A 144179-nucleotide genomic window follows, 5' to 3' on the forward strand; every position below is an offset into this window, starting at 1 on the left:
GAGGATTGGAGGGAATAGTGAGAGGGGAGGGGGAAGGATTGGAGGGAATAGTGTGAGGGGGGAAGGATTGGAGGGAATAGTGTGAGGGGGGAAGGATTGGAGGGAATAGTGTGAGGGAGGAAGGATTGGAGGGAATAGTGTGAGGGGGGAATAGTGTGAGGGAGGAAGGATTGGAGGAAATAGTGAGGGGAGGGAAAAGTGTGCAGGGGGGAAGGATTGGAGGGAATAGTGTGAGGGAGGGAGGATTGGAGGGAATAGTGAGAGGGGGGGAAGGATTGGAGGGAATATTGAGGGGAGGGAATAGTGTGAGGGAGGGAGGAAGGATTGGAGAGAATAATAAGAGGGAGGGAATAGTGTGAGGGGGAAAGGATTGGAGGGAATATTGAGGGGAGGGAATAGTGTGAGGGGGGAAGGATTGGAGGGAATATTGAGGGGAGGGAATAGTGTGAGGGGGGAAGGATTGGAGGGAATATTGAGGGGAGGGAATAGTGTGAGGGGGGAAGGATTGGAGGGAATAGTGTGAGGGGGGAAGGATTGGAGGGAATAGTGTGAGGGGGGAAGGATTGGAGGGAATAGTGAGGGGAGGGAATAGTGTGAGGGAGGAAGGATTGGAGGGAATAGTGAGAGGGAGGGAATAGTGTGAGGAGGGATTGAAGGGAATAGTGAGAGGGAGGAAGGATTGGATAGAATAGTGTGAGGGAGGGAATGGTGAGAGGGAGGAAGGATTGCAGTGACAGTATCTGTTTTATATGTAGAAGGGCAATATTCTGTATGTCGGTGAGAGTGGAGTTGTGCTTGAAGTGAGTTGACAGAGGAGATAGGCAGTCAGGTGGCGTCAGCACTGCTAGTGTCGGAGATGATGTAAGTAGCAGAGAGCCCGCATGAGAGCGCACACACCGTCCAAACCAGGAGTGGTTAATCATCACACAGGAGGCTCAGCCTCTCCTCACACTGCTCATGCCTGCCTCCCCCCAGTGTGCGCGCATCACGTTCTCTGGGCTGGATTGGTCCGGCCTGGCGCCGTGTGCTCTTCCCTTTTAGCAGCTCGCAGAGAGCGGCACGTCTAGCATTCGCCGGAGATCCCGCACTGGGCGCCGCACCGGGGAGCATGGAGGAGCGTCTACACACCTAGAGGACCGAAGGCCGGGCTCTGGGATATGTCTAGTGCTGCGTGGACTGTCAGCCGACAAGCCGGGGCTGTGTGGATTAGCCGAGCGGAGACGGCAAGTTTGGATGTGGATGTACAGCGGGCGGGATTACCCGCGGAGGGCTCCTCTTCTTCTTCTCTGGGCGGATTTATTATTGCGGATTTCTCCCATTCTCCGGGATACCATTGTGGATTATTACAGCAAGGCGGACCTCCGAGCGGGTAAGTCCGTGCGGGGGAGCCGATCGCCGTGTCTTCTACGAGGAGCCATGGAGTGCTGGGATCGGCCGGTGTGTGCAGGGGGGACCCCAACTGTGCTGTCATCGAGGGACCCCAACTTCCCCGAACATGGCTTCAGTGCTGTCATCAATCCCTGCCTGTGCCCAGCATGGAGCAAACCCTGACCCTCTTCTAATACCAGCTCCCTTCCTTTGTATCATCCCTCCATATACATAGAGCTGTGTGTGTGTATAAAATCTATACCTAACACAGCTGTCATTGTTTCCAGAAATCTGATGTTCCCCTATCAAGCACTATCAGATCTCTGCCAATAATAGAACCCCCATCAGTTTGTTTTTGTGTTTTTTGTTTTTTTCAGATAAACCTCTGACTTTCCTTTTAAAAAGTCGTGTTTTTTTTTTTTTTTTTTTTTTTTTTTTTTTTGTTTTCTTGGCATAAAAAAAGTCCGTCCCCGGGGATGTGACTAATTTAATAGAATCCTGTTGACCGGCCAGACGCTCCCTGGCGGGTTTCCAGGGGTTAGTGGGTTGGCACATCAGAAACGGGCTGTCGGTGTCATCGCTCCAGATGAAGGGAACAACACTGGCTTGGCACACAGTCGGCTGGCTTAACCCCTTATGGGATGAATAATATTAGGCGCAATGACGGCGTCCTGTATATGCAACATATACCCAGTACTTCTTATTTGACATTCCGTGGGGTTGTATCTTGCCCTTCCATTAGTATGAATGTGTGTAAAAAAATTTAAAAAAAATATCTTTTTTTTCCAGCACAATTGTCAGTATATTTTTTTTTAATGGGAGGCAGTCCGGGGCATTGTGTGATTGCTCACTCACTCTGTGCCGTCTGCTGCCATTAAGTGGTCATGCTGGCTCAGTGCACTGATTGATATCGGATACACTGACACCTCTCACCTTCTTCCTCTAAAGCTGTATGAGCACAACATTTTCTACCTTCACATGAGATGGAAATCCAATCCGTAAAGTCTCCCGCATGCAAGCATTACATACACCGTGTGGTATGTGAGCTGTTATATTCTTGCTTCTCCCGGAATCTTATTTACTTATGAACTGTTGATGTCGTGAGATGTACGGTTAATTTATTCCATAAGTGCTGGCTATGGAACAAAACCGCGAGGGTATAGATTGCAAGCTTAGAACAATATTTAGCAGTCTATACTGTGTACACATTACTGTGCTTTACATGAATGCGTGGTTGAAAATCCTTCCTTCTGTGGAAGAACTGGATGATTCAGGTACTGGTGGTATAGACGCGGGCTTTAGTAAATTTGTACACTTGGATTTGTTCAGATCATACTGTGCATCATGCATGAAGAAAGAAAATTATACCATGGGTGATGCAAATTCAAGTTGCTTTTGCCCTTGTAAAACCTTCATCTTTGATTAATGTCAGTCTTTATCTGGAATCAGCAATATTTATGGAAGTGGAAATTTGGCATTGCTATAGCCTCAAATTCAGTATTTATATTTAAAGATGATTTTCCAACTGGTCTTTGAATGTATTTGTTCCGAATGGTAATTTGAAGAGCGGGCTGGGATGCTTTGGCATTGAAGAGGTTAAACTGATCCTCTTTTAGCCGGCACTGCTAATCTCTTTATATCCCCTCTCCTGTGCAGATTACCCAGCAAGGAATAATTAGTAGCTTACAGTTCACCTGTCACAGGCAATAACTCAAGGCTTGATTTACTGACAGATGTGACATGTGGGGCGATCGTCTTTCCCCGACCCCGCTCTAGAAGAGACTGGCTCCTCTGGGCACTTCAGGGTCTCACAGAGCGCTTATTAGGAAATAGATCTGGCTTTTACATAGATTTTATCCAGAGCTCTGGCTAATCACCAGTGTTGTATCTTGTATCCTTGTGTTGCCATTTTAGATCCTGGCTCAATTTGAAGCCTTGTGGACATTACCATTCCCACAGCACTCTGCATCACAGTGATAGATTTATCAAGCAACTTAAAAACATTTGAGGATCCAACCATGTCCCGATTGGAAAAAATTGGCCGTGGTGGTGTCTATTTGTCTGCATCCCATGTGGCTGCAAACTTTGACAGTTATGCAGCCGTGCGACACATTTGAGACCCTTTTTATTCAAAGATCTGAGACCAGTTTTTATTTTTTTACCACCCAAACGTGCACAATTAGAAAATGGACTGGGATTGGTGTTCTATTGGCAAGGGGCTACTTTAACCCGCAGAGGATTGCATTTATAAATCAAGCTGTGATCTAATAATACTCCTTGTCACATTTGTCACATTCTCTCCTTTCACATTACCTTGCTGTGTGGCAAGATTGATAACTATCCCCCATGGGGCTGTGTGCATTGGAGGCTTGTTGTGAATTAAATGCAATACACTGTAATTACTGATTTCCCATATTGTGATGTTTTCCACCAATCTGTTTGTTCTCTGGGTATAGGAAGATGCATGGTGCTTTCTTTTTAAGTAATTGTCTGTGGGGTAATTAATGAGGACAAATGTCAGTTTCCCAAATCCCTGCAGCCTGGATTTGCATGTGTTCGGCTATAAGGATTTGGACAGCTGCTTGGCATAGAAGAAGATAAGCCTGGAAACATCCCTGGGTTGTTTGGGAAAAGTTAAAACCAGATCTGAGCAGTTAGAAGGTAGAAAAGCCTAGTAGCAGTCTCTGAGCTGGGACTGAACATGTTAACCCTTCTAGCGCACAGCCAAGTAGCTTCTAGATTTTGCTGCATTTATGCAGAGGTTCTGCCCATCACTTATCCATCCAGCTATTGACTGGCTGCCTCTGTCTCTGGAATGGCCTGTTCTGCAGTTGTTCCCCATAGTTTTCACTTGCTGGAGAGAATATGGAAACTCCATCCTATGCTCAGTGGAGTTCAGCACACATGTGTTTGACATTTTGGGGGGAAATAGCTGATTTGTAATGGCGACTTAGGCTTCCTAATAAAGGATAAACACATTATATACTTTGCTTCATATGATCTAATTGTTATGGTATGTAATAATAGTCTCCCTGCATGAACTAATAAAAGAGAATAAAGGACACAGTCTTCCACTAGATGGACATAACCAGATTTTGTAGGGTTGAGGTTAAATCACAATTGATCCTTCTGTGTTGGAGAAATAAACCTGAAGAACAGTTTGCTATGGTCTACATGGGGGATTACTGTTCTGCCCTGGCCGTCTGTCTGCTCATTCCAGTCAAAGTATATTCTTAATGGCAACTAACTGAATTTCCTCATAAAAAAATCTTGGCAAGGCTGTGCATTGTATGGGACTTTTCACTTTACCAAATATTCATTACAAAAAAAGATATCTGCAGCAGTCAGCAAGCCCGGTACTGTTCGGGTTTTAGCTTTGATTAATCTAGTGATCTTGATGAGGTATGGTCGCATTGATGTCTGACAAATGGTTTCACATATTCTGCTGGATTTTGAAGACAGCTGTGTTTATTGTGGAAGGTGCACAGAAATGGAATCCAGAACACAAAAAGCAGTAAGGTACATGTCATTACAAGTCCTTAACATATACATTTGCTGTTCTGTTAACTGATCTCACACATTGAGCCTTCAGAAGGTGGGAAACAATGTGTAAGAGCAATCAGTTGACAGACCACAACTGACAGATATCCAGTCACCTCTGACCCTCTAAAGTGCAGTTACAATTTGATTGTGGGACAAGCGTAAATCGTACATAACTAAGACTACACTGTTATAATCATCTGCCAGGATATGTCCTCTGAGGGCTCATTCACAGATTTCATGTTACACTACATTTTTCAAGGCCATTACTGCATAAACAATTGCATTCAAACGGAGCATGTTGTCATGTGCCATGCTGTAAAAAGAACTGATCTGCTGGCTTGTTTTGTTTTTTAATGGGATGTTTGAATTTTATTTTAAGATTGCACTTCATTGAAAATGCATGGTCACAGCACGCTTCGTTGCATGTCATGTCTGATGCCCTAGACCCTTGTGTTTAAACCCAACAGCCACTGGCTTTTCCAAGCAGCTACAAGGGATCTTCAGGTGAATTCAGTTTTGTTTGGGAAAATTATTATAAGAAAACGTATTCCAATCAAGGATCAGGAATATTATTATTATACAGGAGTCATATAGCGCAAACAGTGTGTCCAGTGCTTTATAATATAAGGGGAGACAATACGGTTCAATACAAGCGGGTTCGGAGGGCCCTACCCCTTGGAGCTTGCAATCTAAGAGATAAAATGCTATTAGCTGGCCACTAGAAATGTTTGGAGTCTGACACTAAGGGTGGGTACTAATATGTGCTAGCTGATAGGGTGCCAATACTCTTTACATGTGCCAAGCTGCTTTTGCTGTTAAATTCAGAGAACAAGTATTTCTGAATGTAAGTTAGCAGGCGTATGCACATAGAGATTTTGTTTGTTTACTGAAAAGCATTAACTGACCCAGGGGATGCCGATCTTTCTTTCTGTATTCTAGGTAAAGAGTAAGTATATCCTGTGACAGGTTCTGTGTGCTGAAAGGTACTTGCTGGTGTACATGCCTATCATGGCCATACAGCCAGCAAGGAACATATCTCAATTGAATGAACATTTAGTTCTCTGGCCTTCAGCTTTTGAGGGTTTTTCACAGCTAGTCATTTGAACATGAGAAGCCTTGAAGGAGCTGTGGTCTGATCAGGCTTTGCAATAGGATTCCTTGGCAATCAAGATACACAAGTGCATTGCCAGGATTGGTACATTTTGCGTCATAAGGTGGTAATGAGCTACTGCAGAAGTTGCATCTGTCACTGATGCTCATGTAGGCTCCATGCACACTGGCTTAAAAAAATTCACCAGTGCTGGGGGGACCTAATTTTAAGTGGTTTTTGTACTAGTGTTTAAGATTGGTCTTTTAGCACCCCCCCCTTTTTTTTTTTTTTTTTTTTGTTTTATAGGACAGTGTGCATGGAGCCTTATAAGTATTTTACAGGATGATTTCTTTTTGCCTATGGTTACCAGCCATGTTCTCTTATGTGCAGTATAAAGAATTAAGTAGAGAGGCTGGTTCTTTCTACTTTTTGGTGATGAAAATCAAAATTCAACTTGTGTGACCTGACTTTTCAGCAAAGTGAAATTGAAGTGTTTTCTATGGGATGGCACTTCATTGTTGATCTTTTGTGCTGCTTTTTAAAATTTTTATGTTTTCTGCAGGAAATCGTGCTTGTGACTGAAACCAGACATAAACAAACTAGAGCCCCTTCCAGAAACCGTCAAAGCAATGTAACTATGAAATCTGATAGTCATGTCCTTGGATGTGTTCTATTTAACAGATTAAGGTGCTGTAATTGCATCATGCAGTAATGTGCTTATGCAGGAAACAGATTGGTAGTTTACCTGTCTCATAAAAAGACATGAAATTGATCTTTTCAGCATAGAATAGTCACTTTTCTAACCTCACCAGTGATCACCATGACATCCTGCATGGTGGAATGTGGTGTGTCCTTCAAATCCAGAAGCAGCATGGGCTCCCAGGGTCTGAAGACATTAGATATCGTCTGTTAATCGATTCCTTTGTTAGTTTCATCATTTTACTTTTGATTTTTACTTCCACCATTTAAAAGGAAGCTTGTTCTGAGAGGATGTATGCTGACCTTCTTTCTTAAAATTCTGCTTGCCTGGTTGTCATGTTGATCCTAGTAGCCTTCTCATTGCTAACTTACTATGGCTTGTTCTGTACTGTCATTTTTGTGTAGAGATGGGATTTTTCTTCCTCATGTAAGAGCCCTCCAGCAAAGACAACGGGGAGCAGCTCAGTAGTGATGTCACCCCAAATCTTCTGAGACTAGCAGTCAGTGGCAGCAATGCTCTAGATCTCACAAATCGGATATACAGCATTAAGGCTGTAAGCCTAGCCCTAGGCACACTGATATACCAGACAAAAATAAAGCTGTTCAGGCACACTTGGTCTGCCTTCACACTGGTGTAGCTCTTGAATCCATGCAAGCATGTGTATTTGTTCATGTTCTCAAAATGTTGGCATTTATTGCTAATGACACCCCAAACATGGCAAGCAAGACTCATGTTTTTAAGAGCAAAGCTCAGAAAGGTGCATAGGCGTCTTTGTTGCCCCTACAACAGCCAATTGAAATTAATGGGCTGTCCTATGCTTGAAATACAACACAAAACAATTGTGTGCGCAATGCCTGACCTAGTGTGAATGGGGGCTCAATGTTTTTTTGATCTTCTCCATAGGTTAACCAATCTTCACTTTCAGGTCCCTATTTAACTTTCAAAGCCTATTGGTCATATCTTATTTCCAGTGTGGCAAGTGTATTGACCTATTTCTGCCCTCTGCTGATGTAAATCAGCCTATCCCATATAACACTGACACCTTGGAAGTGCAGCCTTGCTCTCTAGCTTTCTTTCATTTCATGCTGCTGAGTTTTCAATTCCATGTTTGGAACAGTCTGATCACCTCCCAAAATATAATGTGATAACTATGTTTGGTTTATGCATTTTACGTCTTCCCATCATTTCTATCTTCTCCCAGGGGAAGTAGAGCCCAGCACACTGAAATATCGGCTGCTTAAAATGCAGGCATTTTTACAAGGATTTAATGTCCTTGGGAGCTGAGGTGTAGCAGTTTTATAGCACAATGTTATGTTCTGGCAGACATTGAGAGCCACGGAGTCACTTAAAAATGATATGCAGCAAAACGACGGCTTCCTAGCAGATTCGTAGGCTCTGGCCTTTTCTTCTCTCCTTTTTAAATAATACATCAGATGCATTATATATAAAAAAGGGTGTATGAAAGACTGGTCTGTTGCCAGAAGCAACCTGTCCATGTCTGCCTTTTTGTTTTCTAACCATTGACTGCATAAAAGGCAGACTCTGGGATTTGTTAAAAAAAAAAAAAAAAAAACTCCTTTTTCACATGCTTTTGTACAGGGGTGTCAGTATGCAATCCCAGAGATACAATGCCACTTGTGTTTCTCTGCCCTTTCTGCAGAATCTGCTACATAGGCAGGTACAAATGAACTGCCTCTTCTCGGGAATAACTTCTTCCTGTATGAGAAGCATTGATATTATAAGCAGCCCTTTAAAATAATGCTCGGTTCAGAAAGATATGTGATATTCTCATATACTTCCAAAATTCTATGCTTGCGCTGGCGACCGTTACTTTCCCCTAATTAACATATGCATAATTTCCATAGCCTTCCAATAGATGTCAGAGGTCCGCGTGGGTTTCTAATTTTCTTTAGCTCTAGCAGGCCTGGTTCTTGTCAGAATTGATTGTGACACCAGGGGCATGACCTGGAAATGGCTGTAACCTTCCCTACCGCCTTTTCAAAAACATCAAATGTGGTTTAATTGGAGTAGTTTTATTTAGCACCAGCAATGTTTTTAGTCCTAATAAGAAAGCAATGTGCTTTCATTGTAAGTAGGGATGTTTAAAAAAAAAATACTTTTGATTAATTTTGGTTTTAAATTTTGTCTTCTGGTTTTAAAAAAAATAAAATGCTGCAGAGGCCATTTTTTATTTAATATTAAAGCATTTTTTTTGTTTTGTTTTTTTTTCTTCCCCCATCTGCATTTCAAAGCCTTTACAGCCAGTTCACATATATGAAAATTGGATGCATTTTTGAACCACATACAATTTGCATGACGTGAAATAACATTGGTTTCTATTGTGGCTGTTCACATGTTTGTGAATTGAAAAAGTCCTGGCAGTTTTCTAAGCAGTGCAGTCTGGCTCAGGTGCAAATTTGGGGTAATTGACTATGGGAACGCTTCTAAATTGCACATGTAATCAGTTGTGACCAGTATAAAATCCAGATCTAAACCTGACTCACTGAACTACTTTGTCAATTAGCTGTGGAAATGGAGCTTCAATTCACACCACACACTTGTGAATGCACACTTGAGCCTGGGTTCACACTATGAACCGCATGTGAATCACATTGCATTCCTGTGATTTGAGCCCATTCAGTTTCAGTGTGCTCAAATCGCACCAAAGAACTGCAGGAAACTTTGTTGGAGTTGCACCACATCCACATTGCATGGTCGTTTTGTACCGTGCGATTCAGTGTGGGCAATCTGCACTGAAATTGCAATGCATTTGGGGTGTCATTAACTTGGACGCCCGCAGCGGATTCAAGTGCGGTGAGGGAAACGCACAGGGATTGCTGCTTTCCTGCACTACATGTGTGAATGGCCTTAAGGTAACCATACCAACCATGACACCACCACTGTAACCATGTCAACCATAGTCTAGTATACTTGGTGTGCGTAACTCCCCCTAAAAGTGTCACTTCATTGTCATGCGATTCACTCACTTAGCACTCAGGAAATAGGTGATTGGAATGTGCCACTTTCATCAAAAACTGCAAAGTAATTCAAATGTATTTATGGGACCTGGATAGTATTTTTGTTTCTTAGCAGACAGACGTTTATGTAAAATGTTGTACATATTGTAAACTCTAACTAGAGCTGTGATACTATGTAGAACAAGAAGAAGAAAGCTGCATATGTTCCAAGGTTGCAAGACCTCTCTACTCCTACTACTGTACTCCTGTTCCCTTGAAATGTAGAGTGCTCTGCACTGATTTTCTTTTTTCATGTGGAGTTTGTCATTGCGTAGATAGCCATTGGTGGTTAAGTCGGCGTTGAAGAGTGGATATAAAGGTCTTAGATCCTCACAATTGTTTAAGAGCACCCCGAGACCCACGTGAGGCCTCTATACCCTGTACGTTGTTGTAAATAAATAGTCGGAAGATAGAGCTGTTGTAATAGGAAGGATAAGATGGTACTAATATTGATATCTCAGTTTTACTGAATAGGCCTACATATGGTACCTGAACAGATAAAGACAAAACAATTGAGGCCACTTGCACTATTGAGTTGCAGGCTGTTTGTTACATGCTTTGGAGGAATGCAGTGGCTTCATTCTAAATGGTACTCCAATGTATCATGCCAAGAGATGTTGTGGTATCCTTCAAGAAATAGTACCCCCCCCCCATTTTTTTTTTCTTTTTTCTTTTTTTTGTTGTTTTTGCAAGTTGGGCATTCTGTTCCTTCCTGTCTTAATGCACCGCACCTTAAATTGGTTTGAATGGGCCTTTAGACATTGCTGTAGTTGAATGGTGCCTTTAGAGGTAATACTTCCTCAGCTTTGTCTTTTGTCTCCAATGAAGATTTGTTCCACCCACATGAGCAATAAACCTTTAGGAATGTTTTGCCTTGTTCAGCTGACCATGTTTAGATTGGAGTTTTCTGCAGCCATCTTTTCTTTCCTAGTGTTGGTGGAGTGTGTCTGCACGAAATTTCAGTTTAATATTTTCTGCTACGTAATGTACAACTTGGGGAACACCGCAAAATATTATTCAGTCATAAATATTGGCTACATATGTGGTTTTTGTTGGGAGCTTTTTCTTTTCTAATTTTTGTAGTATTCTGTAGTTACAGCCAAACTGTTTGAAGTATATAAAGTATGACAGAGCTCTGTCAAAAATAAAAATAATATATATGCCAAAGGCAAGATGGCACTGATCTGGTGAACGTTGTTGGCTTTTTTGTGTGTCCTCTTCCCTTTTATTTTAGCCAACATCCGTTTAGTGGTATTAATATATCACATGATATAATTGGTACACATGAACTTGGTTGACTCCTTTTTTTTTTTTTTTTTTTTTTTTTTTTTTTTTTACTTTTTGAGAAAGCTTTTCCAGGAACATAAGAAGTTAAGAAATATTGGCAACAGATGTTCATAAAATGAGTGTTATTTTTGTGCATGTCTAAATTTTAATTACATGCGCTTCAATATTCACTAATGCTAGACCTGTGTTATTCCGGGATCCTCTGGTAACCCTATCTCAAGATTGTAAGTATGTGGGCAGACCTCAAGAGGGCTAATTTTGCCAGTTAGTTACACATGTGCTACAAGGTGACAATCCACTTAATCTGTTCACTGCAACCCAAGAGCACATTGGAGCGGCCATGTTTCTCACACCTGTTGCAGTGCCTTTACAGTACAGAGCTGGAACACAAACTGTTTGGGCAGCACATGCCACTCTGGTCTTTGGCAGCCAGATTTGTCCAAGAAAGTCAGTCCATTAAAAACATATCGTGATGACACAGTAACAGGCTTAAAGCTGCTTATTATTTAACTGCGTGTCACATCCCAGTTTACCAAACATTGGGTTTTTATGGGTTAGTACAGTAAACCAGTCTCTAACAAGAGGGTCAATAATGATTTTTGTTATTGTACTTGCATGCAATTTTTTGGGGGTTTTTTTAGTTTTCGAGATGGCTTCCCAGTTCTCAAGGCTAGAGTATCAGGATAAGAATCTTTATTTTTTTTTTAATGACTTTAGGGTGAATGCAATGAGATTTGACAGTTCTTCATAAAGCTTTAAACACAGCCATGTGACTAATACTCCAATATGACTGGTCTGATGCTATTTACACAATTTGTTTGTGGTGTGGGATGAAAATTCAAGCGTTGTGCAAAAGCCGCTGTGTAAGGAGCTGATGGAGAAATCTCGCTCTTGTCTACACTACAATTTAATAGTTATAGCGCCAACAATTTACGCAGCACTTTACATACTGTATATATTGTACATTCACATCAGTTCCTACCCTCTAGGATCTTACAATGTTATAAGACTTTGCTTGGTCATACAGTTATCCAACAATGGGTTAGGTTGTCATGGCAACATATCCTGAATGAAGACCAATAGTGTCCCCCCCCATATCATCCTGGATAACTGGTCCTTCAGGTTTCTTTTTTTCTTTTTAATCTGCTCCCATGACACAAAAGGCCAGCTAAAAGTTACTTTTAGATACAATTTCTCACTGAGACCACTTCTTACAAGTAGTTGGTCAGGGCCACTTTGAGTAGGACTCTGGCCATCGATTTTTATTTAACTTTGAATAGAATGGTGAAGGGATAGAACCACTGTCTGAGGCTATTCACATCAGCAGCGTTGGGCTTTGTAACCAAGGCAATTTGCCTTATGTCTTTGATTTCAATTTACACCAACATGCTGAGTTGGTGTGCACTGGAACAAATTCTGATTGCTACGCCATCTACTTTTACAATGCACTGTAGATCAAGCTGGCACAAGTGCAGTGATATCAACACAATGCTCTGATTGCAGTTGCAATGCGCTGCAAGCATTAAAAACCAATAAATGCACTTTTTTTTATTTTTACTTTGTTAGTGCATTTATTTAATTTTTGTGAAGGGGGACTATACCTTTTTTAAACCACATTTTATTAGCTCTTCTATGTGAAATTCTTTCCTTTTTCATTTAATTTATACAGGTTTGCAATATCAGTTAATGTCTTCGTGGAAAGAAAATTGTCAGGATTCTGCATTCCCTTTAGTGCTGTGCACTGGTTGTAGTAAATATGACCATCATCCTAGCCTTATGCAAGAAACATTGTATCCTTCAAACAGGATATCCAGATGTATCCCTGATCTTTCTGCACTTAGACCACCATACACATTATACTTTCCTGTGCTAGTTAGATCTGAGTGTTTGAAACGGAAAACGGCGAACATGAGATGCTGTGAAACTCAATCCCTCGCTTCTACTTACACTTCAGCACTGTTTTCCTTCAACTGACATTAAAGATACATGAAGACAGAGGAGATAATAGGTTTTACTTGTCCTCTGTCACTCTAGTGCAGATCTGTGAACCTTGATCCATGTCTGGGCTTCACAAGACTCCATGCTCTGAAGTAGATTTCTCTATACAGTGTAACCATTTTATTGTCTTCAGTGCCAGGCTCAAAGCATAACTCCATGCAGATATCAAAGGCACAAATCAATGCAGCTATTTAATAGAAGAAAAAAACCCACCACAACACACAACGTTTAATGGTCTAACACGAGGTGTAAGTATTTAAATTTGGCTTTGTATCAGTTTCTTATAGTCCACCGTACAGCATGGCTCAGACTTGGAGCAGTAGAGTCAGCACAAACAGCCAGTCAGCTCTCATACACTAAAAAGGGATATGCTGATTTGGAGGAGAGAGCAGAGTGATAGAGATGAGCTCATATGTCTCTGCTGCGTTGTCACGGTCTCCCTGCTGGCAGAAGGACAAATAGAGAAAGTGTCGGTCTCCCACCCAGCCAAACAGGGCTGTGCTGTGTGCCAGAGATGTATACTATAAGATCGGGATAAAAAAAATAGCAGGTGTGTTGTCACCATTTTGGTAAAGAAGCAGGGCTTTTAATCCTCATGTCAGAACTGCTCCACTGATGTCCAATATGGAAATCTTTAAGAAGCTGCGGGAAAGGTGCAGAAAGAACAGGTTCCCCAGAATGAATGAAATAAAGCGTACGCATTAGGAACTCGTGCAGCTCAGATTTTTCTCCAGCAAGCAGTACAGTAGTGATATCATCAAATACCATCTGACTAGGAGTTGCAGGTATTGGTGCCCCTCACACCCTTCTGCTATTTTTAGGAGTTTTAGACTAAAGGATAAAGGTGTGTGTTTGTGGGGTGTGGGGGGTTTTTGAAAGGTGGAGATCTACCTGGACAACATGAAAGGAATCAAAGATCTCCAGGGTTCAGCGCCATATTAAAAATAAACTAGCAAAGCCTAACTAAATGGCAAGGAAAATTTAGCAAAATTATAATAAAACAAATGTCACTGTAGAAATAAAAACTTGGCCTACCTCTTTAAAGCTGGATGGCGTCGGTCAGCAGGGCAGTGGACAGTGGAACACTTGGGGGAAGGGTCAGAAAAAAGGGGGAACAAGGTCAGGAGGGACAGCGGGGGAGGTATCTACTAGAACCGATCCCCTGGATTTTCTTCCTGCAGCAGCTGTATGCTGGTGGGAGGGCGAGGATTAAATGCTAGCTTCCAGTTGCTCCAGGAGGACAATAAAGGGGATCATCGGACAGCAAGTATTTTAAAAATCCGAACTCCCAGCAAGTGGCTGGGGATTGGGATTTTTCTGGCGCCCTAAGGCAGATGCATGCTGGGCGCAGGCATAAGGCTGCTTAGGCAGCTGCCTTGGGGCAATGGAGGAGGGACAGAAAAATTGCAATCCCCAGCCAGAGATCACTGCTATGGGGGAAAGGGGTGGCAGAGGACTCTACTGGGGGGGTTGCCAACCCCCCGCTTTAGAAAATACTTCCCAGTTCTGTTCTATTTTGTACAAACCTTGTGTAAAATCGATCACATCTACAGAGCAAGTGCTCTTTAACAATGACATCCACATTTTCTGCATATTCTGGTTTAACATTCAGCGGATCTTCCAAAGGATTAAGACATTTTTATTTAATGTCACGTTTCCTGTTTTTGAATGTTAATACGAATAAATGCATGCCATTTCTTGTGTTTTTGGTAGTTAATTACCAAATGGCTAGGAACTGGAAATATAGATAATTAGCAGATTCTGTGTGAGGTAATCTGAGAACAGTAACTGACAACTCTCATCAAAGGACACTTTTTTTTTTTTATATTTTAATATTCACTGTGATTTATGCGTAGCACACATGCAACATTGATTTTGGTAAGTCTTTAATTGCCACCTCTTGGTATAGTCAGTGGTTGGATCACCTTTAATCCTGCGAGAAATGTGTTGGCTGCTGCTGGCCTCTTCCTGAAATTTGTTTGCCTGGCTGTTCTGGGCTGCAATACATTTTAGTCTCTGACAAGGAACAAGTATACTTTGCGCTTGACCCAGGGTGCAGTGACTCAAAAGTATGGAAGATAAAACATCAGCATGACTAGCTTTTTCTGAAGAGACCCTCCAACATATTACAATAGTTATGTCAAAAATATGGACAAACCATCCTTTCAAGTGTAGTTACTTTAACCCTTTGTTAGGATAAAGTGTTGGTCAAATTCAGTTTACAACTGATAATGGGATCTGCCAGTACGGAAATTATAAGGTTAATTATGGTAAATTGGCTCCTCGGCTTTCTCTTTAACAGTATGTAGAAGAAAGCTAGGTAGGATTTTTAAGCAAATAAAAAGCACTTAACATAAGCGCCAATTTTGGTTTTTCTGTTCTGCTATGTGAATGGGAACGTATTTAAAAAAAAAAATGTAGGTACTATCTTAATTTGGCTGCAAATAGTGGAAATTCCACTTTAATCAAAGCTGCAGTAATTGAAGATAGGACTGTGGACTATAAAATCAGAATTAAGCTTTTCTTTTCTGAAATATAGTATCTGGGTGCTATAGACAGCTCATCTGCTTTTTTTGATTGAGTTGGTATATTTACGCAATTCTATAGTAATTGTAAGCACCTTTTCTTAATCTGGCTTCAGTAAACAGGAATCTTGAGTGGTTGCTGTAGGTTTCCACACTTTGAGTAAAGATCAGATGTTTTCCTGGTAATTCCATAAAGCAGGTCAATGAAGTACACCGTGGCCACAGGTAAAGGTGATATACTTAAAGTAAACATTTTCCTTTTCAATCATTTGCTCAATAAAAATTCTAATAGATGTAATGATCTACTATGGAAAAGGTTAGTACACTTTTGGCATCTATCTGGTGTTGGCCCTGTGTGACAAAAATGTATTATAGGAATTGTGTGGAAATACTCGCCACACTCTAAAATTTTTTACCACTTTTTGGTGCAAAATTCCTTTTGGTTGCAAAGTTCGTGGGTTTCCTTGCATGAACTGCCTGTTTCAAATCTCCCTTACAACATTTCATTGAGGGGGAAAAAAAAAAAATCAAGGCTTTGACTAGGCCAGTACATAACCCCTCGGTCTTCTTTTTGAGATATTCCTTGGTGGATTTGCCAGTGTGCTTTGCACCATTAACAAGTAGAACTATAGGCAAATTTATTGGGGACATTTCCCTTCACTTCCTGTCCTGTAACCAAACAGGAAATAAGGAAATCCCTGCAAATTGAGGGAATTTCTTGGGAACCCCCTGGTCACCAGAACTAGTGTCGCCATTGCAAGGTTTCCCTTTATTACTATTCTGGGGACAACCCCAAATTTGGGATTTTCTTTTACTTTCAATGATAAATTGAATCTCCTTAATGGGGACACAGACTGCAATAAAAACTGACGGGTGTTCTAATCCATCTCTACTCTCTCCAAAACTTAAAAAAAAAAATTGCCTTTTTAGTTCTACTTTTTAACTCCAGTTTAACATTTGGACAGAAGACGACCTAACATTTCTCATCATACACACTGTAATATAATGCAGAATGTAAAGTTGATTTGATGACTGTGAGCTACTTGGGCAGTAAAGTAACCCTGAACCCTAACTTTCCATCATGCTTCACAGATTACATTTTTGATCAGTACTCAACACATTGTTCAGAAAGCCAGGTTTTTGCCTATAATTTTAATGGCAAACTGTAATCTAATACTGGGATTTTTGCTTTAGATTTTCCAAAAACCATATAATATGAGGTCAAACCCAAACAACACTTTCAGTTGTATCCAATCAGGCAGGCCCTTGCACTACACAGTTGAAAGTAAAGCCAAAGAAAATTGTAAAAATTGTATAGTGTATGATCAGCCTTACTGTTGTAGGATACCAAAGGGTTTTTTTTTTTCTTCCAACACCTTGAATGCAGGTTGAATTGATACATTTTCTTTCTGATTGTAGATGCATGCACTTTGACCCCCAACTGTTGCAACCGTTAACTGATATCTCTACAGTGAAAGTTTTTGGGGTTAGTGGAGACACTTTCTGGCATCAAAACATCAGCTCCAGGGTTGAACTGGCTGGGCCGGCTGATCAGTTGCTTGGTATCTATGCCACTTATAAATGATCTTCTTAAGCAGACTATACATGGTGCAATTTTCTTTCTTGCAGTCAGTGTTGATGGTGAAATCCCTCTTTCAGGGCTATTGTATTCTCCCAGTAGAGGTAGCTATCTCCGCTGCTGGTAGAACAGTGATTACTGCAAGTAGCTATAATGGCCATTAGTAATAATCGCATGAAAAATCCAACATGCTGATTTTACCAAAGTTGTACAATAAATGCCTCTTGGGTACAGTTAACCTGCCCATAGATGGTTTGAATCCTGGTCTGTCTCTGCTGAACTGGCTTTGAACCATCTATGCCTGGATTTCCAGGGGAATGGTCAGTATCAGTTTGTAGATTTTTAAAATTTCTTGGTAGACTCATAGGCATCCACAGGTGGGTTTTTTTTTTGGGGGGGGGGGGGGTTTCTTCTGAGAACCTTGGAGTATAGAGGCACTTCAGACTTCACATGTATTTCTGTTCTCTGGTTCATTAAAGTCCATGGAAGCTCATGAAATTTGCACATACTGCATTTTCATGCTTCCTGTATTTTGTGTGGGTGAGCACAGGGGTAGCTTGTCATCCTATGAAGCCTGCCTTGTGTTGAGCCACAATTCTGGCACGATGGCTGAAGCTTGCTCTCTCGGCAGTGAGGCTCTAATCGGGGATGAACACTGCGACAGTTGAAGCGGCAGCGCCTAGCAACTCTATCAAATCGGCCATGCTTCTTGAACTTCAGACACAGGAAACTCATTCCCCCATGATGTCACTAACAAAAAAAAAAATCCTCATTGGGGAAAAAATGCATGACATGAAATCGCATGTAAAACATGCTTAAATATGTGCAAACAGACAAATGACGGCATAAAAGGATAGATGTGATCAGGGCCTTAGAGCTCTGATCTGGGCATGAGTTCACAGAACACCAGACCATGAGATCTGAGGTTTACAGTGCTCTTAAACCTAGGACCCTGCATTCACTATATCTGGTCTCCCACAGTACACCCTGCATGGAAATGCAATTATGTTAGTAAATATAAACTGCTAAATACCTTTTCTCATTAGTTAGAAGTCACAAGACTGCTCTAACAGGGCCCAGCTGAGCATTGGTAGCATGTAGGAGGAGTTTTCATTCTCATCTGACCTGTGAGGCTGCATGACCCCCTGGCCCTCTGTCTGCACAGTGCTGATTGGTCCGGTACTGATCACATGCACCCTTTTTAAAGAACAAAAGATGTAACAATACACCCTAAACTGAGCATGTGCAGAGTGACTCCTAGAGCTCTGTACTATCCGAAAATGGATTGGGGACTGTGGAAGAAGGGGAGGATTAGAGAGAAGACCGGATCAAACAGCCTTTTTACAAAATTTGGAGGATTAACCCCTCAGGTTCCACAGTGAGTGTAACAAGCATGCTTTACGGCATATACAGACTTATTTTTACTGTTGTGGGTTTAGTAACAACACTTTAAATAAGACCGATCCTGCCGGCGTACTCCCCAAAGGAAGTTCTAATCATCAGAACCTAATCTGGAACACCTGATTCAACCTCATGGATTTGAAGTGGTGGTAAATTAGGAGAGTATGTACTTATTTCATATGACAAATCTACATTTTAGATCTTGAAATTTTATTAAACAATGTCATTTTTTGTGTCATTTTGTTCAAGTGGATCACCTTTATCGTTGGCATGATTTGAAGTTTTTGTTCACATATGTCTAAAGTCAAATTTCCCATGGATGTATCAACTTTTTTTTTTCACATGACTGAAGTTGTCAGGCAAGATTTTTAACTGGAAAGATTTTGCTATTTCTTTAACAAAATAGAAACCTTAATATGCTTGATTAGCAAGATTGACAGGCTGGTGTTTATCTACAAAATTAAAAGTGTGGTAATCTGTATGGAGTCACCCTGGTACTGGTGGTGCTTTTAAAGTACTTCCCTAGCTATGCTTGTGATTTTCCTAATGGTTATGCTCCTCCAGCATTCTAGGACTGGGAACTTGGTGTTTAACCCCTTCCCAACCGACCTCACTCAAATATGCGGCCTCACGGAACTGGGATTTTTTCCATGGGGCCGCACATTTGCATACCTGTCTTTGTGCTGGGAGCGCGCCCCGGGACTCTCGATCCTGGGTCACATGATCCCTGTGATAGTCTCTGATTGGCTATCACAGTGATCAGTCACTGTGCAGCCCGGCCCCCTTGTTTCTTTCTCGCTATATGAATGGAGAAGAGAGATACATTGTATCTTAACTCCTGGCATAGAGAGAAAAACATGTTTGTTAAAAAAAATAAAGAAAAATACCTAGATCAAGGTTTGAGCTAGTTTAGTGCCAGGGTTAGTGTTTAGGTCTAGGTCAAAGGTCAGGATTTAAAAAAAAAAATTGCTGGCAGTGTGTTTTAGGTAAAAAAAAAAAAAAAGGACAGAAAAACAAAATGCACACTATTGTTTCTGGGCTGTACTACGGGTACAAACAACAAATAACATACACATATATGGGATCGCTGTGATTGTCAAGAGCTGGAGCATTTATTTTGGGTTGTTCTTTGGTGGTAGGTTATGGTCGTAACAAGAAACACACAGCTAAATTAAAAAAAAAAAAATGTTTTAACTATTTTGGGCCAGTATTCCTTTTTGATAATAAAAACAAAATCAGGAGATATCCATTACCATTTACCACCAAATGAAAGCCCAATTTGTCCTGAAAAAAATCAAGGTATAATCTACCTGGATGTACAAAGTAGTTGTGATGATATGTACGGTTTTACTATCACATGTCAACGTTGCAGAATTGTGCTTAGGCATTTAGATTTGTTTTACCCTTAGGTGTGAAGGGGTTAAGTAAAGCCAGTTGCAGTAGTCATTTGCATTCTCTGATTTTGTCTTCGCTCTTCTTTGTCCTGGGCAAATCTACTGGAACAAACTATCTTCAAATGGAACCGAGATCATTACCCAGTTTCAGGCTGAGCCCAAGGGTACCTAGTGAAAGACCATCATCCACCTCACTGCACCAGGAGAGTTAATGTCCGGGACTTTGTCCAAACTGCTCGAAGCATCTGGAGTGACATAGTTTCCAAAATAAGCACATTTTGATTTGATCCGTTTCACAAAAACATGCCTGTTCTTTATTTAAGTTTCCTCCAAAGGAGCGGAGTCAAACCATATAGTTCTCATTTTTCAAACACATCAAGTCTGGAAAACAAACATCACACGGTCTAAGTGATATCAATTTTGTTCTTGAACTCCAGTCTCTTTGGCGAAAGGTTTCTTGTATTTACTGGGAGCTAGAAAAATGGCTGCTGAGCCTAGTGGTTTGGCCTCTTAAGCAAAGCTGCTTACATCAGGAATGCCGAAACTGATACTTGTCTGCTCACTCAGTAAATTGGAAAGGACTCATCAGTAAATTGAGACTGTTTGTATTTTGGTCCCTGTCACTGTGACAGCAGCTGGCGGGGCTTTGATGTGAAGGACCATTGGCTGCTTTGCTTGACACTACTTTTTGTTTTTATTAAGTGTGGTAATGGAATCGGAAGCTACTTTCAGGACTGCTGAAATATCTCAGTGCTGACTGTGAATTTTTGCCATAGCTTATATTCTGTTTACAGTGCTGATAAAGAAAAGAGCAGTACGCATATAAACAGCTATGCTCCCTTGGCCTCCCAGTCACATTTTAACTTTACAGCCATTACTCTTTCACTGCTTTTCATGTCATTTATGTATTGCTATTTCTTATAGCCGAAACCTTTCTTAATGCATAATAAAAGGGTATTGAAGGGTATCCGAAAGCACTAAGGAGGCAACACGGATGGACACGTTGCAGTGCACTCCACCATGCATTGTGGTGCACTGTCAGAAAAATGTTACAGGTCTGTCTTCAGTCTGTTCTTGTGCACTGACATGCCATTCAAAATGAATAGGCCACCTTGATGCAAGGCACATTATGCCGTGATCCTTGAAGATGCTGACAAACGTATTTGGCTGGCCATGCACATATGTGATCCAGCCAGTTTTAAGGTTTATATGCAAGGCTTAACTCCCAAGTGATGACAGTTGCTTACAAGTGTTACAAGAGCTTGTTATCACACACTTATTTTCAAACATGTTGAAAAATCTACATGACAGGCCAGTGACCATCCATGCAAAGGGAATGTTTTTTTTTTTTTTTTGTATGGTGTGCTTACTCTGCATCACAGGTCATATAATTTGGGGTAGAAGTGGTGTGTATTAGGACAGATCTGTAGGATTAAAAAAAAAAAAAAAGTGTTCTTAATCACTTGTGTTGTCTCTTTTTGTCCATGCTTTCCAGCTTTAAATAGCATATTTCATAAACTCAACTGAAAATAATTTTGGGTTGACTTTTCACTCTGTGCACTGGTTGTTTAGTCTTTGCACTGCCCCTGTTTTGTGAGGAAAAGCAAGGTTTGCCATAAACCTAAAGTGGAAGTAAAGGCAAACCCTTACTAACTCCAAACTTACTCTTAACCACATACTAAGCCTAATCTATCTAGCCCTCGAAAGAAAAATCACTATACCTGCCTGTTCTGCATCCACTCCGCACCAGCAACATCACCCATAGAGTTACTATGGGGCTTCTGTCATCTGCTGCCTCTCCTATACACCCCTACATGCAGAAGCCGCCACTGACAGCTCAGCCTGGGACTGGAGTGGCTGCAGAACAGGTAAGTAGTAGAATTTTTTTTTTTTACAGTACTAGATAGTTTAGGCTTAGAATGTAGTTGAGAATAGATTTTAGAGTTGGCTTTACTTCCTCTTTTAAGCTTATAGTAGTCCTTGTTCTCACAAAATAGGGACAGTGCAAAGAATAAACAACCAGTGTTTTTATGACAAAACAACCTTATTATATGGCTGACCTATGCTGTGCTTATGGTATCCCCCACATCACATAATACAAGGACTTCCACTTTAAAATCAAAAGCAAACATTTTATTATATTGCAGTTTGCTGACTCCTAGATGTAATGGCTGCATTAGTTTTTTAAAGTGTTACTAAACCCAGGACCCTGCATTCACTATATCCAGTCTTCCACAGTGCACACAACATGCAAATGCAATTATTATAGTAAATATAAACTGCTTATTTTTTCATCAGCAGTTAGAGCAGTCCTTGTGACTTCTCAGTGTCCAGCAGAGCACTGGTTAAAGCTTGTAGGAGGTATTCTCATTCTTCTCTAGGAGGATGCAGATCCGCTAACCTCTGGTCAGTGCTGACTGGTCCTGTGCTGATCACATGCACTCTCCCAAGAAAAAGGAAAAAAAAAAAACCTCTAGTAATACACACCAAACTGAGCATGTTCAGAGTGACTCCACACCATATGTCTTATCAGGAGATAAGAGGGGGACACTGGAAGAAGGGAAGGATCAGAGGCGTCGGGATCAAACATTCTTTTCTATTTCAATATTTTTTTTAAAGAAGTTTTGTTTTTATAATCCAACAAGCTCATGATACGCCCACGCAGGGGCAGAGCGGAACAATAGCATACATAAGCAGATACAAATCAGCAGGGTGTATTAGCCAAATAATGGAATATCCAATGACACCAAGGAGGGATGGCAAAACAAACATCCTTTTTACACCATGCAGAGGATTAACCCCTTAGGTTCCACAGTGAGTATAACAAGCATGCTTTACTGCATATACAGACTGACTTTACTGTTGTGGGTTTAATAACACTTTAAGGTTTTCTTTCCTTTATTTTCATCTGGTAATCCAGCCAGTAAGTCTGTTTTTCAGTTGAAAAAGTGTGCAAAATGTAGCAGTTGGTGTTAAGACAAACCATTTACCACTGACAGGGGTGCTTACAATGATCAGGTTTTATTTATTCATGTAAAACCTTTATCTCAAAAAAGGAAAAAAATTGCTGTAGCTGCTTGTGTAATTGCAAGAATGAACTAGTTTGGCTTCAGTTTGTTAGTGTATAGAAGTCTGCTAGTACATCTAATACTCCCCTTCCCCAAATTAACAATGCTGCTGTCCAAAGGTGCCCCTGTTCATCCTTCATCCAGAGTGTAGGCACTCTTAGGCTGGCCATACATTATACAATTATCTTCCAATTTTCTGCCCAATTTCCTTTAGATTTACCTTCAACTGTTTAGTGCAAGGGCCTGCCTAATTGGATACAACTGAAAGTGTTGTTTAGGTTTGTCCTCCTATTATATGGTTTTTGGTAAATCTAAACCAAAAATCTCCAGATAATTGTATAATGTATGGCCAGCCTTAGGCCCTTTTCACACTGGGTGGGATTTGATTTACCCAGCAGGGGATCTGCCTGCTTATCCCATGCTGAGCATAGCTGGCAGATAACAGGTCCATGCCTGCTCAGCTTATGGACAGAGCCTGTTCTGCTTTATGGGCAGCAGGATATAAATGGACCCGGGTGTCTTACACCTGACTGCCCTCGGATCTGCCTAGACCAGTGGTTCTCAACCTTTCTAATGCTGCGACCCCTTAATACAGTTCCTCATGTTGTGGTGACCGCCAACCATAAAATTATTTTCGTTGCTACTTCATAACTGTAATTTTTGCAGTGGGAGGACTAGCGCCCCATCACTGATGTCAGTGGGATGAATAGTGTCCCATCGTTGGTATCAGTGGGATGAATAGTGCCCCATCGTTGGTGTCAGTGGGAGGAATAGTGTCCTATCGTTGGTGTCAGTGGGAGGAATAGTGCCCCATCATTGGCATTAGTGGGAGGAATAGCGTCCCATCATTGGCATCAGTGGGAGGAATAGTGCCCCATCATTGGTATCAGTGGGAGGAATAGTGCCCCATCATTGGTGTCAGTGGAAGGAATAGTGCCCCATCATTGGTGTCAGTGGGAGGAATAGTGCCCCATCATTGGTGTCAGTGGGAGGAATAGTGCCCCATCATTGGTGTCAGTGGGAGGAATAGTGCCCCATTGTGGGTGTCAGTGGGAGGAATAGTGCCCCATTGTGGGTGTCATTGGGAGGAATAGTGCCCCATCATTGGTGTCAGTGGGAGGAATAGTGCCCCATCATTGGTGTCAGTGAGAGGAATAGTGCCCCATCATTGGTGTCAGTGGGAGGAATAGTGCCCCATCATTGGTGTCAGTGGGAGGAATAGTGCCCCATTGTGGGTGTCAGTGGGAGGAATAGTGCCCCATTGTGGGTGTCAGTGGGAGGAATAGTCCCCATTGTGGGTGTCAGTGGGAGGAATAGTGCCCCATTGTGGGTGTCAGTGGGAGGAATAGTGCCCCATTGTGGGTGTCATTGGGAGGAATAGTGCCTCATCATTGGTGTCAGTGGGAGGAATAGTGCCCCATCATTGGTGTCAGTGGGAGGAATAGTGCCCCATCATTGGTATCAGTGGGAGGAATAGTGCCCCATCGTTGGTGTCAGTGGGGGGAGGAATAGTGCCCCATCGTTGGTGTCAGTGGGGGGAGGAATAGTGCCCCATCGTTGGTGTCAGTGGGGGGAGGAATAGTGCCCCATCGTTGGTATTAGTGACACAAATGATGGGGCACTATCCCTTCCACTGACACCAATGATGCTTACCTTGCTGACCCCTGCTCCAGCCTGGGCTCGCTCTCTCCCTCTCCCATCTACAGCCTGCATACCTGGCTGCAGCAGCAACATTTGCACTTACCTGTCAGCTGTCTTCCTTCTCTGGCCTCTCTCTTCACTCGCTCCTGCAGCTCCCTCGATCTTCTTCGATCTCCGCGCGCTGCCGCTCGGCTCCTCCTCTCCAAGCTCCACCTCCTCGCCGGTGATTGGCCGCCTGTGTGCCTCTCCTGAGCTACAGTTCCGGTGGCCAATCAGCGGCGAGGAGGCGGAGCTGTTGAGTGATCCCGGAGGTGTGGCCAGGTTACAGGGGCAGCATATCATCCCGCCCACAGATCGCCTGAGACAGGAGCGGTGTCTCGGTTCCTAAGACCATCGGAAATATGTGTTTTCCGATGGTCTTAGGCGACCCCTGTGAAATGGTCGTTCGACCCCCAGGTTGAGAACCGCTGGCCTAGACCAAGGTCGGGGGCGGATCTCTTTCCATGTTATGTGCTTCCTTTTTTTTTACTGACAGGTGGAGCTGATCTGTTCACCCATGTGAAAATAGCTTTTTACAGTAGGAATGTTACTAGCCAGATAATCGGGTGAAATGCAGCCACCACATCTAATGTTTGGTAAGCTGAAATATTAGTTTGGGGTTTAATACCACTTTTAAATGTACAAATCTGAGTAAAAAAAATGAAACTTGATATGAAAGCATGTCTGAGCAGATTATTTTCAGTGAAAAAGACGTGTCTGAAAGTAGTTCTAGAGATTTATGCAGCTGAAGCTATGTCTAAAGCTGAAAATTATAAATAACGCAAGCGCTTACTATGATAAAAAAAATATTATAAATATTATAAATGTGGTAGCCGCTAGTGCACACAACCCAAATCTCAATAGTGAAAATATAAATATATATATATATATAGATATAGAGATAGAGAGAGAGAGAGAGAGTGTGTGTGTAAAGTGCTGCACTACATGATCAAAAATACAAAATCCATTTAACCTATAACTAGAAAAACCAAAAACACAGACCGTGAATCAAAAATAAAAATCAAAAAGTCCAAACGAATGGTGTTCTTCTGTGGAAACTCCTTAAGATTACAACCACCATGTGCAGCTACCACAAGATGCAGGTGCAAACTATCCTCCACCATAAATCTGCTTACTTCCAGCAGTGTGATCTCACATTATACAATGTTTTGGTCCCACAAGTATGGACTCTGATGTTTAACTTGCTGAATAATATCTCCAAAAACACCCACTCCAGATAACCGCCCAGGGTCAGCCGTATTCCTCATAAACAAAAGCTAAACATAGTGTTTTATCCTTTAAAACTTTTTATTGCACAATAACCATAAGAAATACACTCACATTCAGTAGTTGCTAAACTGCACCAGGTTTAATGAGCATCCAATAATGTACTCCTTTTAGGCACCAGTTGGCAGTATTGTCACCAGCAGCATAGATCAGTCAACCCAATACAGGCTCCTACTAATCACCACACTGTGTACAAGCAAGGCAAAAACCGGGCCCTGTATATATAATGCAGGTGCCTTTACAATTTTAGATGATCCTGGAGCAGTGTAAGGACCAGTATACCGCCATGTCGATCAAAGGTACCCTAATCCGCATGCTCCTCCCCGACGTGTTTCGTCACCAATCACGTGACTTTATCAAGGGGATATGTGTCTAAAGCTGGCCACACATAGGTTGAAATTCGGCTGGCTCAGCAGCTGCCAGGGGACAGCATACAGGTGATCTTCTCCCATAGAACAGCTGGAAGGATGGACTTGTAGTTCTCAGTGGAACATGAGCACCATGATCATTTCACTTGCAGTCCATTGATACTTCTATCTCTCCAGCTGAAGTCCAATACCTGCGTACTGCCAAGGAGCTAAAGGTAGTCTGTAAAAGCTTGATCGTGGGAGAAATGCTTTGCAGTCTCTATGCAAAAAAGATAAATGCAAATTGTTTTCTCACCACTTAGTCTTTAACTTCCCCCATTAACACCTGACTTGGCCTTAATACCCTCACCTCCCAGTTGGTCCTATAATTACATAGTTAGTCTGGCTTAAAAAAAGACAAACGTCCATCCAGTTCAACCATTAAAAAAAAGTTACCCTATACCCACAGCTGATCCAGAGGAAGGCAAAAAAACAACCCACCAAAGCATGATCCAGTTTGCTCCTACATGAGATAAAATGAAGAATGTGCTTGTAAGCATCACTGACCAGTAGTGTAGCTTGGTGAATGAGGTGGCAGGGCTAAGTAAGACTTCCCACTTGTGCAGGCAGGGCAGCCCATTTATGTGAATGGGCTTCCGTGCTTGCGTTTCTGACAAAGGTGCATGCACATTTTTTAAACACAGCTGCAGGCATTTTTGTTTTTTGGCCATGCAATTTCTTTGCAGTTCCCATACCTGTAAACGCACTGTGCGCTGAGTTTCATGATGGTGCCATTCAGAATGAATGGCAGCCCCACACGTCTCGTAAGAGCCACATGATTTGGTTGCGGGTGCAGGAACAGATGCGATTCCTGCACCCCCCACCAGCCCGCACAGTGTGGACCAGAGTAAATTGGATTTCCATTTATTTCTTGTTGCAGAGTTTTCTGAATCTAAATATTGTTTGGCCTGCATTTTTGCTGAAGGCAAAATCTTTCATATATATATATATATTTTTTTTTTTTTTGCCCCAATCATATGTTTTGAATAGACCGTTTTCCATGAATCGCACAAAGCTTTTAGTGAGCAAATACTGTCTGATTTTGTTAGTGACACTGCTGAGAACACGTTATTTCCTCACCTGCCACTAATCTCATTTAAACTGTCGGCAGGTTTGTGTGTGATTGGGAACTTTGAAGAAGCCATGAGGACTCCAGCTTTTAGTGCACTGCTGACACTTTGATACATCAGGCCCATTATCTGCTCTATTTTGGAGTAATTATCAGAACTACATATTGTTCAACATCTGTGCTTTTTAACATTGTGGCTGCATCCTGCAGATTAAGCAAAGTGCTGAAGAGCCCAAGTCGAGGTAGCATGGAGAGATCCTCAGGGGCCATCTGACTGTAATGTTATGCTCTTGTTAAGGTTTAGCAGTTATTGCTGCACCTGTTCTTCTCCGGAACAAGCAGGCTTTAAGTGGAAAAGGCTGTTTTTACTCCTGGATTTTACATCTACCATGATGCACTGTGTTAGATCTGTGAATTATGCATGACCGCTTTCCTGAATCCTAGCTGAAGGGCTGATTGTGGCCTTGGGATACATTTCCAGGAGACTGTGTGCATGCCCGGCTTCCCTAGAGCACCACCTTAAAGGTGGTTGATGGGCAAATCTTTCTTATTATTTCCCTGAAGAGGGATCTGTGTTACTGCTAAACGTATGCGATATGTGTGCCTTATGGTTTAAATAGTCTTGGAACTCCTTTTGTGAATAAAAAGATAATGTGGTCATTTCATGAAAATAAGTGTATATTGCTTTTGTAATGGTTATGTAGTTTCCCCAACCATGTAATTTTAATAGGTTACCTTTTGTATTCCAATTAAGCGGCTTTCATTAAACTCTAGAAAGGGGGGGGGGTTTGGGTTTTTCCTCCCCTAGCTATTAGGCCTACCCAGATCCAAGCAATTCATATATTGGAAGTTAGTTTGGTGGATTAGTAACATGTTTTGTAGGTAAAAATGGTTCCAAGGAAACATCGTGTGGGGTGGTTTTTGGGGGGTTTTTTTTGTTTTTGTTTTTTTTTTTGCTTTTTTGTGTTTTTCCTGGGATACAGGAAAATCTCACCTGAGCTCTCATGGTAGACCGTGGTAGATTTCTGCAGACCGCAGAGTTGTCTGTGGGCTGCCATTGCTGACTTTCCTGAAAATCCTACTTCCCTGGTTGTAATGCTGATCCAATGTATTTTTTACAGTCTTTATGCAGGTATACCTACCTGGTGTTTTTAAACTTCATATTGGCTATAATCGTTCATTTTTTCGGGTCAGTGGTTCAGAACAGTGCATATGCCTCAGATATCTAGCATTTTCAGAAGAAAATCATGGCCACTTTACTTCCCCCCCCTCCCCAACCCATCTCTAGAATGTACATCTGTGCGGTGCACTTTAGAGGTGTATTTTACATGTATTTTTAGGTGCCATTAAAAACTTGTGTTTCATGAAAGTGCATTAGAGATGCACTAAGCAGGGTTTTAACGTACGCAAATGGGGCTTGCAATTTGTAACGGCAGCAATTTTTGTCTTGCATTGTCATGGAATCTCCAAGTTGCCCTCCATGTAGTACACTACCTCCATTCATACTTGTACGACTTTGGAGTGTAACTTTATTGCAGCATTGAATGGGTGTAACTTGGATACGACTTTGGCTTTCATTAATGATCATGGACAACTGTTGCATGTGTAACATTCAGGTGCAATTTTCATTTGACTTTTGAGGGTTCACGTTGTGGTCCGTGGCACTCAGGTTGTATGAAAGTCATATCAAAGTAGTCCATGAACCGCTTTGATGTTGCTGCAGCTTTAAGTTGTAGATATTTGAACGGTTGTCATTGAAAAACATGGGTTACGACTTGCCATGCGATTTTGACACTCAAGTGTGAATGGAATCTAAAAAAACACCTAATGTTAGGCATTTAACAAAATTAAGTTTTTTTTATATAAATTCCTTTTTATATGTTAATGTAATGCTGTTGTGGGAGATTTGTTGAAATGACATTCTAAAGTAGTACTGGTGCAATGGCAATGTCACTTTAAAGTAGAGCCTAGAACTCTTCTTGTGCTGGTGAGCTGGGGTTTGGCTACCGTCAGTACCAGTTCCTCTTGAGATGTGACATAAGGCTGAGAAATAGGAGGGAGAGGACACAAAATATGATCTGTTTGGGTTGTCTGGCTCAGGAAAGTGCTCATTAATGGAAATGTTGGCACAAGACATTAAAGGAGAGGGTGATGGGAACTGCTGAAAGGCTGCCATTGAGGAAACAGCAAATGCTAACACCTTAGCCAAATTTCCTCAACCATGTTTTGGGTAATGCTGAATTTTAAAAAAACTCAACCAAAAATCTTGTTGGACAATTTTATGTCTGTATCAGACTTGAAGACCAAGATTACATATGCTAGATTACATTTTCATTGGCACTAAATGCCTATATCATTCCAGTCTTTGATGCAACGGCTTCTAATATTTTTTTTTCTTTCCTGTAAGCATTCAGCATGGGCAATCTGCAGTGACTTGTGAAAGATACCAAAACTGCTCACATCCCCTGATTTCCACAATGCTGGGAGCAATCCTCCACTGTTATTATATATGACATTGTTGCTCCTCTATGTCACTTTGAAGTAGAGATAAAGCACATGAATAAGGTTTCTCCTTCCCCCTTTCTCATCTTCCTGTGGCTCAAACGGCCTGATGAACTGGAGAAGGAGGTATCACCCGCGGCAGCACATCACGTTCACAGTATGCTAGGCTAGTAGTGAAAGGATGCTTTGCCTGTGCCTAGCAGGGAAATGGGATAAGGATTTTGTGAGGCAAGTGGGGTGGAACAGAAACCTCTGGAGATAGATAATGTAGCCTGCTGGAGAAGCGATACTGGACTATGCTGGAAGAGTAGACTGGTTTTAATAGGTTTCATTTGTTAGACTGCTTTAACTATTAGTGGTTCATAGCCATCAAAGTACACTTTTAGAAATAAAAAGCTGGAATCATTTTTCAACACTGGATGTATTGCCATTTTTTAATTATGTGACTGTCTTCTCTCCGAAGTTCCGTCCTGTGATCTTGGAAGTGTGATGGATGCTAACCTATTCGTAATAAAAACAAAAAAAACTAGTAACCAGACCCTGGAATTTTATATTTTAATATTAAATAAAAAATACACACACACTCACTCACGTTGAAGCGGAGTACTTCTATTTCCACATAGTAATTTAGAACCATTTACCACGATATTTTTGTATTTTGTGCATTTTCTAATCAATTTTAATTGTCCCCTCTTGTGCATGCTGTGAACCTTGCTTGAATATTGATGGCCATTTCCTGTCTGCATGGCGCCTATCAATGTAGCACTCTCCTGGACACTCCTCCTGCCTCTATCCCCGTTTCCTATGTTCCCAGCATGGCCTGGGACCACTTTACATGCTTCAGCTGATGCAGCCATTGAAAGTTTCAGCAGGACTTCTCTCTCCTATGGAGACAGAGGGCATTTGACAGTGCTCCCTTCCCAGCAGGCAGCAATCTACTCCTGTCAGAAGGAGCCACCATGCAGAGCAGAATCAGAGAGATTAGTCCAGGCCTCTATTCTTTCATCTCACAAGGAGTTTTTCTTCTGTCTCTGCTCTATGACTGCAGGAAACTGTAGATTTACAGAGATCCTGTCTTATTGATTGCTTGCGAATGTAGTTTGGGGAAAACATTACAAAGACCACTGCAAAGGGTCTGGTACATTTGCCAAACGTATGTGGATGAAATATATATATTTTCTTTCTCTCCATTTGCACATAATCATTAGCTCTTACATTGCTGATGTCTGCCTCTCAAAAATATTTCAATTATATGCATAGGTGGAAGGGGGGGTTCATTGTATGATATCTTGGGGAAGCTGCCCTTATGTCGCTGGACCATTTATGCCACCTCTGAGTTTTAACTATTTTTCCATCCTTGGGGTGTTTTAATCTTGTATTAGCTATAATCCACAATATATTTTAAGATGGACATGCTAATGTAGCCTGGGCAGGTATGCAGGGTTTGAGCATTTATAGTAGTATTTAACTCACAAAAAATACAAATATTATATTGCAGCTTACCAATCCTTTAAATGTGGTAATACTTTTTTTTTTTTTTTATGCTGGATGGAGGAGTCAAACACCTTTTGGACAGCAGCATTGTCAATCTGGGGAGAGGGTAGTGTAAAGCCTAGTACACGTAGTGAAAAAATCACACAAATACAAAAATTTTGGAGTGATTGTCCGATAATCTGATTGCTAGTACACAGCTTTCGAGAGCTGATTGCGACCATTCAAAGAAAATTGTCTGAAGAGACTAGCACATTTTTTTTTTTTTGTTTTGTTTTTTTTTCCTTCTTGGATGATACCAGAATGAAAAATGTTGTGGGGTTTTTTTTTTTTGTTTTTTTTTAAATTGGTATAGTATTTGGAAAAAATCGACTGACCAGGACCGCACATGCTCAGAAATGAAAGAATGTATTGCATAATTTCTGAAATGGTATTCTGTCTTAAATGAATCTTTGTGGCTTTAGTGACATATTTTCAATATGAGACTAGCACGCAAAAAGACAGCCGATCATTTAGTCCAATGTTCATATCATGTGTACAAGACTTTAGATGGACTTAACTAATAAATTAAACTCCAATTTAGTTACTGCAACAGCTTTTGTGGGTGGGTTTATTTTTGGGACAGAAATTTTACAGAAATGAATAAAGGCTGACTGCTGTATGCATGATTGTCAGTGGTAAATGGTTTTGTCTCAGTTCTCGAACTGCCACTTTTATCAGACAGCTTGGCCTGTTAAAGGAAGCTGAAAAATAAGACATGCTGGCCGAATCAAAGGGTAAAAAAAAGTCTAAAGTCACATCTAAGAATTGATAAGCTGCAATATGATAAACATTTTTATGTTTGGCTTTAAATGCTGCTTTAAGCCGGCAACAAGCCAGCCAGTTAGTGGCTGTACCTGAATTCTGTGTTGGCAACCAGAAGGACCCTAAAGTAGTTTAAAGGAGTATAGGTAGTTTTTCTTGGCAAACTAGGTGTTCAGACAAAAAGGTGAATGGTTGTTGGGTGGCTCTGCAGCTTCTAATAAAAACAGACATTTTCTTTTTCATTTTGTTTAGAGAACTTTCAGATTTGTTTTCAGTTTGTGGGTGTACTATCTATATATTGCTTGTTCATGCAGGTTTCTGGAAGAGCTAGAAAAGTATAGAGGGGGAAAAATAGAAATTTTCTTTTAGGCCAAGAGTATCCAGCACTCAGGCAGTTACATTATTTGAGATGTTTATCCTTTCTGCTGAAGCTGAAAGAAAATTGAGAACCTCATTTTCTAGCCCAGTTGGATTCCGTGATATGATTTCCCTGCACACCACTCTCAGGTTTTCGGTTCAGATTCATAGTTTAACCCACTGAACACTGACAAAACAAGTACTACCATGCCAAGACCGTTTTTACTTCTTATGGTCTACAGTTGAATTCAGCGGTGATATTTGAAGATCATATCTTTTTAGATAACGTATATAAGAACAAAGCTGGGTGTCTGAATATTTTGAGTGCTTTTCAAACATTTAATGAAATCAAGCAAAAAATCACCGACACTAATGAAAAAACACAAAAAGCTATTCTCCATGTAACAATATCTGATGTTTTCATTTATATTACGACAAATCTTTTCTGTCTGAAATGGAGAATTGGATTGGTTGTCAAAAGCTGCATATGAATGTCTTCCTTCAAGCTCTCTCGCTTTGCTGCTTTTTTTTTTTGTAAGCACACCTTGACAATACTACTAAATACAACAGTCTATGCAGTCCTAGACACTTCAGGAAGAATCCTGCTCACACCATCCATAAAGCAATGTTTTCCACATAAGAAATTAGCAGCAAAAGGCTCACAGCATAAAAAGTGTTCATGTATACTGACTTTGAAGCTAATGGAACTCAAAGCAATGCAGGACAGCACCCAAGTATTTTCTCTATGTTGGAAGCAATTTGGTCAAGACGTTTTGAAATCTTTTGAGCTTAAAGTGATTCTAAAGGTTCAATATTTTTTTTTGTGTGTAAAATAACCTGTCTATACTTGCCTACTGTGTAGTGGTTTTGCACAGAGCAGCCTGGATCCTCCTCTTCTTGGGTCCCCCTCAGGCTCTTCTGGCTCCACCTGTCTGTCGGGTGCCCCCACAGCAAGCAGCTTGCTATAGGGTCACCCACTACTCTGGGTGTCCATTCACACACTGAGCCTCGGTTGTCCCCACTCCCCTCTCTTCATTGGCTGACTGGCTGTGATTGACAGTGGGTGTCAATGGCTCCCGCTTGCTGTCTCAGCCAATGAGGAGGCAGAGACCCGCAACAGCCGAGGCTGTAATTCACATCGCTGGATCACGATGAGGCCTAGGTAAGTATTGAGGGGGCTGGGGGAGCTGCTGCACACATTCTGTGCATGACACAGAATGTGTCCTGGGAATTCTGTACTGCATTCTATGCATGAAGGTAAAAAAACCTTCATTTTTTATAACCACTTTGAAGAACAAGACCTTAATTGGCCATCTGCTTTGAGCATGTTTTGCATAGTATAAACTTATCTGCAATACTGCCCTCCAGTTATTTTCACTCCTTGTCTCTATCACGGTCTTGTCTCCTGCCTGGTACTTCCAGATTTTTCACTTCTCCCACCACCAGTCCAGCTCCATTCATGTCAGCAGCAAGCCACATATTGACAAGCTGCAAGCAGACCTTTTAATTGAAGTGAATGGAGTTTGAACTACAAATGTGTGGACATCTTGTATGTATTTGGAAGCAGAACCAGAATGCTCAGAATGCAGACATTACAGGTTAGTATATGCTATTTAAAAATGACCTGGCATTCGCAAGGAGGACAATGAGTAAAAGTGCACATATCCATTAAACAGTTCAAACAGCTCTTACATGTTTGCTGAAAGCACTCCAAAGTTGGAGCAAACATGATTTTGAGATGCATTTCTATATACTACTTGATTATTCCATGATTAAGTCCATGTTCAAAAATTAAAATAAGGAATGTTAGGACAAAGCTTCTATTGGAGTTTAGAAAATGTATTGCCATGCCTAGCACACACTTCTTATTCTGCAGATTACATACAGGAGACCCATTACAACTACTATTGTTGTCACCTCGTAGTATTTGTAAAGCTTCATAGTCCCAGTTGCATAGTATATTTCAAGTGTTTTGTAAGCTAAATTGCAAATATACTTCCAATGAACTGCAAATTATTAAATATTCAGTTTCTCTAACAGAAACTAGATAGACAGGAATGTAATAATCCTTGGACATTCTACCACGTTCAGGAGGTTGGGATACCAAAAATCTTTAGCCAGCCTTTAACAATCACAAATGTTTGCTAATCTTTAATTTTTGGATTATTTTTTCTTAGATACTCCATACACCACCATGTACCTGGACTCTACTGGACTGCAAAATTGCAAGAGTAGCCTGAAATGTGACGCTTTTCAGACCTCTGTGTACTGTTAGCCTTTTGGTCTCTCTGCAAGTTTAGAGCCGTGGCACACCCTCAGGTGTAATCCAGTTTCTGTAGATTTGCTCAGTGAGCAGGCCTCTGGATTTAGCAAGGGTAACCTGGAATGTGTCCTTTTGTGTACTGGGAAACACCACATTGCAGAGCCCAGTTTGTGATGACTTCGTATTAAGGCCAGCCTGCTGAAGCACTGGGAGCTACCTTGCAGTTTGTACTGTTGGCAACCATTTTTGAAATGCCCACTTCCTTATAGCAGTTACAGTTATAGCTGAGGGAACTGAGTGCTCATATTGTCCGTTAGGTTTGCACACGGTGCCCTATACTCTTCTTGCCTCTACTGAGCCTAGAGGAAGCAACTTCCTATTTCTGCTTCTGCTTTTTCAAGCATTTCTTGAATCAACCACTTTCCAGTCTCATTCCATTGACTGTGTACATTGTCTTCTCTTCTCCCTACCACTCCTTTTTTTTATATTTTATACAGGTGTGGTTGTTCACCCCACACTCTCCTTTTGAAAGGTTTCAGGGTTACTATCTTTTTTTTTTTTTTCTTAAAGTGAAACTAAACTCTACAAATACTGCCCTCTTTTCAAATTGCACTGGGTCCTTGGCCATCTTGATTGACCGGCCAAGGATATCGTATGTGCAGGTTAATGTATATTTGAAAGAAGACTGCAAACAAGCAGGCTGGCACTGTAAGTTGTACGATTGTTGTGGTTTTTTTTGGGGTGGGGGAGGATAAAGCTGGCCCCATAGGTCAACATTTGGTTAGTTCAGCAGTAACTAGCCGAATTTGAATCTGTCTATGGGCAGGCTGGTGGTACTGAAGTCAAAGTAGTGTAGTGAATAAAGTGCTTGACCCTCCTTATTGCTAAAACCCATCATTCTTCAGGTAGCGGTTTTTTTCTACTGGCAATTACCTGTCCTAGTTTTCAGTTTCAGGTTGATCCTAGGTTTCCTCCCTCTGTGTGGTGGCGGTTTCAATATTTACTTGACTTGACTGGCCTTCAAGTACTTACTAAACATAAAATAAAGTGCAGCGCTAAACATATATAAGTAATGACATGTATTCAATCAGTTCGATCAATAAAAAGTCCTCCTCAATTAGGTGACAGAGATTAGGTGCTCAAGTATGCAGGTGACTTAGGTATTCAGGTGACTTGGTTCAGGTATCCGTGCACGAAAGTGATAAAGCAATGCGCACTCACCAGACCTGCATAAAATATGCGCCTTTGTGTATAAATGATCCAGATGTCATCCGATACTGGGTGGTCCTCCCTCAGCTGTGTATGAGGCTGATGATCCTCTCCACTTAGGGGTCCCCTTGGTGTTGGACGTTAAAGGATCTGGTCTGGGTCCCTCCGGTGTATCCAGGAGCAGGTCTGCAAATTAGAGTGCTCCACCAGGGGGTAACAAAGATACTCCCATAGTGTAGTATTTTGCAATAAAATAAGGTTTTATTGAGGCTGGGTATAAAACGTTGCAGACAGTTATTAGTGCACAACTAACCGTCTGGGATAATAAGATGGCCGCCAGAGCTCCGCGTTGCTCTGACGGCGTGACTTCACGGCGTGTTATGGCTCCTCCTCCATACACAGCTGAGGGAGGACCACCCAGTATCGGATGACATCTGGATCATTTATACACAAAGGCGCATATTTTATGCAGGTCTGGTGAGTGCGCATTGCTTTATCACTTTCGTGCACGGATACCTGAACCAAGTCACCTGAATACCTAAGTCACCTGCATACTTGAGCACCTAATCTCTGTCACCTAATTGAGGAGGACTTTTTATTGATCGAACTGATTGAATACATGTCATTACTTATATATGTTTAGCGCTGCACTTTATTTTATGTTTAGTAAGGTCTTCTAGGGGTTATTGGTACCTCATTCGTGCATAGCAGCTTTACAATTGTTTAATACTAAGGCGCTTCTCTCCAGTCACTTTCATATCGGCCTTCAAGTACTGATCCTTTTAGACATTTTTGTTAACTCCACATCTGTTGTATTTCTAAGTTGTCCACCCCTCGGTTGTACTGCTTTTGAAAACTTACAAATGTCCAAGAATTACTGAATTCCTGTATCCCTCAATGGACAAAGTACGATTTGCCGTAAAATCTTTTTCTTGAAGTGTACATAGGAACACCGGTCCCACCTTCCTGTGTTATTGGCCTTCTCTATGCTTTGCTCACAAAACTGAGGCATGATAATTGGAGGCAGGGTTATACAGGTTCTGGGTTAACATTTGTGTCCCAACCTCCTGAAGGAGGCAGTAATCATGAATAATTACCCTAGTGCACAAGGAGTAACAATCCAGGCATATGGCACCATTTCTCCCCTGCCACATGTTCTTTAATTCAGGCCAATTGAAAGAGGTCCAATAAATTGCTTGAAATACAACTTGCTAATACGCATGGGTTTCCAATGGCCTTGTGTGAACTGGCATCTTGATTGTGTGCTTTAAACACACATGCATTAATCAGGTTTATGTGATTAGTCAGCTTCAGTACGGTGTCACTCAGTCACTTGGGATACAGACAGCAGGTGCACTATTTAATACAGATGCAGACTTGGGATTGTGCTTCCTGACCTGAATTTGGTCTGCTTTAACCTTCTCATTGCCAATTATTAAAATCAAGCTGTATTGTAGTTTTCATTTTCCAAAGGGATTTATCTTTGAAGCAGTGCCAAGTATTTCTGCCTTGCTTAGTGAAGTTACATAACTAGTGATATGATCCACATCTTCATCAATCCTAGAATGTAGGTGTGTGTCTATGGGTTGACTGAATGGTGTCCAGGGAATACAGTCACATGGCCTCCCATCATGGAACATGGAAGCCTCTTGTATATTTATTGAAGGTAAACTGACCCCAGACTGTATAGCAGACACTCACAAGTGATCCCTGAGATCCCCCAAACCCAATGTGCCCTATTATCCAATTAAAGTTTTAGCTGGAGTTTACCATAAAGAAAAATATAAGGTTGTGAAAAGGAAGATGTCCAATGAAGCACATTTTTCATCACTGATCTACAATATGCATGTTACAGAATATCAAAAATTGGCAAAATCCAAAGGTATAAATTAGGAATGCACCGATTTTAGTTTTTTTTGTATCGGCAAGTATGAGTACCGATATTTTCGGTCACGTACTTTGTGCTGCAATTTGCGTCAATACAAATTGCACTGCAAAGATTAGAATGCTATTTGAACAGGAGTGCAATTCCTGTCCATATTGCATGTGGTTTTTCCACTGTTCCTGTGTGAAACCAGACTTCACACAGGAGCAATGCAGGAAGAAACCTCCCTTCTTGGATCCCAGGCTGTGCAGAGAAGTGGGCGTGTGAGGATGTATTCTATGGAGACAGAGGGCTTTTGATTGGTCAGCACTGTCACATGGACTGTGTTGACCAATCGGATGCCATCTAGGCCAAACTGTCATTTTCTGCAAGAAGAGAAAAGGGGCGAGGATTTTAAATCCCAGACGCTTTTTATCCACCTACCGCGGGAATATGGAGCAACTTCCTCCATAGTATACATCCCCACACGCCCACTCCCCACTCAGCCTGAGATCCATGCAGGGAGGTTTCCCGCATCGCTCCTGTGTGAACTTGGGCTATGACAGGCCTGGGTTCACACAGGAACAGTGAAGAAACTGCTTGCAATTTTGACAGGAATCACATTCCTGTTCAAATTGCATGCTAATGTTTGCAGTGTGATATTGTATTAATACAAATTGCTCTGCGAAGAATAGATTTCTGGATCAGGAGCATTTTCAAATACTCTGTATCAGCTCTGATATCCATATCAATGCATTCCTAGTATAAATCTCAAGTCCTGAGGACCAAAAAAGTCCCTGGAGTTGGTTAAGACTCTATTTCTAAAATGCAGATACAAATCTAAGCCCAGGAGAAACCTATAGACAAACAAAATAAAGCTGTGTTAAACCTTCAGAGTTTTTGAATTTGTAGAGGGCATAGGTCTAGGATAGAGTATGGTATCAGAAGTGAGAAGGCAGAAAAAGATGAGGCAGAGAAAAAAAGGGGAGGAGAGAGAGAGAAAAGGAAAGTCCTGGAGCCAGGATGGACCACCATCAATCTATATAAACTGAGAGAGACTAGTTAGGAAGTCACAAGTGACAGGTCAAACTGCTATGGACCATAGTAACCCAGGGTTGCCAGGTTTTCAGGAATTTGTTATAGAAATCATTCAATAGGTCTGTAACTCTTTCCCTTCAAATAAATTAAGGACTGATGTTTTCATGGCTTTGCAATAGTTCACTTGGATGTAAAAATGTGTAATTGGTGATGTGGTTTGTTATGTGTTCTAAAGGTTTGTGAAGTAAACCTTCACATTTTGTTTTTGGCTAAATGGGTTCAGAGTATACACAGTAATACTGTACTCTTGCCAAGTGTTTTAACTGGCGCAGGTCTACCAATTGTGTCATGGTGTCCAGCTGGGGTCAGCCTTTAAAACAATTGGGGGGACATTTTGGTATGGGTTTGAGGCAAGCTGTGGTGTAGATCTTTTTCTAGAGCAAACACATTGTTTGAAGCTTTTTGTTGCCACAAATCATATATCCAACACAATCTTATTCATTTTTAATATTCAGAACATGTCTGCATGCTTTATTTTGCTGATAAATTACTTTGAAAAATACCCCGTAGCATTTCTTGCTGTGGCCATCTTAAGTAAGGGCAAATGATTGATGTAGCCTTTACTTCCTGGATTCCATCTGCTCTTAGTTCAGGCAAGTAGACAGGAGGGTGTGCTTGGCTGAGAACCCCTCCTGGAGACTCCTAGGATGCATGATATAACTTTTGCCTAGGCCTGGACACCAGGAAGTAACTGAAAAGAAAGTTTAAACAAGTAAATGGGATTGAGGAACGTATCTCCTATCTATTTGCTAATGCTAGAAATATAAAAATTCAAAATAGTCAAAGCTGATTTGAGAGAATGAAGTTCCACTTTAAGAGAGTTCCCTGTGTTTGCCACTCAGAGGGCATCTAGTGATGCTTACTGCACAGTTTGGTGGACATTTCTTTTAATGAGTGCTTAAACAAGAGAACAGAAGTTTAATTTTTATCAGTGCTTGGATGTGGTAGCTGCATTAGTTGGCTGCTTATTACTTTTTTCAGGATTTTATTCCCCCCCCCCCCCCTCCATCTAGGGATATTGCTAGTAACATACTTCCTGGGACATAAAAATATTGCGGGAGTGCTCCATAAGATACATTGCTAAACCCAAGTGAGACTATAGGCACTTATATCGCAACTTTATCATATAATATCCATTCATCTTTTTATTCATACAAACAAATAATACAAACCATACATTCATAGGGTTTGCATTACATAAAACAATACATAGAGTATATAAAGCAACTTTTTCATGAATAGATTGCTAGATTTGATGTTTCCATTCACCAAAACCCATAGTTCTTGGGACATTAACTCCTAGTGGTGCTCTCATGAAGTAAACCTGTTAGACTGATGAAACACAGGTTATTCTGCCATTAGCAACAAATTGCCAATGGCAGGGTCACTAAAAAGGCTGCCAGTGTGTCCCTAGTGATGGGAGCGAATTCTTGCTGCCTCAGCTACAGAGACAAAGGCTGTCTTTTATTGATTTGGCCAAGTTGTCAGTGGCAGGACCACTAGAGGTAGAGTGACCCTTGTTTCATAAGCCTTACTTTGTCCAAGGTAACCTTCTTTTTTTCTTTTTTTAAAGCTTACTCCAAGGGCACAGGAAAGTATCCACCACTTATGTGGTGCAGTATACTGTTACCAAAAGATGATGCTCGAAAAAATGTGAATCTCAAACCACTTCAAGTAGAATCCCACAGACTTAAGAGTGGAGATTCCACTACCATTAATTGATGCTTTCCTGTGTGATGGGTGCATATAATGCACTGCAATATCAGCTCATGTAAATGGACCCATGTGTCAATTCCTAAGGTCTGCAATGAGCATACTGTTCTAGAAATAAGTTTCCTTTACTTATTTTCTGGTAACCCCTTGTTCAATACACTAATATTTCTAGAAGTGTAAGTAGCCTTAGATTTCCTTGCTGCAGTCTCTTAGGGCATGTCATTATAAAATATGGTTGTTATAAAGACTATATACTGTAAGTGGCTGTAGTAAAATTCCTCAGTGCCTTGTCTGAACTAAGCTACAACCATCCAAAACAAGTAAAGCATGGAGTTTGGCAGCCTGTAGGCCTGGGGCTGTCCAGAGCTGTATTGTCACAGGTGCATTGGCACAGACACACACTGATGTGAATTTACTTTCTGCAAAGGAATGGCGCAAACACAAGGGGGAACTGAGCCATATGTATTAAATGGTTCTGTATGTACAGCCTGTAAAAATACCAACAGCTTCTCAGCAAACTGTGTGCTTTGTACATCTATTCTCCAGTGTGTAATGAATTTTAGATTTCTGTGTACAGCTAAGCCCTGTGTGAGAACCTTTCAGCTCTGGTCTGTTGAATGTACAGTTAGCGATTATAACAATTTAGATACTGTGCGTGATATCAGGACACTGGAAATATTTTTGTATACCCGTTGGAATTAGTGGTATTTTGGTTATTTCGCATGTTTCCTAGCTAGCCTAAAACAACTTTTGATATATGATGCCTTATTATAGAATGACCAGCACAAACCAATCAGATTCTAGTTCACTTTTTCTGCTGTACTTTAGAAATTGTATAGGCACCTTCCTTCATTTTCCAAAGTAGAACTATAGGCAAAACTTTTTTTTTTTTTTGCTTTTCTTTTTTTTGTTTGTTTTCATTTTATTTTTTCCGCCAACTGTTTCCTGTTGCAGAGATTTTCCTTCACTTCCTTTCCCACAGCCAAGCGGGAAGTGAGAGGAAATTCCTGTGAATTTAAGGGAATTCCTTGGGGACCCCAAGGTCGCCAGAATTGGTATCCCCATTGGAGGATTCCTAGCAATTACTTTTCTGGGGACAACCCAAAATTTTGGGATTTTTTTTTTTTTACTTTCAATGATGATGGTAAACAGACAGAGAGGGTGAATCTCCCCAACATTGTACAGACAGCAATAAAAACTGACAAGCATTCTAATAACTCTCCACTCCAAAACTAAAAATTGTTTTTGCCTCTTTTAGTTGTACTTTAACTCAAAGTGCCATCTTTTGCTCTCAGCCATCTCCAGAGCTCTAAATTCCTTTTTTTTTCTTTTTTTTTTTTTGCCCACTCTGATCTGACTTCTGGTAGAGGGTGGCTGCATTCATTCTCTATGGTCCCACAGCATGTAGGAATGTAGCCATCCTCTTTTGCTCACTCCTGAGATTGAATAGGGACTAATGAGATTTGTAGTATACATAGAGTAGTCCTCATGATTGCAACTAACATGCACTGCTCATTTTAAACAGAAGGGGGTGGGGTAGTTTTAGGAGCTCATGGAGGACAATACACAGAGGCTGAAAAACAAAAAATGTTTAATGAACAATAGATTGAAGGGTCATTAAGCAGTGGATGTGTATGGATTATTTCTGGAGGATAAAGCTATTTATTGTCACTTTTTAAAAATTCATTTTTAATATCGTTCGAAAAATCTATCCCCCCCCCCTTTCTTTTCACGGCTTTCCTTTCTGCAATTAAATTTTCTCTTCACCTTATCTGCCTGAACGTAAACAAGCGTGAGCACACAGCATGCAAGAATGGAAGTGTCTCTTGGGACTGAGTCCTTGGAGGACTTGGAATCGGAGCATTAGACATATTTTATCTGGTAAATGATTCTCCAGGGAAGGACTTAATAGAAAATACAGGCATGCCAGAGAATTTAACATACATCAGGCTGTATCTTTAACAGAATCCCAAAGCTACATGGTTGGAAATCTGCTAAACCCATTGAGTTCAAGGCTAAGAGCTGCTGCACAGAATAATCATGTTTGGATGTACACTTAGCTATGCCTGTTAATGCTTTAAACAGTGTTATATATTTCCCAGTTATTTGTCTAAGCCTAGTTCTTAGGCAGCCTTGGAACAAGGCCTTACTGTGACAGGGCAGAGGGAGGAGGGGAAAGAAGTGGAGACAAGGCCCCATCCTTGTGGAGCTGGCATAGATTCATCCGTGGGCATCCATCACAAACACGGCACCTCGGCCCGCAATGCCAAGAATTTCTCACACCTGGTATTAAATCAGCTGGTGCCTTCCACCTCCTGCTGCCTGCAGTTATGCTCCACGCAGCACAGTTCTACGCTTGTTATTGCAATTTTGTGGAGCTCTTTTGATTTACAGCTGTTTTTACGACTGTTGAGACAGCCACAAATTGAGGAAATCTCATAAAACAGAGAGCAAACGTCTCCTTCACAGCTCAGGCAGAGTTCTGGCAACACTGCTTTTATTCCACTGAGCAGGATGTGTAAACAATATTGAGTCTCCCAAGTGACTGGATCGGTACAGTTAAGTGGTAACAGCTTGAAAAATGTCTTTCCCCCCGAATTAAAGGTAAAACTTTGAACGGGCCCCCAGGCTAAGCTAAATTGGTGACATTTTGTAGATGGAAAAAAGGGATAATCGTGTGCATATAACTACAGAGGGCAAGAGCTGGAAGGGTGCCAAAGCTTAAGCTGAACTTAGGATAAGCCATGGGAAAAAGGCCAGAGCTTGGATAGGTCCCGTTCTGTAATAGATCCCACACATTTCCGTCCAAATTGTGTGCTCTGCGCTTCCAGAATGCCTTTTTATTGAGTCCCCAGGGGTCAAACGCTCCAAAAAAGGCATCTTTTCCCCCCCCAACAATAAAGTTTGTGTTTATATCGGGAAGCTCTCTGTTATAATAAGAGAAGATATACATACTTCTGACTTTTTTTTTTTTTTTTTTTTCCCCCTTTTTGTTAGGAAGCAAGTTGGTTGGTGAATTTTTCTTTGATTTATTGTGGGCAATGCCTGTAAATACCTTGCAAAACCACCCATTCAGTTTACAATTTAAATGAAATGCAAAACATTTGTATCTGTGTATGTATGTATGTATGTATGTGTGTGTGCATATATATATATATGTGTGTGATTTTATAATATATATTATACACACACACCTGTTATCCACGGATCCACTTGGCAGAGTCCACCTGTGTGTAAGGGGCATAAGTGATCATATGACCTTTGTTCTCAGCTGCATAAGGGACTTGAAGAAGTGGGGGTGAAGTCTGTAGGAGGGGCGTGTCAATAGGAGGCAGAGAAATTACAGTACACTGATCTTTCCAGTGATTGGCTGTGTACGAGGTGGGGATGTCAGCATACGTGTTTGACCAATGAATTACAGCCGGTGCTCCCGAGTAGAATGCAAGGAATAAAATTAACCTCGCTGGGATGGGATGTTTCCATGCCCTGGTGTCAGTTTGAAAAAGGAAAGCCCAGGGACAGGCAGGATGACCAGGTATTTCTCAAAAAGGAAGCAATACAAAAAGAACAGGTTACTTTTTCATACAAGTACGTGCTAACACAGACACACATCTGGAATATGAAATGTTGGGGTAGCATACACTTTAAAGAATAAAGAACGTTTTGCCATGATGAAATGTGTGGTTAGGCCAGCAGAAGTGACGCCATCTGAAGTGTCTTCGCTCCTTTGTCTTATGATGTGACCATTTTATTTATGGTCTTAATAAATTAATCTCAATCCCTATGCTCCTAAAAACCACCCTCTTTTTCAGGTGCACTCTGGAATGCCCATTCTGTCTGTAATAAGCTCACCCCTTTCCATGACCTTTTTGTCTCCCACTCCCTTAACCTACTAGCAATTACAGAAACCTGGCTTCAAGCATCAGATTCTGCTTGTCCTGCAGCACTTTCCTATGGAGGCCTTCTCTGGACCCACTCGCCCAGACCCAGTGGTCAGAAAGGAGATGGAGTTGGTTTGCTTCTGTCCCCACTGAGCACATTCAAGTCCTCCCTAACCCTCCCTCTCTATCCTTCTCTTTTGAGACTCTCATTCAGCTGTTTTCTCCAATTTCTCTGAGGATTGCAGTGATCTACCTGCCTCCTGGACCGGTGTCGCGCTTTCTTGATGACGTCTTTGCTTGGCTACACTACTTTCTCTCCTCTGAAATACCCACTATCCTTCTTGGAGATTTTAACATCCCCATTAATGTAACAACCCGGCTACATCTCAACTCTTCAACCTAACCTCATCTTTTGCCTTACCGTAATGGACACAGTCCTCCACTCACTCTGATGGGAATATGTTAGACCTTGTTTTCTCACATCTTTGCACTCCCTACAACCTCACAAACACCCCCTTTCCTCTCTCTGATCACAATCTCTTCACCTTTTACAGTGTCCTTGTCTTCAAACGCTTATCCCTCCAAGCAGCAAACAATTACCCGCAGAAACCTTCACAGCTTTAACCCTTCTCTTTTCCACTCTGTAATTGACCACCTCTGACAGAATTTCTCCCCTGTCCTGCCCTGACCTGGCCACTGCTGTCTACAATAGTTTGCTTTAATCCACACTAGACTCACTTGCTCCTCTAGCTACACAAAGTATCAGGCCCTGACCATTACAACCGTGGCAGACTGACAACACCAGAAATCTTAAGCGAGATAGTAGTGCACTGAAGCAATTGTGTCATAAAACCAAATCTCAGCAAGCATTCACCCTATATAAATCTGCTTTCTTAACATACAATTCCTCCCTCCATGCTGCCAAACAAGCCTACTTTGTCACTCATTAATACCTTGTCATCCAGCCCTCATCTTCTCTTCTCTACTTTTAACTCTTTACTTTCTCTACCTCCACCCAGTAACTCACTCACTACTTGCGAGATTGCAGATCCTTTCAAAAAACAATATTGATGCAATTCGTAGGGGCATATCCGCTACAAAGACGTCTATCCCATTTAGCATACCTTTTATACTACACCTCCCTCAACACGTTTTTCTTTTGACCTTGCTACTACAGAAGAGGTCACTAAAGTTTCTCAGAAGCCTGTCTCACTACCTGCCCCCTGGATCCTGTCCCCTCTCAACTACTACAGTCACTCTCTTCTTCTATCCTATGCTGCCTCACTCACATCTTCAATCTCTCCCTTTCTAATGGTGCCTTCTCCACCCTTCTAAAGCATGCACAGATCATTCCCATACATAAAAAAAAAAAACCCTCGCTGGACCCCACCAACCTGAACAACTTAAGACCCATCTCCCTGCTCCCGTTTAGAGTTAAACTCTTAGAACGCTTAGTCTACAATCGCCTGAGCTCCTACCTTACTGACAACAACCTTCTTGACCCTTTACAGTCTGGCTTTCGCTCACTACACTCCACTGAAACTGCTCTACTAAAACTCACTAATGATTTACTGACTGCTAAAATCAATGGCTGCCACTCCATACTTTTACTACTTTCCCTCTCTCGGCCTCAAAGACTCTGCTCTCTCCTGGTTCTCCTACCTATCGCAATGCTCCTTCAGCGTTACCTATAACTGTCTCCTCTCCACTCCCTCTTTCTATAGGGGTCCCTCAAGGTTCTGTCCTTGGACCCCTTCTCTTCCCCATCTACACCTCCTCCCTTGGAAACTTGATAAACTCCCATGGCTTTAAGTACCATCTCTATGCTGATGACACTCAAATCTATCTTTCTATTTCTCACCTCATCTCTTCAGTCTCCTCTTGCATTACTAAACTGCTAAGTGACATATCGGCATAGATGTCACTCCACTTCCTCAAACTAAATCTTTCCAAAACTGAGCTCATACTGTTCCCTCCAGCCTGTGCCCCCTCCCCTGACTTCTCCATCAACATCAATAATATAACCATCAGTCCCTCCCCTCATGCCAGGGTACTAGGTGTAATCCTGGACTCCCATCTGTCCTTTCAGCCCCAAATCCAATCACTGTCTAAATCTTGTAGACTTGACCTCCGCAACATCTCCAAGATACGTCCGTTCTTTACCTCTGAAACCACTAAGCAACTTATTCTCTCGTTATTTCTCACCTTGACTATTGCAACTCCCTCCTCATTGACCTACCTAATCACAGGCTATCCCCTCTTCAGTCTATCATGAATGCCGCTGCCAGATTCCTCCACCTTACTAATCGTTCCATATCAGCCACCCCTCTCTGCCAATCCCTCCACTGGCTTCCCATTGCCCAACGGATAAAATTCAAAATATTAACAATAACCTATAAAGCCATTTATAACTCTGGCCCAAATTACATCACCGATCTTGTCTCTAAATATCACCAAAACCATACTCTCCGCTCCTCCCACGACCTCCTGCTCTCCAGCTCCCTTGTCTCCTCCTCCCATGCTCGTCTCCAGAGCCTCCCAAATCCTCTGGAACTCTCTACCCCAATCTATCCGACTATCGCCTACTCTGCCCACTTTTAGGCGATCTCTGAAAACGTATCTCTTCAGGGAAGCCTATCATGCCTTCAGCTAATAAAGGAATCTTCTACTCCTCCTACCAGTCCATCCCCCACAGTTATTACCTTTTGTACCACCAGCCCCTCCCTCTTAGATTGTAAGCTCCAAGGAGCAGGGCCCTCCAAACCCTCTTGTATTGAACTGTATCGTTGCTGTATTGTCTCCCTTTATATTGTAAAGCGCTGAGCAAACTGTTGGTGCTATATAAATTCTGTATAATAATTTGGGAACCAGCTTTACTACACTGAGAGTCTCTTCCCTGTTTGTCATCTGTTTGCCTGGACTTCTGGAGCACTTGATTGTCTTCTATTTGAAGATCTTTGGAGGTCAGACGGCTGTGTGTTCTGAGCACTGTAAGACTATATCCTCATACATGGGCACATGCCTTTTGGTAAGGTACTTTGTGCACCTAAGGCAAACATGTGGTGTGTGAAGGGTTTTATTGCATTCATACGGTGGAAGATTAATGGCAATGTACTTCTTCCTTCAATTCTGAATTTATTCCTACTGCACGGTCACTTAGGAATATGGACTTTTCTTTCTGATTTGCACCTTTAGTTGTGTTTGTGTGCACTGTTCATACATGGACATGTTATAGTTTTATATATTCAACATTCACATTTATATGCTTCTTTGTTTTATTTTAGCACTGCGCTTTAATACATAGTTCTCCTATTCACAGAACTCTGAATAAAGTGACTGGGTGAGAGGAGCTATGCGCAACTTGGTGTTTGTTTTTCTTTGTGATAGTGGGTGCAGGGAGCCTCGATCAGTCTTTTATTGCTGTATCCCCCTATTGAGAATGCAAAATATTATGGTTGACATTGAACCACAAGTGGCTTTTTCCACATTTGGGGAGATTTCCACTTTGTCTTGTGATTGGTGACAGGAAGTGCTCAGAAATCTCGCTCAGCTGTGCTGCAAGTTTAGATTTTCTGCCTGATTGCTGATAAAATCTGTACATTCCTCAGATATCAATGACTAAATCTAGTGTGCTAAGAATTTGTTTTAATCGTGAAGGTGCCTTTATTCTTAAAGTAGAACTAAAGGCAACACTTTTTTTTTTCCATTTTGGATAGAGTAAGAGAGGGTTATAACCCCCTGTTAATATTTTTTTTTTCTTTTCCCACAGCATTCTTGTATATTAAATAGGGATGCACCGAAATTTCGGCCACCGAAACATACCACCGATGGGAAAAAGGCGAAGAGAGGAGCAGTGTATACAGTGACTGGCTGTTACTATATGTCAGTGCCAGTTTTTAAATGTAATTACCAGCTTTTTTTTTTTTCTTCACTATAGCTCAGAGAATCAGCTGTCACTTTCCCTCCAGCTAAAAGAAAGTTTCCTTTTAGTTTATTTCCCAGATAAAAGAAACTTTCCTTTAGCTGGGGGAAAGTGACAGCTAATTCTGTGAGCTATAGTGAAGAAGAAAAAAAAAGCCGACCATTGCATTTAAAAACAGTCACTGACATATAGTGACAGCCAGTGAGGGAGCCTCTCTGTATACACTGCTCCCTCACTGTATACACTGCTCCTCTCCTGCCCCCTCCTTGCACACACTGCCTCCCACCCCCTCCCCCCCTACAAAGGGGACCTGTCACTCATATGCTATCACATTATTATTATTATTATAATACAGGATTTATATAGCACCAACGGTTTTCTCAGCGTTTTACAATATAACGGGAGACAATACAGCAACAATACAGTCCAATACAAGAGGGAAAGGAGGGCCCTGCTCCTTGGAGCTTACAATCTAGGAGCATAGGGGACTATTGGTGTGATAGCAATAAAATCATAAGATAAAAATATACATGAAAGTAGAAACAAATACAAAAAAAAAATTGGAGCCTCCCCACCTCCACATACACAGACGTTTCGGTTCAGTTTTCGGCCACATGCATTCGGAATTTTCGGTATCGGTTTCAGCACCAGAATTTGGATTTCAGTGCACCACTAATATTAAACCTTTCTGATTATGTCTTTCTTTTTTTTTTTTACCTGAGTGTTGCAGATTTTCATCTTGGCCCTTTGCCTTGTCTTTTTACATCTGGTGTGGTTTCGTTTGGAATAGGATTGAAGGTTTCACAGTTGAGTGACTGCTCTTTATACAAAGCTGTGCATGTGTAGGTGCACCTTATTAATCAGCTCTCCTGGGACCTGCATGGGGTGTTCATTTGTAGAGAGGCTATGTGTGCAGGCAGGCATTTATAAAACAGATGGTGTGTCTGTAACAGCTAGTATAATAAACAGTAGTAGTGGTGATTTGATAGTACAGCCAGGAGATCATTTAAACCTATATACTAGACACCAAAGAAATACATTTATTATCTTACAATATAAGATGGCAGCTCTGCCATTTTTAAATTGGACAGCTGCCTGTGTCTGGTGCATTATTTGCTGCTACGATTATATAACCTTTTATAGTATGGAACAAAATGGGGTGATTTGTTCCTGCATTTATTCTTGTTCCAAGAGACCACCGTCCACTACCGACATACACAAAGTATGTGTGCATGTGGCCACTTGCGTCTGTAATTACAGGTTTATTGACGATGTTTACACTCACAAGTGGTGCAGGATGTTATCAGGTTAATTACCTGTATTGTTGAATATATGCACTGTAGGTAGATGAAACCAGACAATTTTGAATGACCAGATGTCTCTGAGCAATAAACAATGAGATATCTGCCTGTCCTCCAAGTCTACTGCCACCATAATTTGTGATTTTGTGGTGGATGACCACTGGAGGTTAACTCTGATCCCTTTTTTTTCTGCTGCAAAGTGATGAACCTGTTTTGATCATTGCTTCTAACATTCAAACGGGTTTTTTTTTTGGGGGGGGGGCAATTGTTTTGACTCAGAAGCCTGATAGGACTGAGGGCTTATGCACACTGGACATTTTCTTTAACTCTACTAGAAGCCTTCTCCTGACAGCAGAGTTTTAGCCAAAAAGCCTGGTGCTTGTACAAGTTCAGCTGTGTCAAGTGCTTGCGTGTTAATTCATTTCACAGGCCAGAATAAATAATTGAATCTGGCCATTGAAATTTACACCCAAGTGCTGAACGCGCCTACCATTAACATCCATTTATGTGTTTTACATGCGTCAAGCGGTTTTTTCTTGTTTTGTGTGTGTGTGTGTGTGTGTTGAGGGGGGGGGGGGTTGGGGGGTTTTTTGTTTTGTTTTGTTTTTTTACCCCTGCCAAAACTCAGTTGCTCCTGGATGCACTGGCAGTGGGTTTGTTTTTTTTTTCTGCCTCTAAACTCTGCTGCCACTAATTGCCTCTAAGACGTTTGTGTGTATGGACGCACGCATAGGCTAACATGCTGGGGAGTTTAGAGAAAGGAAAAAAAAATGCCAGACTCCTCTAGAGCAGCTGTAAAAACATCCAGTGTGCATGAAGCCTAATGCTTGTCTCCCTTCATATTTCATATTTGAAGTGCCATGCATCTGCATGTTAAGCATGCATTTTGGCAAGTTACACTGTATAGTAATTTCAACATGGTATGGCGTGCGACCATACTAAGTAAAATACGCTTGTTGTGTTGCCCAGGAGCACCAACCACACTGTATTTTTGCTGAAAACATGCATTATAAACACCAGCACTTGTATTTGCATGCTTTTATGGATGTATTTTTCAAAATCTAAAATGTTAGTGTCAATGGTTATACACCTCAGCGCACTTCAAGTTTACTCTGTATGGCTGTTCTCAGAATGTAGGACCATGTGCAGGAACCCTCAAAGTATAAATGGACTTCTAGATGATGATTGGACTCTTATTTCTGTCTGCCAGTAATTTTGTTTTTTTTTTGTTTTTTTTTCCCACACCAAGAGATTAATCTCTGAATAATTGAACTTGGTAACAGTGGTACTTCTTCAGTATATAAACAAAATACTATTATACTATTGGACAGTTTCATCTAAAGTATTTTAATACTACTTTTATGCCACACCTTTTAAAGCATGTTGGTAGACAGTTTGAATAAAGCTGCTCTAAGACAGCAATTACCGAGTATGCTCAGTGAAGGATTTTATTAAAGCTCAATTGAACTTTCAGTTTAAATTGGCTAAAGACATCCGGATGTGGGTGTACACATGATGCAATGCTTTGCAGCTGTGGCAAAAATTATACCCCCTGTCAGCAGTACTGCTGCGAACAAAACCTACTCAAGCGAATAGGAAAGCGCCGCAAGCACCCTGCAGCGCATTGGTGAGGAATTTACAAGGTTGATGAGGAGGCATCATATCACCTCCTCACTGCCTGTCAAACTTCCTGAAAGAGGTTGAGGGCAGAGTGATGACCTAATAGGTGTACTGCTACTTCTTTATTGTCCAATCACAAGCTGGGCAGGGGCCAAGATCAGACTCTTCTTGCTGTTGGTCTATATTTCAGCTTTAAATCAAACGCCAAACCACTAAAATACATATGAATAAAATTTTATATGAGAGCTGTATTATCTGGCAGTTAGTTTCTATCCATCCCCTCTTGAGATATATACAAGTCTTCCACCCTGCACAGCCTTGTCTGGTAGGTCAGAAGACTCTCGGCTACACTTACAGATCTTGTCCCTCCCCCAGCCTGTGAATGGACTTCATCTCGCCTCCATCTCTTTCTGTCACTCTACTCGGTCCTTGTTTTACTGCATCATACCTGACCTGCTCTTTGTGTAGCTGCTACTCCTCCCAATCTGAGCTCTGCACATTTCCTGATGTTTGATTTGCCAGAAATGCACACTGCTCCTAAATGCTGCTGTGAGTTGTCAGCTCTGCCCCCAGTGTCTTTTGCTAATTTAGTTGGTTTCTCCCACTTGGATCTCCACAACATAAACCTGTAGGCCAAGAGAGGATCTAGGTCTAGGAGGACTCCTTGACATTGCACAGGAAGTGCAGAGAGGTTCCAGGACAGCTCTGAATTTCTGACGAGTAAAAACACTTGCCAAACGAGTATAACAAAATGCATATTTAATGGACCAAAAAGGGGCAAGAAGGAATTGCATTCTTGGGCCCCTGCCACATGGGACTGATTTTACTAGAAGTCTGCTTGCTCAGTGATCCCTGCTGTGCAAGCAGAAGGCTGGTCCTTGTCCTCTGTTTATGAAGACGAAACAGACCCAGCCCCCTGTCCTCTATGGGCAGTCAAATATAAATGGACCCCTGTCTTTTTACCCCTGACTGCCATCCCATCTGCTAGACAGACCCCATCCGTCTGTTTTTAGTGCACAAGATTGGATTGGTTGTAGGCAGGTGTAAAGGGACACAAGTCGGTTCCATCCGCCGCTCCATAGAGGATAATGGGGGAGTCTGATTGGGTCCGCCTAAAAAAATAAAACTGACAGGTGCATCCATTTGGGGCCGTAGGGTTTACATATACTTTTTAATAAGGTGATGTTGCTGAATTTCAGCCTCGTATCTACATAAACATTTTAATTTCTGGGGGGATCTATTGCAGCGATAGACAACTTAATGCAAGTTTGTGGTGGAAGTCAAGACTGTGAGTTGGGTTGTCAAGTCTGACAACTTTCCCAAAATGATGGTGGTCAGTTAAGCAACCTGAGCAGTATCGGTAAGATCAGAGTGAGTCACCCACCCAACCCAGGCAGGCACCCACCCATTGTTAGTGGGAGCCATGAGTCCAACAGGTTAAAAACCGCCCTCATGCCTCCCTGAGATAAGTGAGGTTAACAGCGTCTACTAGGGCAGCTCAATAACTCCAATTCCTTTTCATTATTTACATGAACTTTTGCAAAGCATTTTCCTGTTTATTGAATTGCTGGCTGATCGTTGTGTATGTATGTCTTAAGGTTATGGTAGGTCAGTGGTTCCAGTTTGTGTAAAAACTAGCTACTTTTTTGTATGCCTTTTAAAGATACGGCAGTTCTGGGGATGTTGATTATGGCAAGCATCTAGTTGTTGAAATAGCAGTCAGGTGATATCGATCCTAAGTCATTCAACATCCTGGAAAAGGTTACAATTGTTTCCAAATGTATCCTCCTTCTGCATGAAATAGAAGGGGTGCTATGTATAAGAAACTCCATTAAGTGTTTGGTTTTTTTCCCCCCCTCTAAATTTTCAGGGTGTCTGATTTTATGAAATTAAGGATTGGTTCACATCTGTGCAGTGCATTGCATTATGCACTACTGTTTGAACTCTTGTGTGCTTTTATGAAATCACATGAAAAAAGTAGCCATGCACCGCACAAGTTGCACAGATGTGAACAGGGTCTAAGTGGCGAATGGCTAGAATTTGATAGCAGTATTTCTAGCTGCTGTTCACATTCATGATTTTATTGCATTAAATCACGGTCAGTGAATTGGTGTAAAGAAGTATAAAACTGTGTAAAGGCTCACCTTGCAAATCTTTCATTTTGTGCATGTGCAGTGGGTTTCTTAGCCATTTGTATTTAAATGGTGTGTGTGTTTGTAGATATAGATTATATCTCTCCTAACCTGAATTTCCAGAAATTGAAGGATTTAAATTGGAAAACTACGTGTGTCTGAATATTTTAGTTGTCAGTTGCAGACCTCCCACTGAAAATGCACATTGCCTGGCTCTCGCCAGTTTCAGTAGCTGATCTAGAACAATGCAGCAGCTGAGGTCAGAACTCCTGTTATGCATACTTGTTCTGAGTATACTGAAGCTATCTGTGTGTTAGGCAACTAGCGTTTGCAGGAGAGGACAGTGGTGGCTAGCTATTTGTGAGCTCAGGCTTCCTTGAAATCAGTCTGGGTACTTCCTATTGTCGTGTCCCCTTGTATATAGTTATGCTATAAAATACTTGACAAATGTATTAAAGTGGTTCTTAAGGCTAGACTTTTTTTTACCTTAATGCATTCCCTGCATTAACTCACTCTGGCTGGCACTTCCTGGCTCTTTAAGAGGTTCCAGATGCTGGGAGGTGGGCATTTGTCATGTGACCGCTGTGATTGGATGTCACAGTGGTCACATGATCGGAAAGCAAGTAGAGATCAGGACCTGTCTGGTAACTGTGGCGGGAGCCACATAGGTCGCACACTTTCAGGACACCATTGTCTACATTTTTTTACGCGTAAATGTGGCTCCTCTGCGTTCAGGCTCACCTACCAAGAGGCCACGTATATGCTTACTGCCAGGGAAGAGGTTAAGGTGAAAAGCCCCTCACCTCCCCCTATCTCAGTCCAATGCTGTGCACGTCTGCAGTGGTGCTGGTCGATCTCTCTCACTTTCCTCACAAGCTCAGAGACAGCAGCGGGAGCCAGTGACTCCTGCTGCTGTCAGTCAAATCCTACGAGCAGGGCCAGGCTGACCTGGGCTGTGTTTTTAGCCATTGACACACACAGGGAAGGAGTGAGCCACTATGAGTGCACCCATAGGTGGCTTCCTGTGGTGGCACACAGAAGAGGAGGAGCCAGAGTGCCAACAGTGGACTCTAGAATAGGAGGTTCCGTGCCACTGGCCACAAAGACATTGCACAGAGCAGGTAAGTAGAACATGTTTTATTTGAAAAAAAAAAAAAAATACCCTTTACAACCACTTTAAGTATGGAATTTTGAGACCTCTCCCTCCCTCCTGCGGTGTTCACACCCTACTCTCTAGCCCAGATTCTATGTCTGTTCTGATAAACCTTGTAGTCTGGCCAAGACTTTAATTGGAAGTTTCTTACACAGTGCCAAAGCCTTTCTGGCACTTGTGTGGTGCCTGTGTTTGCTTACTACAGCTGATGGAAAGCAAGCCCTGAAGTGCAACTTAACGTCCATAGCCGCCAGAGAGAATTGAAGTAATGTGTGCTAGGCTGAGCACAATAATTGGATTGTTCGAAGGGCTCATGTGTCTCAAGTGTACAGTATTGTCTGTGTTGCAGTAGGCTTCCATTGGGTTCTTATTTTTTCAAATATACCAAGTCAGGTGGAAAGTAGTTATACGTAGGGAGTTTTCCTTCACATACCTTTGTGTATATATACTCTCGTGCACATCTTTTCCTCCTGTGTTTTGGACAAACATTGTTTTAAGTTATTCACATGGAAAGGAGTACGAACCTACCTGTTTAAATCCTACTGGAGCAGTGTGAATGCAGGGCAAAGCAACAGGTTCACTTTAAGCTGAACCCCATGTGTGTGTTTTTATTGCATGGGGTCCAGCTTGGACCAATGTGTAAGTATACATATTTCATAATTGTGGAAGCTGAGAATGACTGTAGTTACCGTTTTGCTAGTGATCACTGTGATCCTCCAGGTCTTGTACTCGGTGGCTAGCCTTCTGCATTGTGAGCACAGAGGGTTGCTTGCTTGACATGGCCACATTAATGTTAGGCATTTTCTGATTGGATGAGTTGGAGATCGTGGCATCACTGCCCCATCCACCACTTTGTCCAACCAAAGAGTTCCTTGTCTTTTATTAAAATAAAATTACAAGGCATTATGTGAATGGTGGCTGTGCTGAGATAGCAACCTCCTTTAGTCATGTAGAAGGGCAGCTGCTCAGCACAGTATCTGGAAGACTAGCAATCACAGTAGAAGCTCCGACTACTACAGTGATTTTCTCAGCTTCCACAGCAGCCCCATGGGAATAGAATATGTATATTTTACTTTGGTCCAAAATGGACCAAATGTAACTATGCAGTAAAAACTATACTTGGAGTTTAGTCTTAAAGTGGAGCCCCAGTCAAAATGTAAAAAAAGCCACTCAACCATCCCACGATCCTGCAGGGTCCTCAGTGAATCTGGTTTCACCGGCCAACCTTTCTCCCCGGCACCGGCAACTTAAGTGTGGACACCCAGCTGTGACAACTTACAGCTTCACAGCCGAGTGCCTACCTCACATACGTGAGTAGTGCTGCGCCTTGTGAATGATCCTGTAGTCTTCTGGGACCTACGGGAAGGGAGGGAGGAACATCCGCTTCCAATCACCTAGGTGATTGTAGTGAAAGTGGGAGCAGGTACCTGTAAAAATCCATAAACTAGTATGAAAAGCATCCGTAAAAACAATTCCTTGGAGACATAGTTTGGGAAGGATCCATTTTATTTCTCCTAGATATAGAAAAAAAAATGTTCAGTGTTTGCAGGTTCCTTTCTTTTCAGTGCATGTAGCTTGAATGAATGAAGCCCAGGATTGTAATAGAGAGCTCGCTTTTATATCACCTGTTTTCTCGCCATTTAGGAATATTAGTTAGCAGGTTTATTCCAAAGAAATTTAAGCTGTTGGCTTCAAACTATATTAGGTGTTAAAACTTAGAAGATTAAAATGGCGGACAGGTTTAAACCTCAAAGTATAAGCCCTGCATGTCTGCAGTCACCATGGGGGAAATGTCTGTATTGGGGGCACAAACCTATTCTTTGCATCCATCTTCATCCTGACTTTGCTTTTACTACCAACTCCCCTGACATCTGGGCTGAGCCTCTATACCTGGAGTGAAGTGATTTGGGAACCTGAGCATAGTGATAGACTGATTCAATTGTGCATACAACATGCAGGTTAGAATCGACTGGTGTGATCAGTCTTGGTGCTTTTGAACAATTGCTTATAATTGGAACAAGGTCGGCCTGCCAGCATTCATAAGGCAGTGATCACCCTATTGGAACTGCGACTGTCTACCTATTTTGTATGACTGTCTACAATCTTTGGTATAAAAAAATTGAACAAATGCAAATTCCCTAGTTTAACATGCTGTCATTAAGAATGCTTAACAGACAATTGAAGTCTCAAGAGCTGCCCTCTGCCAAGACAAAGGAATAGTGACACAGTGGCTGTATTCATCTGAATGTGTTGTCTTGTGTCCAGGGAGCTGCATAGAACTATACAGTATATATATACCTTGTGTTGTACAACTCCCCACACTTGTCTTCAGTTCTATGGCTCAATGTCGCACCCTACAGGGTGACTGTGAAACTGCTGCTGAAACAACCTACTGAACATTGCTGCTTTCCCTCCTGTAAGAATATAAAGCTCAATCATCAGATGAGATGTTCAATAGGCACCCCACTCGGAATAAAACCGTTTTAAAAGAATAAGGGCCCTTTTAATTACTGTGCCATTCATTTTGATTGGCACCTCAATGTAAGATAATGTGTTTTGTATAGTGTATTGTATTTATAATTTTATTTTTTTTTAACATCCTTTTATTGGAACATTTTGGTGCATTGGCAGGCCAATAAGTGAGCTGCCTTGACACAACACACTAACATACCACAAACATGTAAATGGTTCTTTTAAATTAAGATTACTATACTACATTTTTGCAAGGTTTAAACAGTAAAAATAACCTGTTTCTTTTCTTTCTTCCCTCTCTTTGCAGTGCTCCAATGTTGGCTCTGAGATCCTCTTTTCGCCAGCTGCCGCTGCAGGTAAGCCAGTTACACCTTAATACATTACAGTGTCTAAATTGGTAATACAAAGAAATCAACTATTCTGTACTATTTTTTTTATTTTTTATTTTTTTTAGTGTTTCAGATTTATCTAAGGAAACATTACATCAGTGCTGCACAGAGCTTTTTAAGCTGCAACCCTTTGTTTTTAGATTCTGTAGACCTTATAACAGAACTCTTGGTAATCTAATCATTTGTGAAAAAATTAAATTTTAGTTTTACATACTATAACAACTACTGGAATCTTTCTGGCTATCTACCTCTTGTGGTGTTTGGCACAGCAGCCTCTCCCTTTATGAACGTTGTTACAGAAAGCGAGCGTAGAGGGATGCATGTTATGCTCTCTTCATTCAATGTGAAGAGAAGTGAGGTCACTGACCTAGCAGCACTCAGTGTAGATTTTTACATTGCTGATGGAAAGGTTTTTCATGAATGTTTGTAAATTAATGCTGCATTTTTATCAGGATTGCTCCTGAATCTACTTCTTTACAAAACAATTAATACATAGAAAAGACTTAAAGGATAAATTTACCTTTTGAACATGTTACATGTTACACTCATATTTAAGGCGTAACATAACCTGCTCTAGCAGATCCCTGCACCTGAGCCTCCCCCTTCTCTGTGACAGTGGGTGGGGGTGGTTCTTGTTAACTAATTTTAAAATCTGCAGGGTTCCCGACACACAGCTGCATCATTCATTTACAGATATCTGGAAATGAACGAACTACTCTCGTCCATTCATCATTCATTCACTCTTCCTCCAGCTTTCTAACTGAAAACCCATGTAGAGGTACAGGCAGAAATCTGGAGGAAGAGTGTGCAGGAGCGTGAATCTGCACCCAGAATCCACTGATCGTGGGTGCAGTACAGGTGCGCGCGCTCTCTCTCGTGATATATCTTTCTTTTTTTTTGTTTTCTTTTTTTTTGGGGGGGGGTTCCTGCAAAAATATGCTCCCTCTCCTTTTTCTGCTATATATATATATATATATATATATATATATATATATATATATATATATATATGCGTGAACTGAGATTTTAAAAATGCTTTCAAATCTTTGTATGAGGCCCACTCATCATTGGGACTGGTTTGTTTTATCATATCCCCAACCTAATACAGCCTTTGTGATTGATTACCAAAAAAATATCAATGCGTTTTTGGTTTTCTATGCTCTTTGTTCTTTAAAAAAAAATTACATGGCCAGCAACAAGAAGTAATGATCCCAGCCAGCCTTGCTGAATCCCCTTGGCCATTGCTCACACTCCATTTTACAAGGCTGGAGCTGGGCAGTTCAACACAAATCTGCATGAAACACAGGACTTGTGCTCCATTCACATCTCGCACATGTTTTTTGTTGTGTCAAATGGGCCCATTCCTTTTCTATAGGCCCTTAATGGTTCTCCACGGACCAAAACAAGCACTTGACTATGCTGACAGGTGCGTTTCTTTTGAAAATGATATACTTGATAGTGCCAATAAAAAATAGGTATGCATTCCCTAATGCAAAGTGTGGTCCTAAAGGGGAACTTTAGTCCATATATAAATTCTTTGTTTTGGATAGAGTTTGAAATAGTTAGAACCTGTCAGGCTTTCACTGCTAGCTGTGTTTTCTTTTTGGGGAAATTTCTCCTTGCTTCATAATAGACTTTGTTTATTATAGTGTTGGAAAGGATTGGGACGAATGCCTGTCACTGGGACAGGAGTTGAGGGTAACACACTTAATGGAGACACAGTAATCGAAACCTCAGAGGTTCCCCACCAGGTCCAGAAAATTTTGGTGGTGTTTTAACATCACTCCCCTTTTTCACTTGTAATTTTTATCTGTTATTTTGCTGATGCATAACCTTTTTATTTCAGATTAAATAGTGTCCTCTTCTATGGTATGTGCTGATAAAAAGTATGCCATGCCATTCCTAGCTATTCATTTAAAAATACTAGTTCCCTGGCTAATACCGGTCCAGTAATTTCTGTGCTTTGGCTTAGTGATCTGAAACCAATAGTACTGGCTTTGTGACCTGAAACAAATAGTACTGTCTACAAGACTGATCTATTTGACTTTATGGACTCGATGCTTAAATACCAAGTTCACCATAAAAAATAATAAATGCATATATTTTTACAGAAAAATGTGAATTCATCTTTTTCACAGGACCCTTCAAAGCCTTTCACCTGCAATCGATGGATTGCGGGTGCAGTGCCAGTCTCCTGCAGACTTTTCCTCCAGCTGTACCAAGGAATGGGCTTTCGGTTGGAGAGCAGGAGGAAGTTTCAATGGGATACAAGTGTGTGGTCAACACATTTTTATTGTATTTAGAACTAAAATTCTGTCATGCACCACACAGCCGCCCTGATTTCAAAAGTCACAGTAACTGTGGGAGAGAGTCGGTAGTAGCAATCTACACATTTCTTTCAGTACAGATTTCCTTCAATTTTGGGGGGTTTTGCTATGATTTTCGACAGTTTTGCATTGCCCTTCCTTTTGATGAAAGATTTGCAGTTTGTAATCCACCAGTCTTACCATCCCCCTCAGACCAAAATCCTGGCCTTTGCCATCTCTAGGATGGGTCAATAAGAGATTGATCAGCACTGCTAATTTTCTCTCTGCTGTATCCCAGGCAGCAGAGACCTCATTGATTTCCAGATTAGTGTTTTCAAAAGTGCCAAACCTTGCTCTGTTTATGAAAGAACATTTCGTTTATTAGGACAGAGATAGCAGGCACGCCATTTCAGTGTGTTGCAACTGTTAAACATTAACCTGTTGGATTCTAGCAGTGCTTCCATTTCAGTATTATACACTACAATACAGTTTATATAGTGTAGAGTGTAGTTGCCATGGCAACTGACATAACCTCTCTGGCGACCCACTTGAGACAGGTGAGGGCCGTCTTGGGTACTTGGTGAAGCTGAGGCTGCAGGAAGTCGGGGAGTAACAGACCAGGTTGATGACGGGAAGGGTGTAATGTGCCTGCTGGACTTTGAATGTATAGACCATCTCTGGACATGACTTGGGAGGGGTAGTGCTGGACCAATGATGCCCTCGGCCCTTCCCCCACCCAACACATATGAGCAGAGAGATTGGGCATTGGCACTCTTGACTGACATTGTGGGCTGTAGAGTGGAAAGATGGGCGATGGTTATGCTGTCGTGGATGTGTCTCCATTTATTGGCAGAGGGTGCTTGTTGGGGGACGTAGGTAGATTGGCGTGTCGGCATTGTAGGCAGGGGTTAGGGTGGAGCTCTGGACCCCTAATTCATTTGCTCTGCACATCTAGTATTAAGATAACCAGGGGGAGCAGTGTGTTACCAGGATGGTGATTGGGTGCAGTTTTCGTCCAGGAAGGTGATCAAGAGTTCTTTGTCCATGTAGGTAATTGGGGGATGTACAGTGTGTATTCAGGAAAGTGATCAGGGAGTCCATTGTGTGTCTATTAAGGTGATTTGGGAATTCAGTATGTATCTAGAATAGAAATAGGGGTGCGCCAGTAAAGTTATCAGGGGGTTTGACAGTGTCTGTACATGAAGGTGATCAGGGGTGCAGTGTCTGTACAGGGAGAGGATCAAGGGGTTCATTGTGTGGATGTGACTGTGATCAAGGTTAGTGCTTTCTCCCATTTGCAGATGTCTACAAAATAAAGACTAATTCTTTAATGTAGGATAAGATCTAGAAGGGCTGCTTGTATTAAGCCAGGAAATGTGCACACAGAACAGCTCTGCCCTAACCTAAAGTTCTCTGGTCACTCAAGTATTCTATTTAGTGCCAGGGGGGGATGGTGGGGGCAATTAATATGCACGCAGTCCCAGATTGGCCTAGCAGAAATTGTAGTGATTAATCAAGGATTTTCGCCTGTTCCCAAGAATGCCAATTTTGCCATGTTGTATTCCTCACAGCATGTCTGTGTGATCCAAGCAAGAAAAAAAGGATCATGGACACCTACACCTTTTTGAAATGTAAGTCTAGCTCAACAGTTATATTTCTTACAATTGGATAAAGTGGCATAAGATTAGAATTGTCTGCCAAGGTTTTTACTTCTGCCAATCTATGCCCCCTCACTTTCAGTTCTAGTGACCACTGCTTCTTGAGCAAACAATGAGGACTGATTCTCCCAAATGGTGGCATAGATGTATTCATTCTATCTGGGGCTGAAGTTATATTTTAGGGACATAGAGCTTTACTTGGCCAGACTTGTAATCAGTCTTCCCTATGAAAGATTGGTCCAGAAACATTTTACTTTGAACATTTTGTCATCTGAACAACCAGTTCATTTTTACAGATCTTTTTTTTTTTTTGTGTGATGGTTGTCACAAAACCTCTTCAGTACAATTATTCTTCCTATGATCTGTAGTATACATATGTTCAGCATGACATTTCTTTTCCTGATTTGCTGCCTGTGGATAGCTTACCCAAAATCATGGTTATGAGTATCCATAAAATCCACAGAACACCATTTTAATGCTAAATTTTATCAAGTCTCGATAGTTAAGATAGGTGGACCTATGAGAAGTGTATTTTTTTCCAGAAATACATCGGCCAGTCCTAACATTATGAGCTATGACAAGTAAAGTGAATAACATTATTTCGGTACAATGGCATCTGAATGTGGGTGGGATATATTAGGTAGCAAGTGAACATGTTGTCCCTGAAGTTGATACGTTGAAAGCAGAAAAAAAATGGGCCTGCATAAAGATTTAAGCAACTTTGACCAGGGCCAAATTGTAATGGCTAGTCAACTGGACCTTGTAGTCTGATCCAATAGCAGAGCTACTGTAGCTCAAATTGCTGACAGTTGGTTCTGATAGAAAAGTGCAATGCACTGAGTGTTCTAACAGTTAGTTGTGCATGTGGCTGCATAGTCACAGACTAGTCAGGAAGTCCACAGCCAAAAGCTCCTACAATGTACACATGAGCATTAAAGCTGAACCAAGGGAAGAATGTGGCCTGGTCTGGTGAGTTCAAGAATAGTTTGAGGAACACAATGAGTTCCAGATGTTGACTAGTCCTCCAAATTATCCAGATTTCAATCTAATCCAACATCTGTGAGATGTTCTGGAAAAACAAGTCCAATCCATAGAGGCCCCACGTCTCAACTTAAATGGCCTAAAAGGTCTTCTACTGATTGCTTGGTGCCAGATACAACAGCATACCTGCAGAGGTCCAGTGGAGTCCATGGCTCGACAGGTTATGGTGGGTGGTCATAATGTTACGGCTGATCGGTGTACATTTTAAATGTAAGTTTTGGTACATGTGCAAGGTTACAGTTTCACTAACAAGCTGTTCATGTGTGTAGGTGTAGAGGGGAATTAAGGGTTAAATAGTCTTGACTCTGCTGTGGAAGAATGGGTTGCCATGGTTGCATGATGTATGGGACACTTGCCATACATTTCAAGGGTCTTAATTAGCAACTGGTAGCTCATCTTGTCTTGATTTTCAAGTTGAAGACCTTTGCCTGTAGACATTTTGTCAGGTGCTTTCTTATACACTGTGCCAGAAAACACATGATCTGGGGTTATGAAGAGTTTCTCTGAAATGGCAATTTATAATATAAATATAATTTTTTTTAATTATTATTATGGAAGAAAATTTTCTATATAATTTTTTTTATTATTATGGAAGAAAATGTGTATATATATTATTATTTTTTTTTTTTTGTCTCCTTCCACCATCTGCTTTTTAGTCTCTGTATTTCAACGTCTTTTATGTCTTATGTTGAAAGACTTGATGCATTTTAGTAGAAAGAAGGAAAGCATTTAGTAAACACCAAAAGACTGGTAATTGTATATTATGGTACTACAGATTAATTCCATCAAAGGCTAAATTCACAACTATGTGTTTTGCAGAAGACTAACTATGGTCCATTTAACTTTAGGTCCTAGGGGTCATGCTCACATCTCTGCAGTCTCCACGATGCATTTTTTTGGAAAGATTCAGGGCCTTTTTTCTTTTTTTTTCTTTTCTTTTTTTTTTTAACACAACACTGTGCATTTTTGGCTCCATATTCTTCAATAGAATTGCATCAAAAACACACGTACATGCATTGAAAACATTCAAGATTCAAGGAAAGCTAGCTTCAAACGCATCAACTGCACATACATAGATGTGAACCTAGCCTTAGAGGTACTAATAAAATATTGTTTAGGGCTTGTTCACACTGGCAGCCTTCCATTTGTGTTGTTGCAGATGAAACTGGATGTTTGAGAGACTGTTGCTTTTAATTATTGATACTGTTGCCAATGCAGTGCATTAGAAACATGCCCCTTTTCTGTAGCATTTTTGTTCTTTGACCTGGCTTTTTTTCACTCAAGTCACTTCAATTAGGGATTTTCACAACTGCAACACTATGCATCGTAAAAGCTAACTCCAGTAAATAAACCAGATTCCTGTTACACCCAAACAAGGATGTAACATGAAACATGGTCCGAAATGAGAAGCTGGAGAGTGCAGAATCAGGTTCACTTCTGCATAGAAACCAATTGGCTTCCATGTTTTATTGCAAAGGTTTAATTGAATAAGCTGATTGGTTTCTATGCAGAAGTGAGCCTGATTTTGCACTCTCCAGCTTTAGTAAGTAAACACCATAGAGTCCACCACTCCCCACTTACAAAATCAGAGGTTCTTCTCACACTGGCTGCTGGCAAATGTGGTGTGGCTGTGCATAGCTCCAGGCACACAGCTGCATCATTCATTCACAGATAGTTGTGAATAAAAATACAAAGTCCTATCTGCCACTGCAGCAGAGGCATTCATAGTTTTCAATGGAGAACAAGTGTGCGGACCTCACTGCACTTGTAGTCCATAGATACTTCCTCCAGCTTTGTAACTGAAAGTTCATACCTCCGTACCGACCGGGGCCAGATGAAGCATCTACAGGAGCAATGCTCTCTCAATCGTGATTACAATGCCTTTCAGGCTCAAATGAAAAAAAAAATGATAAATGCATCTTTTGCAATAAAAACAAAAAAAAAAAAGCGCAATTCTCTTTTTAAATGCATGTTAATGCACATAAGCAAATCTATATTGGTAAGAACCCTCATACGGTGACCAAGCGCCCCATCTACTATGCTATATGAAAACACTGCCACTCCGGTAAGCATCTGACCCATAGTTAAACACCTGCTCCCATAATCCTTAAATGGACAACACAGTGGCTAAATGGTTAGCCCTTCCACCTGGCAGTACTAAGGTCATGGGTTCCAATCCCGACCACAACACTACCTGCCTGCAGTTTGCATGTTCTCCCTGTGCCTGTGTGGGTTTCCTCTGGGTACTCTGGTTTCCTCTCACACTCCAAACACATGCTGGTAGGTTAATTGGCTCCTGTCTAAATTGGCCCTAGCATGGATATGTATGAATGTGAGTTAGGAACCTTAGATTGTACACTCCTTGAGGGTTAGGGACTGGTATGAATGTACAATGTGTGTGTGTGTGTAAAGCGCTGTGTAAATTGACAGCGCTATATAAATACCTGTACTAATAAAGTAGAGAATGACTTGATCCAGTGTCTACAGCTACAGTTCTAACTTCACAGGAGCATCAGTAAAGTCCTTCAAATCTGGTCCTAGCACTTTCATTTTTCCTCTCTGCAGACTGCTTCATATGTCTAGTGCGTTTTGGGTTTGGTTTACATGTGTTTTAGGCACGGTACCATTGAACTCTCTAGAACATGGGGACTTTTTATGAAAGCTCATCAAAGTTGAAACACGTGTGATTGTGGCCTTTTTGTGTTTATAGTGAAGACTGGCAGACTGCCACGTCACGGTTGGAAGGGAAGGGAGAAAGTGAGAGGATTAATTACTCCAGCTATAGGGGTCAAGTAGGCTTGTTTTAAAACTTATTCCCTGCTTGCTAAGATTTTGTGAATTATTTCTTTACATTTTTAAGGGCCAGCTCACAGTATGTCAGGTGACAGATGTTTTATCGCATGGTAAAACGTATGTCACCACAGGAACACACAGGAACCATTCTTTCCTATGTGTCCTATATACACTGCAATGCAGCGTAGTGCTGTGCTGCAACATGTGGTGGTAAAATGCAGATATGCTGCATTTTATTGCAGTGCACTGGGTCGCATTGCATGGTGCTGCCCGACATTGCAGTAAATTAATGAACATTTGCAAATAAAGCTCAAACAAAACCAAAAAAGGAGCCATGTGATGCGCTGAATTGTGCACCATACTGCCCCCTACCACAACCGCCAACGCAGATCGGTGAGTCGCTTCGGCTGCTCTGCAGTTTCAGCTTTTCTTTGGTAAACCGTATTCCGTATTCACACTGTCAGAGGCAATGCATTGGCCCATGGAGCAACACACAGCATACCATTCATGCAGGTACCAGAGGCCAAAGCCAGAAATGGGTCAGAAATTGGCATAAATGTATAGTACCTAGCCTGAGGTCCATGGAGTATTGTACAGAGCCGAGTACAAGAACCTTGTTCAGTATTGTACAGAACTTGCTTAGTACAACCAGCTCCTCATCATGCTGTAAATAATAGGCAGCTGCATTACACTGAACAGTAATTGCCTCTGGAGATTTGCTTTCATCGATCTGTTGGTAGGGGCTCAATATGTGCACCAGGGCCGTGTTCATGATTTAATTGCTGTGATTAATAACTCACTCAGAGGGCTGGATGACAGTTAATGTGAATAGCTAGCGACAGCCGGCAAGCTATGCTACTTCTTTATATATGTTTGCGGTTTATTTTGATCGCTATTTCCCATTTTAGCTACCAACTCTTACATTACCAAATGGACCATCAGAGAATGGTGTGCAGAAATCGGATACAGTAATGCCTACTCAAATTGTGAAGAGCTGGAAATAGATTTTAACCTCTGTTAATGGCTGTACTTAGTTGTTCACTGGGGGTACGTAGCTCATATGCACTGTAGATGCACAGCGAGTGCATGAATTATATATGTCTAGATCAGTTCTAACTGAAGAAGCCAGCTTTGCTCAATACAATTAATCTAATGTGTGCCTCCCTGTAAGGAATAAATCCCCTGTATGTATCTGTCAGATCAGTCCTCCTGTGACCATGCCTCTGACAGGTTTTCACAGTGTGTAGATATATGTACACATGCTCAAATGTTCCTTCTTCCCCAGAGCGTCTCCTCTCTGTCCCCTGTTGTGCTGCTTAGCTGCCTCCGTCAATTTATCTCTGACTGCAGTTGCCCTGGCCGTCAGGCTCTCACTGCAGGTGCTGAATCTCCAATGTCTGGGAGTGTGTAAAAAGAGTCCCGGGAGAAAGGTGGTGGGGAGGGGGCTTCTGTAGGCTTCACTGGAGAATGCAAGGTAGGGAAGCAGACTAGAGAATTTTGACTTGCTTTTAACTGATTAGTGTAAAATTTAAGAACCCTGAGGATTGGCACCATTTTATGACATTGTGGAGGCTACCATAGACATCAGAGGCTCTGTATAAATTAATGCCAAAAGAATTTCATATCATTTATCACATATCTCTTATATCATATTGAATATAACATGCATATCATTAAAGCCTAACACCAGGCATACAGCTACGTTTGTGATTGATCTACATATATGTGAGTTTACCTAACAAAGGGTTTGGTATTCGGTAAGTCAATTTAGGGCAAACATATATTTTTTCTCTTAATTTTTGATTGATTTTGAGCATCTTGTGAAATACATACCTCCTGCTTAGCCATGATAATTCCTCCATATTTTTTTTTCTTAAATATCTTTCTGTTTCAACTGCCTGCTGAGAGTGATTGCAATTGAAGCACCCTGACTATGCATTATACAGGTGAAACTCGAAAAATTAGAATTTCGTGCAAAAGTTCATTTATTTCAGTAATGCAACCTAAAAGGTGAAACTAATATATTAGATAGACTCATTCCATGCAAAGCAAGATAGTTCAAGATGTGATTTGTCATAATTGTGATGATTATGGCTTACAGCTCATGAAAACCCCAAATCCACAATCTCAGAAAATTAGAATATTGTGAAAAGGTGCAATATTCTAGGGTCAAAGTGTCCCACTCTAATCAGCTAATTAAGCCATAACACCTGCAAAGGGTTCCTGAGCCTTTAAATGGTCTCTCAGTCTGGTTCAGTAGGAATCACAATCATGGGAAAGACTGCTGACCTGACAGTTGTGCAGAAAGCCATCATTGACACCCTCCATAAGGAGGGAAAGCCTCAAAAGGTAATTGCAAAAGAAGTTGGATGTTCCCAAAGTGCTGTATCAAAGCACATTAATAGAAAGTTATGTGGAAGGGAAAAGTGTGGAAGAAAAAGGTGCACAAGCAGCAGGGATGACCGCAGCCTGGAGAGGATTGTCAGGAAAAGGCCATTCAAAAGTGTTGGGGACTTTCACGAGTGGACTGAGGCTGGAGTCAGTGCATCAAGAGCCACCACACACAGACGGATCCTGGACATGGGCTTCAAATGTCGTATTCCTCTTGTCAAGTCGCTCCTGAACAACAAACAACGTCTTACCTGGGCTAAAGAAAAACAAACCTGGTCTGTTGCTCAGTGGTCCAAAGTCCTCTTTTCTGATGAGAGCAACTTTTGCATCTCATTTGGAAACCAAGGACCCAGAGTATGGAGGAAGAATGGAGAGGCACACACTGCAAGATGCTTGAAGTCCAGTGTGAAGTTTCCACAGTCTGTGTTGATTTGGGGAGCCATCTGCTGGTGTTGGTCCACTGTGCTTCATTAAGTTCAGGGTCAACGCAGCCGTCTACCAGGAGATTTTGGAGCACTTCATGCTTCCTTCCGCAGACAAGCTTTATGGGGGATGCTGACTTCATTTTCCAGCAGGACTTGGCACCTGCCCACACTGCCAAAAGCACCAAAACCTGGTTCAATGACCGTGGGATCACTGTGCTTGATTGGCCAGCAAATTCGCCTGACCTGAACCCCATAGAGAATCTATGGGGCATTGCCAAGAGAAAGATGAGAGACATGAGACCGAACGATGCAGAAGAGCTGAAGGCCGCTATTGAAGCATCCTGGTCTTCCATAACACCTCAGCAGTGCCACAGGCTGATAGCTTCCATGCCACACCGCATTGAGGCAATAATTGCTGCAAAAGGGGCCCAAATAAAGTACTGAGTACATATGCATGCTTATACTTTTCAGAGGTCCGATATTGTTCTATGTACAATCCTTGTTTTATTGATTGTATGTAATATTCTAATTTTCTGAGATTGTGGATTTGGGGTTTTCATGAGCTGTAAGCCATAATCATCACAATTATGACAAATCACGGCTTGAACTATCTTGCTTTGCATGTAATGAGTCTATCTCATATATTAGTTTCACCTTTTAAGTTGCATTACTGAAATAAATGAACTTTTGCACGATGATCTAATTTTTCGAGTTTCACCTGTAGAATAGACATTTTGAATCATGAGACTGGCTGAGCAGATTTACAAATCCTTATGTTTCTTATTTACTTCACATATATGAATTTCACCTCTGTTTACATCCACCTGTCTTGTTTTCAACTGTAGATTCTGTAAGTTTGTTCTTAAGTTAAGTGTAACTCCAGCCCAGTTTTTTGGATAGCATAGAAAAGGGTTAACACCCCTGTAATGTTTGTTTTGTTGCCTGTGCCCCATTGAGAAGATTTCGCCTTCCTTTCTGTCCCTGTGACAATTTGGATTTTGACAATTTTGGGTTGTTGTGGAAACCAGGATTGGTGATAAAGCTTAAGTGGAGACAACTTTTTCCCACGATTACGGTTATAAGATAATTTCTCTTCCTAAGGGTAGATTTCCTCTCACTTCCTGTTGTCTCCCATTTGTAAGTGTGAGTCGTATGTAACTTGGGGACTGCTTGTATAGAAAAAGTGATGTAGATGGATTTAAAAGCTCCTCCTTTAGCTACATGTTACACTCATATCTGGTCCTCTCCCCTGCAGCATTTGGCACTTTTAAAGACCGGGTGGGACTCCAATCAGAGATCTGTGAATGAATAAACTAATCCCTTTAGAGATCTGTGAATGAATAAACTACAAGTCCCGTCTTCCACTGCGGCAGATGGCTTGTAGTTCTCAATGAACCAGGAGTGCGCTGATCAGAGCACTTGTAGCACTTGGCGCTTCCTGCAGCTCAGTAACTGAAAGCCTGTACAGAGGTATGGCCAGAGAGCTGCAGGAAGTGTATGCAGGAGCTTGACTTTTGACCTGTGATCTACCAATTGCAGGTACAATACTTTGCAGTCTCTTCTATAAAAGAATAATAGATGCACATTTCTTTTACCTGCAAAAATGTTCTTGTATATTTTTTTTCTCCCTAGACGTGAACTTAGCCTTTTAAGTTTATAATAAATCCTCCTTTTTCAGTGACTATTTGGTGAGGTCTGTCCTATAACACGGATGTATTTGGAGAGCAGTGATATCATCACTCACTTTGAAACCTGTTCATATGTTCCATGAAGAATCTGGACATAAACTATTATACTTGTATTCTAAATTGGTACAAACTGTTTCTTTAAAAATTGGAATAATGGAGGTCACCCATTAATTTAGCTTTGTTTATATGGTTATGAAACTCCTCCTGTGTTTTTTCTGTTTGTTTCCTTTTCCCAGATTATGCCCCACATCATAGACTAGTTGTCTTAATTTTATTGGCCTTCATTTGCAGTTAAATTCTGCTCAGTGGTCTTTATTTTTTATAAAAGGAAGGTATTGGCTGTGTGAGTTTAAGGGTAATATGACTTTATCCAATTCCTTGGCATCTATGTTTGAGTTTTATTTGCAGACTATTATGCACATTAAATCATCACCAGACCACACAGTAGTTTCCTTTATTGAAATAGCCATTCTTATTGCTTTAGTTACCATAGTAGTAGTAATTCTTATCTCTTGAACTTCATGCATAAAACAAACCATTCTCAATCAGGGATTGGTGGAACCCTAGGGGGCACTTCCAAAGTTGCTAAGGGGTTCCTTGAGCAGTCTCCGATTGGCCTCCTAGTTGGTTGGACCATCAGCATGACACCAATGATCATTATCAACAATGATTATTAGTTGCTGCCTCTAAGAATGGCATTTTGCCCACTACTGTAAGGTAGGCATTTGTTCCACTGACCTCAAATGTAAGCAACATTTTTCCCACTGATCCCTGATGATTTGATTTAGCAGGGGTTCCGTGAGTCCTTAAAATTATATTAAGGGTTCCTCTAGTGTAAAAATGTTGAGAGGCTGTACTAAACCTACAACAGCTGTCTTTCTGCTAATATTATTGGGTCCGTGCAGTTTATTAAACCTGGCAAATGTCAGTTTCACTTCTCTTGACAATCAAGATACTGTCAAGAGGAGAAATTGATAGTAGCAGCTTCTAAGGTTTTTTTTTTTTCTCCATATTGTGACAGACAGTTTGTCAGGGGAATCTACTTTTCAGGTTGAGCTATTTGTACATTTTCCTAGAAATTCAGTTTTTTTATTTTGCAAAATAATTATTCTAGTTGGTGTGGTAACCTATAGAGAACATGTTTTGCCATAAAGAAATAGATCACTGTGAATGAATAAATCTTCAGTATCCTTATTACACTGTTTTCACTGCTTGATTGAATGAATAAATTTTAATTCATTTTACCTTCTTTTTTATACAGCTTTTTTGAAAGAATGAATTGGGGGTTGTGCATGGTTTCATTTGCAAAGAATATTGTCTGAACTTTAACCCCTTAACGATACCTCCTGGCAGCCTTTTAAGTTGGCTTTAATGTCCTGGAGGCAGCATGGCTTCTGTATCATGTGACCACTGTGATTGGTGCTCACAGCAGTCACATGATCAAGTGCCCACCTGCTGGCTCCCAATCGGAAGCTTTGACTGAAAGCTGTCAGTAACAGCTCAGTGTGCTGGAAGCAGGCTGGCGGCACACAACCTTGTGCCGCCTTGAAAGCATATGACGGCTGGGCATTTATAGCCCACCTTTCTTTTCTCTGCTCATGTGTTTTGCGTTCAGCAGGTGGTTTAAATTATTTTTTTTATGCAGGCAATAGACTATTTTCCAGCAGTTGCAAAAAAATTACTGAACACGTCAAAGCAGCCTACCACCAAAACATCTATACTGCAAACATAAACCTGAAGCTGTTAATAGTAGGTTGTGTTGATCCATGTGATTGAAAACGCACTCTGGATGCATTCCGGATGATTTTTTGCTTACAGTTCACACCGCACTCCATTCTGGTGCATTTTTGATACATATTTCTGTGTTCCAGTACAGTTTTGTGCGGGAAAAAATCCAGCATGTTCTACTTCTTTACTTTTTGGGGGTTTTTTTCTTCTTTTTTCTTCCCTGCTTCAGAACTGCACTGGGACTGACTGCACTGGTGCAAACTAGGGCCATTGGAATACATGGAAATCCTCGTGCATGCATTTTTGATGCAGAAATAAAAACGTACTGAACTGCATGTGGTGTGAACTGTCCCTTAGGGCCTGTTCGCACTACATGCATTTCAGGGCACTTTTCTTTTCTGCATCCAAAACGCACAGAAAGTAGGTTAAATGGTTATCAATGTCATAGTTCACATCAGTTCTTGCAGTTCCAGTGCATTTCAGTTGCAGAAAAAAAGTAGAACAGGCTGCATTTTTCCTGCACAGTCCTGTACTAGAATACGGTAAAGCACACTGGAATGCACTGGAACGCACATGTCCCTATTTACATTGGGGGGGGGAGGGGGAATGAACCAGAACATGCCAAAAATGCCTCAAAAACACGCATGTGGAAACACATCTGGGCTGTGTAATGCAATTGCTTAATACATTGACATTGAAACTGCCCCTATAACTTGACCTTTTACCATACTTCTGTTGCAGTTAAGTACCTTTAGAAATAATAGTTATGTTTTCTCAATCAATCTAGGTACACTTTTGAATGAGAAGGCTGAATCTCAGGCTCCCTGCCACCCAAAAGTATCGGGACTAGAGCGCAGCCAAGAGCTGAACACAGAGATTCCTTATATCCCACCCATACATAGTCCACCACCACCTCCTGCTGCTATTGTCACATCTGCCTCGTCTACACCTGCATCAAGTACTCGGGCTAGCCCTCTAGTAAAGAAGGAACCTACCATAGTCGCCCCAGCTCCGCCAAGACTTACACCTCAACCCCAACCACGTCCTCAGTCTCGGCCTTTGTCTCAGCCTCAGTTGTTACCTATTGAGCTACGGACTCAGAATCATATCCCTTCACATCTTAACTACCCTGGACATCAGCAGCTGCCACAAAACGGAATCACCAGCATCAGGTAACTGTTTGGACTCTTATATGCCAAAGTTCCAAAAATTTGCACAGTAATTTTGTCTGTTTAAAGTTTGTTTACTGTTAACACTGTAGCCCTGAGACAAATAAATGAGAATGCAAAAACTTTTTTTTTTTTTTTCTCCACTTACAGCCGGAGTAGCAGTGCTAGCAGTGCAGCGAGTATCAGCATTCCCAAGCACTTATCGTCTTCCCCCCAGATTCCTCCACATCACTCTGCTGGACCGGGTCTGCCTCTCTCCATCTCCAACCTTGCTACCTCACACTTTGCTCTCAGATCTCAAACCCAGCATCATCCGGCCATGTTTGCCACCCCTCCCACACTGCCACCTCCACCATCTTTACCTGCTAATGGCCTTGTAATCCCTGGGCACCCTGCTGGAGCTGGATATTCAGGTAAGTATAAATGTGGAGATGTATGGATGGTGTACTATGTGCGTAACAAAACAGCCTTCATGCAGTAATGACTCCTTTTGCCAGATATATTTGCTAAAACATTGATAGTTAATGGAAAGTTCTCTTTTAAAGAGTCCAGCATGGCATTACCTGTAACTGACATATCCTTGTAGTGTAGGCAATTGGTCCCACACAGAGGTGCCTGTGCCTACTGCTGGCCATGTATTCCTCTCTGTAATATATTGCCAAAGATGTCATCAGTGTAGTCAGATTCAATTGTCCTTACTATTTTTAAACAATGCTACATTAGCCATGTTTTGTAAAGCACTAATATTGAAAGCTAGTAATCTTTGCTATAATTGTACTCTGAAATTTGTACCATTTTCTATGTTAAAGTCCATGTAGTGTTATGGCAGTGCATTCTGATCAAAGGAGCACCGCAAATTTTCCCATACTCCCCATATTTTCAAATTGCAATTTTTATCAAATAATCATGATTTAGTACTAGCCAGGACTAAATGCATTGTTAAAGCCATCTATAATTATTATAAAACACAAGGAAAACCTTGAACATATTTTGGTCAGGGTTCCAAAGCAGCATGGAGATGTCTGCTCTTGGTCCCACTAGTTGGCCATACTTTCCTCTAGAGAAATAAAGTATATGAATGGTGTCGAGACGATACTCGTAACAAGAAATCATGTGCAATTTTAATGTTGACGTAGATGTTGCAAAACCAACTGGATATTCCTTGTAATCGCCCATCTCTGGTAATAAAACCATAAGCATTTACAAAACAGAATTCTTACATGATTTCACAAAGTCATGTCTTAAAGTAGCACATATATTTCAGTGAATTGTAACCACGTGTCAGTACTCCAGAATCTACATACTTAATGTAGTAACCTACTGTTTGCTTTTAAATCTCTACCACAAGACTGGCACAACGCCAATCCTCAAACCAGGATCTGCACAAGTTTGCAGAATGTAACTAATTATTAGACTGCGCTGAATTAACCATGAAGGCTCACAGTATAGAATAGTTTTGTCTTCCCTTAGATCATTGCCTCTGTTCAGCTTCTGAGAACCAAAGCTGTGCAGTCATAATCATAAAAGTAGTGGTACTCTATAATACTGTAAACTTTTCTGCTCAGAAGAGGTGTAATAAGCATGTGTGAGTGTTTTGTGTGCTACTACTTCATGTTCAGTGTCAAGAAATGTGTTTTAACTTGGGGTGCCTTTCCAGTGGCATAGAGACTTGCGAGCTCTCCTCCCACAAACACCCATGGTCTTTTATGGCCGTCAGCAGATCTGTTATCGTCACAAATTGAGCTTCCTACATGACACTATAGGGATATTTTATAAAGACATGAATTTGACATTTACCGCACATTAACTGCAGGTGAATCTTTCAGGTTCATGTGTTTTCAGTGACAGCGATTCACCACCAGTGAATGTTTGATAAAAGTCCCATTCACTGCTTTATAAATATGCCCCTGTGTGTGCCAGCAAAGGTTTACATGTTGGAGGACGCCAAATGCAGACAGATGCATTAATATGAACATATGTTCACTGACAGCTAACAGCTGGCAGTTAGTGAATATTCAGAAGAGTGGAGCTTCATGCCCATGAAAAAGCACCCTATATAGAATAGCCTGTAAATATACATGTATCTATTTTTGGTATTTGGGGTTGTTTTTCTTAATGCTAATGTTGTTAGTGTGTCAGCTTATAGATTTAGTTTTCATTTGGGCCATTTTATTATCACTACTACCAAACAAGTGTTGGCATGTATTCTGAGCTTTCAGATACCATTTAAGAAATATGTCAGACCCTTGTGTGCCAGAACTAGTGTTTAATTGGCAATTTCCTGCTACCAATGATTATATCTGTTTTATAGCCACTGATCAGATTAATTATTTCCAGACCAGAGTTTGGGAATAGAGTTAGGATAGTTGGGTGTGGCTTGTTGTACTGCATAATAAGGCCCGTTGTTTTCTCCTGAGATGACTCATGGTGTTCTTTCTTGTCTTTAGATACCAGCCTGTTGATATCATTCAACCAACCAATCATGTATTGCCAGCCTCATTCGGGGATTCTGATTGGTACTTTGTCACAGGCATCTCTCTTACCTCCACCAATGAGTCCTCACGTAGAAAACCACCACAGCATGACCTGCAGAAACAGGGAATGCCAGGTGAATATCTGCGCTTTTTCCTTTTATATCTTTGGGGAAACTGATGGGCCGATGGGCCTCTGTGTCTTTTTTTTGTCTTTTTTGTCTCTTCTAGATCATGAACTTCTCAGACAGGAGCTGAATAATCGATTTTTGGTTCAGACCTCGGACCGGGCCGGTGCCCCTCTCAGCTCAGTGCCGCTGCTGAGGGCGGAGTATCACCAGCACCAACACACGCACCAACACACCCATCAGCACACTTTTACTCCCTTCACATCCAGCCTACCCCCGACGCAGCTTATGCCGCCTAATGCACCTACCATGGTGCGTACCCCAGCTCGAAATGTGAGGATAAGTAGCGCACCAACGTCCAAACCCACTTCCCTTCTCCCTCCACTTCTTTATCTCTTGGGTTATCCAGTCATTGGGGTCAAACCTGGAGTTTCTTGAAGTTTTTTTTTTAATTTTTTTTTAATTTTTGTTTTTTTTTTTGCACATTTTTATCTTCACATATTTATTATTCTCCTGGTGATTGTAATACTCATTCAGTCCAGATGCATTGCGAGCTGGCTTCAGTAGCTTATTGAGGTCATAGATGACATCTCTTAAATAACAGTTCTACTGGAGGAAAGGGGCTAGATTTTTTTTCTTTTTTTCTTTTTTTTTATGTATTCCATCCCACTGAAGATTAAGTCGAGTATATGCCACACGCCTAACTATAAAAATAAGCTTTTTAATACACAAAAATTATAGGTCTCACACCATCAGAAAAGAAGGGTTGAAGTAATGTAGGAGCTGACTTTCAAGTACATTTCACACAAGCTGGTGTGAAACATACACAAGTTTCCACCTCTTTCACTTTTGTTGTGACTGTGTGACTTTATGAAGACGCTTGTAGGGAAATGTAAGGTAAATTTTTTATCGGCAAAGAAGTTGACTTTTATGGTTTAGCCTGTGGCATGTTACCATCCTATGTTGTAACCTTTAGCATATGTCAACGACTTTATTTCAACAGGGTTTGTCTGAATATCTGCCTGTTTGTTATACTGTTGGATAGTTTTGGACACACAGCTGATGTTGATTTGTATTCATGCATTGATTGCCATTATAATGTGTAATGATTTTTTATTTAAATTTTTTATTTTTTGGTAATTAAATAAATGTATGTAATGAAATGTGGATATGTATGGTTTAGCATTTTCTAATCCCCAGGAGCCTCTTGTTGCCAGAGTAAACATTTATCCCTCAGTTTAATAAGACTCATATCAATAACCAGTGAGGAACCAGATTTGCTATTTGACAACACTAAACTGATTGGTTAATGTTCATTATTTTTTTTAAAGGAATGTGTTCAATTCAGATCAACTTTAAAAGGAACTGTGCAGGAAATCTGTTCAGCAATGAATGGATCTGAAAAAAAATACTGCGCTTGCCCATTGCAACTGGTTGGGCATGTCAAATTTTTTTTTTAAAGTTTAACTAGATAAATGAGAACTAGAGTCTGGTTGCTAAAAGCGAAATTTCAACTTACCTTTGCATTTATTTTTTTGTTACTTTTAAATAAATCGGCCCCTCCAATGTTTGTAATTTTCTGACATACTGAAACTTGGTGCTGTTTTCAATTTTTCTTTTTAAATTGTTGAATACATATATCCCTGCAATCTATTTTTAACATCATACCCATTTGCTATTTTGTTTTTTCCATTTTTAGTTTGACAAGTACGCTCCCAAGTTAGACAGCTCTTATTTCCGTCATTCTAGCGTGAGTTTATTATGTTTACACAGCAACCCCACAGTGCTTGCACCCTGCACCTAAGCCTATTTACTGTAGTGTATACTTGCTTTTCTGTATTTTCAGTTCACTAAACTGCATTCCCTGCTGCCAGGGTGCAAACATCTGTGATTGACAATAGAAAGTACTGCAGGCAGTTAACAACTTACAAATGCTGCAATGCCACATGTGAAAGCAGCCCCTGTGGAGTAAACTGATCACATTTGTTTGAACTCTTTCTCTAATGACATGTGATTGCTACCGATGATTCCTCTTGTGATTTGGTCTATTCAATCTGTGTACTAGTGGAAGACAGATTGCCTGAAACAAGGCTGTCTGACTAGAGTCCCATAGGCTTGATGTGCCCATCACATCTCTGTGGCATTTACCCTGTGGAATTGCCATTTAAAGAAAACAGTACACCCACCGTTTAGTAGCATTCCCAGAAAAAACAAATTTGGGCAGTGATTAGCAATATTACTACTTTAATTATACGTCTGTTTGTGCTAAAATGAAAACTTAATTTAGTACACTCTTCACTGTCTCTGGTTTACCATTCAATTTAAAAAGAAAAAAAAATGCTATATAAAAAACAGTTTGGGGAAATCGGATTTTCTTTTAATGTCTCCTAGTGATATAAGAGAAACTTGTCCTTAGTATTGTTTATTTGTGCTACCCTGCTTCCAGTTGTCATATAAAGGACCACTAAACCTCAAATAGAAGTCTGTTTATGTAACCAAAGATACTGGTAATGGTAGATGCTGTGTCAAATACTTGGAGATCTATAGATGATCACAGTTGTTATGCATTTATTTCTAAATGCTTGCAGTTTGTTACATAAGCATTTTTATTTTAGTGATTGTGGTTCTTTATTATGTGTTCTTGGTTTTCTTGCTGTGCAATAGGGAATACAAATCGTTTGCTAATTAAAGATTAACCTTTTGAAAGTGACTTTTCCTCTTATTGAAATACACAGTTTGTTAGACACTGGATATCAGTCCCCATACACTGTCATGGTTATGCTTCCACTGCAAAGACTACAAAATTGTATGGAAGTAAAGAGGCCCTTACAATATTATGAGTCACACACATCAGTTTTGAACCATAAGGGCTTTATGTATATGACCTTAACACAAAGTATCTGCTCAAGTCCCCCTTTTTTGTATTTTTTTTTTTTTAATACCCATATGACTAGTGTACTATGGCTTTTATAGCATAGTACAGTGCTGGCCCGTCTGCTAGACTTTGGGGACTTCAAATGCATCCACTAAAAGACTGCATATTAGGTGAATGCACTGAAAGTGGTCTGTCCCCGCTAATTAGAAATGCTGTAAACGGTCCTTATGTCCAACCAAAATTTTTATGAACATGACCTCAGACCAGCTCTGCATGGCTACCTCAGTCTCTTCACTATGGTGTGCTTACACAGTACAGTCAAAAGTGGTGTTCTCTGCCATAGAGCAGAGTTTTGTTTTTTTAGCATTAGATTGGGGTACTTCTAACAGAATCAACTGGTACCCTTGACCGTTAATTAAGATTTCATAAAGCTCAGCTGCTGATATTCTCAGACCTAATGGATATTTGTGAAGCAACCACTGTTTTTCCAGGCTTGCTGGAATAATGTTGCTGAGCACACGATTTGGTGATCCCAGTAGCTGCTTGCTTCCATAGTTCTGTGCACAGGATCTTTTCAGCACCGTTTTGTCTGCTGTTCTATACCTGCTTTTATGTTACATGTTATGTTATGTTATGTTATGTTACATTTCTTTATGATGTAATTTAAACACAATTCTGTTTTTTCCAGTTCTTTCCAACATATACATCTCCAATGCCTGGAATGCCCCCAATGCTTCCTCATTCAGGTCCATTTAGTTCTCTTCAGGGAGCTTTTCAGCCGAAGGTGAGCAAGGCAGCATTTAGTATTAATATTGACAGTAATATTTTTGTGATTTAATAGAGCTGTGGTGGCACCCAATTAAAACAGAATGTGAATATATGCTGTTGCCATGATGCAATGCACCATCTATGGCTTTTCTTCATGACTTCACTGTACTGGTTGAACCTTAATTATGTGTCACAAGCTGTCTTAACAGTGATAGCCTGTAGAGCCTGTAGTGATAGGAAAACTGATATCCACCTGTGCTTTGCATACATCACACCAGGGGAAGGCACATGATTGATTAGCTTCTTGTTAGTACACGACCTGAAGTGCCCATAAAGTACCTTTCTGTTATACAGGCAGCCAACTAGCCTTTTTCTGTCAGCCTATCACATTTCATTGTATTGCAGTCTGTAGGTATTTTATTTACTATCTAATGGCTTTGGCTGTAGTCTAAATATATATGTCCGTGCAATGTGTATTATGTCACATATCATTAGCTCTCCAGTCAGATGTTCTTTTGTTGAGTATGCTGTCTTATGTACTAAACAACATAGATCTCTGCCTGCTAGACTTACTGTAACCATAGTGGACCGAGGTGCTCGGGATTGCAGAAGAGATTTTAATCTTGGTTTCAAAGCACCACTGCCACTCATTAGCTAGCAGTTATAAAACAAAATCTGGTATTAGTAAAAAACATTTTGTAACTTTTCCAATTGCTGAATAATTGTTTTCTTTAACAGAGAAAAGAGAATTTAAAGTGTTCTAGAAAAGCTCTGTAGTTCCATCAGCTACTAATACTACAAAAAAAAAAAAAAAAAATTCTAAACTTGTATTGAACTACACTATAGGGACTTCACTATAAATAATTGAGCTTTAGTTATGTGGTTTTGCTCATGTAAATTGATCTGGACACTTTTTAATAATTTTGCCTCTCTGTTTGCAGACCTCAAATACCATTGATGTCACTAGCAGGCCTGGTGCAGTACATCACACCCTCCTACAGAAAACACCTGGGGTTTGTATATAAATAATCATTCTGCAGCATGCTTAGTGTGATTTTTTTTATTTTTTTTTTCTCTTTATGATTCATAGTTGTATTTTATTTTTTTATTTTTATTTTTTCTTGTCTTGTACAAGAAATTAATTTATATTCAGGTTGGAGGTGGAAGTCTGTAATACAGCCCATGACATGTCTGCTTTTCTTGCAGGTTACCGATCCATACAGGACACCAGTAAGAGTAAGTAAATAAAAAATTCATTTTAGCGTGGTGACTATGGTATTTAAAAGGAACTGGTTGCAAAAATTAAAGGGGGCTGCCATTCCTGATTTGAAACCTATAAGCAGAGCGGAAAAGTTAATATTGCTTTTCTGTATACTTTTTACAGATTTATATTGAAGCAAGAGGGGTCAGGATTGCAGCCAAACCAGTAGACTTTTCAGTAGGAGGGGTCAGAATGGCAGCTTCCACATTTCATTCATAAATTTTCTTTAAACTTAGAAATGTTTGAAGTTATGAGTACTTAGATTGGATCAGTTTATTTCCCCCCCTTTGTTCCTAGATTTCAGCGATAGAATATGCTGCTCTTTAATGACTCTAAGCAACAGCATTGCAGGCTCAGTGCCAGTTGAGGTGTTGGGCTACACCAGCATCCCTTTTTAGCATTTTATCACTAGACTGGCATTGATAGAATTAATATATTGGAGTTTTCAGGGTACCCAAAAGGGATAAAACCCATTTTCAGCACAGTTTGGTTAACTTGTTTGCGCACTGTTTTATGTGTTTTAAGGTGTTTCAAAAAGTAATGTAAGCTGTTTATATAGGGTGATTAGTACACTGACCATACAGTTGCACCCTGCTCTTCAATACATTTCTTATTAGATTTTGCCTCATCTGCGTTTTTATGTAATATTTTATCCTCCTGTTAACTTGTCTAACATGAGGAAAAAGGGGCAAGGTTAAGAATAGAATGTTTAAGATAGAGACTGCAAATGTTTTGCAGGGTTTTTATACTGAATAATTAACTTATTTGAGGGCCCAAAAAATTGCCTGGGGCCCTAAGCCATTCCAGCACTCACACCGTATTTCCCTTGCTTTTGCAGAAACCAGGCAAGTGGTGTGCAGTACATGTCCAGATAGCTTGGCAAATCTACCACCATCAGCAGAAGATGAAGGTAAAAGCTTTTGGTGACAAGCCACTATAAAGCCTCAATTAAAAACTTTACTCAGTGGAAGATTATGGTGGTTTTGTGCAAAACTGTATTTTAGGCTTCCTCCTTAATCCCAACCTTGGCTCTGAAAATACTGTCTTTGTGATGTTCTGCATGGAATGATTGTTTTTTTTTTTGTTTTTTGTTTTTCTCCTACAAAGAATCTAATTATTTAAAAAAAAAAATGTGCCAAAGGGAATAACCTAGATAATGAGGGCACAAAGCCTCAGACCATGCTGGCGTATGCTGTTGCAGTGGTGGGGGTGGGTGCCACAGCGCTCAGGGCACACTTGTAATGAGGCAGAAGCATTTAATACAGCTTCTTTGGATCAGTAACCTTTTCATGAGGCCACTGAGAGAATTGAGTCTGACAGTTCCTTGGAGTGTTAAATAAAGGAGCTTAGGGTCAAACGATTTTCCAAGATCCACACGTTCATACACCTTTTTTAAAAAAAAAACTTCTTGCACTTGTTTTACGCGGTTTGTAGTTTCCTTGCGGGATTATAGTGGCAGTTTTTTTGGCTGGCCAGAGACTAGATCTAAAAATGTTTTGCTTTCCACATAGTAAGCCTTTCATAAAATAGTAGGACTGCATATGCTGATACCCTCCTAAAAATGCTAGTTTGACTGACTTTTATCTTTACTTAAATGCTATCTGAGTCACTGACCAGGAACAAGTGTGCGGATTGGGAAAGTCAGATGCAATTGCATTATTGTTTTAGGTCAGTTATTTGGAGTACTAATGCAAGAAAGTCATCTGGACAACAAAGCAACTCGCATTTTCAGAAGGTGATCTTATGACAGTCTCCATCTCATTAATGGTTTGCTTTAGGGTTCCCATAGACTTAGATTTACTTATCTGTCCAGTTATAGTAAGAAATAGTCATCGTTGTGCTTGCCAGAAACGAATGAGCAATATTTGTGTATTTCAAAGTAGTCACAAAAAAAACAAACTATCCTTTGGCTACCTAATGCCAATGGTAATTGTGTGCTGGTCACATACCTTCATTTTATCCAACTCTCTTCTCCTTTTGATTGATATTATTTTTTATAGTTTTACCACATACAACATCAGTCATTGTACCGTCTCCCATCTAAATCCTGAGTGTACTTTCCTACAGGAAGTCTGACAACATGACATAATCTGATATAAAACTACACTGTCCATTTCACTATTTGCTCAGATCTAATCAAAAGAAAAAGTTTGTCATGAAAATCTATTATATTTAGTCATTTCAATCTATATACGTAATATAACCCAATTAAATTTTATCTAAATGTAGCACACTGTACACATGACTGTAATGTTTGTGGATCATTTCTTAAAGTGGACCTGGCCTAAAACACTTTGCAATTAACAGTGTTTAAAAATGCAGGTATCTTGTGGTGCCTGCAAATACTGGATCTGTACCTGTGAAGCCGCTTGAATGCTAGGCACCTGTACACAGAACTTTGACTTGTGTACCACTTACCTCCTATTTTTCCATCAAACTCAAGAGGCCCTGAAATTTGAACAGTGGAGCGTATCGTAGGAAGGCTGCAGGACTAGGTTCACACTTGAGCAGGTTTGCAACCTGCACTTTTGAATGGGCTGCTGTGCTTGTGTTTCTCTCAAAAAATAGGTACCTGCACCATTTACAAAAAAAAAGCCACATGGTGCTTTTCCTGCAGTCCCCACACCTGCAAATGCTGTGGGGTGCTATTAAGAATGAATGGCAGCCCTGCGGGTCTCTACAGAGCAGCATGATGTGGTTGCGGGTGCAGGAACAGCTGTGATTCCCACATCCACCAACTAAAGTGTGAACCTAGCCTTAATCTCAACTTTGGCAGACATGAAGACTTCATGTACAACTTGTGCCAAGAGACCAAATAGGGATCAGTCTGAAGACTAACAGTAACTGCAGGCACTACTGATGTGAGAAACATTTTAGGCTGGGTCAGCTTTACTTTTTAAGTTGCATCAGGACAAAGCAGGTAAAGCAAATTTCTACCTACATATGAGCTTAGATTTCTTATAAAGAGCTTTGGGAACCCAGAATATGTGGTCTGATATGCATATTTTAAACAGCTGCCTTGGTGCAGAGAATGGCCCCACACTGAGCAGTTGTCATGGTTAAGTCTTTCCCTCACCCTCCCTCCTATCCAAAGTTTACACAGCATTCTGGGCTCCTGGAACACGAAGGAATACCTGACTTGTGCAGGGACTTGGATGTACATTTCATTAGATAGTTTGAGGCTTACTTACACAAAATAAGAGATACCAGTGAGTAGTAGTGGTAGCACAGATGCATAAACATTTTTCACATCAGTCCTTAACCATCAAGGGGCATACAGTCTAAAGTCCCTAACTTACATTCATACATACACATACTAGGGCCAATTAATTCAGGACAGTTAACCTACCAGCATGTCTTTGGATTGTGGGAGGTAACCAGAGCACCCGCAGGAAACCCACACAGGCACAGGGAGAACATGCAAACTCCAAGCAGGTGGTGCCATGGTTGGGATTCGAACCAATGACCCTAGTAGTGCTAACCATTTAGCCACTGTGCTGTTGTTATTCAAGCTTATACTCTAAAGAGAATTGGACTGGAAAAGATAGAAGGTAAATGTGTAATGTAATTAATTTTTCTCTAAATATTAGAACCCTGTCAGATGGGTGGTTCTGTCACCAGCAAAATTTTGCAAAAACAAATCGCTGGCATTGAACTTCTTTTGCACAAAGGGAAGTTACCCAGCGGCTGCTTACTCACTGATTGTGTTTCTGCAGCCATGAAGAAACTTCTACTAGTGAAAGAGAAGTTTAATGTTGGTGATTCCACCACTAATCACAGAAATTCATGTTTGCCTTTTTGAGGGCCACATTTACCTTCTATCCTATTTATCAGTTTCTCTAGAGTAACATATTGCTTGTGCAGCGAGAGGAGCAGTTTCATAGGATAAACCATGTTAAATGTTAAGCTATTCCATCATGAGCCTTAATTGTGGAGGTGGGAGAGATTAAGGGACCATTTACACCTGTCTGTTTCAGTGCATTGAAGTAAGAATCCTGCAAGACACTTTGCAGGTGTTAGTGCATTGCAGTTGCATTCATTTTCTATGGTATGCCAATGAAATGCACTATTGTAATCCAAATTGTTCTAATCCTATGAACACGAGTTGCCACGTACCCCAACGCATGGTAATGCACCACTGTGCTGCCTCAGAAAAAAGCAATGCATGTTTGGTTTTCTATTCTGGTGTATTGGCAGCCTGTTCCTTTTGAATGGTCTTCCTTGACGCTATGCACCAAAACTGAAACGTGTGAATGGGCCCTAAAACTATATGGAAGTCCACAGTGATGTATATATTCTGTTAAACTTGCTTTTTGGTTAATGTTTGTGTGTTGATTGATAAAGAATGCTTTGCTTTGGATAATAGTCTGAGTGCCTACTTCTGGTTTCTCATAGCAAATGCAGATGGATCCTCACAAGCTGGATATTTGTGGCAAACTTGACCTGTTCAGCAGGCCGCCTGCACCAGGTGTCTTTCCAGGCCTCCCTTATCCTCATGATTTAGCCAGACCTTTATTTTCTAGCACAGGTAAGTCAAAGATTGATGAACCTGCCCATGCAAAATGTTTTACATTTTCTACACCAGCAGCAATTCTGTGGAAGTTGTAGTTTTACAATACGTAATAAGCAATAAACTGAAGTGCTAATGTTCCCAGGCTTTGTCCTCTGTTTTTCTTTGAGAAGATTCTTGACCACAGGTGCAGCCAAAAATAGCTGAGAAGGTATGGCAATCAGTTGGGATTTTCACTAGACAGAATTGTGATCTACTTGGGACCGTGTCAACATACAACCCAGTGATTTGCATCACTGCTGTGAAATCTTTCTCCATTGCTGCATTTTTTTTGTCTTTTGTATTGTAAGGTACTGAAGCATGAATATATCTTCACATCATTTGTACTACTTTTCTAGTTTAGTAACAAATAGGGAAATTTAAAATCAAATTTAGTCTAGAAATCTGAGGTTACTTGGTGACAGTTTACCTGTGCACCTGACTAGTGAAAAGTAACATTTTTAGTAGATAACAGAGGGATACCCAATTCCCAAGTGTATCTGAGGTTGGCATGCTTGGTCCAAGGCTGTTTATGACATATAACAATGGTGGGGGAATTCTTTTGTGAGGTGTTCTTTGAACAGACTACAGATATAGTCAATGGGCCTGGTGTCTACATTCAGAAGATTGATTTATCACCAGGTCTGCACTGCTATAAGGAACATCCCACGGAGACTATGTCAGTATTACGACTTATAAAATATTCTCCAAACATCCACAGAGCATGCCAGCCATCTTCAGGCAACATAAATGCTAAACCGCACAGTCTTATCTTGTCATGTAGTGTTATCCTGCTTGCTACAATCTCTCAGAAAGACTAATTGTTTTGCGGTTGCGCTCTGCCTGTTAATAGGCTAAAATCACACGGATAATATCCTTTGTTACTGACAGCCATATTCAGCATAACATTGGTTTAAAAGGAGATTGTTCCCCTAACAATTTCCATTATTTTCAATCATTCCTTTATTTTCTCAGACCCGCTCAAAGCAGAATTGGTAATGTACAGGTAAAGACTGAGCTTCTTATTTAGATAGCAGCACAAAGGCGATGAAGCATCAATCAGAGAATAAATAAAATGCCTTCCACACAGTATCTGTATCATCCTTTTCTCCTTATCAGACAGGAATGTCACAGCATGAACCATTGCTCTGGCTGAGCTCCCTTGTTACTCACGGGTGCACCATCTATCTCCCGGCTCGCCATCTGTAAGATGGATGTGCGGCCGCTTGAGAATCGTTCCATTTAATAAGCACAAGACAGCTCTAAGGGCTCTGCTGCCGTCTTTACTTGCAGAAGGCTTATTTTATTTTTTTTTTTTTTCCAGCAGCCTTGAGTTAGTAGTGTTTGGAAGAGCACCCTGCACTGAGCAAATCCCCTTTATTAACAGTCTGAAATCTTCAGGGAGCAGAAATAGCCAGTTCCTGGTGTAAACGCTGCTCTCTCAAGTGGAAAATTGTTGTTTTAAAGCTTTTACCAGCTCCGTTTGACTTTGGAGAGCTACTTGTCCTTGACCTAGAAGAAATCATTTGACAAATTGTTCTTGTATAGTCCATTGTAATAAATGCTGTGCCATATACATGCTCAGTATATACAGTAGGAGATTTATGGTTTTATTCAGTAAGGCAGTGTGCGGCCAGTGACAGTGTGAAAAATACAGAGACTCATCAAATTTATTTTCTGTAGTCAGAGCAGCTAAATGGGATTGCTGAGAATTTTGTATTCTCAAACCAGTGTGGACAAAATTACAGAAATTGTATTGTGAAGGTCACAAAATGTTGGTTTGTTTTAATTATGAATGTGAAATTGGTCATTTTTATTTAAACTGAACAATTTATGGTAATGTATGAAAAACTATTGCTGTGCATTACAGCTGAACTAATCAGAACCCTGCCCCCTATACTCAATTTCTTCCTTTCATTAATGTGGTGGCTACATCCCTTTCTGTCCGCTGTTGTCTTCTCTCAAGTGCCAGTTTTCAGCCTCTTGTTTGGCCAGTGGCAGATGCACAGAACCGACGTGTGCCGGAAATGCACACGTGAGTTGCATCACATGCAACTCCATTTTTCATTCTGTAAACTGCGAGCGGGGAAGCAAGTTTGTATTAATGCAGAAGTGACACAGCATGTTATTTCTACAATAAAAAGTTGCCTGCTAGCAGTTTTACAAAGGTTTTTTATGTTTAGTTCCCCCTTTAGCCATCTGTATACATAGCTAAATCATAGCAGCCACTGACTGCTGGCAATTTCGGTACTGAACTCTGGCATTTTAAAACCACGCTGAATGGGCTGAAAATTGCACTGCAGGAGAATGCATAGGGAACTTGCACTGTGTTCCTGTGCGATTCTGGTGCGAACCAGCCCTTTAAACCTTTACAGTATACAACAAAATTGGCCAAAACTATTATTGTTAAGGCTTACAGTTCGTATGTTTTAGTTATTTTTTGCAGCTCACCTTCCTTTTTTTTTTTGCTTTTAGAAAAGTATACTGTAAAGCAGACCATACACATACAAACCTGGGGTTAGATTTATTTTATTCTCAAAATTGTTTATTTCTGAAAAAAGTAAATGGAAAATGATTTACTTTCTAATCTGTATGTTGTAGCGTGACGATCTTGCAGAGCCCATTGCTAATATCACACTTACTTGTCAGCACTCTTGAAATGGATTGGTGAAGACTGTATTACAGATGTCCTGTATAGATCAGTGTGTTTTTTGTTTGATAGCTCAGTCTGCTTTTTCTGGCTGGTAAATGCACTAAAATAATAGAGAATAATCAAAACTAGAAGAATTGAGGACTAGATGTTTGACCTCTATGCGGACTGCATTCATTTTTTATTTTTTTCCATTCAGGTCCAACTCATCCAGGGGCAACACCCTTTGGACCTTCCCCACATCATAGCGGTTTCCTGCCGACAAGCCATTTGGCTGGTAAGTGTAAGTAAATTCCATTCCTCATTTTCACATCTTAATATGCAATTATTTTTATGGCATAGTAAATGGAAGGGAAATGGGGAAGTGCCTAAGCTAGTTTTATTACTGCACTGTGTAGTGGCATAACTGATATGCCATGCTATACATTTTCAGTCTCTAGCTGATATTACTCATTTTAAACTAACCATTTATTTGACTTTTATCATTTCAGTTTTCTGTCTATGTGACTTGACAGTATTGGACCAGGTTACAGATACAGTCAAACTATATTTTTATTTTAAGTTTTAGAATTTGTCATAAATTTACAGTTTAGTATTAACAATCATTTGTTTACTTTTAACCAATCCATATATAGGTCCAAGCTAGAAAGGGCTACACAACCTAATTTTGCAATACATGTGTTTAATCCTTGGTCTGTCTTTCACTTCCACATACTGTACTAGGATAACCTTTGTGGCTGCCATAGGCAGACTGAGACCATTCTCCCCTTACACATAGTGAAAAATTAATGGCCATTGACGTTAGAATTGAAAAGCTTGACTTTTCAACATTTAGTCTTTTAGCACCCTAATTAATATATTCTGACTTTAGGACTCTGCAGCTGAAGCTGCCACATAGCTGAATTCTCATTTTTTGCCCTTACTAACAGAAGAGAGTGGGACTGTTCATGCCAGATACTACAGTAGTAAGGTTTAGGGTCAGGAGTGCGTTTCATTCTCCAGTGCTCTTGGAATAAACGCCTCTTCAATACCTGTTTGCCTTTCCAGATCCATTTAGCAGGTCAAGCAGCTTCAGCGGCCTGGGGAACTTAGGCAGCAATGCCTTTGGAGGATTAGCCAGTCATGCTCTAAGTAAGTACTGGCTGAGGGGTTTGCAGTCAATTACTAGGCTGATGACAAAAGTAGAAATCCTTGCTTTTTGATTGGTTAGTTGGTACCCCAGGGGAGATTATTAGTAATTGTTTCTGGGTCATTTGGGACTTTTTATTTGCATATCCGCTGAAGTGCTGCAAGGCAATTCTAAATGTGCTTTGGTGGCTGTGGTGCTGTGCTTGTGATTTTTCCATAGTAGTGCAGCCAGGGAGATGCTGATCCTGATCTTATATTAATTTCAGGATACAGGAATAGACATATATCTAGATCTGTGATTATCATCTGAGCAGTTCAGGGAGTAGATGGTGTGTGTTTGAAAGCAGCAGTGCCTCTTACTGTCATTCTGATACATGGAAAGTTCACTAATAGGTATGCACATTGAAATGACTCCTACAGAGATTAACCGAACATTCTCTTTTTTTTTTATCTCTGCATGAAGGCAATACCTACCAGAAATCTCATAAAGCAGAGAAAATGCATACATACTCTTCTAATGCACATGCAATGTTAGAAGCTTTACACTTACCATGGCAATTAAGGTTACATAGTTGAGTACTTTTTATGTGCTTTCCAGCAGAGAAAACTTAGTGGCACTGCTGTTTTTAGGCCACACTTTATTAGATTTTTTTTTTTTTTCCCAAATCAATCCTAACTGTCGGTTTCCGAACCTCTACAGCACACAACAGCTTGTTCGCTCACAAAGAGAGCCCGACTCTTCAGACCTTTAGCAGCCCCCATGAGCCCTGGAACCGGCTCCATCGGACTCCACCATCTTTCCCAACTCCTCCTCAGTGGTCCAAAGTAGGAGATTCCGAAAGAAGTTCCTCTGTGACGAACCATGACAGAGACAAGGAAGACAAGAGGGAGTTGTCTCTGACAAAAGATGATAGAGACAAAGAGAGGTAAGCTAACTCTTGCTGTATTTGAAGTACACGTCAGAAGACAGTAGAATTTATATAAGCGTTTTCTATTTGGCTGTATTTTTGTGTACAAACTGTATTGCCTTTGAAAGTTACAGAACCGCAGAGAACTTCATTTTGTGAATTACAGCTCTGAAACTTACTGTATCTAAACAGTAGTTTTGTTTTTTCGTTTTCTATCGTTTATTTGCCCTTGGTGGTATTGCCTGTAACACTCTTTTACAGTGACAATCCTCACTCAATGATCTATATCTATGAAGAGCAGCATAGTTACCCTACAACTTGACTACAGAGCACCTTCTCTCTCCTCCCCTCTCCTCCCCTCTCCTCCCCTCTATAGAATCGGGGGAGGTGTTTTGTAGGTGGCATGGGCAGGTCTCCATAAGACTTCTTGAGCTTGCAGTGCAGCAGGGGCACTGTGCTGGGAGTTAGAAACTCGCTGAAATTCATAGGATCAACACGTATTGTTTTTGCACCTGTGGAACAGATAAAGCCGAATGTTTTCAGTGGTATATTTACAAACCATAAGGGACCAAATAAGAAAAGTTAATTGTTAGGATTTACATACTGTAATCTTTTACAGATTTATTTACAATTTGAGCTTGCCTTTTGCAACTTAGAAAATTAGGCTGACATATTTCATTTACACTGTGTGCTTATTTTTCAACATCTTTACGAACTTAAAAACAAAAAAACACAACAAAAACAGCAGTACCTAGGCACATGGTGGTTTCATTTTGTTTTTTTGGGCAGCTTCCTTGGCTGAAAAGGATAGGAGGGGTTAGTTGCCCTTTTTAATGTATGTAATAATAAAAAAAAAACTTGCATTGCTTCTCTCCCAAGGTCTCTGTGACCTGCTTTGTAGTAGGCTATGAATGGCACGCAGTCACAGAATGGGTTGATTCCAGGAGCAATCTCTCAGACATTCAAGCCTAACTCCCTTTTTTTAAAAAATTTGTTTGGGCCAAGCAAACTGTTTATTGCAATAACAGGTGTGCTTGCTGAGTGCACTGTATTAACTGTATGTAGCCTCAGCTACATACAGTATACAGTGCTGTGTTTCAACAGTGGGACAACTTCCCATCCCACCCCCGGAATATAATAGTTGGGCTGAGTGCTGCTCAGCCATACACAGGAAGCTTTGTATGCTATTAATACAAAGCCTCCTGTGATCGGCTGAGGCAGGTAGGTGAGTGTACTCAGCCTGACTCTGTTTTGTGCCAGAACACTGCACAATGTACTGTATCCAGCTGAGCCTTCTTTTGACTATTGGTAGAGAATTAACTTACACTTTTAACATGGCTCAGAGCTACCAAAGCTTACAAGTACAGAAAGTAGGTGTCATTAAGTAATACTTTCTTTCCTTCATTCTGTACTTGCCTTGCATAACACAGAGACTTGTCTTTGCAATAGAGACCCTTTATTTAAAGAGCGACTTTCTTGACTTTTTACAACAATAAATATTTCATCAAAGTTACATGATACAAGTAATTGTTGGGAGATCAGACCTGCATTGTCTTTTTTTTCTTTTCACTCAATCGCTGCATTAAAATATGCAAAAGTAAGCTCCCAAAAATAGTAGAATTACTTTGGCAAGAACTAATGAGCATGCATAAAAGTTTGATTATGAACCATGTATTTGATAGCTTATCATAATACTACACAGCATCTACATACATAATACTGTTTCACAAAGTTTGTAACAAGCTTCATTTCATGTCTCTTTCTAGGGACCTATTAGATAAGAGCCGACATCATTCTAACAGATCCTCTCCAGCATCAGCTCCTGTCAGCCACCAAATAAGCAACCTCATCCGCAGCAACAGCCAGACCCCTAGCGATTCTCTGAGGCAAGGAAGCCTAGGGGACAGGTCCAAAGATATTGAACGGGAAAGCGCTGATCGCTTGCGTGAAGTTCCATCCACAGAGCACAAGATCAAGGAAAGCCGTTCCCCAGTAAAAGAACCCCCAGTTCATGATAAGAGGACGATAGAGGATGGCGGTAAGCCAGTCATCCAGTCTGTATCACCGTATGGTAAACCAGTTCTAAGTGAAAGTTTAAAATTAAGCAACTTGGTAGGCAAAGACAGTGAAAGGAAGCCCGAATTACCAACAGACCTCCAGAAGATCAAGAGTGATGTAAAAGTTAAGGAGGAACGCAAAGAGGATTCAGATGTGTTAGTAGTAGGTTCAGAGCCTCCTCATCCGGTCCGGACAGTGGAACATCAGCCACTTCCACCCCCAGCTTCCTTGCATGGATTATCCTTTCACAACACAATGGCAACCTCCATGCAACTCCCAATGGGTAGTGTCCACCAAATGAACAACTTGAATATGCTGGACCGCAGTAGAGTAATGACCCCGCTTATGGGAATGAGCCCTCTTACAGGCAGAGAGAGGCTTCCACATGCGGGTTTTGCATGGGACCCAGTGAGAGACCCCTTGCGTGATGCTTACCGCACACTGGACTTGCAGAGACGGATGGATTTTCACTTGCGTGCTGATGGTATGCACAGGTACCCAGCGACAGCTGCTGCAAGCTTCTATGACCATGAACGATCTTACCGTGATCGCGAGCCACATGATTACAGCCATGAACAGCTCTTGGAGGCACGAAGGGAACAGGAACGATTGAGACATGCAGATGAGCGTGAGAGAGAACGATTACATTTAAGGGAAGAGATAGAAAGGGCACGAATGCACCATCTTCACGCCTCCCCATTAGAGAGCCATTTGGCGCACATGCCCTCCTTCATGCCACACTTGAGTAGTGTGCCCTATCCTAGACTCAGCCCTTCAGGCGCCATGCACAATGGAATCCTAAACCGGACCCCACCCACAGCTGCACTAAGTGCCCCCCCTCCTTTAGTGCCAGCCAGCAACACAAGGCCCGCCTCTCCCCGCAGGACTAATCCCCTCACAAGTTCAGAAGCACGGGACTTTTCACCTTCCAGAAATCCTAAAGAAGTTGAGGCTCGATAGTCTCCTTCTAAAACATAAATATCCACAGGAATCAAACACCATGAATTTTAAACTTGTACATAAAATATTTTACAAAAGTGCACTGCTCAAAACCTTCTCTTTTCTCCTCCTGTTTTTGTAAATGTACATTTGTAGGCTAAGCACACTTCTTTCCTTTAGCCAGGGAGGACAGTTCAGGGGTGATAAATGTTCCATCCTGGAAACCAAGGGTTCCGCTCTTAAGGTCTCTGGTCATGTAACTATTTTTTGATCTGGGAGGCTCCTTAGCCAGTGGGACGGGTTTAGTGAGGGGAGGGACTTTTTAAATGGATTTTTGTAGTTTTTACAGTATTTTGTTTTTCGCTACGGTGTTCTTAGTCTCTTCCAGAAAAAAAGTACCTTTTTTCTTTAATTTTATATTAGTTGCATTTTGCCTCTGGTGAGGGTAAAACAAGTAAACCTGTTCTTTCCATAAAATGACAGAGTTTCATCCCCTTCATTACAGGAGGTATCAGAGAAACATAGCAATGCATATTTATACTTCAGTCTGTTCAAGACACCTCCGGCACTGAAGGGCCGTATCTATATTCTATGGATTGTTTTCTTTATTCTGCATCTAACAGATCAACATTCTTGCTATCATTTTGAACAGAAATCACAGATCTATTATTAAAATAATAAGATTAATGTACAAAACAATTGCTTTTTGCCTTATTTTATCATAAAATGGTTTTTAATGTTCTATTCTTCAGTTTTTGTTCTGGATAAAATTTTCTGGCAGGATTGTATATATTTCATTGAATAGTTTGCTACACCTCATATGAAACGGATCCACCACAGACTTTGTGATACCCACACACAAACAGAAAACACGGATTTCAAGGATCACACTCGCAGTTTAACACATCATCATCTTACTATGCAATTGGTGTGTGAGGCGGGTCCTGGAAGAGGGAATTCTACTATCTTCCCAAATTCTGCCCTGCTAACCCTGTTCCCTTGCCATCAAACTCCCACCACCACCTTCCAAGAATATGAAGGGCACATATTGACACGTGGAACACTGGAAGAGCCAAAACTCATCAAGCAGAGTTGGTGTTTCAGGCGTAGTGGACCATCAAAAAGACTTGCAGGAACACGTTCCCTGGTGATCATTATTGGAATGGTGGCAGGTAGCTTCCACCTCCTAAATGCCACCTCAACCGGGCCAACTTATGGACCTATTTATTTTCCCTGTGAACCCTTTGTGCTTTGAACCTGTGCAGTGTTTTAATTGAAATCTGTATACAAGAGCGGTAGAATCTTAGAAGTGCGCAAAAGCAAATATATATAAATATATCTATAATATCTATATATATATATATAAAAAATGGTGGAAAGAAAAAGTGTCTAAACATGAGCAACAATCTTTTGGTCCTTTTTTGTTTTTTAATTTTATTTTCTACAAACATGATCCTTCAGTTCTGATACCTTGTCTCTCGTTTTTCTCTGTTTAAACTGTTGTAATTTAGCTGTTGTTTACATGATGTATACATACTATTTTGATTTATTTTCCACAGCAGACCAAATGTGTCTTAGAGAAAGAGAAAACAAGAATAGTGTTCCAAAAGCCAGGCTTTTAATTGAACAAAAATACCCATTAGATTCAGCATTCGCTGGAAATGTTAGACCCACATTTATGAAGCCTCCTGATCATCCATTCTCTAGGTGAATGGTCTCCAAACTGCAGCCCTGGGGCCGAATGTGGCCCTTTGTGTGCATTTATCTGGCCCTTAAGGCAATATTCCTCCAACTGCCTCAAAATATTGGGCACTATGTCTCCCACTGACACCGTCCACGGGGGCACTATGTCTTCCACTAAATCCAATAAAAGGACATTTTCAATTCCTGCTGGCCACAATCCTGCCACTGGCCAATCCTCAAGGACAGTAAACTGGCCCTCTGTTTAGGAAGTTTGGAGATCTCTGCTCTAGGTAATCATGTATAGCAATAGAATTTGCCTGTCCTATTATTCCTCCTCTTGGCTATTTGGTCACCCCCAAGCGCCACAGCTGCAAAACTAAACAGGATTACAGCTTCAAATCACCTGAGACTTTCCACTTTCTTCCAGTATATCGGGTAGAAACTTGATACACTGACACGGAGTTTAAAAGAAAGAATAAAACCTGCCTAGTGTAACGCTGACCAAAATATTTGTGACTGTACTAGAATTAGAAAATAACTGAATTCATAAATGATACAAACAAATACTCAACATGCAATTTTATAAATAACTAAAAAATTAAATAAAATAAATGAAAGGTGACCTCTATCACCCACTTCATATAGTGCAATAAAATTAATCCGTCAGTGTTCAAATCTCATAATTCAAATTCACAAAATGTCCTCTGCAAGAATTGTGCAATATATTATGTTACACACGTGCTATGGTGCATCCAAAATAGTGTCCACGAATATCCTCCTTGTGGCTATCCTCCGCACATCCGGTGTCCTTCACCCTTCACTCTAACCACTCGCCAGGTTTATAATGCTTCAGGCTTTTCTCTTTATTAAAATATCGTGTCGTGGACCCTGTGGGAGAGGATCTGGTTGGTTTAATAAAGAGTAAAGCCTGATGGATTATAAATCTGGTGAGTGGTTAGTGAAAGGTGGAGGACATCGGATGTGGTGAAACAGTTGAAAGGAGGATATTTTGTGGACACTATTTTGGATGCCACATTGTACTTTATGTATTTAACAGAATATATTGCACAATTTCTACACTGGATATTTTATTATACAGGATTTATATAGCACCAACAGTTTGGTCAGTGTTTTACAATATAAAGGGAGACAATATAGCAACAACAGACAGTTCAGTACATAAGGGTTAGGAGGGCCCTGGCGCTTACATTTTATGCATTTAAATTATGAGATTTGGACACTGATGGATGAAATGTATGGCACCATATGAATGTGAATGACCAAGGACACTTGTTAAGTAGTTTTACATTATTTTTAGGCATTTATAACATTGCATATTGAGTATAATTTATGAATTCAAGTGGTTATTTTTAGCACAGTAACAAATATTATGGGTTACATTTGAAAAACTTGTTTTTGAGTGACTGCAGATAAGTAACAGTGGATTATACTTTAAAAAAAAAAAGTGGCACAGATTTTACTCTGTAAGACATTGATAGTGTATCTGATTTATTTTAAACAAAGTAACAACATTAACAAATGCCAGCTCGAGCATTCCTGACATGGTTCATCCATTGACTTCATCAGACACATCTAATATAGTATTTTTGTGTAATTGAAAATGCAGCAGTTGGGCAGTTGGGGTACTGTTATTGCCTGGTAACCCAGGAGTGGGTGGATGAGCTGTGGCTGGATGTCCGCATATACAAGTGTGTCGTTGAGATGGATGGAGATATATGCAAAAGCTGTTTTAGGGAGATGTGAAGAAATGCTGTAAAGTAAGAATGCGTGTGTATATATATATATATATATATATATATATATATACAGTTGCAAGAAAAAGTATGTGAACCCCTTGGGATTACGTGGAGTTTTGCATGAATTGGGCATAAAATGTGCTCTGAACGTCATCTAAGTCACAACAATAGAAGAACACAGTCTGCTGAACATAATACTACACAAACATTAGATGTTGCCATGGTTTAATTGCACATAACATGTACACATTCACAGTGCAGGGAGGAAAAAGTATGTGAGGCCCTAGCTGAATGACTTCTCCCAGAGCTAATTGGAACCAGGAGTGAGCCAACCTTGACTCCAATCAGTGTGATGATATTGGAAGTGTTTCTGACAGCTGTCCTGCCCTTAAAAAACACACACCTGTTTTGGGTTTACTGGTTTCAAGAAGCACTGTGTGATGTGAACCATGCCTTGCAGAAAAGAGCTCTCAGAAGACCTACGATCCAGAATTGTTGACTTGCATGAAGCTGGAAAGGGTTACAAAAGTATCTCCAAAAGCCTTGATGTTCATGTGTCCACGGTAAAACAGACTGTCTACAAATGGAGAAAGTTTAGCACTGTTGCTACTCTCCCTAGGCGCGGTCGTCCTTTAAAAATGACTGCAAGAGCACAGCGCAGAATGCTGCATGAGGTAAAGAAGAACTCCAGAGTGTCAGCTAAAGACCTACAGAAATCTCTGGCACATGCTAACATTTTTGTTGACACATCTACAATAAGGAAAACATTAAACAAGAATGGAGTACATGGGAGGACACCACGGAGGAAGCCATTGCTGTCCAAAAAGAATATTGCAGTACGTTTGAAGTTTGCAAAAGAGCACCTGGATGTTCCACAGCACTACTGGCAAAATATACTGTGGACAGATGAAACCAAGATTGAGTTGTTTGGGAAGAACACACAACACTATGTGTGGAGAAAAAAAGGCACAGCACACCAACATCAAAACCTCATCCCCACTGTAAAACATGGCGAAGGGAGCATCATGGTTTTTGGCTGCTTTGCTGCCTCAGGGCCTGGACGGATTGTTGTCATTGATGGGAAAATGAATTCCAGAGTTTATCAAGACATTTTGCAGGAAAACAGACGACCATCTGTCCGCCAACTGAAGCTCCGCAGAGGATGGGTGATGCAACAGGACAATGACCCAAAGCATACAAGTAATTCAACAAAACAATGGCTGCAAAAGCACAGAATACGCCTTCTGGAGTGGCCCAGTCAGAGTCCTGACCTCAACCCGATTGAAATGCTGTGGCATGACCTTAAGAGAGCGATTCACACCAGACATCCCAAGAATATTGCTACACTGAAACAGTTTTGTGAAGAGGAGTGGTCCAAAATGACTCCAGATCATTGTGCAGGTCTGATCTGCAACTACAGGAAACGTTTGGTTGAGGTTGTTGCTGCCAAAGGAGGGTCAACCAGTTATTAAGTCCATAGGTTCACATACTTTTTCCTCCCTGTACTGTGAATGTTTACATGTTATGTGCAATTAAACCATGGCAACATCTAATGTTTGTGTAGTATTATGTTCAGCAGACTGTGTTCTTCTATTGTTGTGACTTAGATGACGTTCAGAGCACATTTTATGCCCAATTCATGTAAAACTCCACGTAATCCCAAGGGGTTCACATACTTTTTCTTGCAACTGTATATATATATGTGTATATATATATATATATATATATATATATATATATATATATATATATATGTGTGTGTATATATATATATATATATATATATATATGTATATATATATAATATGCCAATAATATAATAATGCAATATTATAATGCAGAAAATGTAATGCAAGGACTACTTTAGAAGAAATCACCCTGCAGCAAATCGCACATGTTGAGACACTGACATTCATTAGGTGTGATTTCAATTAGCAAATCATACCTCAAATGGCACTGGTATGATCTTGCACTTAAGCAGCAACTATTTTTTTTTCTTTTTGGGATGAAGATTTTACATAACAGCTGATTATTGTAAGCACCCCTGTCAGTGGTTAATGATTTGTCTCACCCTTCTAACTGCTACATCTGCAGGACAACTTGTTCTGTAAAAAAAACCAAAATGAAACTATCACATCTAAGAATTGATAGGTTGCAGCATACAGTGCATCCAGAAAGTATTCACAGCACTTAACTTTTGCCACATTTTGTTATGTTACAGCCTTATTCCTAAATGGATTAAATTCATTTTTTTCCTCAACATTCTACAAACAATACACCATAATGACAGAGTGAAAGAAGTTCCTTTTGAAACCTTTGCATTTTATTAAAAATAGAAAAACAAAAATAACCACATGTACATAAATATTCACAGCCTTTGCTCAATACTTTGTTGAAGCACCTTTAGCACCAATTACAGCATTCAGTCGTTTTGTTGGAGTATGATGCTACAAGCCTGGTACACCTATTTTTGGGCAATTTCTCCCAGTCTTCTTTGCAATACCTCTCCAGTAAGCTCCATCGGGTTGGATGGGGAGCTTCGGTGCACAACCATTTTCAGATCTCTCCAGAGATGTTCAAGTCTTGGCTCTGGCTGGGCCACTCCAGGACATTCACAGAGTTGGCCCATAGCCACTCCTTTGTTGGGCTGCGTGCTTAGGGTCTCTGTACTTTGCTGCATTCATCTTTCCTTCAATCCTGGCTAGTCTCCCAGTTCCTGCTGCTGAAAAGCATCCCCACAGCATGATGCTGCCACCGCCATGCTTCACTGTAGGGATGGTATTGGCCAGGTGGTGAGTGTTGCCTGGTTTCCTCCGGACATGATGCTTGGCATTCAGGCCAAAGAGTTCAGTCTTTGTTTCATCAGACCAGAGTTTTGTTTCTCATGGACTGAGAGTTCCTCAGGTGCCTTTTGGCAAACTCCAGGCAGGCTGCATTTGCCTTTTACTGAGGAGTGGTTTCTGTCTGGCCACTCTACCATACAGGCCTGATTGGTGGAGTGCTGTAGAGATGGTTCTTCTGGAAGGTTCTCCTCTCTCCACAAAAATGCTGGAGCTCTTTAGAGTGACTATCGGGTTGCTTGGTTACCTCCCTGGTCTATGGACAATTCCTTGGACTTCATAGCTTGGTTTGTGCTCTGACATGCACTGTTATCTGTGGGACCTTATATAGACAGGTTTTTGCCTTTCCTAATCATGTCCAATCAACGGAATTTCCCAAAGGTGGACTCCAATCAAGTTGTGGAAACATCTCAAGGATGATCAGTGGGAACAGGATGCACCAGAGCTCAATTTTGAGTGTCATGGCAAAGGCTGTGAATACTTGTGTACATGTGGGTTTTTTTTTATTTTTAATAAATTGCAAATATTTCAAAACAAACTTCTTTCACGCTGTCAGTATGGGGTATTGTTTGTAGAATGTTGAGGAAAAAAATGAATGTAATCCATTTTGGAATAAGGCAGTAACATAAAATGTGGCAAAAGTTAAGTGCTGTGAATGCTTTCTGGATGTACTGTAATACGTTTTGTTTTAGTTTTTGGGTTTAATACAGCTTTAACCACTTCAACTCTGGAGGGTTTTACCCCTTTCATGACCAGGGCATTTTTTGCTCTTCGACATAGCGCTACTTTAACTGCCAAATGCACGGTCATACAACACTATGCCCAAAATTAATTTATATAATTATTTTCGCACAGCTTCTTTTGGTGGTATTTGATCATCACTGTGTGAAAAAAAAGTGTATATTGATTATTTTTTTTGTGAAAGTTTTAAAGCGTCTACAAAAGATGGTATGTATACACTGGCTATATATATATATATATATATATATATATATATATATATATATAATGGTGGAAATCCGTACAGGCACTCATTTCTAATGTTTTACATAGCTATACCTGCAAAAGGGGTCAGCGTGAAATGATTTAACAGTATTAAAGTTCCACTTTAACCACTTGCACTCCTGAGGATTTACCCCCCTTCTTGACCAGGCTATTTTTTGTGTTACGGCGCTGCGTTATTTTAACTGACAATTGCGCGGTCATGCAATTCTGCACCCAAATTAAATTTACGTCCTTTTTTTCCCACAAATTGAGCTTTCTTTTGGTGGTATTTGATCGCCTGTACGTTTTTTATTTTTGACGCTATAAAAAAAAAAAGCCCAACAATTTTGAGAAAAAAACAATATTTTTACTTTTTGCTATTAAACATATCCAGTAAAAAATTTTGTCATAAATTTAGGCCAATATGTATTCTGCTACATGTCTTTGCTAAAAAAAAAATCCCAATATGTGTAAATTATTTGGTTTACATGAACGTTTATAGCGTTTACAAATGGCGGTATATATACTTGAATTTTTTTTTTTTTTAAACTTGCGATCAACATGGCGGCGATCAACAACTTATAATGAACTGCGGTACTGTGGCGGGCATTCTGACACTGATGGGACCTGACTTGGTGTCATTGACATCCCCAGTGACACCAATACAGTGATCAGTGCTAAAAAAAAAACCTGACACTGTACTAATGACACTGGGCAGGAAGGGGTTAACATGAGGGTTGATCAAAGGGTTAACTGTGCTGGGTGTGTTCTACTATGGGGCCGTGTGTTTGTGCTTCACTGTAAGCACACTGCTTTGTATGGCTGTGCTGTGCACAGCCATGCAGAGCAGTGTGTACGAGCTGACCGTTTTTCTGACAAAACAGTTCTCCTCCCCTTCGGAGATCCTCGGCAATCACTGGGTGCCAGCAAGTAATCATCGGCTGGGACCCGGGGATTGACAGCCACAGCTGTGAATGGTGGTGTAGGTAGGGCTCGCACGAGCGCCCCCCACCCAGACATGCAAAATCATGTATATATACGTGATTTTGCTCACCTGTGCTGCCCTGTAGCAGTATTTCGTGGGTGCTTACCTCAGCGCATGGAATGCATGTAGTTAGCCGCAAGTTGCTATACAGGTCTAGGGCTGTTCTCCATCAATATGGAACACAAATGCTGAAGACCCTTGTATGCCAACCACAAGTCAAAAGCTTGGACCCTATATAGGGATCAGGGACAGGTAAAACAGGGTCACCCTGTTTATTGAATGGTTACTACAGCCCCAAAATCCTGAATAGTATGTTTTCATAGGTTAAAACTATCACAAAACTGGGACTGATTCAAATTTATTACCTTCAAAAAGTAAACTTTATAAACTTGGCGCTAAAATTTAAGCCCTTAGAGCTTAGTCTCAGGTGGATGACCAGATGTTCAGTCACACACTTTACTGCCACTTCTGCTTAGAGCTACTCAGCTGCTTCCTCCATCCTTTTTGCCTTGGGGACTTCATTCACGGACACTCACAATGAGGGTTTCTGCCTTTTCCTTCTAGAGAAATGCTTTTGCCATTTTTGCACCCTTCTCTGTGAGTACCCCACAGACGACTACCCTCACCCACAGCAATGATGGAAACCGTGCAAAAGGAAACAGTCAAGAGTGCAGGCAAGCATTTGCACTACCGAAGGCCAGCGCATAACTGTCTCATAGTGACAATTTTTCCCTTGCCTTGGAGCAGAACGCAATCTTAATACTGGTTTCTGCATCTGATTCTAGCTCTAGCCACAATTGTCTGTAACAGTTTATTAGATAACGAACGTTTTTAATGCTGCCATCGCTGTCCAATGCTCAAAAACGCCAAGCGCCTTCTCTAGCTCCAGCATCTCTAGCTGAGTCGGAATTCAATATGCCTGTCCTAGAAGAGGTAGACCTAGAATTGAATGAAGAGGACCCAAAGGCAGTGTTGAAGGAAGCCATGGACAATACCTTGTCCCTCCCCCCAGGCTCCTATTCACCTGATGTTTTTAGCTTCACGCAATATGCTTGCCAATGTTGGAATGCTACTTATGCACAAAAGCCTGACACACTTTAATCTTTCCATCTTGTCCTGCTCCTTTAGGGACAAAGAGAATGGCTAAATCTAAACAGATGTTTCCTGTTATTAAGCAAATAAATTGGGCAACTTGCCAAGATTGGGTCAATTCAGAAAAGATTTTTACCCTTTCAAAAATCATTGCCGAGCTCTATCCAGTGAAAAGGGAGTTCACAAAAAAGTGGTCCTTTCTGGTAATAGATCCTGCCATTCCAGTCTTCCAGAATTATTCTGATTACTGTTCACAAGACCATTAGCAAGAATCTTTGGGGCCAAGAATGGTCTTCTTTAGCTGCCTGTAAAAACTTGCATATATGGCCTTTAAAGGAGACTTGTCTCTTTGGTGAAGTACTTGACAAATTCATAAAAGATGTCACAGAAGAGAAGTTTCTTCTTCCACAGCAGAAAGTTCCAAAACCACTCTCCTCAGAAGCTTTTACCACCTAACAACACATAGAACCTCAACATCCTACTCATACTTCAGCTTCTAAGCCCAAGTTCAGCCCTTCCTTTCAATGCAAGATCCACCAAGTCCTCCCCTAAGCTCCTAAGAGTGGTGGAACATCTGTTACTGTTTGCCTATCTCTGGGTTACAGACATTCCAGACTTGTGGGTTCAATCAGTACTTTCAAAGGCAGACAAAATAAAGTTCTAAACTCTAGCCCCCCACCACTTTCTTCTTTGAAACGAACCAGGGAGTAGTTGTCCCACTACCTCTAGAGCAGTGTTTCTCAACCTTTTTGCAGTCAAGGCACCCTTTAAAATTCTGCACAATCTCAAGGCACCCCATTCTAAAGTATAATAAAACTAAACAAATAGTTTTACATAACGTAGCAATATCCACACATGTAGGGCACCCAACATTACTTATTCTCCCAAAACAAATACACCTTTGCATACTGGAACGGACTAGTATTGCACTGTTTCTCTCCCTCACTTAGCTAATGTGACCCTGTGCTCATGGAGAAGGGTGGGGAAGGGACAAACAAAGATGCTGTGCAGGGGCCTGATGCCCTTCTTGTCAAGCAATGAAGTCCCTGGATATTAGTGCACAATGAAAACCTATGACTTTGTGTAACTAAAACACAGGCTTGATCCACCTGCAGGGTTTTGTACATTGTTTAGGTGATTTTTAGGCATTTTGCCAAGGCACCCCTGAAAAAATCTGGTGGATTTTCAACCCAGCCTTGGCAATAGGGAAGTTCTTTCTGCCATGACACTGGAAGGTCATAATGACAGATTCCTTTTGGGCTGGGGATAAGAATTCAAATCCCTCATAGTTCAAGGAACATGGTCACCAGAAGGTAGCTAAGCTTCCAATCAACATCTTGGAGCTCAAAGCAATATGGATGACTGTGCACCACTGGACCCCCCTTCTGCAAGAACACAAAATCACGGTGCAATCGACTGTGGCCTACATCAATCAACAAAGGGGGAACCAGGAGTCCTGCAGCCTTGAAGGAAGCAATCCAGGTCATCTCATGGAGGAACACTGACCAGCAATCTCTGCTTTCCTAAACCCAGGAGTGGAAAATTAGAAGGCGGATTATCTCAGCCATTAACGCCTGTAGGTGAATGGGCCCTTCACCCAGACATCTTAAACCTAAAATGTCAAATGGAGGACGCCGAACATGAATATACTGGTCTCCAGTTTCAACAAGTTATCTCTACGCTTTTCCTCCAGTGTGAATTCTACCTCCATCTGCTTCACAAAATAGAGCAAGAGAAGAAACTGTTTATCCCCATTGCACCAAATTGACCCAGAAAAACCTTGTAGGATATGACCCCTGGCCTTTTCCCAAAAGGCAAGACTTTCTGTCTTAGGCCCAATTTTCCTGTTCTAAAAAAAAAAACAAAGGACACAGCGCCTCTAAGTGTAAACTGTAACAAATGTATTATGAAGCCAAGCTTAACAATTCACATCTTGAACAGCAAAAACAGGGATGTAGGTAGTATGTCTGTCGCCAGATGTAAAAGGCTGTTCCGGAGAGGAGTGAATCCTGATCAGTCAGCAGGAGGCACTGTACCAAGTAAGGCATGGATGATGACACATAGCTGCATCTCTAATGTGTCCGGAGCTAGTAGAGTTGGGTGTCTGACATCATCAGGATGCAACACGTTTCTGAGCATGAGCGGGACCAATTTTCCATTCTACCTCGCAGTTACTGGCTTTAAGAACATGGCTGTTGAAACCCAGGTTTTTTGAGACAGAAGTGTTTCTGTGTCTGTCTTTCCTATTTTGCTAAAAGCAAGAAAAGCCACTTTCAGGAAGACATGTTATCTTACCTGGAAATCTTTGCCTTTGTGAACAGAGACACTTCAGTGCAAGAGATTACTCTGCGTCACATTTCTTCCTGCAGTCGGGACTTGACCAGAACTTAGCCTGAAGCACTTTAACAGGACATATTTTGACCTTGTCCATTCTTTTCCAAAAACCTTTGGACTTGCTGTCTTTTGTCAAAACCTTTATTCATGGTATATCTCACATGAGGCCCCCTTCACAGCACCCTGTGCTTCCTTGAAACCTTAAACTGGCTATTTATGCTCTGCAGAAACCACCCTTTGAACCCATTGGGGAAATCCTTTTAGATGGTATCTCCTGAGAAGTAAGCTTAGTTGCTGCCATGTCTGTAAGATGTGTTCCTGGGCTGGTGGACCTCTCTTGTAAGGAGCCATCCTTTCTTCCAAATGTGGTATCAATCTTCTACCTTTATAAAGCCATAGTTCTGCCCTCTTTGTGCCCTACTCCAAAGCACACAAAGGAAATTGCTCTTCACTGACTGGACATAGTAAGAGCCATGAGAGTCTACCTCAAAGACACAGCCTCTTATCAGGAAGATGGACTCCCTGTTTGCCATCAGGACCTCACAAAGGACATCCTGCTTCAAATTCTACCATTGCTAGGTGGATAAGACAAATTTCCTTCTGCACTATTACGTGCTTACACCACCAGATCAGCTGAAGTTTCCTGAGCATTTTGACATCAAGCCTCTGTTGCTCAGCTTTGTAAGACCACCACCTGGTCTTCTGTTCATACCTTATCAAAGTTCTTCCAGGTAGACATCCAATCTTCTGTAGATGCAGCTTTTGGCCACAAGGTTCTTGCAGCAGCACTCTAAAACTGTCCCTTCCTGTTGGGCCTGTTGGCACAGTTCTGTTTGCTTAGCTGTTGTCCACCCTTCAGTGCTTAGGGCCATCCCAGGGTCTATGAATATCTAGTCTTTATTCTGTACTGTACGATTAAGATATGAGGTTTTTTATTTACCTGTAAATTTTATATCTTTGTGTATAGTACACCCTCCCTATATTCCTGTGTTACTCTGCTTTGCTTGCTACAAAACAAAGGACTCATGGAGTGGGATAGGGTTAGAGGTAGACACGCAGGGGTGGTGTCTTAAAAGCTTTGGTAGTGTCCAATCACCTGAAAGTACCAGCCTATAACCCCAAGATCTATGAATAACCAATCTACACCAAGATATAGTATTTACAGGTAAGTAGAAATTCCTTTATTTCACCCTTTCAAGAGTAGGTAAAGGTTAAAACTACTGTCAGTTTTACTTTTTTCATTTGTGTCTCTTTAGAGAGAGTTTCCTTCACTTTCTGTAATGTGGATTCAGTGGAAAGTCAGAGGTTATCTTTCCAGTGTGGAACATCCTCTCTGATCATTGTCACAGGTACAAGTGTGCCTGTTGAAAGATTTCCTCTCTATTTGTGTTCTGGGTGCAATTTTATTCCTAAGACATTGGTGATCAGGACAAATATAGTGACTCTCCCTAACGGGGACACATCAATGAATACCTGATACAGGCTCAACCCCTCATCACCCTATCCAAATCCAAAATGAAAAAATAAATTGTCTTTAGTAATACTTTAAGGGTTCCTTGTAGTAGACCTTTCTACGTACATTGGACTTGAAATTGTAGGTAAGCAGTAAGCTGGTAAAAAAAAAAAAAAAAAAAAACGTTGCATGTTTATCAATTTTTCTGATGACTGTGTTACCAAAGCTGACATTTGGGTAATTATTCATTCATATTGCCAGAATCCACAACTGTAGTTATAGATTCTAAAAATGTAAATTAAAAAGCAATATCAAGCAATAAGTGGAACCAATGAGCTGCTAAAATATCCAACTTTGCGTAAATCGAAAATAAACTCACCTTCCCTTAATGGTGCCAACCTCTTCACCCACCTTTTTTCCTAGATCAGCCAGGTCGAAATGACAAATCCAATGAATGTGCACGTGAGTTAATTTATTCCACCATTGACATGTACACTTTATAGTAGATTTTAAAAAGGCAGGGAAGATATTTGCGTTGTAGCTTTTTTTTTTTTTGTTTTTGCAGAAGAGATACAGCATGTCTCCTCTGCAATAAACAGCCTGATTACATTTTTTTTCAGTTCTATTTTACAGGCGAAGTCCATCTTTTCCACCATGTTACATATTACATACAGAATGTGGTGCAAATGACCCCCCACCCTGACAGCATATGGGGGTTCTTCATCCCCCGAGCTGCTGTCACTTTTTTGGCATGGCTACATTATTCATTCACAGAGATCTGCAAATGAATGAACTGCAAGTCCCATCTTCCACCACAGACATACTTCTCAATGGAACATGAGTGCGGTGATTACCACATTTGTAATCCATTGACACTTCCTCCTGCTCTCCAAATGAAAATCTATACCTTGATACAAACAGGGAGCTGGAGGAACAGTCTGCTGGAGCGTGGTATCCACTGTTTTGCATGCTCCTGTGAAAAAAACAAATAAATGCACATTTTCCTGCAAAAAATGTGTTCATTTGATTTTGATGGTGGAATTAAGCCTTTATGGTAGAAGTTTTGAGATCCTTTACATTTTCATCGGGAAGGCATTTCTAGAAGCATGAGTAACTGCCTCTTCTCTTTCTGATGCATCACCAGTCGCATTAAAGTTTCTGAGATTTAACATTTAAGAGTTTTTGTTCAGCTTGCATCTAAAGCTATATGTTTATCACCATCCTTAAATTACGCCAGGCTTTGTGTAAGGAGCCCACAGTGGGTATGTTTGGTGATACATTTTCTGCTGTACCGTTTTGTCACTAATAAGCAGTCCTTGAGCTCCACTCAAGTGACTTTGCCTACTAGAGATTTTCATCAGCCTGCTGTGTCAGGAGAAGCATTATCTAAGTCTCTATACAAAATGATCTGATTGCAACATTGTAGGTTTGCAGGACAACTAAAGTCTGTAAGGAACTGTCAGACATTTGTGGATACAGCCAAGAACTGCATCTCTGAGCCTGTATCCCAGTCCAATAAATATGCTAACCAGCCACTTTATTAGGTATACCTGTTCAATTGCTTGGTAACACAAACTGCTAATCAGCCAATCACATGGCAGTAAGTCAATGCATCTAGATGTGGTGAAGACAACTTGATGAAGTTTAAACCAAGTATCAGAATGGGGAAGAAAGGGGGTTTAAATTATTTTGAACGTGGCATGGTTGTTGGTGCCAGATGGGCTGGTGTGAGTATTTCAAAAACTGCTGATCTGGGATTTTCACGCACAACTAAATCTAGGGTTTACAGAGAATGGTCCAAAAAAGAGAAACTATCCAGTGAGCAGCAGTTGTGTGGATGCAAAATGCCTTGTTGATGTCAGAGGAGAATGTGCAGGCTGGTTTCTGCGACATTCAGATGGTAGGGTCAGAATTTGGCATAAACAACATGAAAGCATGGATCCATCCTGCCTTGTATCAGTGGCTCAGGCTGGAGGTGGTGTAATGGTGTGGGGGATATTTTCTTGACACTAGCAGGGTGTACCTAATAAAGTGGTCAGTGAGTGTAGATGCTGGCCCAAGATAGTGCCTGTACAAAAATGACAATTGTCTGTTGAGAAAAACATATAAAGGTAATGCCTGGAGATTCATTTTGATCTCTGTGAGAGGTAATACTTGTAAGTGCTACATTAAAATTATTTAGCATACAGACACCTAATGTGCAAAAATATATCTAATCTTTAATCTGTTTTAACCACCTCCCGTCTGGCCGTTGTATATAAACGGCCGGATGGTGGCAGTGCAGGGACGGGTGGCCGTTTTTAAATGGCCTCCCCAGCCCCCGGGAGCGCGCAGCACCGCGGTCCGGTGCCCGCTGTGTCCTGAAGGACTGAAGGACCCTCTGCACACTGGTATATACCCTTTCAAGCAAACTATGCAACAAATAGGGATATTTGGTTCACACATATTGCAATACATGCTTAAGCTGGCCAACTGCGTCAAAGTAATCCCTCTATGGCCAGTCCTACTCTGCCCTGCCTACGCAAGTGCTACTGTGGACACAATGCTAGCATAGGGGAAAAGACACAATGGGGAGAGCTACAAGGTTCAGGTCTGGCTACTGACCCTACAATACAACAAACAAGAGATCCCTGTGCTCAAATCCATACAGCTAGTGCATGCATTTATCCATCAGGTGCTAAAGGGGTGTAACCACATTAACTCTAGAAATAGACCTGAACCTTGTAGCTCTCCCCATTGTGTCTTTTCCCCTATGCTAGCATTGTGTCCACAGTAGCACTTGCGTAGGCAGGGCAGAGTAGGACTGGCCATAGAGGGATTACTTTGACGCAGTTGGCCAGCTTAAGCATGTATTGCAATATGTGTGAACCAAATATCCCTATTTATTGCATAGTTTGCTTGAAAGGGTATATACCAGTGTGCAGAGGGTCCTTCAGTATTTCTAGAGTTAATGTGGTTACACCCCTTTAGCACCTGATGGATAAATGCATGCACTAGCTGTATGGATTTGAGCACAGGGATCTCTTGTTCGCTGTGTCCTCCGGACACAGTGGAACACCGATTGTCGGACGAGACCTCTGTGCAAGGTCCCGATCATGTGATCACTGATTGGCCAATCAGTGATCACATGCAGAGTAGTAAGCAAGAAGTCATTTCTGACATCATTGCTTACTACTTGTCAAATCTGTGAATGATCACATGGTACAAGGCTACATGGTTCACACCAGCCTTGTACCATGTGACAAGCTGTGACCAATCACAGCTCACACAGTATTTCTCAATGGCTGCAAGAATGCAGCCATAGAGGAGGAGAAATTATTGCTTTTATAGCCTTTATGGGTGTAAAAGCAATCAGTGTAAAAAAAAAAAAAAAAAAAATCTTCATCACCCCTCACAAGTAGTACAGTGGTACCATGGTGACACTGTACTGCTACGGTGACCGTATGTAAACAAAAAAAAAAAACAAAACATAAATAAGAATATAAAAATGTAAAAAACATTTTTGAAAAATTATACATTTTGGTTATAAACTAATTTGGGTTATTTTTTTTTTACTAAAAAGATAACTGAATAAATTTTGGCCAAGATTTATGATGACATTATTATTATTTATTTGCAAAATTTTATAAGAAAAACACTTTTTTCAATATTTTTGGACTTTTTCATTTATATAGCAAAAAAAATAAAAATCCCAGCGGTGAATAAATACCACCAAAAAAAAGCTTTATCTGTCTCAAAAAAATGCTAAAAAATTCATAAAAAGTCATTCAAAGTGTGATAGCGCTGAAAGCTGAAAATTGGCCTGGACAGGAAGGAGGTAAAAGTGTCTGAACTTGAAGTGGTTAAAGCAGCTCTGTCACTTTGTCCATTCAAGGCAGCCCAGCCCTAACCAGTTTGTACTCACTTCTTCAGCATTTCCCACCACTGCAAAATACCCAGGAGTATTTTGCAGTGGTGGAGGGGGTGATCTCACTGCTCTTCTGATATCAGACACCCATATACAGTGCTCAGCATAAATGAGTACATCCCTTTTGAAAAGCAAGATTCTATCCACTTGGCCCTCCAGAGGATTTACCCCCCCCCCCCTTCTTCCTGACCATGCCATTCTTTGCAATACGGCACTGCGTTTATGTAACTAAAATACAGTTAACCCTTTGATTGCCCCAGATGTTAACCCCTTCCTGCCCTGTGTCATTAGTACAGTGTCAGTGCTTTTTATTGGCACTGAACACCGTATTAGTGTCAGTGACAGTTCCCCCCGTGTCAGAATGCCCGCCTCAGTCCTGCTATAAGTCGCTGATCGCTGCCATTACTAGTATAAAAAATTTTTTGGTTAAATTCCAGTAATATACCACCATTTCTATAACTTTCATGTAAACCAATTAATTTACACGTATTGGGATTTTTTTTTTTTAGCAATGACGTAGCAGAATACATTTTGGCCTAAATTTATGCCGAAACTTTTTAACTGGATATGTTTTATAGCAAAAAGTCAAAAATATTGTTTTTTTTTTATCAAAATTGTCAGTCTTTTTTTGTTTATAGTGCAAAAAATAAAAATGCACAGGTGATCAAATACTGCAGAAAGAAAGCTCAATTTGTTGGAAAAAAGGACATAAATTTCATTTATGTACAACGTTGCTTGACTGTGCAATTGTCAGTTAAGTAACGCAGCGCTGTATCTCAAAAAATGGCCTGGTCAGGAAGGGGGACATATCGTCGGGAGGGCAAGTGGTTCATTTAAAAATTTTATAACAGAAATAAAGAAAAAGGTTTGTTTGTTTTCAAAATTTTCAGTCATTTGTTTAGCAAAAAATAAAAACCCCAGTGGTGAGTAAATACCATCAAAAGAAAGCTCTATCTGTCTCAAAATGTTTTTAAAACATTTCATTTGGCTACAGTGTCGCATGACTGTGCAATTGTCATTCAAAGTGCAACATTGCTAAACGCTGGAAATTGGCCTGGGCAGAAAGGGGGTGAAAGTGTCCAGTATTGAAGTGATTAAACTAATTTCCTGCTCAATCCCCATTCACACCTAGCTTAGTGGGAGTATATGTTTTTGACTTGTTTTCCTGTGACACGGCTAGGGCAGCAGGTTGATTTCAATGAGCTGCCTTACATGTGGCAAAGTATCTCATGGGACTTTTTGGCATGTTGTGGTTTGCACGTTTTACTGCATTTGTCACTTGTTTTTCAAACTGCAAAATGTGTGTTTGCTTATTCACAATTATTGGCACCGAGAGTGCAACTAGCTCATTTAAGGTGTATAAAGGTGGCCATACACTATACCATCTGATAGTACGATCTTCTTTAGATTTACCGAAAATATATAATAGGGGGACACATCATTTATCCAGGCACTCTGTATCCAATCAGGCAGGCCCTTTCACTACATAGTTAATGGTAGATCAGCTCTGAGCCACAAAGGCTGTTATCTGATTGCTCAGGTCCTGCACACTTTGTCAAATGAACAATCTGTGCAAGATAAAGGAACAAAAAAAAAAATCGATCACTGGCTGTGTATTTAGTGAGAACAGTGATTGCTGTTTGCATTGGAAATGCATGCACCTGCTGAGGTGGGTGGGAACAATTTCCTGCAAGGGCAGGGTAGGTGAAGGGTGTGTGTAATGAAGTCAACTGGTGAACGCCTTCCTGTGTCTTAACAGTGTACACATCCTAAGGGCCATCCAAGAAGTAATGGAGAAGTTTTTTTTGTGCAACAATCTGGACACTGAGGTTAGAACTTGTGTAGGATAAATAGAAAGCTTTATCTTTTCTGCAAAATAAGTACAATAATGGTATATTGGTACATAGGAAAGCTGGAATTTAAAAAAAAAGTTGAACTTTAAGGGGTACGGAATATTCAGAGGCATATTGCTACTTTTAGGAGAATTGAACTCAAAAAGTGTCAGTCAAAATAACACACACTCACACTCAAACTCACACTCACACTCTTTCCTCAGTTTTGTGAGAAAGCAATAGAAGAGTGAATTATAATACAAGGGAGGGACCAAGAAAAGGATTTTACAGATAAGTCATAAATTCTATTTTTGTTAAGGGACACAGGACACTCTGAGACATCTGTGATGTTCAGAAACAGTCCAATTCAGGGGTGGGCAACACAGCAAAAACACACCAATAAGCCCACAGAAAACCAGTGAATACAGAACTAGACAACCTGCAGATCAAAGAGCTGCCTGAGGAACCTTCCATTCCATCTTGATGTCTGCAGAGGCCAGAAAGGCTCCCAGCTGGGAGGAGGCAATCACTGACCTAATGGATTCAATAAAAAATGGCTTTTCAAATTAAGACATTGAGTGCTTTGAGATCTGGAATGGGGCGTATGCAACCTTTTGCACTGAGAAAGGTAAGTTTGAGATAAAAACGTTGAAACCTTTTTCCACCCAACAGAGAGTGATAAGTCTATTGACAGGGAAGTTGTTAGGGCAGCCACCCAGTGTTGAGACAATGAAAGCAGATTGAATGGCTTGAAACAGAATGGGGTAAAGACTTAAATTCTAGCCTGCAGCTGCTGGACATCAGGTCCCTTACCAGAGCATCCAAGACATGTTGGGCCCATGCAGACAAAAAGACCAGCAGATGTTACTCTACTTGCAGAAGTTAGGGTGTCCCCTCATTATGAGGAATTAAAAGCCTTATGTACCAACAAGGCTTATGTTTGGGACTGGATTTCGGTTCTGGCCTTGGACACCTTGAGGGGGACTCTTCTTGTTGAACGTTTTTCTTTTTTCTGTTCTTCAATTGTACTTGTTTTTGTAGGAAGAGCATTTTTTTTTTTTTGAGCAGAAAAGTATTTTTCCCTCCAGTGACCTCCTTATTAAAGTTGCACAGCAGGCATTTAATATATTGCTCCGTGGACCAGCATTTTAGCCAAAGGGTCTGTCACATGTAAATGGTTTGGAGTCCCATTCTAAGATGAGGTGGGCAATGCCCACCAGCACACCGAAATGCAAAGGCCAGTGTGCAAGAGTTCCAGTTGTTGGAGGAAGGAGGGTTTGAAAGACTAAACTCAGGAGCTCTTGTCATATCCTTGTATAGTTTTTTTTTTTTTTTGGGGGGGGGGGCAGGGTCTACAAGGGCATAGAGTAATGTGAAAAGAGTTTCCAGTCACTTCTCTACTGGAACCTTGAATACAGGGATGTACTCCACAGGGATGGTTAAGGTTTTGTTAAGACAGGAAATTACAGGATCCACAATGGGAATAGAATGTTTCTTTGTAAATGCCTTCTCCATAGGGATTTGTTGTGTAAACCATGTAGGAGAAGGAAATATTTTATCGGGATTCAACCAGTCTCCATACAAAACCAGTAAAGAATGGACTGGGAAGGTGACCTTTGCACATTCAGACACAGGCTGCTCTAGCTCTAAACAAGTACATACCACACTCAAGCAAGAAACAGCTATCCAGAGTTTCAGCATCAAGCACCCAAGCAAGAGCTGTTGGTGAATTGAGAGTTGGAAGGACCTGTGAGACTATGCTCTGTGCTTATGAACAATACATCCCCAGTAGGAAGATCAGTAAAACCACAGTGACCGTGTCACTGCAGCCAAGAGGGAACCTGTGTCTTGTCCCAGTGAGGGGCCCACTTACAGAAAGCCTAGGCTTAGCAATGATAGAGACACTAACATGTCACAGCACAAACTCTTGTGGAGAGCATAAAGCACAGAATTTTCTTGTTGCTAGCTACATGTTCTTAGAGCTGCCTTTTGTCCACAACATGTTGCTGCATCATTTTGAAAGAAAATGTAAACAGTGTGCACCAAAACCACCTCATACTATCACAGATATTTCCCCGCACCTCCCTATCCCTATAGTCTAAAAAATATTTAGAAACAAACCTTACAAAAAAAAAGATGGCAAGCCTAAAAGCAGTGGTGGTGGCCGAGAGGTAGGAGGTTGCAATTGACTCCATCTTGCATGACAAAGCAGTGTTAGGACCGCACACAGTGGAGGCAAGGCATGTCCATTTACCCAACCAATTCAGCCACAGCATGCAGAAAAGGTAATTGACTGGTTTAAAGTCACATATATCCTCCCAGGTGACAGAAAAGTCAGTATTTAGACAACTTTCCTAATGCACCCTCTTTTTGTTCCTCCGCTAATCACACCTTAATGTTATACACTTATATTTGAAGGCTGAAGCTCTCATTTTTATTGAAAACCTGCGGCTTGCACCTTATGTCTCCACATTTGGGCTTTAGCTCACTGATACAAAACGTCTGCTGCTGTCCCATTTTTTTATACACCTGTAGCTCTAATTTGTATTTGAAAAAAAAATTGTCTGTGCCTTGGAATTTGGTTCCACATCTGGGTCTGTTCTAGCTGCTTTAAAATTGTCCAACCTAGAGATGGGAAGGACAAAACCTTTTTTCCCATTTTTTTTTCAAAGCTGTTGTTTTGGGCTTTTTTTCTGGAAAAAATGGAAAAAAAGAAGTGTGGAATATGTTCTTTTACAATAGTAAATAATATATCTATGACGTGATATGATATGCATTTCTGCCATGAGGGGCACTGCAGGAGAAAAGCTGTAGTTTAGTTTGCTTGTTGACTCCATCTTGTATCTCCTACATTTGGATGATTGTTGAGAAACAGTAGATGATAGTTTGTGTCTTCCCAGGCCTTAATTGACAGGTAAGAGGGTAAATTTGTCAGAGAATTGAGTTTATCTTTTTTTTTAACCTTTAAATGATTCATATTATTGTTCTTCACGATCACAGCAATGTTTATCTATAGTATGTTCATTGAAATGTTTTTTCTTTTCCTCCACTCAGTAAAATGGTGAGACCAACATCTAGCATATGGAAACATTTCCACAATGCAATTTCTACTGAGAGCAAAGTTGCAATTTGCAAATATTGTGAGAAGAAATATTCTTTTCCAAATGCTACAAAGATGACAAAACCCAGCCGTACATGCCTTTATGGAAGGAAATGATGAGGACCATCATGAAAGTGCAAGTAGCTTTTCCCTCCAGAATTCTCATTCCAGAAACATTCTGCATCATCACAAGGTGCTTCTTCACCAGCAGCATCTTTAAGTAAAGAATTGTTGCTAACCACTGCCTCCCAAAAATACACAATAGCTTAATTTATAGATAAAATGACACCTGAAAATCAGGAGAAATATGATCAAGCTCTTGCAAGAGCAATATATACTTCTGGATCAGCATTGTCTAAAATGGAAAATGAATATTGGTAGGAAGCTTTTAAATTATTACAAGGGAAAGGAGAGGTGGTTACCTGTTGTCATATATAGTCAAAATGTTCTTAACATATGAAGTCTTTATTATTTCATTTGTAACAAAAAATACATTTTTAAAACTCAAGTTTAGTTTATTGAATACGCTATACTTTTATTCAAGCATAATATTTTTATATACACCGCATTTTATGTTCCCAGTATAACAAAATGACTTTCAATTTGTAAAACTACTCCACACTGAATTTTGTTTTAATTCTCCATTTTTCTAAAACAAAACAATGAAAAAAAATGTTTCCCCCATCAACGTCTGACATTACTTCCGAGTGGTACTGAGGTGGTGCAGAAGTGGACAGGGAATGCTAATGGCTGCAACGAAAAGCCCATGTAGTAGGCTAGGGTTTCTCAAACCTTTTTTTTTAGTCATGGCACCCTTTATAAGTATGCAAAATCATGAGGCACCCCAGTCCCAAGCTTATTTATTGGACTGAAGGACACTGCCATCTGTGCTGGATGATGATATCACCCTCTCCTTGGTAGTTCCCCCTTTCACATTTTTCCACTTTACATCAGAGTCCCCCTATCACATCAGCATTAGCCCCCTTCACATCACAGTCCCTCCATTATATCACAGCCCCCATTTACAGACTCTCCCCAATCACATCAAAGTCAGCCCCGTTCACATCAGAGTCAGGCCCTTTTACGTCACAGTCCCTCTACATCAGACCTCCCCTTCACATCAGAGTCTTCCCCCCAATCACATCAGAATTGGCCCCCTTCACATCAGAGTCAATTCACTTCAGAGTCAGCCCCTTTCCCATCAGAGTGAGCCTCCTTCACGTCAGATTCAACCCCATAGCATTAGATTCAACCCTCTTCACAACAGAGTTCCAGTACTAAATACAATGTGGCTCAAGGTTGGCTCACTTTCAAGCCTTGTAAATCCTCAGGTGCCTGTCAAGCTTATCACTATAATATTCTACAGCACTTCATAAATAGAGCCCTATCTTCATATTCACACCATGACTGCAGCATCATGGCAGGGGTCAAGAGAAGGAACAGATCTGGATGGAAGCAGGACTGCCATCCTCTTCTGAATCCCACACCCTGGATCAACCGTATTTGTTTTGATGATGCTGGATGGCTGCCAGCATCTTGGCAATAAATGATGCGTTGCATCCTGTTCTGCCCCCTCCAAGAAAGAAATAAACAATGTGGTGTAGTGGATGAGACAGGGCACTGTGCAGCCAATGCCGCCTCAGCATCGCCAAGGCCCTTCCACTTCTGAAACTGACAGCACTGGTCCTGGGTGCGAATGACTGCAATCTTAAGGGGGCAAAACCCATGCTACCACCCCCCTAGATCTGACGCTGCCTAGTACTGCTTGGTGTGAACACACGATCTACTAAAACTCAGGAAAGGCCTTTTCATTTACCTGATATGAATACTGAAACCTGATTCACACGTGCAGTGTGGATTGAAGCTCAGGTTTCACAGCTAATTGATACAGTAGTTGTTCATGTCAGGTTTACATCAGGTTCTGGACAGGATTAGCTCAGGATCTTATCCTATTCACACATATGTGATTTAGAAACGGTTCCCATAGAAGTCAATAGCCTGCAATCCGCACCTGAACCTGAAAGCACTGCTCAGAAATTGTACATGACTCTTTTTCAAACCGCACTGAATCCGCAGCGCCAGTGCACAGAACATATATGAACAGGAATAGGATGCAATGTTTTTTCAAAAGTCATTCGGATTGGATGCAGTTCAAACCTAAAACACTAAACGTAGATTGCAAAAAAAAAGATAATTAAAATCCAAAGTGCCAAAGTATGATATTCTGTATACATAGTTGCCAACTGTCACGGATTGCCAGATTTTAAAGCAATGTCACGGCTGGTCTTCATCCCGGGCTCCGTCCCAAAAATAGGAAATATTCCCGGATTGTACAATTGGTGTAGCACTATACAGGGTACATATGCATAAATACACAAACCAAGTGAATATTGTCACAGAGCTAGTACATGGAGAAACATACAAAAACTCCCCCCTTATCCTCAACTGGGGGAGATATTAAATGAAGGTGAATCCAGTGATTCCCTAAATGGGAACACAATAAGGTGTTAGTGTAACCCCACTCAATCAGGCAATAAGTGATAAATGAATATTGTACAGTCCATAAAATGTCCACTTCAAACACACTTGTGTGAATAAATCAGCAAACGTGAAAGTGCCACTGGTGCCAATATTCTTGGTGATAATCCTTACATGGTCTGAGTGCCTCCTCACAGCGACCACAAGGGTCAGCTCATTTAATGGATCAATCACGTTCCACACAGGAACAACCCCGTCCTAGAAAGATCACACTGGATACCACAGCAGAGCCAATATTCCTCCTGAGCTCCTCCAGCCACTGGGTACTCTTGTATTGCCACTCACATCAAAAGGATCATATCAGAGACAAAAGAAATCCTCCATAGTGTAAATCTGTATTTCTATAAAAATGCCATAGAATGCCCACTCACGTTATAGTAGATCATAACAAGCCTTTTCCCTCATATGGGTGTACTACATGGTGTTCCAATATGGCGCTCGCGCCGGAAGTGACGTCACCGGGCACCGGAAGTCCTGTCACGGCATACCAACGTGTTGCGTCACGAGTAACCTGTGACTTCATCAGGGTCAAAGTCACGCGTTACTTGTGACGCAATGCGTTGGTACGCCGTGACAGGACTTCCGGTGCGCATAAGTATGGTATAAAGTGAGCGCTCCTGTCCAAGCAGCTAGCACTAAAGGTAATCACAGTGTACCCATGAAAAGCAGGATAATAATAACAGAGTGCAGCGCTGAGAAATAAGTGCAAAAAGCAAATAGTCCGTGGTTATTAACTGAACATAAATATATAGTCCCAAGAAAATAGCTAATGAAGACAAGGAAACAATGGAAAGAGTGCGCACTCACCGGACGCGCATGGAAAATGCGCATAAATGAATATCTCCTGGAATCCTAGAGTAGATGGAGAGAGTGAACTCCAATCTTGCGCGTTGACGTCACTTTCGGCGCGAGCGCCATATTGGAACACCATGCAGTACACCCATAATATGACGGAAAAGGCTTGTTATGATCTACTATAATGTGAGTGGGCATTCTATGGCATTTTTATAGAAATAAATACAATTTACACTATGGAGGATTTCTTTTGTCTCTGATATGATCCTTTTGATGTGAGCGGCAATACAAGAGTTCACATTTGCTGATTTATTCACACAAGTGTGTTTGAAGTGGACATTTTATGGACTGTACAATATGCATTTATCACTTATTGCCTGATTGAGTGGGGTTACACTAGCACCCTTATTGTGTTCCCATATAGGGAATCACTGGATTCACCTTCATTTTATATTTTCCCTCAGTTGGGGATAAGGGGGGAATTTTTGTATGTTTCTCCACGTACTAGCTTTGTGACAATATTCACTTGATTTGTGTATTTATGCATATGTACCCTGTATAGTGCTACACCAATTAGATATTTAATTGTGCTTACTTTTTGGTATAAGAGGTGGGTGTGAGCAGCTTTAGGTAGGATTATCCATTGAAGCGCAGGAGGACTTTTTCTTTATTTATATTCCTGGATTGTATAGTCTCCCCTGTCCCGGGCGGCTGGCGCCACAATTCTTGTTCATTCTGAACAGGGAGATGTGAGGACAGATCACTCCTCCCACCCCTCTCCCTCCTCTGTCCAGGCGCTCTAATTGAGGACTCCCTGTGAGGCTTGGCAGCGTGAGTGGGTGGGAGGGAGTGTAGCCAGCCTCACAGATAATCATGCCCAACTCCTCCTTTTACCTAGGGCAGTGTGAGCAATGAAAGTAAGTGCTGTGGTGGTGGGACATATGTAGTGAATGTATATGTAGCATGTGTGTATGCAGGGTTGCCAACTGTTTATATGTTTAGGGACAGCTTGTAAATTTCAGGTATCGTGTTTGCAGTCTCTGTCCATCCCTTTGTTCCTTGTCCGCAGTCTCTGTCCATCCCTTGTGCCATGTCTACAGTCTCTGTCCATCCTTTGCGCCACATCCGCAGTCTCTGTCCATCCTTTGCGCCACGTCCATTTATTGATGATGTGACTGCTGACAAAAGCAGCAGGATGAATTCTGAAGTGTTTCGGGCAATATTATCTGCTCATATTCAGCCAAATGCTTCAGAACTCATTGGACGCCGCTTCACAGTGCAGATGGACAATGACCCAAAGCATACTGCAAAAGCAAGCAAAGAGTTTTTTAAGGGAAAGAAGTGGAATGTTATGCAATGGCCAAGTCAATCACCTGACTTGAATCCGATTGAGCATGCATTTCACTTGCTGAAGACAAAACTGAAGGGAAAATGCCCCAAGAACAAGCAGGAACTGAAGGCAGTTGCAGTAGAGGCCTGGCAGAGCATCACCAGGGATGAAACCCAGCGTCTGGTGATGTCTATGCGTTCCAGACTTCAGGCTGTAATTGACTGCAAAGGATTTACAACCAAGTATTAAAAAGTGAAAGTTTGGTTTATGATTATTATTCTGTCCCATTACTTTTGGTCCCTTAACAAGTGGGAGGCACATATGCAAACTGTTGTAGTTCCTACACCGTTCACCTGATTTGGATGTAAATACCCTCAAATTAAAGCTGACAGTCTTCAGTTAAAGCACATCTTGTTCATTTCATTACAAATCCATTGTGGTGGTGTATAGAGCCAAAAATGTTAGAATTGTGTCGATGTTCCAATATTTATGGACCTGACTGTATATCCCGGCTGCATATCCCCAGCTCACAATAAATATATACAGTCAGGTCCATAAATATTGGGACATCGACACAATTCTAACATTTTTGGCTCTATACACCACCACAATGGATTTGAAATGAAACGAACAAGATGTGCTTTAACTGCAGACTGGCAGCTTTAATTTGAGGGTATTTACACCCAAATCAGGTGAACGGTGTAGGAATTACAACAGTTTGCATATGTGCCTCCCACTTGTTAAGGGACCAAAAGTAATGGGACAATTGGCTTCTCAGCTGTCCCATGGCCAGGTGTGTGTTATTCCCTCATTATCCCAATTACAATGAGCAGATAAAAGGTCCAGAGTTCATTTCAAGTGTGCTATTTGCATTTGGAATCTGTTGCTGTCAACTCTCAAGATGAGATCCAAAGAGCTATCACTATCAGTGAAGCAAGCCATCATTAGGCTGAAAAAACAAACCAAACCCATCAGAGAGATAGCAAAAACATTAGGCGTGGCCAACAACTGTTTGGAACATTCTTAAAAAGAAGGAACGCACCGGTGAGCTCAGCAACACCAAAAGACCCGGAAGACCACGGAAAACAACTGTGGTGGATGACCGATGAATTCTTTCCCTGGTGAAGAAAACACCCTTCACAACAGTTGGCCAGATCAAGAACACTCTCCAGGAGGTAGGTGTATGTGTGTCAAAGTCAACAATCAAGAGAAGACTTCACCATAGTGAATACAGAGGGTTCACCACAAGATGGAAACCATTGGTGAGCCTCAAAAACAGGAAGGCCAGATTCGAGTTTGCCAAACGACATCTAAAAAAGCCTTCACAGTTCTGGAACAACATCCTATGAACAGATGAGACCAAGATCAACTTGTACCAGAGTGATGGGAAGAGAAGAGTATGGAGAAGGAAAGGAACTGATCATGATCCTAAGCATACCACCTCATCAGTGAAGCATGGTGGTGGTAGTGTCATGGCGTGGGCATGTATGGCTGCCAATGGAACTGGTTCTCTTGTATTTATTGATGATGTGACTGCTGACAAAAGCAGCAGGATGATTTCTGAAGTGTTTCGGGGAATATTATCTGTTCATATTCAGCCAAATGCTTCAGAATTCATTGGACGCCGCTTCGCAGTGCAGATGGACAATGACCCAAAGCATACTGCAAAAGCAACCAAAGAGTTTTTTAAGGGAAAGAAGTGGAATGTTATGCAATGGCCAAGTCAATCACCTGACCTGAATCCGATTGAGCATGCATTTCACTTGCTGAAGACAAAACTGAAGGGAAAATGCCCCAAGAACAAGCAGGGACTGAAGACAGTTTCAGTAGAGGCCTGTCAGAGCATCACCAGGGATGAAACCCAGCGTCTGGTGATGTCTATGCGTTCCAGACTTCAGGCTGTAATTGACTGCAAAGGATTTGCAACCAAGTATTAAAAAGTGAAAGTTTGATTTATGATTATTATTCTGTCCCATTACTTTTGGTCCCTTAACAAGTTGGAGGCACATATGCAAACTGTTGTAATTCCTACACCGTTCACCTGATTTGGATGTAAATACTCTCAAATTAAAGCTGCCAGTCTGCAGTTAAAGCACATCTTGTTCGTTTCAATTCAAATCCATTGTGGTGGTGTATAGAGCCAAAAATGTTAGAATTGTGTCGATGTCCCAATTTTTATGGACCTGACTGTATGTATATACATACACACACACTATATTTCCACATTGGATTCAGGTGTTCCAATCGCCTCCATGGCCAGAGGTGTATAGAATCAAGCACATAGGCATGAAGACTGCTTCTACAAACATTTGTGAAAGAATGGGTCCCTCTCAGCAGCTCAGTGAACTCAGGCATGGTACCATGATAGGTTGCCCCCTGTGCAATAAGTCCATCCGTGACATTTCCTTGCTACTAAATATTCCATGGTCAACTGTTAGTGGTATTATAACAAAGTTGGAAGCAACTGGGAACAACAGCAACTCAGCCACAAAGTGGTGGGCCACGTAAAATGACAGAGTGGACTCAGCACATGCTGAAGCGCACAGTGCGCAGAAGTCGCCAACTGCCTGCAGAGTCAATAGCTAAAGACCTCCAAACTTCATGTGGTGTTCAGATTAGCACAACAGAAGTGCATAGAGAACTTCATGGAATGAGTTTCCATGGCCAAGCAGCTGCATCCAAGCCTTACATCACCAAATGCAATGCAAAGCATCAGATGCAGTGGTGTAAAGCGCACCGCCACTGGACTTTAGAGCAGTGGAGACGTGTTTTCTGGAGTGACCAATCACACTTCTCTGGCAATCCAATGGACATATATGGGTTTGGCAGTTGCCAGGAGAACGGTACTTGCCTGACTGCATTGTGCAAAGTGTAACGTTTGGTGGAGGGGGGATTATGGTGTGGAGTTGTTTTTCAGAGGTTCGGCTTGGCCCCTGAGTTCCAGTGAAGGAAACTCTTAAGGCGTCAGCATACCAATACATTTTGGACAATTTCATGCTCCCAACTTTGTGGGAACATTTTGGGGATGGCCCCTTCCTTTTCCAAAATGACTGCACACCAGTGCACAAAGCAAGGTCCATAAAGACATGGATGAGTGAGTTTGGGGTGGAGGAACTTGACTGGCCTGTACAGAGTCCTGACCTCAACCCTATAAAGCACCTTTTGGATTAATTCGAGCGGAGACTGCAAGCCAGGCCTTCTCGACCGACATCAGTGCCTGACCTCAAAATGTGAGTGTATGTATTTGTGTGTATATATATATATATATATATATATATATATATATTTATGAAGACAGATAAGATGTATCAGTCTGGAAAGGGTTACAAAGCCATTTCTAAGGCTTTGGGACTCTAGCGAACCATGATGACAACCATTAATCCACAAATGGAGAAAACGTGGAACTTTCCTAGGAGTGATTTGTCTACCAAAATTACTCAAAGAGCACAACGACTCATCCATGAGGTCATAAAAGAACCCAAAACAACATCTAAAGAACTGCAGGCCTCACTTGCCTCAGTTAAAGGTTCACCTTTTAACAAAAAATAATAAATGCACATTTTTTTTTACAGGTAATTTTTTTGTTATGGTTTCTGGAGGCTCTACTCATTGCACCAGCAATTAGTAGATTGTTGGTGCCAGGCAGGTCTCCCTCTGACCTGTCACTCTTATCTGCTTGCTTGTACATCCCATATGGGCAAGCAGATACTTATTGACAGGAAGTACTGCACCGTGGTAGTTAATTGACGACTACAAGCTGACAGCCACAAAAGCTGTTGGAACTTGTGGTGTTGTCTTTCACAGTGTACTGTGAATGAGTGACGCAGCTGGGCGGGCAGAGCCCCGCACGGCCACTTTTTTAAAAAAGCTGTCACAACGGGGATCAGGGGGTGTGGGGCCGGTCCTGAATATGGGTGTAACATGTTACAAAAGTGAACTTATCCTTTTAAGGTCAAGGATTCAACAATAAAAAAGAGACTTGGCAAAAATGGCATCCATAGGAGAGTTCCAAGACGAAAGCCACTGCTGATCAAAAAAGAACACAAAGGCCTGTCTCACAGTTGCCAGAAAACATTTAGACTATCCCCAAGACCTTTGGGTAAATATTCTGTGGATTGATGAGACAAAAGTTCAACTTTTTGGAAGGTGTGCGTCCCGTTACGTCTGGCGTAAAACTAACACAGGTTTTCATAAAAAGAACATCATACCAACAATCAAACGTGGTGGTGGTTGTAGTGTGATGGTCTGGGGCTGCTTCACAGCTGTAGGACCTGGATGGCTTTCCATAATTGATGGAACCATGAATTTTGTGCTCTACCAGAAAATCCTGAATAAGAATGTCTGGCCATCAGTTTGTGACCTCGAGCTCAAGCGCACTTGGGTTATGCAGCAGGACAGTGATCCGAAAAACAAACCAGCAACCTCTGAATGGCTAAAAAAAAACAAAATTAAGGTTTTTGGAGTGGCCCATTCAAAGTCTGGACTTAAATCCGGTTGAGATGCTGTGGCATGACCTTAAACTTATATATTTTTAAAATATATTCTTCAGATTTTTTTTAACATATAAAAAAGTAATTTTATATATATTTGTAAATGCATTCCAAAAATGTAGATTTGTATTTTGAAAGACATACAGTATATATGAAATGTATTTTTAAAAATATTTTTTATATATTTTGTAATAAAAACGCATTTCAACATGAGATATACTGTGTATATATGTATGTATGTATGTATATATATATGTATATGTGTATATATATATATATATATATATATATATATATATATATATACAGTTGTGTTCAAAATAATAGTTTCTACATGGCAAATAATTTACAAACAGGTGTAGTAGAGTAATAGAAATCCAACAGACCCAACAGTCATGACATGCATGCTGCTGATTCTGTGTAATTGAATCACTAAATGAAAGGGGCATGTTCAAAATAATAGCAGTGTGGAGTTCTATTAGTGAGGTCATTCATTCTTTGAAAAACAGGTGGCAATTATTAAAATGATAAAAGATAAAGCGAGCGCTAATAAAATCAGATAGAAGCAGCTGAACACACTAAAGGGTAAACCATATGCCTTCAAAATAGATCTAAAAAAAATGTTGGTGCAGCGCTGAGGAAATGTGTAGAGATAACCAATCTCAATGACATAAACGCATGTAGGTAATCAATGCGTTTTGTTCACATGTAATAATAATAGTCTAAAAAGTATATATAGGTAAATAAGGTGCTAATGTCCACATAAAACATATAATCACAACAAACACATAACCATAGCATGCATAAGGGTTATGAAAAAGTCCATAAAATCTTAAAAACAAATGTAATCTCCAAGTGATTTCATTACAATCCCAGTGTACTTTCTCTCCTTAGGTGGGTGTGCTAATAAATATATAAAATGCGCACTCACCAGATGCACGAATAAAAAGTGCGTTGTATCATATAATCCTGGTCATTCACGGGTCCCTTTAGGGGTAGTTCGGGATGTAGCCTGGGGGAAGTTGGTCTCCCTTGGGAGCCAGGATATGGTGGCCAATATAAATAGCTCAGCCTCTTCAGGACGTTGGGACATTCACTGGAGATAATGAATACTGCAGTAATAAGTAGAGATAACATGATGGTAATCGCATAAAAAACTGACCAGCTGGTATAATAAGGTGGCCGTCGGACCCCTGTGATCCGACGGCTTAACGTCAACGGCTTGCAAGGGCTCCTCAACGTGTTTCGAACTCAGTGGTCATCCTCAGAAGGGGTATGCCTATGTGCCATAGGATGACCGCTGAGTTTGAAACGCGTTAAGGAGAAAAAAAATTTAAACGACAGCGTGAAAATTAAGAGAGAAAAAAATTAAAGTGCCCCCCCCCGTGTCTCGCAGGCAAAGGCAAACGCATGTTTCAGTCTGCACAAAAGAAAACAGTGATCATCCCACACATGTGAGGTATCACCATGAGCATCAGGTTATGGGCAGTTTATGGGTATTTTTATTGTTTAATAAAAGGCTAACAGTAAAGAGAACCTGTCATGATATCAAAGGTGTAGCAGTAATTTAACCTGCAAGAAAAACACCCAGGGACATATCACTTTAACACCTATACACTCACTTTGGTTTTCCTTGCAACATTTCTACTGTTTAGGCAGTGGACACACTTTAGCTTGTAGTTAATATATTCTAGGAAACAGCTTGAGTGTATTTCAGGAAAGGAGACAGATGGTACCAGGGAATATTGTCACTGGCATGTTGATAGATCCTCCAACCCTTCAGAGACTTAAAGCAGTATTAAACTCAAAGTAATTTAACATATTGCAGCTTACCAATCCTTAGATCTGTTGGTGTTCGTTTTCTTTTTTAATGCTTTTTTCACCTGATGATCTGGCAAGTAACATACCTCTTGTATAAGAGTGCCCAACTCTGGAAGAAGGAGCACAGGGAGCAGCTTTGGATAGCAGCAGTGTCAGTCAAGGGAAAGGATATTGTTAAATGGACTCGCAGATTTAGCTACACTAACAAATTCCACTAACAAACTCTAGCTCACACTTTTTAATCAGTTACAGCAATGGTTGTGTTCCATTTGGGATAAAGGATTTACATAAATAAAGAGCTAAGCACCCCTAGCAATTTTAAATGGTTTATCTCAGGGGCGGTCAAACTGGTGGCCCTCCAGCTGTTGCAAAACTACAAGTCCCATTATGCCTCTGCCTTTTTGGAGTAATGCTTGTAACTTTGCAATGCCTTATGGGACTTGTAGTTTGGCAACAGCTGGAGGGCCGCCAGCTTGACACCCATGGTTTATCTCAACCCTCCAACTGCAACATCTGCAGGGCAGCTTCTTATGCTGAAAAGCAACAGACTTTGCAGCTGGATCATAAGGAAATAAAGCCTAAAAAAATTACTGCATCCATCACATCTAAGAAATGATAAGCTACAACATAATAAATGTTTGCTTTTGGTTTTAATTCTGCTTTAGGATCAGTGCAACTGGGAGAACTTTCTACACGATCAGTTCCTGGGATGGGTGGTGTTTTATAACATCTGATTTCTGAAACCAATGTGCTGGCCTGAAACCAATGTGCTGGCCTGCAAAAACGTAACAAGGAAATCCAAAATATAGAATATAATAAACCGCTCATATGTCACATCCATAGATATCAGATATATACCAAGAACAAAATGTTAGACTTTGCTGGCATTGAAGGGGAACACACACATGTACGTATATATAGAAAACTAAACATTTTATTTATTATAGAAAAAGAATCATATTAAAATCACTGTAGAGAAAATAAAAAAAACAGGAATTGCTCAACATGGATTCAGATGTTTCCTACTGCCAACTCACTCTACCACATAATGAAGATGAAGATATCAAAATTAGTTATATTGTATATACAACAATAATCGTGGTTGTCCTCATAGATCAATGTGTTTTTCTTGTGCTTCCTCAGGACACAAGAGAATTCAGCAGAGGTTATTATATAAGAGAACAAGAGAATATTTTCTGTAAAAAATAGATGTATAGTGTACATAAGGGGTGTATATACAGTTGTGTTCAAAATAATAGCAGTGTGTTGAAAAAAGTGAATAAAGCTCAAAATCCTTCTAATAGCTTTTATTTCCATACACAGAAATGCATTGCAAACACTACACATTCTATTCCAAATCAAAACATGAAGAAAAATATATCAAATTTGTGTTGCTCCTCTAAACAAATTGAAGAAAAGTGAATATTAGACTGTTCAAAAAAAATAGCAGTGTTTGTATTGTTCTTTACAAATTCAAACATTTACTATATAAACTGAAAAATGTTTGAAGATTTTGCTTTCCTTTGAATCACTTAACCACTTGCCTACCGGGCACTTATACCCCCTTATTTACCAGGCCAATTTTCAGCTTTCAGCGCTGCCGCACTTTGACAATTGCGCGGTCATGCAACATTGTACCCATATGAAATTTTGATCATTTTTTTCTCACAAATAGAGCTTTCTTTTGGTGGTATTTAATCGCCACTGGGCGCTTTACTTTTTGCGCTATAAACAAAAAAATTGCAAAAAATTTGAAAAAACAAAAAGTTTCTTTGTTTCTATTATAACATTTTTCAAACAGGTAATTTTTCTCCTTCACTGATGTGCGTTGATGAGGCAGCACTGATGGGCACTGATAGGCAGCACTGATAGGCAGCACTAAAGGGCACTGATAGGCAGCACTAATGAGGTGGCGCGGATAGGCGGCACTAATATGCAGCACTGATAGGCGGCACTGATGATGGGTACTGATAGACGGCACTGACTGGCATCACTGCTGGGCACTGACTGTCGGCACTGACTGGCACAACCGCTGGGCACTGACTGGTGGCACTGACTGGCAGTACTGCTGGGCAGCACTGGTGGGTGGCACTGGTGGGCAGCACTGGTGGGTGGGCACAGGTGGTTGGCACTGGTGGGCACAGGTGGGTGGCACTTCTGGGCACAGGTGTGTGACACTGCAGAGTGGCACAGGTGGGTGCACTGCTGGGCACAGGTGGGTGATCTGCTGGGCACAGGTGGGCGGAGCTAGTGGGCGCACTGCTGGGCACAGGTGGGCGGAACTTGTGGGTGGCACTGCTGGGCACCAATCATCAGGGCACTGATCATCAGTGCCCTGATGATCGGTGCCGATCCCCGCTCTGACAACTGCCGGTTCTCGGCAGTACTTTCCTCAGGATCTGACAGCGTGAGGAAAGTGCAGCCGAGAAACGGCAATTGAATTTCCCGGTGATCAGCGTGTCATTGGACTTGACTGATCACGTGGTAAAAGGCCGCTGTGATTGGCCTTTTACCACATCACATGATCAGCTGTGTCCCTAGGACACAGCGATCACGGAGATCGCCGGGTGCGCGCCTCAGAGCACGTTCTGGGAGGACGTCATATGACATCCACCCAGAACTGGCCGGCCGCAGTGCAGCCGTCATTCGGCTATCTGCGGTCGGCAACTAGTTAATGAATATTTAGTTGTATAAGCACTGTTTCTGAGAACTGCTGTACATCTGTGTTGCATGGAGTCAACCAACTTCTGGCACCTGTGAACAGGTATTCCAGCCCAGGATGATTGGACTACATTCCACAGTTCTTCTCTATTTCTTGGTTTTGCCTCAGAAACTGCATTTTTGATGTCACCCCACAAGTTTTCTATTGGATTAAGATCCGGGGATTGGGCTGGCCACTCCATAACGTCAATCTTGTTGGTCTGGAACCAAGATGTTGCATGTTTACTGGTGTGTTTGGGGTCGTTGTCTTGCTGGAACACCCATTTCAAGGGCATTTCTTTTTCAGCATAAGGCAGCATGACCTCTTCAAGTATTCTGATGTATTCAAACTGATCCATGATCCCTGGTATGCGATAAATAGGTCCAACACCGTAGTACAGTCAGGTCTATAAATATTGGGACATCTACACAATTCTAACATTTTTGGCTCTATACACCACCATAATGGATTTGAAATGAAACAAACAAGATGTGCTTTAACTGCAGACTGTCAGCTTTAATTTGAGGGTATTTACATCCAAATCAGGTGAACGGTGTAGGAATTACAACAGATTGCATATGTGCCTCCCACTTGTTAAAGGACCAAACGTAATTAGCTTCTCAGCTGTTCCATGGCCAGGTGTGTGTTATTCCCTCATTATCCCAATTACAATGAGCAGATAAAAGGTCCAGAGTTCATTTCAAGTGTGCTATTTGCATTTGGAATCTCTCAACTCTCAAGATGAGATCCAAAGAGCTATCACTATCAGTGAAGCAAGCCATCATTAGGCTGAAAAAACAAAACAAACCCATCAGAGAGATGGCAAAAACATTAGGCATGGCCAAAACAACTGTTTGGAACATTCTTAAAGAGAAGGAACGCACCGGTGAGCTCAGCAACACCAAAAGACCCGGAAGACCACAGAAAACAACTGTGGTGGATGACCAAAGAATTCTTTCCCTGGTGAAGAAAACACCCTTCACAACAGTTGGCCAGATCAAGAACACTCTCCAGGAGGTAGGTGTATGTGTGTCAAAGTCAACAATCAAGAGAAGACTTCACCAGAGGGAATACAGAGGGTTCACCACAAGATGTAAACGATTGGTGAGCCACAAAAACAGAAAGGCAGATTAGAGTTTGCCAAACGACATCAAAAAAAGCCTTCACATTTCTGGAACAACATCCTATGGACAGATGAGACCAAGATCAACTTGTACCAGAGTGATGGGAAGAGAAGATAATGGAGAAGGGAAGGAACTGCTCATGATCCTAAGCATACCACCTCATCAGTAAAGCACGGTGGTGGTAGTGTCATGGCGTGGGCATGTATGGCTGCCAATGGAACTGGTTCTCTTGTATTTATTGATGATGTGACTGCTGACAAAAGCAGCAGGATGAATTCTGAAGTGTTTCGGGCAATATTATCTGCTCATATTCAGCCAAATGTTTCAGAACTCATTGGACGCCGCTTCACAGTGCAGATGGACAATGACCCAAAGCACACTGCAAAAGTAACCAAAGAGTTTTTTAAGGGAAAGAAGTGGAATGTTATGCAATGGCCAAGTCAATCACCTGACCTGAATCCGATTGAGCATACATTTCACTTGCTGAAGACAAAACTGAAGGGAAAATGCCCCAAGAACAAGCAGGAACTGAAGACAGTTGCAGTAGAGGCATGGCAGAGCATCACCACGGATGAAACCCAGCAGCGCCTGGTGATGTCTATGCGTTCCAGACTTCAGGCTGTAATTGACTGCAAAGGATTTGCAACCAAATATTAAAAAGTGAAAGTTTGATTTATGATTATTATTCTGTCCCATTACTTTTGGTCCCTTAACAAGTGGGAGGCACATATGCAAACTGTTGTAATTCCTACACCGTTCACCTGATTTGGATGTAAATACCCTCAAATTAAAGCTGGCAGTTTGCAGTTAAAGCACATCTTGCTCATTTCATTTCAAATCCATTGTGGTGGTGTATAGAGCCAAAAATGTTAGAATTGTGTCGATGTCCCAATATTTATGGACCTGACTGTATGAGAAACATCCCCATATCATGATGCTTGCGCAACCATGCTTCACTGTCCTCACAGTGTACTGTGGCTTGAATTCAGTGTTTGGGGGTCTTCTGACAAACTGTCTCCGGCCACTAGACTCAAAAAGAACAATCTTACTTTCATCAGTCTACAAAATTTCTCTTTAGGCCAGTTAATGTGCTCTTTGGCAAATTGTAACCTCTTCAGCACGTCTTTTTTTCAACAGTGGGACTTTGCGGGGGCTTCTTGCAAAAAGCTTGGCTTCACATAGGCGTCTTCTAATTGTTACAGTACTCACAGGTAACTTTTGACCTTCTTTGATCTTCCTGGAGCTGATTGTTTCGCTTTCTTCCACGTCTTTCAGGTTTTGGTTGCCATTTTAAAGCATTTTAGCTGAGCAGCCTATCATTTTCTGCACCTCTTTATATGTTTTCCCCTCTCCAATCAACTTTTTAATCAAGGTACATTGTTCTTCTGAACAATGTCCTGAACGACCCATTTTCCTCAGAATTTCAGAGAGAAATGCACTGTAACCAGCATGTACAACATTTGCTGCCTTCCTTCCTTAAATAAGGGCAATAATTGCCACCTGTTTTTCAAAGAATGAATGATCTCACTAATAGAACTCCACACTGCTATTATTTTGAACATGCCCCTTTCAATTAGTGATTCAATTACACAGAATCAGCAGCATGCATGTCATGACTGTTGGGTCTGTTGGATTTCTATTACTCTACTACACCTGCTAGTAAATTATTTGCCATGTAGAAATATCATTTCTACCAAAAACAGTGATTGATCAGATTAGTGATGTCTGACTGCTATTATTTTGAACACAACTGTGTGTGTATATATATATATATATATATATATATATATATATATATATATATATATTTTTTTTTTTTTTAAAACACTTAAGATATTCAATATTGTATCTTGAACTATAGCACCACCTTGTTTGAGCATATATTCGCAATGTGAGTGGTCCCCTTGGGTGGGCACTGGAGCACTTAGGAGGATAGACAGCCGATCATTCGCAATAAATCCTATTCTATAATATAAAATACATATTACAGTGCCATATAAGGTATAATGAACCATACTATAGAACATGACGTGACCAACATATGTACCTGTTAAATCCCAACCAACAGTGCGACCAATTTGTTCACAGCTCGGTATACAAAACAGATGGTAGCAACTAATATGCACCTCAGCACCACTGATTCAGATGAAGTACAGCCCCTTAGAAAGAAAAATCTGGGATTGACAAAAATACCTCATATAAAACCATCTGGGCTAGAGCTCATTCCTTTCCATACACCAAACTCCCACAAAACATACCTCCTATAATTTGTGCAGGCTTCTAGTAGCTGGATACATCACAGGAGAAAAACGGAACACTGCACCTTCCAATCCATCTGTCTTTTGTGATGCTGGGGAACACAGTAAGATGTAATAGAGATTAACCTGATACAGAACCAAAAGATACCATACATATTATTTGTATAATCCAGCAATCTAGAGCTGTTCTCAAGCCACCAAGATCAACAATGATAACCCATGCATGTTCCTCCGCTCACTCCACAAATTCACCAGCAATCTACACACAAGTGCCCATATCTCACCATGCGATCCAACAAGCTCAGGAAACCAGTGCCTCACCGGAGCTCCCTAGACAAGTTTCCAGAGTTATCCCTCCTTTTATGTGCCCCCACTGCTGGTTACCCACCCAACAGACCTATGTGTGACCAATGACGTCATCTGGTGGTGCAGCTAACACAACTGCGCAACCATCCACCGCAGCTCAGAGCATGTCACAAGAGACCAGCACTGGGCACACAATCACCCATTATGAACAGGGCAGAGCAAAGCCCAGAACAATACCAAGCACCTCCATCCAAACGTGCACAGCCAAACGGTTGCCGTGAAAGCCAAATTCCTGACACAAAATAAAGGGGACCCATCACACGTAATAAGGGCACAAGCTCCAAAGTGACAACAACATAATTTATACATTTTACAGTACTAATTAAGTATTCTATAAATAAAAAACAAATACAAATAATCATGTTAAACCGCAATACAAACAAATGAAAGTCTGACAGTCTATATATACACGCTAGGGAATGTCTATTTAACGTAGAGACAGGCACTGAACTAAAGGAAGGGTTTGAAACTAAACTTATCATTAAGGCCTGGAGGAGTGGTGGTCCAAAGGTCATAAATCCACTTAGCCTCCCTTTGTAGGACATCTATCAAAATTTTCCCCTCTGGGGTCTTCAAATACTTTTTCTAAAGCTGCAAATTTGATCATGGAATAGTCATAATTATGTTGAAGACCCGCATGACCTCCTACCAATGTATTCAATAAATTATTTTGGGCATAATAGATATGGTCCTTTACTCTCTTCTAAAATCTTCTGCTGGTTTATCCGATATAGAAAGCTCCATATCCGCATAGCATAATGTAGACAACTCTTCATTTGGCAATCAATATGTTGTTTGACTATGTGTAAATTTCCATTAGGTAGTCTAAAAGAAGTACCCTGCAACGTCCATGGACAAAAATTGCATGGTCAACAGTCAAATAGACCAGGTTCTTTACCCTGTGGCGGACCTCGTCTAACATTGTGACTCCTTACTATTCGATCTCAAATAGATTGAATTCGCCTATAGGTAATATCGGGGTATTTTTTAAAGTATTTATGCAGAATTGAATCCTCAGTTAATAGATGCCAGTGTTTACGTATAATATCCTTGATTTTATGATGCTGATTGGAATAAGTAGTAATTAGTTTTACTGAACTAGTAATTAGTCTTTTGGTTTGGGCTTAGAAAAGAGTGACTCATGTCTAAATTTAGCAACTGCTTGATTAAAGGCTTTCTTCAGGCAATTCGAGGTATAGCCTTGTTGTAAAAGATGTTGGCGTAAAGCATCTGCTTCCACTCTAAATCCCATCTCACTTTAGCAGTTTTGGCTTAGGCGTATATATTGACTGTATAGAATACTGCATACCAGGGAGTGAGGGTATGCACTCCTGACATGCAGTATGGTGTTACCCGCAGTGGGCTTACGAAACAGAGAAGTACCTATATGAACATCTCCTTGGATAGTCAATTGGGTATCCAACAAAGATATAGTCTGATGACTATAAGTAAAAGTGAATTTTAGATTGTATCTATTGCAGTTGATGGTGTCAATAAACTTGCAAAGCTCATCAGTACTACCCGTCCAAAGCATCGACACATCATCAATGTACCTATACCAGCAAAGAATGCTGTAAAGGTAATCTATGAGAGCATCATCTGAAGCAATTCTCGTTCCCACCCCCCGTGAACCGGAGTGACGTGCGTGGAAGTGCAATCTGTATATGGTGACTCCAAATTATTTTCAATGGTGTTTTTTTATTCTTATGTACATGTGAGTGCATTACTTTTAATAAAATCTACTTGTTAGAACATACTGCACTATCGGAGTTTCCTCTGTTTCCTCTGCATAAGTGTAGGAGTTTTTGAACCCAAGCCACCCTTAAATGGACCATTTTTTCTCTAGTTCGGTGATCAAGGGAAAGGAAAGAGGGCACCCAGTGGTTCTAAATGGTGGATGACCAGGAGAGTGGAGGAACCACTATTTATTTATTATCATAAAGCGCATTTCAATTGCCTTAAGGTGAGAGTTCTGTGAGCACTGAGGTGGCACAACCTGCATGCTTTGCAGCACTTCAAGAGATGGTGTTGGTTATATGAGCATGTGAGGAATCATATGACATTGTGAAGAAAGTTGATGTAAGGTTTATTCACCATTGTTTTCATATTTCACATGGACTTGTCTTTGTGGACTTTATATTGTCATGATTCATGCATGCTATATGTATATTTAATTTATTGATGATTTGGTATGTATATTTCAAAGCGCAGCATTGAGTTTATTCATTTTACTTATATTTTTGTTATATAGTTAGTATGGCTGATAAAAGACAAAAGTCCATCCAGTTCAACCATTAAAAAAAAAAAGTTATAATCCCATACCCACAGTTGATCCAGAGGAAGGCAAAAAAACCCAGTAAAGCATGATCCAATTTGCTCCTGCAGGGAAAAAAATTCCTTCCTGATCCCCCGAGAGGCAATCTGATATTCTCTGGATAAAATTTACCTATAAATTTTAGTATCCAGTTATATTCTGTGTATCTAAAATAATTCAGGCCTTTTTTAAAGCAATCCACTGAGCTGGCCAGAACCAACACTTGAGGGAGTCTATTCCACATTTTCACAGCTCTCACTGTGAAGAAACCTTTCCATGTTTGGAGATTAAATTTATTTTCCTCCAGACGTAAAGAGTGCCCCCTTGTCCTCTGTGATGACCTCAGGGTGAATAGCTCTACACTGAGTTCACTATATGAACCACTGATGTATTTATACATGTTGATCATATGCCCCCTTAATCTCCTCTTCTCAAGAGAGAATAAATTTAGTTCCTCTAATCTTTCCTCATAGCTGAGCTCCTCCAAGCCTCTTATCAGTTTGGTTGCCCTTCTCTGTACTTTCTCCAGTTTCCCAATGTTCTTTCTGTGAATTGGTGTCCAAAACTGAACTGCATATTCCAGATGAGGTATAAGGATTTGTACAGGGGTACAATTATCTCTCTCTCTCTCTCTGGAGTCTATACCTCTTTTAATAGAGGATTTTGCTCGCTTTAGAAACTGCAGCTTGGCATTGCATGCCATTAGTAAGCTTGTGATCTACCAGAACTCCCAGATTTTCTCCACCATTGATTCCCCCAGTTGTACTCCCCCTAGTATGTATGATGCATGTATATTCTTGGCCTCCTAAGTGTATAACCATACATTTATCAACATTAAACCTCATTTGCCACATAGTTGCCCAATTAAACAGAGCATTAAGGTCAGCTTGTAAGTTGAAGACATCCTGTAAGGCAGGGCTTAAAATTTCAAGTCCTGAGCTACTAGCCAGGCCTTAAGTGTTACTTGCCACCAAGAAACACACACAAACAGAGACACCTGTAAACACACACAGACATGTACATACACACATGTAAGCCGTTTTCCCGGGGTGGGCTCCCCTGGATACAGTGAAGTCACCGAGGAAAGCAACCTCAACACCAGCTTTTGCCACAACAGAATTTTACTTAGATAAGGCAAATAAACACAACCACAAATGCTGGAAACATACAATAAATTTACATACACCTAGCCCAAAGGCTGAGACCCTTGTGCTGCACAGCACGGCGCCCTCTGATGGATGAAGGTAGAAAGTGAAGTAATTTACCTGCTGGCGGGCACAACTAAGCTGCCACACCTTACCTGTTATTACCCTAAAAGACCATGAATTAGTGTATGGGTGTATGGTATGGGCTAGCCTGCGGTGCAGCACAACAGCTTACAATCTTACACAAATCTACAGTATTCCCTACCATAACTGGTCCCGTAGCACGTGCCTGAGTATTCCTTCTGAGCAAAACGCCAGTCTGGCTTGAGTTTGTAGGATTTTATCAGCTCTCCAATGTGAAATGTCACTTTAAGTTGTAGAGTCCTTCCAATGATCAGTAACAACACTTGTGGCCTGACACAAACAGAGACCCTAAATAACTAACTATAGGCCTGGACTCAGTCTCAAGGCGCCAACACTGAAATGAGGTGCGTGCACGATCTTACCGACCCAGGTCTGCTTTGCATACGCTGGTGACTCTGAACAGAACAAATGTCTCTCCAACAAACATGCGGTCTCGCCGTATATGTTGCTTAGTTCCTCTGCTCTCATCAGCATTCCTGGCAGCAATCTCATCAGCATTCCTGGCAGCAATCTCATCAGCTTACTGGCAGCAACTCTGGTTACGGAGCGATGCTCTCACACCTGGATGTCATCAGATTCTCAGCTCACACGGCCCCCCTCGTTCGCCATTCTCCAGAACATGGCTGCTGTCTCTTCTTCCTGTTCCCTCTCAACTCCACCTCTTCATGAATATAGAAATATCTATGCAGTCTGAGGCTGTGTTAGAAAAACAGTGACATCTTGTGGCTAAACTTCAGAATGTCAGTCAAAACATTTAATTTACTCCACACAAGCAGTATTCAAACAATGAGAGCTGTTTCCCAATCTCACATGCCACCCCACTAGAGGTTGTCGTCCTCGGCAACCCTCCCTATACAAACTCATTCTGGGCATAACGCTGTGGGGGCACACCAGCATTGGGCCTTGTTGACCTTCATAGAGCGACAGGCTCAGAAGCACTGGGGACGTCAGGAACATTTACTGGGAGAGGAGATGCTGACCGCTCTACACTTTCCCTTGGTGGCAAACTTGCTATGGTTGGAGCCTCTGTGGGTACCGGGGCAGGGACAACCCACCATTCCTCCCCCTCCTCTAAGGGGATTTCCTCTGTACTCTGAGCAGGAGGAGCCATCCCCTCCACGCACACTGGTTCATCAAAATTACAACACCTCAACATGTTACGGTGCAAGTTTCATGAGGGCCCCCCAGTCCCTATTGGCTCTACCTCATAGACCGGGATGGCAGGGTCTACCCTCTTCTTCACCGTGTATGGGACCGCCTCCCACCGCCGATTGGGGTATACCACTTGTCTAAGGCGCTCCCCCACAACCTTGTGGATCGCTCTCAGCCGGCGGCGGTGCTCTTGTGCCCATGTGGTAGTATTTCTTGGTGGTGGCTCCATCGGATCGGGCATGTGAAGATCTTTAATCTCCAGTCCGGCTCTCCCAAACATGAGGATATGTGGGGAGTATCCGGTGGTACTGTGTACCCTGTTATTACAGGCCCACATCAGTTCAGGTAGGTATTCGGGCCACCAAGCTTTTTGGCGGTCCTCCAGAGTCCGCAGCATCTGGAACAAGGTGCGGTTGAACCGCTCGCACGCCCTCTTTCCCTGGGGGTGATACGGGGTGGTGCGGGAACATTCGATCCCATACAGTTGGTACAAGTCATTCATTAGAGTACCCTGAAAACATGCCCCCTGGTCCGAATGTATTCTCTGTGGACACCCAAACACCTGTATAAAGTGTTTGTAGATCTCTTCAGCGGCCGACTCTGCCGTCTGGTCTCTGGTGGGTACAGCCACTGCATACTTTGTGAAATGATCTGTCATGACTAGACAGTACGAGTGTCCTGAGGTAGAATACCCAATCTGTACATAATCGATCATAAGGAGCTCTAGGGGTGCTGATGTCTGGATGGCCTGGACAGGAGCCCGCTGTTCAGTACACTTACTCAGCCCGCAGGGCTGACACTTAAGACATGCCTCGGCCACCATGTCTGCCAAATCTGGACAGTACACGAGCCGTTGGAGCCACTTGAACGTTTTATCGCTCCCAAAATGGGCACCCCTCTCATGGGCTTCCTGGGCAGCCTCCGGTCCCAATGACATGGGGGTGACAATCTGTCGCCAGTACTGCAACTCTGACTGCAAGTATATGGTCCGACACAAGAGGTCCTGGGTAACAGTTAGCTTATCCCACTGCCTCAACAACTTTTGGCCTCGGGAGTCTTGCTTTTCTGACCGAGGCCAGATCTTGGTCCGGACCCATTCTTTCACATTCCACAGGTCCAGGCAGCTATCCTGGACCCTCTCCCAATCAGCCAACGTCTTTCCCAGCACCATTGGCATCCCGGACGCCACCCCACTTGAATGTGCCACGTCCTGGAACATGGGTAATCGACCAAGGTCAGAGGTTTGTGTCCTCTAGCTCTTCATTGGCACTCTGAGCTGACAACCCTACAGAGACTCGGGAGAGTGCGTCAGCGTTGCTGTTCTCCCTACCTGACCGGAACTTGATGCGGTATTGGTACTTGGAAAGGCGAGCCAACCACCTCTGCTCAAGCGCACCAAGTTTGGCATTTTCCAGATGTGCTAACGGGTTGTTGTCCGTCATCACGGTCACCTCTGCACCGGTCAGGTACTCCGCAAACTTTTCAGTCATGGCCCACACCAGTGCCAGTAGTTCCAATTTAAAGGAGCTATAGTTGTCAGGGTTGCGCTCTGACTCCCTCAGAGCCCGGCTGCCATAGGCAATGACTCTCTCACGTCCATCCTGGATTTGGGATAACACAGCCCCCAGACCATGTAGACTTCCATCAGTGTACAGCAGGAATGGGGTGTCGAACCACGCATAAGCCAGAATTGGGGCACTGATCAGCGCCCCCTTCACTGCTTCAAAGGTCCCTTGTTGCCGAGGTCCCCACTCGATGGTGCGATTCTTCGGGCCCCTGCAGTGCCCCTTAATAACTCATTTAACGGGCCCACAAAATGAGCAAACTTGGGTATAAACCTTCTGTAGTAGCCGGCCAGTCCAATGAACGCCCGCACCTCTTGTAGTGTACTCGGCTGGGGCCACTTCTGGACAGCCTCCACCTTGTCGGGGTTGGCTTTACCCCCTCCTGGGTGACCAAATGTCCCAAATACTCTATCTGCTGTCGAAACAGTTGGCACTTCTTGGGCTTGATTTTGAGCCCATGGTCTCGCAGCCGTCCTAAGACCTGTCGCACTTTCTGGAGGTGATCCTCAAAAGAGGCCCCAAACACTACTATGTCGTCCAGGTATATCAATACTGACTCGAAGTTGAGATCTCCCAGACAGTGCTCCATCAACCGCTGTAATGTTCCCAGGGCATTGGACAGGCCGAATGGCATCCGGTTAAACTCGTAGAGACCCATAGGTAGGATGAAGGCCATCTTCGCTTTGTCCTTCTTGGCCACTGGTACCTGCCAATACCCACTGGCCAGGTCAAGAGTCGAGAAGAACTTCGTATGACTCAGGGCGGACAACGACTCCTCAATCCGCGGAAGGGGGTAGGCATCCCTGACGGTCTGGGCATTCAGCTTCCGATAATCCACGCAGAAACGGAGAATCCCATCTTTCTTCTGCACCAAGACTACTGGAGCAGCTCAAGGACTTTGACTCTCCTGGATCACCTGGTTTTCCAACATGCTGGCCACCATATCCTTCACCTCCTGGTACATTTTAGGCGGGATTTGCCGGTAACGTTCCCTGACCGGTGCAGCATTGCCGGTGGGGATTTCGTGTTCGATGGTGGAGGCACACCCGAAGTCCTCATCATGTCTTGAGAAGGCCTCCTGAAATTCTCAAAGGGTGTCTTCCAGCAACTTCTGTTGTCCTGGAGTCAGGATCTTGCAGTTCACCACCATCCGGGCCATGATCACTCGACCGCTCCACTCCGCTGTCGGGGTCTCCCTTTTATGGACCTCTACAGCATAGGTCCAGGCTGATCTATCTGGCCATAGCATGAAGCTCCTCCGTCGAGGAATATCCCCTTCGGACACATAAACATCGGCCAGCAAAGTATTCCCAGGGACGGTTAACTCACAGTATTCAACGTTGAGGCAGCTCACAGGCACACATCCATCCTTCACAATAGCGAGGGCCCGGGCTACCAGTGGATGAGTCTGCGTTTCTTCGTGGTAAGCGGCCTCGATCAGGACCTCCAGTCCATTCAGTTGTCGTCCAGCCCCAACCGGCAGCATCAATATTCGCTCTTGTTGAGGCGGGATCTTCACCGGGGTCCTCCGCAGCACCCTCACGTGTCCAATGGGTCAACCGGACATGTCGCCCTTTCGCAGACTACAGCTCCTCACCATCTGCTGTAGAACTTTCTGGGTTGGCCGGTGTGTGGTGGCCCGTTGCCAATACCTCGGCCCTTCTTTGGCATAAAGTTGGTGGTCTAGTTCTCTCAGCACGTTCATACCTAGTGTTACGTCCATCCCTCTCCAGGACGAATGATCCACCAGCACGACCCCCTTCATGCTGACGTCTTGCCCACACAGCCAGACCCGCATCCAGACTATTTCTTGGACGTCCATCTCTCTGTTATTGGCAGCCGTCAGCTTGAAGACGCTCCCATCTTCCGGCTCCATCATATGTCCAAAGTGTCTTTCGAAAAACTCCAGAGGCATAAGGGTGCACTCCAACCCTGTATCAACTAGGCAGCGTACCTTCTGGCCTTCCAACTCGGCTTCCATAACGGGGCTGCTGGCATACAGGTCGTGTTCCTCATGCTTAGGGCTTAGCTTCTGGTGTACCACCGCAGGACGCCCAGCTACTGCGGCGGTCGGAAGTTTAATGTCGGCTCGGATTTCATCTGTTTTGGGCACTCTCTGGCCATGTGACCGTACTGTTCGACAAGCCCAACAGAGGGGTCCCCTTTTGACGTGCCCCCGCAGCTGAGTTATCCTGAGTGGAGTGGCGCGAGGTGCTGAGGTCATTTCCGGAGACCGGGGAGATTCTGCCTTCATCTGGGACACTTCCAGCCGAAGTTCTCTTAATTCTGTCCGCAGGGCCTGGACCACATCCTTTAAGGATTCTGAGTCTTCAGATGTAGACTGACCTCTTGTAGCATGGGTACTACTCACTATTCTCGCCGCCACAGGTATGCACTCTTCCTCTCTCTCCACGGCGGCTAAGTAGATGCTATAGCATGTCATGTTGGGCCCCGTCCGGGTCATTTCTTGCAATTTGTCCTGTAAGAACTTGTTGGAGAGCCCCACTATGAACTGGTCTCGTAGTAGCCGGTCCACCTCCTGGAAAGCTCCCATGGCCTCTGGATCTCGCCGCTGTATTTCATTTAGTGTCTCCCGTAGGGCATTGGAGTACTGCATCAGGGTCTCGCACTCTTGCTGTGGTCGGTTGAAGAAGTGGCTCCGCAGCTGCACTACTTTAGCACGCCCCCCTTGGGCTCCTTCCAGCAGGGAGAATATTTCTCTCTCAGATTCTCTCTCAGATATATGTCTCTCTCAGATTCGGGCCTTACCATTACTGTCACCCTCTAGAGCCCCCAATGCAACCTCTGCCTGCAGCTCGGACGTCAGGTTACACATTCTAACCGCACTTCGCACTCTTTCAGTCCAGTCCTGCAACGTCATGTTTTTACCGTCAATTTTTGGCAGGTGACTCAACAACGCCCCCACGGGAATGTACCCTACTGGTACGGACAGGGCGGGGGCAAGCTGTATCAGCGGTGTTGGGGCAACTTGGCCTTCCACCGGCGCACCCTGAGCTGGGTCCTGGACAGGTGCCATTGGCACCGGGGGGAAGATCTCCCGCCACATTCCCGTCCATAACGGTCGCTGTGTCCTGCCAACTACGCCAAGTTGTAAGCCGTGTACTGGGGTGGGCTCCCTAGGATACAGTGAAGTCACGAACGAGGAAAGCAACCTCAACACCAGCTTTTGCCACAGCAGAATTTTATTTAGATGTGGCAAATAAACACAACCACAAATGCTAGAAACATACAATAAATTTACATACACCGAGCCCAGGGGTGGGCAAACTTTTTGACTTGAGGGCCGCAATGGGTTCATATATTGGAACCGGGGGCCGGACCAAGAGTAGATGAATGATGTGTATGTGTCATCTATAGTAAGTATAGTAATATTCCCCCATAGTAAGCATAGTAATTAATCCCCCATATAGTAATTCATCCCCCATAGTAATTCATCCCCCAGAGTAATTCATCCCCCATATAGTAATTCATCCCTGATAGTAATTCATCCCCCACATAGTAATTCATCCCCCCTATAGTAATTCATCCCCCCTATAGTAATTCATCCCCCCTATAGTAATTCATCCCCCATATAGTAATTTATCCCCCATAGTAATTCATCCCCCCTATAGTAATTCATTCCCCCCATAGTAATTCATCCCCCATATAGTAATTCATCCCCCATAGTAATTCATCCCCCATATAGTAATTCATTCCCCATAGTAATTCATCCCCCATATAGTAATTCATCCCCCCTATAGTAATTCATTCCCCATATTAATTCTTCCCCCATATAGTAATTCATCCCCCATAGTAATTCATCCCCCCTATAGTAATTCATTCCCCATATTAATTCATCCCCCATATTAAGTCCCCAAGTCCCCCCTGTGTCAATTCACTTACCTTTGCTCCGCGCGTTCCTCTCGCCGTATTCCCGCGCCGTTCCGGTGTAGCATGAAAATCTGTCTCCTATGAGGATCTGTTCCCCTCGACGTATCTGCGTATGTGCCAGTTTCAGGCATTAGCAGCCGATCGGCGATCTCCGGCACATGCGCAGATACGTCGAGGGGGACAGATCCTCATAGGAGACAGATTTTCATGCTACACCGGTCTTCAGGGCGGACTGTGAGAGGAGCCTAGCGGGAGCCTAGCTCCGCGGGCCGGATTAAAAGGTCCGCCGGGCCGTATACGGCCCGCGGGCCGTAGTTTGCCCATTGCTGACCTAGCCCAAAGGCTGAGACCCTTGAGCTGCACAGCACGGCGCCCTCTGATGGATGAAGGTAGAAAGTGAAGTAATTTACCTGCTGGCGGGCACAACTAAGCTGCCACACCTTACCTGTTATTACCCTAAAAAAGCAAGAATCAGTGTATGGGTGTATGGTATGGGCTAGCCTGCGGTGCAGCACAACAGCTTACAATCTTACAGAAATCTACAGTATTCCCTCTCCCATAACTGGTCCCGTAGCACGTGCCTGAGTATTCCTTCTGAGCAAAACGCCAGTCTGGCTTGAGTTTGTAGGATTTTATCAGCTCTCCAATGTGAAATGTCACTTTAAGTTGTAGAGTCCTTCCAATGATCAGTAACAACACTTGTGGCCTGACACAAACAGAGACCCTAACTAACTAGCTATAGGCCTGGACTCAGTCTCAAGGCACCAACACTGAAATGAGGTGCGTGCACGATCTTACCGAACCGGGTCTGCTTTGCATCCGCTGGTGACTCTGAACAGAACAAATGTCTCTCCAACAAACATGCGGTCTCGCCGTATATGTTGCTTAGTTCCTCTGCTCTCATCAGCATTCCTTGCAGCAATCTCATCAGCATTCCTGGCAGCAATCTCATCAGCTTCCTGGCAGCAACTCTGGTTACGGAGGGATGCTCTCACACCTGGATGTCATCAGATTCTCAGCTCACACAGCCCCCCTCATTCACCATTCTCCAGAACATGGCTGCTGTCTCTTCTTCCTGTTCCCTCTCAACTCTGTGTGTAAACTCCACCTCTTCATGAATATAGAAATATCTATGCAGTCTGAGGCTGTGTTAGAAAAACAGTGACATCTTGTGGCTAAACTGCAGAATGTCAGTCAAAACATTTAATTTACTCCACACAAGCAGTATTCAAACAATGAGAGCTGTTTCCCCATCTCACACACACATACACACACAGGAACATGTACTCACATGCACAGAGACACATTATGATTATTATTATTATACAGGACTTATATAGCGCCAACAGTTTGCTCAGCGCTTTACATTATGGAGGGAGACAGTACAGTAACAATACAGTTCAATACAAGCGGGATTAGAGGGCCCTGCTCCTTGGAGCTTACAATCTAGGAGGGAGGGGATAGTGGTACAAGAGGTAATTAGCTGTGGGGGATGGAGTGGTAGGAGGAGTAGTGGATTCCAGTATTAGCTGGGGGCGGGGTGGGGTAGGCTTCCCTGAAGAGATGGGTTTTCAGAGTGTGCCTAAAGGTGAGCAGAGTAGGCGATAGCCTGATAGCTTGGGGTAGGGAGTTCCAGAGGATGGGTGAAGCCCTTGAGAAATCCTGGAGATGAGCATGGGAGGAGGAGACAAGGGAGCTAGAGAGTAGGAGGTCTTGTGAGGAGCAGAGAGTACGGTTTGGGTGGTATTTAGAGACAAGGTCGGTGATGTAATTAGGGGCAGTGTTATGAACGGCTTTATAAGTCAGTGTTAGTGTTTTGAATTTTATCCGTTGGGCAATTGGAAGCCAGTGGAGGGACTGGCAGAGGGGGGTGGCAGATACAGAGCGGTTAGTAAGGTGAATGAGTCTGGCCACAGCATTCATGATGGACTGTAGTGGGGATAGTCTGCGGTGAGGTAGGCCAGTGAGGAGGGAGTTACAGTAGTCAAGGCGTGATATAATAAGGGAGTGAATGAGTTGCTTAGTGGTTTCCGAGGTTAGGAACGGTCGTATCTTGGAGA

At 41.6% G+C, this 144179-nt stretch overlaps 1 protein-coding gene across 1 annotated transcript; it reads left to right on the plus strand.

Moving 5' to 3' along the window:
- Positions 1-1210: 1210 nt before the first annotated feature.
- LOC149445518 (autism susceptibility gene 2 protein homolog) lies at positions 1211-93987 on the plus strand (the record flags this gene model as incomplete). Its single annotated transcript, XM_089653647.1, has 15 exons — positions 1211-1369; positions 57503-57551; positions 72402-72786; positions 72934-73196; positions 75486-75715; positions 77082-77132; positions 78946-79041; positions 79967-80038; positions 80232-80261; positions 81125-81196; positions 84682-84814; positions 87685-87762; positions 88533-88616; positions 89314-89539; positions 91288-93987. Coding segments are annotated over 15 exons (3180 nt in total), but the record flags the coding sequence as incomplete, so codon positions are not given.
- Between the last annotated feature and the right edge of the window lie 50192 nt (positions 93988-144179).

This window comes from Staurois parvus, unplaced genomic scaffold, assembly GCF_062004578.1.
Source record: "Staurois parvus isolate SC_StPar_1 unplaced genomic scaffold, SC_StPar_1.0 ptg000719l, whole genome shotgun sequence".
Lineage (NCBI taxonomy): Eukaryota > Metazoa > Chordata > Amphibia > Anura > Ranidae > Staurois > Staurois parvus.